A 144,179-nucleotide genomic window follows, 5' to 3' on the forward strand; every position below is an offset into this window, starting at 1 on the left:
AGCTGCTGGCCTGGACCCCGAAAAACATGCTAAGTTGGTTCCGCCATCCGTATCCGTGCCGTTATCCCTTGGGCCTTCTCGATGGTTTTTCCCGCTGATGTTGTGATTCGAATGCATGGAAAACTTTTTAGCTTTTTTTTTTTTTTTCTTTTTTCGACTTCTCGTTTTTAAGTTACACGTTTATCGAATAAACCAAATACTGGTTTCAAAATAAATCAAATTTAAATTTTATGCAATAAAAAATAAGCGTATAAAAATAACAAAATTTTTCGATTATCTACATTCCAAATTATTGTGAAAGCTATTCAAAAATCTACTATTAAAATACTAAATAAAATAACAAAACGTTTTGTTGAAACCACTCCCCGTTCTTTTTCTGCGTGTAGTATATATATACTTTAGAGTCTTATCAGAATAAACAAGATGACAAAAAAAAATAAATATGTAAAGATTGTTGTCTTAAACCAGTTGGCATCTCTGCTCGGCGTTTCTTTCACGCTCATTTTTTTATAACCATTTATGGTTCTTAAATAACCATTTTATAGGTTTTGCTTGTAAACCGTCAATTTGGTTATTGTTACATTTAAGATTTTTTCATTATTATTCTGATACGATATTTGAGCGAACTTGCAAACATTTAAATTTAACCCATTCCCTCGTAATTATCTAGTAGTGTGTAAAATAAAATGAAAACGAATCACCCCTCGGTGAACAAAAACAAACAAATACCTGCACGAAAAGTGATTGAAATCCACAAAGTTGGCAGCAGTGGCGCTAACAAGAAGGCAGTTCCGGGAAAAAATCAGGCAAGGTGGTTGGAAAAGTGCAACCGGTGGTGAAGTTGCTGAAAAACGGTAACATATTGCCGCATCATTATCGGTTTGCCACAGGTAAGCGGATACATCATCGTCGCCATCCAGAGCGCGATTTTAAAACTCCCTCGAACAGTTTTCTCCACCACAGGACCCGAAAATATTCTGTTCCGCCAACAAGAGCCAGCAACTTTGTCGCCAGCACGCGAAGCGTGAATTTCGTCCGGTCATATCACTCTCGGAACCACAGGTAAGCGGAAATTAAATTCCTGCTAAAGCAGCGCGCTTACCGAAGCCCTTACTCCGCAGATTTCGCTTGGCGGCAGAGGCAAAAAGAAAATCCGCCACCACCAAAAGCGGACACGAGGTGATCGCTGGGGAAAATTTAAACCAGCTAAAGAAAAGGGCCGTAAGAGTGAATAGACCATCATTTTTTTAAACTATTCCCGTTGCTGATCGGAACTCTTCATCCGACAGGGCCTTTTTTTTATATGCGGCTTTTGCAAACCGTTGCGAACCGATCGTCAGACGACTGGCTCGTGTATCGGCACCATTGCCGTACACTTCGCTTTCCCTCTCGGGAACAGTGGTTTATAGCAGAGCGTGGAGACGAATCCCGGGAACCACTTGCCTCGGAACTGAGTTGCCTGCTTGGCATATCGTTTGGGTTGGAAAGACCACCAATTTCTCCCCTTTTGAGCACCGAGCGGCCAGATAGCAGCTGTAGAAAGAGGAGCATCGCATAGCCAATCCTTTTTTGGGATCTGAAGCAGAACATTACCGATCTTGGGACAGCTGATGACAGAGCGGTTCGACCCTTCATCGAGAAAACACTGGGTCCACGGAACCGCTGCGAACGCGTACAGCTTGCATGTGCCTTCGAACACAGTCGAGGGTGAAGGAGTTTTTGCCAGGAACGGACGACATCTTCGGGCACCGGATCCCGAAACGAACTCGTGCGCTTGGAGGAAGCGTGAGTTTTCTTCAGCCTCAGATCGAAGCCAAGCATCATCATACATAAATCAAGTTCCCGCAAATCGGACCGGGTAATCAGACGTGACACGGAGGAGGGTCGCGTAAAGAAGAGGAAGTGGGGTGAGCTTACGGTGCGGTGCAGCTTTCTTCGAGTGACTTCGTGGTGAGGAGCCACAAATCATACGGTGCGGCACGGGTGAGGTCAACCGAAGCGTGTCGCACAAGCAGCGAAGGTCGACGAATTTGTTTTGTGCAAGGAACAACGGTGAATTGGATTAGCAAGCACACCGAGCGCGGTGTACAGTATACGACACGGGTGAGGTCAACCAAAGCGCGTCGTATCTCGCCGGAGCCAATGGCACTGGGACAGTGGGAAGCCCGCATTTCGTCGTGCAAAATCATCGAGCCTGAAGTAGCTCCGAAGAGGGCAGTGACGTCGTCAAAGATGGTGCAGAATAAACACACGTAAGTCACTAGATCATACAATTATGGGGGGACAATAAAATGGGTTTGAACCAATTTGCAACAAAACCAAAAGTTGCTCCAAATATGTTTGCTATTTTTATTTTTTTCGTTGGTGGCATCGACCACGGAGTAAGCTTCAATATTATTTTTCAACAATATTTTTAGAAAGAATTTTAACCATTTTGATAGTTCTCCAGCATTAACCACAAAATGGTTGAAAAAATTGGAATTTCTTTATCGCCATTTTGAAAATGTTTGTTTTGCAGCCCGGTGTGTTTTTCGAAATTAGGCATTATTCTGTTTTGTATTGCTAAAAGTGAAATTATAAGGCCAACATTGTCTGCTGAAGGTAAGTCTTTAATGAATAATATGCGAGATACTCGAAATTAATGCGAATTATTTGTTTCCCAATAGGATGCTCAAATTGCGGGTCCTCAGGGCCATTTTCCGTACCCTCCGGAAAGCAGAATCCGATCGAACTGTCCATGGAACACATGCCGTAGAGGAGCCGGTAGATTCTTTGCTGTTGGTAGCTCGAAATGTTTGGGCGAGGCCCTCACCGACAACAAAATCAATCTCCAAATCAACAGCAGGAGCAGCAACAGATTTCCGGAAGATACAACGGCAGCCTGCAGCTAAATCAGAAACGAAGAATGCTAGCGAGTCACAGGAATATGCGAATGAGGGGTCAATTGTTGTCACAGGACCACAGGACCAGAACGAGGTAAAAAGATCGCATCAAAGCCAGCAGGAGAAGCCCTATTCCGTGAGAATAGTAACACAGGTGACGGAGGGTTTTTGAGGAATCGATGACGAAATGACTCGAGTTGGGCAGGAAGAGGAGGAGGTGGTGCAGCTAATCATCGGAGGAATGACTATCGTGACCGGAGATGTAAGGCTTTACAAAAATGCCATTATAATTATTTTTAAACTGTGTTTTATTGTATTGTATTTTAATAATTCGATTCAATATTAAAGCATTTTTGTAAATCATGCAATAAATAAGAATATTTAATTGAAAAACTCTGATTTTTATTGAAAATTTTATGAGAAATCCTCAAGAACCTACAAAAGTAGCTCATTTGAATTTCGGTTGTAAAATAACCATTTTTCAACTTCACCTCCATGTCGAGACCGACCCATTTATTTTCCGATCCACTCGTTTCCCTCTCTTCATCTTACCCTACACTTTAAGACAGCTTCCCTTCTTTCAGGAATCAATCCTTTCGGTACGCTCAAAAGTCCGTCCTTCCTTCAAGAAACTAGTCTGTAAACTGGTCGCTTTCCTCCTTTTCGTTAATGTCTGACTTTTTCTTCTCTATTCCCCGTTAAACGATTCATAGTGTCAGTTGCAGGTTTGCTGCATGGGCTTTTTAAACATTATTGTATAAGTGCTGCCATTTTTATAGATTCATTCAAAGTATGTTTCATTTAAAATATTTACAATCCTACTATTCTGCATATTTTCAATTTGCTTTATTGTATATTTCATTTTGATTATTTCCACTCATATTACTCTCTACATACGCCTCCACCCCTATACTACTTACCAACTTATATTAAATATACATTTTCCTCTGCTAAGCATCTCAAACTATTTAATGTCTCAGACGTACCCAATGAATATATATCAAATTTGAAATTAAACTCCATGGGATTTTTAAGAAAATTTACTTCATTGAAAATTTCTTACTCCTAACTTTTTTGTACATTCATTGTTTTTCACTTTGTTTGAGCCTAACACACGCAAGCATTTTTAACAATTTGATCAGGACCAATTGAACTTTAAATAGACTTTAAAATCATTTAGGGCTGTATAATCCATAATTCTTTATTAACACAAGGTATTGTTATCATTCGTTATGGTTCAAACTGACCCATAAATTCAGCTGATCCTAATCGACCATATTGATACTCCTGTGTCTTTCCTCTTTTTTTTTTTTTGACTATATTCATTTTTCATATTTTTATCTGTGCGCTGGATACCGATATATGTACCCAAAACTTTACCTTCAAACCAACAATTTAACTCAAATTTAATTTGCAATTACTCTGCACGATAACAATTGATAAATTGAGTAATTTTAAATAACAGTGCACGATTATTTTTTTCTCTGATGACAGAGTAACGTTGTGTAACATATCTAACGCCTTTCAAAATTCGACGTCTAAACAAACGACACGGGACACATCGGGGTGGCAGAAAAAGCGTTCGTAAAATTCCAACCTTATTTTCTTTGGTTCATTGAAAAAAAAAACTCGTCAATTCTACCGGACTAGACTCCCACCACTAAGATTGTGCAGAGGACCGGCTATCCATACCTTGATGGTTTCGATAGGAGTCTTCACATCCCTGATCCTTTTATTAAACAATGGTATCATATACGGCTATTCCGGTGTTTTCAACTCGTAAGTAGAATACCCTGCATTCACGCTCCTTTTTTCGTTTTAGATCCCGTGAACTTTACTTATAAAACCCCGTCTTTCCCCCTGGGGGACATCCATCAGTTCGCTTCTGGTAATGAAAACATCACAAACCAATCGAAGACCGCTTAAGATCCCCGAGAGGCCGTTTCCGGACAAGGAACCATCGAAAAACGCCCATCTCTTCATTTCTTATATCTTCTGTTTCCAACTCCCATTTATTCCTTTAATCAGTTCGTCCTTCCCGTCTCAATTCACATCCCTTCATCTTTTCCTCCAGTTCTCTTTCCAGCCTCTCATCCTTCAACTACCAAACCTTTCTTTCACCTATGTCCTATTCACTCTTTTCATTTTGAAATACGGCTATTTTACTTCGTCTAAATACCTAGCTTCCCATTGTTGTGCTCCTTTCATTTATTTTTCCATTACTATTATCTTTTTTTTTAATACACTCTTATTACACTATTTCCTTTAATTTTCTGACTTTTGAACCTTTGTCTTCTCTTTGTCGCCTCAGCTTTCCCTCTTTTTTACAATTCTCTAATTTTCATCGTTCCATATCTCCCGTCTCAATTTACATCTTTTCTGCTTATTATCATTTTTACCTTTCTCTCTCCAGCCTCTCATCCTCCAATTGTCAAAAATTCTAATTTCACTAATTTTGTGTTCTTATGATCCTCTTTCAATTTTTTCATTTTCTCCTTTTGAAACAGGGTTCAACACGCAGGAGTGTGTCGATTGAGAAAGAGCAAATAAAACGCAGCTCTTTCGTTCTCGGTTCACGGGCACATTTGATTGCTCGAAATTCTCTCGTGAAATTTGCGACCAAAACGCAAATTGAAAATTTTTGAGCAGAGCGAATTCGCGCGCGCCTATTCGAGAGCGCGAGCGGTTCGGAAACTGCGTTTGCGTTTTTCTGCCGCGTGCGTGTAGGAACACCGAGCATCTACCGAGAGGACACGGCGGCTCACCGGACAGCGCGCGCGGCTCTCTTTAGCACACGGAGTGTTCGCCGTGTTTTCGTTATTGAGGGCCGACGGCATAATCTGTGCGAATAATTAAATCAATAGATATGGTAAAACAGATAGAAGCACGCAATAGCCTTGGGAGGAGGGTTATAATAATCAATGTTAGAAGTTTTAAAATACATACTAGTAATAGTAACTAGTACTAGTAACTATGAAAAATTTACCATGAAATAGTAAAATTTCGCGAAAAACGCCAAATAAAAGAGCTTTACACAAGGATTGTTAAAATGAATGTTAAAAATGTTTTAGCCACTAGTAATAGTTACCAGCACTAGTAACTATGAAAAATTTACCATGAAATAGTAAAATTTCGCGAAAAACGCCAAATCAAAGAGCTTTACACAAGGATTGTTAAAATGAATGTTAAAAATGTTTTAGCCACTAGTAATAGTTACCAGCACTAGTAACTATGAACAATTTACCATGAAATAGTAAAATTTCGCGAAAAATGCCAAATCAAAGAGCTTTACACAAGGATTGTTAAAATGAATGTTAAAAATATTCTAGCCACTAGTAATAGTTACCAGCACTAGTAACTATGAAAAATTTACCATGAATAGTAAAATTTCGCGAAAAACGCCAAATCAAAGAGCTTTACACAAGGATTGTTAAAATGAATGTTAAAAATATTCTAGCCACTAGTAATAGTTACCAGCACTAGTAACTATGAAAAATTTACCATGAAATAGTAAAATTTCGCGAAAAATGCCAAATCAAAGAGCTTTACACAAGGATTGTTAAAATGAATGTTAAAAATATTCTAGCCACTAGTAATAGTTACCAGCACTAGTAACTATGAACAATTTACCATGAAATAGTAAAATTTCGCGAAAAACGCCAAATGAAAGAGCTTTACACAAGGATTGTTAAAATGAATGTTAAAAATGTCTTAGCCACTAGTAATAGTTACCAGCACTAGTAACTATGAAAAATTTACCATGCAATAGTAAAATTTCGCGAAAAACGCCAAATCAAAGAGCTTTACACAAGGATTGTTAAAATGAATGTTATAAATATTCTAGCCACTAGTTACAGTTACCAGCACTAGTAACTATGAAAAATTTACCATGAAATAGTAAAATTTCGCGAAAAATGCCAAATCAAAGAGCTTTACGCGTAGAATGTTAAAATGAATGTTGGAATACCTGTGCAACTAGTTATAGTTACCAGCACTAGTAACAGTGAAAAATTTACCATGTTATAATTATTTTTCGCAAAAGAACGCTAAATCAAAGGTTCTAAAGATTGTTCAAATGAATGTCGAAATATTCTAGTGGCTAGAAAACACATACAATTATGGTCACAGAATGCACACAACACTCAACTCAGTTTACATGTTAGTGTCAACAAATTTTCAATGAAAACAGATTTTTATCAGTTCTATCCCAGCAAACATTTTTGTAGGTATATTTCTCAACAACTTTTGTTATACGTTTCATATACATTATAAAACGATCGTATAAAACTCGAAAAAACGGCATTTACCCACAAAAGTGGAGGCAATATACATACATAGTAAGAATGGAAGAGAGTACAAGTTAGTTCGCTCAGCGCATGCAAACCGTTGCCAGCGACAATATTTGCTGCTTCTGTCATTGGGCAATTCTTGTAAATACACCATCTGATTTTTATCAATCTGGTTGCACTGCTGGTCGCAGAGAGAACTTCAAAGCTGTTCTCTCACTTGTCTCACGCGGGAGAAAAAGAGGAACGAAATCGTCTTCAAAATTTGCAAACATGGCAGACTTTTTATGATATACGATTTAAACCATTTATTCCGAGTTCGAGTAACGATTTTTACGACCTTTTACTTGCGTTAGTTGGAATTACGATTCCAATAACGTTTTTAATGACTTGAGTTATCATGTTTAATGCGATTTCATGTTTGCTGGGATATATGTGTAAGCTTTTTCGTTTTTTTAGAATTCCGGGTCAAGTGTCGGATCTTCGATGATGTCATAGTTATTTTTTAATAATAGATTTTTTTCTAATATTTCCGGAGACAAGTTGACACGGAATTTGATCAATATTTTTTCGTTCTTCGCGAAATTTTACTATTTCATGGTAAATTTTTCATTGTTACTAGTGCTGGTAACTATTTCTAGTGGCTAAGACATTTTTAACATTCATTTTAACAATCCTTGTGTAAAGCTTTTTCATCTGGCATTTTTCGCGAAATTTTACTATTTCATGGTAAATTTTTCATAGTTACTAGTGCTGGTAACTATAACTAGTGGCTAGAATATTTTTAACATTCATTTTAACAATCCTTGTGTAAAGCTCTTTGATTTGGCGTTTTTCGCGAAATTTTACTATTTCATGATAAATTTTTCATAGTTACTAGTGCTGGTAACTATTACTAGTGGCTAAGACATTTTTAACATTCATTTTAACAATCCTTGTGTAAAGCTCTTTCATTTGGCGTTTTTCGCGAAATTTTACTATTGCATGGTAAATTTTTCATAGTTACTAGTGCTGGTAACTATTACTAGTGGCTAGAATATTTTTAACATTCATTTTAACAATCCTTGTGTAAAGCTCTTTGATGTGGCGTTTTTCGCGAAATTTTACTATTTCATGGTAAATTTTTCATAGTTACTAGTGCTGGTAACTATTACTAGTGGCTAAGACATTTTTAACATTCGTTTTAACAACCCTTGTGTAAAGCTCTTTGATGTGGCGTTTTTCGCGAAATTTTACTATTTCATGGTAAATTTTTCATAGTTACTAGTGCTGGTAACTATTACTAGTGGCTAGAATATTTTTAACATTCATTTTAACAATCCTTGTGTTAAGCTCTTTGATGTGGCGTTTTTCGCGAAATTTTACTATTTCATGGTAAATTTTTCATAGTTACTAGTGCTGGTAACTATTACTAGTGGCTAAGACATTTTTAACATTCGTTTTAACAACCCTTGTGTAAAGCTCTTTGATGTGGCGTTTTTCGCGAAATTTTACTATTTCATGGTAAATTTTTCATAGTTACTAGTGCTGGTAACTATTACTAGTGGCTAGAATATTTTTAACATTCATTTTAACAATCCTTGTGTTAAGCTCTTTGATGTGGCGTTTTTCGCGAAATTTTACTATTTCATGGTAAATTTTTCATAGTTACTAGTGCTGGTAACTATTACTAGTGGCTAAGACATTTTTAACATTCGTTTTAACAACCCTTGTGTAAAGCTCTTTGATGTGGCGTTTTTCGCGAAATTTTACTATTTCATGGTAAATTTTTCATAGTTACTAGTGCTGGTAACTATTACTAGTGACTAGAATATTTTTAACATTCATTTTAACAATCCTTGTGTAAAGCTCTTTCATTTGGCGTTTTTCGCGAAATTTTACTATTGCATGGTAAATTTTTCATAGTTACTAGTGCTGGTAACTGTTAATAATGGGTAACGTTAACCACCTACATCAATTCTCATAACCCTCCGCCAGATCCCATTGCGCGCCTACATATGTTTCAACTATCCTGTTGATAAAATCTTACACACAGATTTCTCAATCGGCACTGCAAACAGAAACACGAACGAAACACAAGGCCCTCACTCGAGCCCGTGCGCGCCGCCCGGTGACGAAAAGAGGGCCGCCTCGGACCATTCGGAGAGCCGCCGCGCGCTGCATTGTGGGCCGCTGCGTGCTGTTCTTTGAGCCAAAAGAGAGGCCTCACCCGCCGCTCGATTAGGACGCGCGAGAGCTAGCCGTGCCTGTTTGACTCGGCCGCTCGCGCAGATTTCGGATAGTGCATCTCGTCGACGAGAACGAGGGGAAAAGATTGGCGAGCGTGTTTTTGTTTCGAGCGAGAGCGCGTCAACGACCAGAACGCAAACGAAGAAGTGTTTTGCTCGAGAGAAATGGTTTGCGTGTGCCGCGCGCGTCTGAAAGAGTGCGTTTTGTTGAACCCTGTTTTGAAATACCGTTTTTTTGTCGTGGACCCTCTATTTATTTCTTTTTATTCCTCTCATGTTACCTTTTTTTCCATTCATTCGTTCATATGCTTGGCAAAGTTAATGAATAGTACTATTTATACTGTCTCAACATCTCATCTTATCCTCCTTTTGATACTCTCCAGCTTCATAGCAATTTTTTTTTCAATTTCTCGTCGTTCTATTTTTTTTTTCATCACATTTCTAATCCTGACTTCTCTTTTTATCATATTTTCTTCCACTTTTCTCTCCAGCTTCCCTTCTTAAAATTTTTTTATCTTTAGAAGTTCGGACTTAATTTTTTTTCTTTCGTCACCTCAGTACCCAGATTTGTTCTTTATTAGCTAAACTTTTTCTTTTCTTTTTATTTCTTCTACAACCTCTACTTTTTTTAATTTTTATTTTTTCATTATTTTGTCTTTCCAGTCTCAATCATCATCTTTTCATCTTATCTTATTTCTTCCAGTTTTCTTTCCAGCTTCTCATTTTCCAGTTACCCATTTTTCTTTCACTTATTTTTAGTTTTTATATTGACTTTTTTCTTCCCTCCCTTTTTTCTACTTTGAAATCCGGTGGTTTTTCATCGTTTCAATACCCAGATTCTTATTCTTTTGAAATTCCCATTTTTTTTTTCGTTTCAATACCCAGCTTCTTACTGTCGTGGTCTTTTTTTTGTATTCCTATCATGTTATTTTTTTCCTAAATCAATTTATTTACTCATGCACTTAGCAAACTTAACAAATAGTACCATTTTTAGTGTTTCCCTTGTTATATTATTTCTAATCTTCTATTCCTCTCGAATTCCTATCATCTTCTCTTTCACTCCTCTCTCTAACCTCTCATCCTATAACTTTTATCTTTCAATGCTCTGATTTTCAAATCATGTCATCCTACACACTAAAACGCAATTTTCCTCCTCGGGATATCGACTCTTCGAACCACAGGGAAATGGTTGAATTCATACGAAATTCGAATGAAAACCCTCCTGAATCTCGAAACGTATCATTTCTCCTGAAATCCAGAATGAAATTCTTACGAGTGCACAGATACTCGAACAATCTTCCTGTATCACGGGAGAACTTCAGCTGTCAACTGTTTTCTGCCGCGCTTTTTTTTTTGCTTATCCTTTTCATCAGCGGTGAAAGTTGAAAGCTCAACAGAAAACTTTAAGAAGAACAGTAAAACAGCTAGCCGTGAGTTGTGTTGTCTAAAAAGAGAACTTTTAAAGCCTCAGTCAATCATTTAATACAATTTTTCTCTTCCAAAGATACATTGGAGACGATAAAGTGCGGCCAGAGTAGTAGTTAAGCCGGGACAACGGAAGTTGCTGAAAGCCTCCTGGGAAGAACCGTTTGTTCCAATGGATTCACCGGCGGAGTTCGACGACAACAGGTCGAGGAATTATTTGGATTTCAGCTCTAGCACCAGGTTGCTAAAGCTGAACATTCAGAAAACCGCTAGAATCAACAACTGACTGAAAAAATAACATTCCATCGTTTTTTTGTTTCAGGAACAATCTGAATTAAACATATATAAGGACCAGCCGCAAGTTGATATTAAAAACCATCCATCTCAATAATAAATGAAGTTTTGATTTATAAAGTGTTATTTTTATGAAAACAAACCCCTAATTTTCATGTACACATCGAAAGGAAACCGTCTCGAGCGCACAGGAAAATTTCGCAAATTCCTACAAAATACAGGAGAAACCCGTTTCGAATCTACAGGTGATTTTGACAGTGGTTTTCCTGTAGTGTTTTTGTGTCCTGAGATCGTCCTGTAATTTCAGCTGTTGAAAATACAGGACGAAATCGTCCCGACCACAGGAGAAAAGATTAAGTGTGTAGTTGCCACCCTTGATGTTTATTGGCTAATCTTTTTTTTTCTCTTTCTTCTGTTCCAACCTCTCATTTTTTTTTCGTTTCGGTGTTCTAGTCTCAATTCACATTCTCTGATCTTATCAATTTTCTTCCAGTTTTCTTTCCAGCCTCTCATTTTCCAGTTACCAAATTTTTGTTTCACTTATTTTTAGTTCTCGCATTGTCCTTTTTTAAATCCCTCCCATTTTTAATTTTTAAATCCGGTTATTTTTCGTCTTTTTTTTTCACCCAGATTTTAATTCATTTGAAATCCCGTTATTTTTCGTCGTCTCAATATCCAGCTTCTTATAGTTGTGGGCGATTTTTTTTTTTACTGTTCCTATAATGTTATTTTTCTAAATCAATTTATTTGCTCATGCGCCATGCGAAGTTAATGAATAGTACTTTTTATACTGTCACAATATCTCATCTTATCCTCTTTACATTACTCTCCAGCTTCTTAGAAGCGTTTTTTTTTGTATTGTTTCAACTTCTCGTCGTTCCATCTTAGCCATCACATTTCTAATCCTCTATCCCTGACTTCTCATCTTTTCGTCTTTTCTTCCACTTTTCTCTCCAGCCTCTCATCTCACAATTTTTAACCACTCCATGTTCTGACTTACAAATCCTGGCATCTTTTCGTCATCTCAATACCCAGCTTTGATTTACATTGGCTAATGTTTCTTATCTTATTTTTTATTTCCTCTGCCTCAACCCTCTATTTATCATTACTTTTCTTTCCTCATTTCGCCTTTCCGGTCTTAATTCAAATCCTTTCGTCTTATCAATCCTCTTCCAGTCTTCCATCCAGCCTTTCTTTTTTTTTTTCTACTTTGAAATCCGGTGGTCCTTCGTCGTTCCAATACCCAGATTCTCATTCTTTTGAAACCCCTATTTTTCTTCGTTTCAATACCCAGCCTCTCACTGTCGTGGTCTTTTTTTTCTCTGTCATGTTATTTTTTCCTAAATTAATTTACCTCCTCATGCGCTTGGCAACTTAATAGATAGTACTATTTATACTGTCTCAACATCTTGCATCTTATCCTCTTTTCACTACCCTCCAGCTTCTTAGAAACGCTTTTATTTATTTTTTTTCGTACTCTTTCAATTTCTCGTCGTTTTATCTTTATCATTTCTAATCTTCTATTCCTCTTTACTTCCTATCATCTTTTCTTCCTCTTTTCTCTCCAGCCTTTCACCTTATAATTTTCATCTTTCCATGTTCTGACTTTCAAATCCTGTCATCTCTTCGTTATCTCAGTTACCACTTTCGATCTTTATTGGCTTATCCTCTTTTTTTTTTACATCCTTTTATTTCTTCTGTTCCAACCTCTCATTTTTTTTTCATCGTTTCGTCGTTCTAGTCTCAATTCACATCCTTTGATCTTATCAATTTCCTTCCACTTTGCTTTCCAGCCTCTCATTTTCAAGTTACCAAATTTTTCTTTCACTTATTTTAGTTCTCGTATTGTCCTCTTTAAATCCCTCCCATTTTTGATTTTTAAATCCGGTTATTTTTCGTCGTTTCTTCACCCAGATTCTAATTCATTTAAAATCCCGCAATTTTTCGTCGTCTCAATATCAAGCTTCTTACAGTTGTCTGTTTTTTTTAAAATTATTATTATTCCTGTCATGTTATTTTTCTAAATCAATTTGTTTTCTCATGCGCCTGGCAAAGTTAATGAATGTACTTTTTATACTGTCACATCATCTAATCTTTTTCTCTTTTCGTCACTCTCCTGTTTCTTAGAAACGTTTTTTTTTGTATTGTTTCAACTTCTCGTCGTTTTATCTTTCCCCTCCCATTTCTAATCCTCTACTCCTGACTTCTCATCTTTTCCTCACCTTTTCTCTCCAGCTCCTCATCTCATAATTTTTAATCATTCCATGTTCTGACTTACAAATCCTGGCATCTTTTCGTCATCTCAATACCCAGCTTTGATTTTTATTGCACAATGGGTTTTTTTATCTCTTAATATCTCTTCTGCTTCAACGCTTTTTTTTATTATTTGTTTCATCATCTCGTCTTTCCAGTCCCAATCTACATCCTCTCATCTTATCAATTTTCTCCCAGTTTTCCTTCCAGCCTCTCATTTTCCAGTTACCAATTTTTCTTTCACTTATTATCAGTCCTCATATTGTCTTTTTTAAACATCTCTCTTTTTAAATAAAAAAACGGTTATTTTTCGTCGTTTCAATACCCAGATTCTTATTGATGTGGTCTTTTCATTATTTATTTTTTTTATTTTTATTACCATTATTTTTTTTTTCTTTTGCAATCCATTTTTTTTTGCTTAAATTTGCAAGACCTTAACAAAGTCAATGAATTATGCTATGTATACTGTCTCAATGTATCTTCTTATTATTTTCTTTTTGTCTCAACCCTCCAGTCTCTCAACTCCCCTCTTAAGTCGTTTCAGCCTCTCATCGTTTTATTCCTCCCATCACAATTCTCATGTTCTATTCTTCCACTACTCTCTCCAGCCTCTCATCTTATTATCCTCTTTTCTTCATCTCTTTAGCTTCTTAGCTATGTTGTTTTTTTCTTTTAGGATTGTTTCAATTTCTCGTCGTATTATCTTTTCCATTACATTTCTAATCTTCTACTCTTTCACTTGTTGAAAAAAAATCACATTGTTTATTTTATCTTATAATCTTTTCTTCCATTTTTCTCTCCAGCCTCTCATTTTCTAATTGCTTATTTTTTCTTTCTCTAATTGACTGTAATTTTATTGTTATATTCTTATATGCCTTTCAAGTCATTTCTATTTCACATAGTTTCATCTTTCTGATCTCATTCCTCATTTTCTACTCTTATTATTCTCTCATCTAATCATCCTTTCATCCATTTAACTCTTCAGCCTCTCACTTTTATCTTTCCATTTTACCATTTTTGAATTCTGTCATCCGTTTGTTACTTCATCACCGAGCTCTTTATTATCGTGGCTGACTGATAATTCTCGAAACGTCCTAAAATTCATCTTTTAAGCAACTCATTGGTCTACTTACTTATGCTTCTTTTTTAAAAGCATCAATTTAACACTAAATTTAAACTGTTTTCAGCTACAAACCACCAACTCCCAGTATCAAATTAGGAACTTAGTTTGAGAATTTAGTTTTGACTCCAGAATCAGATCCCAGACACAAACAACCGACGTAGATGTCTTGATCAAATTCGGACCTCAAGCTCACATTATAGACTTGGAGCTCATCTGCCTTTCAGAATTTCGTCTCCAATTGAGCATCAAAATCGAAAACCAATATCATATAACAATCAATTTCTGGTTCAGACAGATACAAACTTCCGGTTCAAATCTTCAACTGAGACCTCTGTTATAATGATCTATGTTGTAATGCCACAACTCTGACATCAGACTCCTATCAAAGCCCTGTGCTAGACAGGTTTGCACCATGTGTAAAGCTGCACACTATCCATGTATCCAAGATTGAAAGTCTGTCATCAGGCTCACAGCCGAAGTGCTTCACACGTATGCTGCCGCTATTCGCAAGACTGTCCCATATGCATTTTCGTCATTTTTCAGTTTATCTCAAAAATTGTTCAAATATAGTTAGTTCTTCAATTTAGACTAAAAACTTTCAGAACTTTGTTCTCCACATATATGATAAAAATACCAAGTCATGTCTGTACCTCCATTTAAGGCACTGCCCCACTCGGGGGTTTGTACTTCCACTCAATATACCGCCCTGTACCAGTCTGTACTTCCCTTCACATTCGCCCCTCTCAGGGGTTTGTACTTACAATCGAGTATCGCCCCTCTTAGGGGTTTTTACCTCCATTCAAGTAGTGCCCCTCTCAAAGGTTTGAACTTTTCTTCAAGTTTTGCCCCTCTCAGGGGTTTGTACTTACAAACATGTACTGCCCCTCTCAGGGGTCTGTACCTCCATTCAAAAACTGCCCCTTTCAGGGGTTTGTACTTCTCTTCAAGTACTGCTCCTCTCAGGGGTCTGTGTCTCCATTCAAGGACTGCCCCTCTCAGGGGTTTGTATTACTCATCCAGTACTGCCCCTCTCAGGGGTGCGTACCACCATCCAAGTACTGCCCCTCTCAGGAGTCTGTACTTCCATTCAAGTACTGCCCCTCTCAGGGGCCTGTACCTACAAACAAGTACTGCCCCTCTCAGGGGTTTGTACTTTACTTCAAGTACTGCCCCTCTCAGGGGTTTGTACTTTACTTCCAGTACTGCCCCTCTCAGGGGTTTGTACTTTACTTCCAGTACTGCCCCTCTCAGGGGTTTGTACTTTACTTCAAGTACTGCCCCTCTCAGGGGTTTGTACTTTACTTCCAGTACTGCCCCTCTCAGGGGTTTGTACTTTACTTCAAGTACTGCCCCTCTCAGGGGTTTGTACTTTACTTCAAGTACTGCCCCTCTCAGGGGTTTGTACTTACAATCAAGTACTGCCCCTCTCAGGGGTCTGTACCTCCATTCAAGTACTGCCCCTCTCAGGGGTTTGTACTTCTCTTCAAGTACTGCCCCTCTCAGGGGCCTGTACCTACAAACAAGTACTGCCCCTCTCAGGGGTTTGTACTTTACTTCAAGTACTGCCCCTCTCAGGGGTTTGTATTTTACTTCCAATACTGCCCCTCTCAGGGGTTTGTACTTTACTTCAAATACTGCCCCTCTCAGGGGTTTGTACTTTACTTCAAGTACTGCCCCTCTCAGGGGTTTGTACTTTACTTCAAGTACTGCCCCTCTCAGGGGTTTGTACTTTACTTCAAGTACTGCCCCTCTCAGGGGTTTGTACTTACAATCAAGTACTGCCCCTCTCAGGGGTCTGTACCTCCATTCAAGTACTGCCCCTCTCAGGGGTTTGTACTTACAAACAAGTACCGCCCCTCTCAGGGGTCCGTATTAACATCCAAAAACTGCCCCTCTCAGGGGCCTGCACTCTACTTCAAGTATTGCCCCTCTCAGGGGCTTGTACTTACAATCAAGTACTGCCCCTCTCAGAGGTCTGTACCTCCATTCAAGTACTGCCCCTCTCAGGGGTTTGTACTTACCATCGAGTACTGGCCCTCTCAGGGGTCTGTACTGGCATTCAAAGGCATTTCCTTTTCTCATTATTCCATCCTCCTCATCTCACATCTCATCTTGCACTCTTCCTGCCTTCTCATCTCCCCTCTCCAGCCTCCCACTTTAAAATTTTTATCTTTCAATTCTCTCATTTACAAACTCCGTCTATTCGTCGTCTTATTACCCACCTTCCTTATTATCGTGGCTCAACCGTGTGTCCGTAATTCATATTTTTAGCAGCTCATCGATTTACTGAACTTTGAACAAAAACATTTTTTTTTTCCTCAATCCATCAATCCAACACTGAATTTGAACTGTTACCAGCTCCAGTCCACTCAACTTTCAGTATGAGACTTTGAATCCAGAACAAGAACCCAGCCTGGACTACAGAACTAGATCACAGACACAAGCAACCGACGTAGATATCATGTTCAGGAGTTCGTTCTTCAAACATTAATACTTTTCCAGATCCCGCTTTTTTTTTACTTCAATCCCATCACACACCACTATCTTAAAAAAAAAGTGAATTTAAAAAAAAATCACAAATGTAGGAATAAACAATCCATCACACAATCAACAAAAAAATTAACCAAGCCATCCTATGTCCACAAAAAAATCTTTACTCACCGGTTAGTCGAACCGACCGCGCCATTGTCGAGACCGACCCATTTATTTTCCGATCCACTCGTTTCCCTCTCTTCATCTTACCCTACACTTTAAGACAGCTTCCCTTCTTTCAGGAATCAATCCTTTCGGTACGCTCAAAAGTCCGTCCTTCCTTCAAGAAACTAGTCTGTAAACTGGTCGCTTTCCTCCTTTTCGTTAATGTCTGACTTTTTCTTCTCTATTCCCCGTTAAACGATTCATAGTGTCAGTTGCAGGTTTGCTGCATGGGCTTTTTAAACATTATTGTATAAGTGCTGCCATTTTTATAGATTCATTCAAAGTATGTTTCATTTAAAATATTTACAATCCTACTATTCTGCATATTTTCAATTTGCTTTATTGTATATTTCATTTTGATTATTTCCACTCATATTACTCTCTACACTCCAGAATCCCATTCGGTTGAAAAATAACCATATTCCAACTTCTCCCCTAGAAGTCATTTTATGACTTCTCACGGGGAACTCATAAAATGACATTTCCCGGGAAAAGGTCAAAAATGGTTATTTTTGAAACCTTAATGGTTTAATAATTTCTAGCGTGTTCATTCTTGATCTGATTTTGACATTATGCATGAACGATATGGGTAACGGTTCGAAATCATTCATACGATTTGAAAGGAAATCGTTCATACCATTCTATTACCTTTTCAGATACCATCAATTTTTCCCATAAACGTTCATATTTTGTTTTTATCGTTGTCGAAGTAAAGTTTAGTTGAACAGCTATGTTTCCAGAGAAAATCACTGTTTCTGAAGCCGTAGATGTGTCGTATAGACTGTTTGAGATATGATTTTTTAGTATGCGGGTTCTTTCAAGCTCATCTCTTCAGCGTTTGTAGAAAACATGTTCAGCATCACATTCAACGTAATTTTATCAAAATTGATCCACTGCTGATTTTTTTATGATTTTTTAAAGTCGAACTATACGAAAAACCGTCCACACTTACCTCGGTGTACCTTATATGAAAAAAAAAATCAGTTCGACCAGGAATCGAACTCGAGACCAATGTTTACCTCTCCGACATCTTACCAATAGGCCGAATCGTCAGATGTAAACTGGTGAAGCTGTAGCTCAATTATTCAGTTGATTTAATCGAGTGAAATTCGCTGCTAGATTCCACGGCAGAAAATGCTCATCGTGTCCCGATTAATGTTGCTTATACTGCCCCAGGAGGGGTTCTCTTTATGCCCCTACATTGACTGTTTTTCAGCTTTTGGCAAAAAAATTTAAAAAGCATTTTTAAACGTTTTTATCTACTTTCAAGTATCAGTCAGTTAGGAAAAAGTCTTTTTTAGTGTCTGAACACGAAACAATTATGATGTAAGTCACATATTATAGCTGTTTTCTATGGTTAAACAAGCGTCAAGCATCTTCCTTAAGGTGGACATTATGACCTTATCTCCCCTACATTTTGTAAGAATCTGTTGAAAAACAAGAGAATTTTATCTGAAAAAGTGTTTCACTTCATTTGACCCATGGCGATATGAATAGGTATTTACCACATACGTTATTCGAAACCTACAAACTATAATAATGAAAAAATATTTGCATTTTGAAAATAAAAATAGGCCTGTAATATAGTTAAAAAAAAATTAAATACCTATATTACATTTAGTTCCCAAGCAACCAGAATTCCCTTAAAAAGGTTCCATAGAAGCTTAATCAGCTCTCGTTTGTGTCTGAAGAGAATGCTAATCAGCCCAAAATTTAAGTTCTTAAAGCTACTTTCAAGTTCGTTTAGGTGGCTGTAGAGAACGCTATTCAGCTTCTAAGAGAATGTCAAGAAACTTCTACGCGCCGAAAAAAAAAATCCAATTGACAGATTGCTCTGACAACCACATGTCAGATTGCTAGGTTGCCGGTCTATCATAATCTATCTCATTGATTTTAATTATATTGTTTTGATTACAAAAGCTGCTTACACGCCTAGAGAATTGAACCGCTGCTCTCTAGGTTGCAATGAAACTCACCAGCCTCTCGACCAATCCAGCAATAGCTAATTGCCACTGTAATGATTAGTATTTAAACTTAATGTCATTTGAGATGATTGAGTGGGTTGGTCAATAGAAGGTACCTTATTTCGTTCAAAGGACTTTCAGTACACAATATGAATCATAACAAAAATTCGCATCATCAAAAATTTATTCGAATATCTTATTTAACATTTATAAGAAAAATTCGAAAAAATATTGAATTCCATTTGTAAATATTAGTACAGACTGGGGGAGGAAGACTGAATAAAAAAGGAAAAAAAAATTCAAACGTCAAATTTCTCTCATCAATCTACCGACCAGTGTGAAGGTTCAAAATTTTACTTTCTTATTAAGTAATTTTATATAAAACTTTTTTCATGCTGAAAAGCACTTGCTTTGCATAAAACAATGATTTAATTAGGTTTTGTTTTGCTCTGGCGAATTCCTGCATGATCAGGCGTATTATGTCGCTCAAATTTCGTCAAAGTTTTGAAGCTGCTAAATAAAAATGGCTTGATTAATGGTTGTTCTAAAAATATAGCTAAATCTAAATTTAGCACCTAAACAACTGAGTCACATGACTCACTACACGAAACTGAGCATCTGAAGTTAAAATTTGAACGATTACAAATCTTTTCAACAATTGCTGGCTTTTTGCCGAACAGTAAAAAAACGATGCAGAAAACGATGCAGCAAATTTCAGTCTTCCTCCCCCAGAGTAAAGATATAAACAAAACAAATACCATGACAAGAAATTGACAGACATTTTTGACATGTCGCTTAGAATTCCCATATAGGTTCTTTAAAACACCTTCAAGTATCTTAATGGTGCGCTTTAGAATGTTACGCGAACGTTATCGACCTTCTTGAAAAATATTTTTGACATGTCGCTTAGATTTCCCATATAGGTTCTTTAAAACACCTTCAAGTATCTTAATGGTGCGTTTTGGAATGTTACGCGAACGTTATCGACCTTCTTGAAAGAAGTTCCATTAAAAGCGCTTAGAAGTTCCGTTATCGATAGTTTAACCTTTCAAAGGGTTCCTGAAGTTCCTGAGTAACTTTTACGCGACAAGAGTCACCTGAAGTTCCCGTAATACATTTTTTCAGCCAAATGTGAACTTCGGAGTTCGGAGTTAATTAAAAACGCGACTTTTGGTTGCTTGGGTTATCATTGAAGGTTCAAAATACCCCATTTGACCCGCTCTGGTACGTGTAGTGTTAGAAATTTTTTAGATTTAATTGTGAATGCTTTGACTCAATTGAATCAAACACTTTCAAATCTCGTTTTTTTCATCTGAGGTTTTATATAGATTAAACGGTTCTTTCTTGTCCCGAATAGCCAAGACCGTGGTATTAATATAACAGAACAATGATTTTCAATTGAACAATAAACTTCATCATAATATCTAAATCTTTATCTACCACTTGATATTTTGAAATCACCGTATATTTTACGGTCACAGTAAAAACCTATTATTTTCAAAGTTGTTTCACATATTTACAGTTTTTCGTGTAAGCAAACGATTCAAAACGTTGTTGAACGATCTAGTCACGGTCGCGAGAATAGTGAAATCGGTCTAATTTGAATATATTTCTGTTTATACCGCTATTCAATCGTTTGAAAGATGTGGTCGGGCTGGCCAAGTGCCGTAAAGAATTATCTGGTCGATTACCGTAGCAATAATTATGGTAGACATGGACGCCGAGTGGTGTGTAACATTTAAGAATAAATGTGATTTTTTTTTTCAACAGACAGACTAAGAATGATGGGACGAAAACTGCAGTACTTTGTGTCCAGCACCAGGGCAATAGGAAAGCTACTGGTCATGGAAAACGAGCTTATCGTCGGAGATAGCAGTGAAAAACGAGGCGCAGAAAATGGGCTTCTGCGTTGTACGTCGAAATCGGTCAAGGGTGAGTTCCTTTTTAGACTAATTAAGCGCTTTTGTTATCCTTAATTTTGATTTCCTAGGAGCTGACATGAAAAGCAGTTCCGTGGCTCCTCTAGCTAAAGGTGAGAGCAAAGGTGTTGCGTTTAATAGAAGGTCCAGAGAAAGGCCGCCGTGAAAACGAACAAATTGACGGGATGGAGTGGAAAACGAAGCATTTTACGTTGAGGACGATCACTGGGAGATGTTCCGACTTGGGTAGTTAACCATGCAAAGAATACCAGAAACCGGTAACGTGCGGTCAACTTTATTTGTGATTGTGTCAAAGAATTGCGGAATAATAATAACGAAGAGATTGTGTTGCTACTGGAATCCTAACAAGTTTTATAAAAATACCAATGAAAGATTTAATTATATGTACGTAAGAAAATTCTGTCTCAATTTGGGATCTTATATTATAACTGTTTTCTGCGTTTTTTGAATGAATTTAGTATTTTAAAATGGATTTAAATTAAAGAAAACCATAAAATTTCACGGTTTTGAAAATAGAATAAAAGATGAAAATACGTTGTTTTTTATTGTAAATCAAAAGATGAAAATTCAATGGATAACAATGAATTGCATTGTTTTCAAGATCAAAATTGGAAGGTGTAATGACCATAAACATTATCGTATTGTGTTTCAAAATGTATGGAAAAAAGTTAATTTTTTCATTGTTAAGTTGCTTAACAACCCCCTTTTTTCATGGTTAATTTTGCCATAACCATGAATTGCACAGTCAAAAACGTTAACTTTGACAGTACATTCATCGTTTTATGTACAATGGGTTTAATGGTTTCTACTATGAAATCCATGGTAAGGTGAAAATGAAATTCATGGTTTTTTCACAATGTTTTTCTATTCGGGGTCTTATCCTCATTATTTTTGCCCTTTTTTTAAATTGTTTCCACTAGTTTTATGTTATGTTTTATTTTGTTTTAGTTTGATTTATCTCGTTTTATCATATTTTGTTTAGTTTAATCTAATTTTAACTAGTTTTTTTTTTTGTTTTTTCTTGAGGTGCTACCTTTTTTTTATATTTAATTTTGTGATGATTTATCTTGTTGTATTTTTTGTAAATCAACTCATACATTTTAATATTTTTTTGAAGTTGTCAACATTTGCATTGATTGAAATGTTTTTCAAAATAATATGTAAAACATGTTAAAAAAATGTTTCTATCCTATTTTATTCGAATATTCGGCTCACCGAATAGGCCGATTATTTATTTTTAAATTTATACAATAACGGACTTTTCTCTCTCTTTTCCTCAAAAATAAAAGTGTTAAGCTAAGAAATAAATTGTTAAAAAAAAACGAGTTTGGCTCCTTAAAGCCTTAAGGTATGAGCCGTTTCAAATAAAGGATTTACAAAAAAAAAAAACGGACTTTTCAAATTTATCAAATAATTTTGGAAAATTTATAAAATATCCAAAACTAAAATTGAAAATACTACACATCCACCAAAAATTTCTGGATCTAAGTAAACATCTTAGGTGTATCCGTGCATTTTTCACTGTTAATAAATTAATTTTTTTTAGTATCGTTATTCCAGATTTTTTTATATATCCAGGCTAGCCCGTTCATGCCTTTTAAATATTTCCGGAAAATTTTGCGGTATGAAGACAAGTATCCTTTTCAAATGAAAAAGATGTAAGATGTTAAAAGTGTTATTATTTTTTCATATGTTCAGAAATAGCTTAACTCTATATGGGGTTTAGTGGGGGGATTAGACAGGACATCAAACGATCGGAAGACTGATATACAATGGATTGTGGGTTCAAGCCAGCCGGAGTATCTCGACAAATTTAGAATAATGACTAAGTTACTTTGGAACCTTTTCAGGATTCTTCATTTGTTTCGAACAGTTGGAAGGGAGTGAGATGAGTCAAACCTGTCCCAAGCCAGTTGTAACGGACCCCTTGGTTGTGCTGCAAATATTGTTTATAAGTTAAGCTTGAACAATATTTGAATATGCGATCGAGACTTCCCATAAAGCCTTGGGTCGAAAGACTTATCAGCCACTGGTGGGTTTTCATACATACATACATACATTTATCTTGTGTTGTATTCATTATGTATTTTTTGTTAACTTGCTGTATAAGGTTTAATTAAGTTTGGTGTTTTTCAAGTTTCATCTTGTTTTTTTTTAAGTTTACCTTTTTTTGAAGCTTGTTTTGTTATTTGATTAAATTATTTATTAAAATAAATTATATACACTGCAAAAAAATCTGAATCCTTTAAAGCACTGAAATTGAAAACCCGTAATATCACATGGCATAGAACGCGATTTTTCAATGCAAATTTACAGAGTCAATAAATAATTGAACAGTTAGCAGCACTGAAGTTTGAAAGCTTCAATATTACATGACACAGAAAACGTTTTCTGAATGTAAAATTCCGCCTTTTGTGATGCTTCTTTTTATTTACATCATATGTGATGTAATTTTAAAGATTACTTTCCTACTGTTAACACTGAAATAGAAATGTATTAAAATTACATGACAAGGAGCACGATTTTGAATGTAAAATAAAAAAACGGAATCGAAAACAGCACTGAAAACGAAATTGACCTAGAAACTCAAAATACCAAGAATCCTTAACTACACGGGAATAGAAATGATATGATATAATTAGCATGTAAACCGATTTGATGATGTAAAAATCAAAGCAACATAAATAAACAAACAGAAAAATAGAAATTTTCTTTATTGAGTAGTGTAATGGAAAAAAATGGTGTTGGTTTTCATCGAAAAGTGTTGGATATTCTATCATAGTTGCTGATCCACCCGTGGTTGGTGTTAATTCATCGAGTTCATCCGTAAAATGAATGTTCATGTTATTGTTTTGGTTTTGCCTCATAAGTTTATGCTTTTTTTCAGTTTAGTGGTCGTTGCGTTTTTTGGTTGGAAAGTTTAAGCACAAGTTTTCATTCTACTGGGTTTTACAGAGCTCCTGGGGCCTTCAATCGAGCTTTCTGGCGATGGCCGCACAAGTACCAGTAGCCGCAATGGATGGAAATAATCCCGGGGTGTCTAAACTCCAGCGGATTCGATATCCCAAGTTATCAATTTTCTACCGTATCATCTGTAAAAGGAACTACAAGAACTTTTACAATCAAGAGAAAACTCGGGTAAGTAGATTAATAATTTAACAATTATTGTTTCATGTTAGTGCGCACAGAAAAAGTTTCAGTAACAATAAACGGTAATATCCACTCAAATTATAATTTTTTATTTTAGGGAGCTTAATTCGTTCTATCGAAAGCTAAGTGCAGTTGAATGCTACACACCTGGGCAGCAGCGTTCAGTGTTAAAAGTTACGTTGAACAAAAACGATGATGGGGCAGAAAACCTCCTGCCTGTTGTAAACTTTCTGGTGAGAATTTTTTTTTTTAAGATCTAGTAGAATATTTAAATTGAGGTCTACATTTGAAAGAATGAAAGTGCTTGAAATCATCTTAAAATTAAATTAATTTTTCCATGTTCATTTACAGAATTCGGCTATTCGGCGCAGGAGGAGAAAAGAATAATGTCCCGGCCTTCTTAATTCATCTGATGTGGATGTCGGCAAGGATCGCAAAACCCTTTTGGAACCCTGTGCGGCTGACCATAGGTCCGGGCCTTTAGAGACGAGTGAAAGTGCATCGAGCAATGGAAACAACGTGAAAGAAGCGAGTGCAGTTTTCGAAAATCTTCGGATAATTTTTAATAGGATAAGCGAAAATGTCTACAGTTTTAGTTGAATATTAAAGCGATGTAAACAAATTTCTTATTGAACTTATTTTTTATTAGAACAGAAAGCCCTATAAAACACAAAGTGTAAAATTACATCACATATGATGTAACCAAAAAGAAGCATAATAAACGACGGAATTTTCCATGCAAACATAAAATTACATTTTTTTTTTTTAAATTTAAGAGACATGTAATAGTCAACTCGCACTGAAAATTCCGTCATATATGATGCTTCTTTTTATTTACATCATATAAGATGTGATTTTACAGATTTTTTTCGTAGTGTGTAGATTTATCTTTCTACATATGAAAAAAATGAATAAACTTGTTTTTACTTGTTTCATTCTAGGTCGATCTTTATTGGATATATGTTATGTAGTTTTATCTTCTTTTTTTTCTTTATTGCATCTTTCTTATATTATCTTGTTTGATTTTGTTTTTTTCTTGTTCTATATTGTTGTTTATATTGATTCAATTAGTTTTGTGTTGTTTACAGTGTTTTGTTTTGTTTGAGCTGGTGTTATTATATTTGAATTTGATCTATCTTATTCTGCCTTGTATTATGTAGTTTGATCTTAGTATTATCTTGTTTTTGCTTTATATACCTGTTTGGTGTTCTCTAGTTCTCTAGATACTCTGATATTTTCTCCCTGAATTGCGGGAATCGCGCAAAAAACAGTGTAAATAATTAAAAAAAACGTGTAAAACGGCACTTCTCGCTAAAACCACTAAGTCCTACCTGAAGTTACACTGTGATGCTATATGTTTGCGTTCATTTTATCTCGCTGTTTCGCAATCGATTTTTACGAAATGTATAGTTTCAGAAACCTCAATCCATGTTTTTGTAAACTATCGCAGGGCTTATGTAATAAATTCACTAGAACCGGTATGAATTTGCCTTTCTAGTGAATATCTTGCGTTAATATACTCAAAATCCGTTGCAAAGTTAATTTTTAAGTGTTGGAAAATCTAAGAAATTGCAACACGCAGAAAAAGAAAGGGGGTTGGTTTCAACAAAACGTTTTGTTATTTTATTTTACATTTTCAATGCATATTTCTTGATAGCTTTCACTAAAAAATCGATCAGAAATAACAATAAAATATTGTAATTTTTACACACTCATTTTTTATTACTTAAAAATTAAATTTGGTTTAGTTCGAAACCAAAAATCGGTTAATTTCAATGAACGTATAGTGAGACTAAAAATGAAAAACAAAAGAAAAAAAAAGAAAAATTTTCGAGGAAATATTAAAAAAATTTCTCATTGGAACAGCGAGCAGCAGCCGCCGAAACAATTTTTTGAAACCCCTGTGACTGCCGAGCACGATTCTCATTCGTCGGTGCGGCCGGAACCCTCCGAATTTGATCCACCATGCACTCATCTAACAGGTTTGTATCATAAATTAAAGATTAAGTGAGATGCTAATTTGTTTTTAATTTTTAAGGAACAGTCGGATTAACATGCGGAGCTCCCTACCTATTACATCGGTGCATTCTAAAAGAAAGGCGGACCATTACTTTCGTCCAGCAGCTACAACATAACGTGGGTTGGCTAGCGATTAGTGAGGATAAGTTGGCCATAACGTGCCAATACTCATCCTCACAAGAAGAATTTCCAATGTAAAAAAGGCATTTTAATGCGAATAAATTAAGCATAAATAAAATTCATTGAAACCGAATCAATAAATCCGAAAATCAACAACAATTTTGCTTTCGTTTGAATTGAAAAAAAGAAATGAATTCAAATCATACAAAATAGCTAATTTTTAACCTCCTATTCTTTTTAATAATAGCCTAGAAAAATTTTGTGTGTTTTACCCAAAATTATTTTATTATTTTGACAAGTATGATGGATCATTTTGAAAAAGGGGGTATTTCGTTTTCAATCAAACGATAAGTTCAAATCAAATAGATACTTTTATTCAATGTGGCCAAAAATATATTTGTGCTTTTTCCCAACCAAAAATTTTATTATTTTCGTTCGAAATCTTATTGTTTCTAAAATAAATTTTTCTGCGTGAACATCTGAAAATTCGTCAAAAATTCTGTGTATTTCGAGAATCCAAAGATGCTAAAATGTGTCAACATTACAATCCACTTTTCAAAATTAATCTACTGTAACTAAAAGAATTTTTACTGTTCATTTATTGAAAAGAACGGTTTTACATCACTTTTTAACATTTTTTTGTAGCCATGATCTTAAATAACTTAAAAAAAATTCTTGTGCAACGTATAGCTTCTAATTTAGGCTTTCTTGGACACTAAGTGAAGTTGAGCATTTCGTAGATGATCGACAGTCATTTTTCCGAAACATGTTTGTTAAGATTTTTTTTAACAACTTTGAATAACGGAAAATTGAAGTGTTGCAGCTGAATATTGTCTGAGAAACATATTACGAGTTTTCTGAAACTATAAATGTTGTACAAATCGGTTTAGAAACAAGAGAGATATGACGATTTTAATCGAAGAGTGTCAATTTGACACTCATGGTCAGGGTTACCAACATATATTTTCAATAATCAGGGAACTGGTGAAATAAAAATCAGGCAAAATCAGGCTACATAAGTAACGGAAATTCCTTTAAAAGTGATGACCTTTTTTTTTTTTTTGGTCATCACTCTACATTTTTACTGTGTTGTGGGCCTACTTGGTTGCATAATTCTACTGCATCAAAGCCGAAAGATTCCTTTTCATTCCCTTTTTAAGATAACATAACATAACTTGACGAACATAATTTCTAAAATTCACTCGGTCCATGGCAACCGTTCTCCAATTTCTCGAACACTCCACGTTCGCCAGATCACGTTCAATAGTGTCATATTGACATTTAGGGTTAAGAGTCTTGAAGCTGACATCTCCACCGAAGAGGTCTAGCCTCGTCTAAGATTTAGGAAAATATATGTGAAAATGTTCGATGATACGTTTCATGTTTCATAATGCGCATTAGAATGCTGTCTATTTTCCACACTTTCATGGCGACGGTAAAAATATACTAGAAGGTGTTCTAGATGTTTTGCACGCCGGATTCGGATGAGAGTGTGGTATCCTGACGCACGAGGTGAACTGCCCGAGTATAAACTGATATAAAAAGCAAGCATAGTCGAGAGCAGAGCTCAGAGTAGGGAAGAATAAACCCGATGAAAATCCCGTAAAAACGGCGAATGGTCCAGATCGGGATCATCACAGAGAATAGTAAAAAATGATATTTTTAAAACATATGTCATCAACAAAAAAAGCAAAAAAAAATATTACAATTTTTCATTGAACTTTATTTACAACATTTGAGTTTTCATTTTGACCGAAAGTTTTGTAACTAGCGCTAATAATCTTATCTTAAAATACACACACTCACTCGCTTTCTGTATCCATTCTATGGTAAGGATCCATAGCTCAGTTCAAAAAGATTTTCATTAAATTTCTATAATCACAATTGAATTTCGCAACACATTCATTCGTCTGCAGTAATTCGCAATGTAGCTTAATTGCTTCCGATTATCACTGTTATTCTTTTTTTTTGTTTTATATTAAACACATTAACTCCTGCTCTATTTGTAATATGCTTATATTGAATTGATTTGTATTACACTAAAAATATCTGCTATTATTTACATGATATATACATTTACATGCGACGACGAGTACTTTAAATATTTTGATTGCTGCATCACGATTTTGAGATGGATTAGAAAAATAAATATTAATCATTAAAGCGATACTTTTCACATACGAGTTTATGGTACAGTTGGTTTTTGTTTGTAACTACATTATATTTGTTCTACTACGAGCTTATCCTATAGATACTTTCGTTTTAGGATGCTGTGAGTTGGTAATAAATATAACATCACGATTGAGTTTTTAGATGATCATTTACAATGAGTTAGTTGATCTTAGCTTTGTCATGGAATTTGTACCATTAACGATAATAGTTTAATTTTTTGAGAACATTATACGAATACGCCTCAGTAGCAGCGATCGCTTAAGACACGAAGAGAAGAAACTTGTAGATGCATTTTTCAACAATCCTTATAAAATAATAGGAATCATTGTTAAACGAGTTGATCGATGCGGTGTCACGGACACCAATCCACGCCATCGACAAATTAAAAGCTTGACAGTACTCTAACCAATAAATAACATTCTTATATTGATTCATCGTTTGAGTGTTAGTGCTAGTTTTTCTTTTGCTAATATTCTCTGGCAACTTTATATTTACTTAGACTTTTTGGTATCATGCCAAACGAAGACCATACGAGCCGATCCGAACCGCAAAAGGGAGTGTTTTTGGCTCCAGACTTTAGTACTTCCTATTGTCGCGAATATGGGCCCGCTTGCGGCGCACCTTCTTCTCGCACTTGCCCCACCAGGATGTCTTGGTGCAGACGGTTTCCGGCTTCAGGACGAAGCACTTCGACTGGACGATGTTGAAGAACAGCTTGCCGACCATGTTGGCGTCGCTCGAGTCGGCCATCTTCAGGCAGGTACGGAATCTGGAGGGGGGAAAATAGAGTTTTTGGTTAGAAAATTTGATTATTTTCTACAATATTTAATAAACAACTCATAAGAACCAAAGAACAGATGAATATTATTTTTCCTTATTGAACTAAATTTTTGATAATAATTATCAATTTAGGTAAACTGGCAACACTTCTTCGGGTATTAATGTAGAGAAATAGCGACCTGGTAATACCCTGAATAAGATGTCTTTAACAGTGAACCAGTTTTGTGTCGCGCAGGTCGTTTAGGAATTTCAAATTGCACTTTTATAGTGAAAAAGATATCCATAACATGCCAATAACACGCTCGAAATGCCGCAAACCGGGTGTCTTTTCTACTTACTTTAACTTTATTGCAGTAGCTTTCAAAATTCTTAAAATTTGGAACATGTACATTCTCAGCTCCCGAAAATAAACAATCCAAACCACTTTCCGGAGAGCAATCCATCATACAATTATGTATTCTTTTGACAAGTCATGCCCGACTGGCGATTCGAATAACACCTTGAAAGTCACACGTGTTCATCGGGGGAATAGATGATAGGACACGAGCATGGCGCCATCCTTATTAATAAAAAAAACTGATAGGTACCTGTCAAAAGGAGATAGAATGAAACAAAGATTCAAATATTATATCTCCGGAATTCTCCTCAGGAACATTGAAGTCGTTTGTTTCGACCATATCGAACAGGTACAGGCCAAAAGGTCCTGTCTTTTTTTTCTATGTAGATTCTTTATGATTCTCGAACTGTGGGCACAGCATGAGCACTTGAGAGAATCGACTTCTGAATTATTATGTACCATAAGAAGTAGGCTGCGATTGTTGTGAATGGTTTTGATTTTTTTTTTCTCAAGAAATTCCGTTTCACTAAGCTGGCTAACGAATCAGATTCAAAGAAAGAATTATAATATTGTCGGTGTAGATGAGAGCAATACAAAAATATATACACAGCAAATTTTTTTTGCTGGAAACCAGCAAAATTTTGCTGGTTTTTGTCCCGCTGACTTTCCAGCAAAATTTCCAGCAATTTAAATTGCTGGAAAAAACAGCAAACGTTAATGCTGGTTTCCAGCAATTCAAATTGCTGGAAAATCAGCAATCCAGATTGCTGGAAACCAGCTATTTCTTTCAAAACAACCGGCTGTATTTAGTATCAAATTTATATTTCACTCAAAATTAAATATTGAATACTGGCTGTGCATGTAATGAGCAATAAGAAACAATTACTTTCTTCCATTTTTCAATAATGTTTGTATTTATTTCCAAGAACTTTTTCTAAAAATTTTACAACACCGGCTCTGGAGTGGCAGCTTTGTGCCAAAGAATGCCTGAGATAAGAATTCTGATTAGTATCTTTTATGAAATATCTACCTGTCAAATAAAAACTCACCCTTGATATGATGTCTGGTTGCTAAAATATAGGGGAAAATAAAAATAATTATATTAATCTAACCAAAATTCGTTAAATAGAGTCTTACCTTACATCAGCGTACGAAAACAAACAGACTCCAGTTCGAAATTCGATTGCTGATTTTCCAGCAAACTAGATCAATTGCTGGAAAGTCCAGCAATTAGGAAACCGATTGCTGATTTTTCAGCAAAAATGACAAGAACACAACCGAATGCTGAAAAATCCAGCAATTAGAAAACCGATTGCTGGTTTCCAGCAAAAATTTAGATTGCTGAACGTTTCCAGCAATTTTTTTTGCTGGAAATCGAGGCAAAAATTTACTGTGTACACACCCAAATATATACGAGAGAGTGGGGAATCATGGGCCACTTTTTTTCGTTGTTCCATAACTTCTTTATTATAAAAGGTAAAATGAAAATAAAAAATGGTATGGTTTTCTACATTTTTAAGGTATCATAAAGTATGTTTTTAAAATTTTAAGTAAATTATTTTCTCCAAATTCCAACTGTTTTAAAAAAAGCAATATTTTTTTGATTTTGAAAAATGGTGGGGAATCGTGGGCCACCTAATCCAAATTGACCAAATAACATGCAAAGTTTATGAGTTGACTCAAAACTGTGATTTCCTAATTCATTTCTTTATTTTAAAGAAATTCCAGATGATGAAATAAAAAAGAGAGCTGTGTATGATCGCATAGATTCCAAAACCTGGCTCGCGAACGTTTTGGCAAAATTTTTATATAGGATGGACAAAATATTTTTCATAACTCTTCATTTAGCATAAGAAAACTTTACAGATAGGTAAAACGTTTTTTAAGTTCTGAAAGTGTATAGGGTAAGTGAGCCCTATTTTGGCATGGTCCTTTTCTTGGCATGCCAACATGTCTATTCATGTTTTTCAGGTCCAAATGGAGCTTGAAAAATTTTGAATATATTTTCATTGCAAAGAGAATAATTTGTTTCAAATCTGTGCATACCGAATTTTTTTATTCTTTGTACTTTAATAAAGAAGTTAATTTTTTTCGATCTGCATCCGAGGAAATTATGTTGGAAATCATCGTATGAAAATCAGATGAACTCACCTTTCTAGTGCAATTGTTAAATCCACATGCGATTTCAAACGTGGACATTCATTTGAAAAATTTACAATAAATACTCATGCTTACAGTTAAACTCGGCAAAAAATCAAAAAATACTAGAAAAACCAAAGAGTGAATATTTCTTGAGGTTTTGAATAAAAATTTAAAACTAATTTTGTTCCTTTTCTTGGCATGCAACTTCAATCGAAATACACCACCAGTGTTGGAAGCTGGAAAAAATACATGGTAATTACAGAGGTATTTTTGGGCTGATGTTTTCCCCAAAACTTCATTTCAAACTACGCATAAATGTTTTCATACTATTTGGGTTGTATGATAAGACCGTTTCTATCAACTTAAGCTTTGAAATAAGTTGGAGAACATAAGTAATTCGACTAACTAAAAGTCATATCCAAGCATTGAAAATGCAAAAATCTCTATTTGGGAACCATGAATCGAAGGTACATTGGTATGCGTGCTAACAGCATTTGCATTGCAGTTTGCCGAGCAAAAGCCACGTGGTCTCCTACAGAACACAGTGGTTTGAAATATAAAAAAAAAACTAAGTTAAATTAAGCAAATCACAAGACTTAAGATGTTTTTCTTATCCAAAAATTGTTAGATCGATGGCAATTTATGACTTTAGTATATAAAATACACAACTAATTGAGTTTTGGAATCGTTTTCTATTGCTTGGGAACCATATACTCAGAATTTATTTTTTGGATTTTTGTTCTAATTTTTTTCTTGGAAACAGAAGCTGGAAGTTCAGGAAAATACCGTTTTCTTTCCAATTATTCCTTAAAATATATGAGTCGATTTAAAAAATGTTTTAGCAAGGTTTACATTCTAACATCTATTTGGCGTGTCGAACCACTGCGCAACGCCCCGGGCATTTGAGATGGCTCTTGCCAGAAGCTCATAATCTCAGCTAACAAATTCAAAAGGGCAAAATTTTAAAATACCATTCAAGGAATTTTTCAATTTCCTACTTTATGGAGCCAAACTCCACAATATGAAGACAGTTGTTTGGTAGTGAAAATAACCCTATGTGTCGCAATCGCATTGCGGAATTTCTGGACTTCCGACTTTTTGAAATGAAAGCATATTTTGTGCTTCCCTTCCAACCAAGTTCATCAATGTTTTCCAAAGCCTTTTTGTTGTATGAGTGAAGCCCGGTGTTCCATCGTCGCATAGAACTTTACGTCCAGCTGACGTCATTCTGTCAGTGGCCTTATACTCAGAATAGCCAACGATTTTGTTAACTGTCAATTGAGCCTTGTTGGTAAAGATCTATTGCACTCTGCTGGTGGCCAAGAATCGGATCATAGAAACGGAAAACAATTGGTACGGCGGCCAAGTAATTGGAGCACCGCTGTGAGTACTTTGCATGCATTTTGCTCACATTAATGAAAGTGTCATAGAGAACACATATTTTTGTTGAACTCTAAGCAAGTTAGCAAGTAAATTCTTCAAAGGATGTTCTATGGTACACTCAACAGGAAGGTTGGAATGTCGAAAAAAAGAGTAAACCATGCCTTAGGTGCCAAGGTCGGGTACATTTACCCTAAAAACAAAAACATATAGGTGATTTAAGATGTGTGGCCCACGATTCCCCAGAAGCTATGATTTGCAAAATGGTTGCGTTTGTGTTACTTATTGATGTTTCATCAAAAATTCCTTTTCCACGTGAAAGATCATTGTCGTGATCCTTTCTAGATCTTTTCTTTTAACCACTATTTCACTCAAATATATTACGCAGCAACTACAAAACGGTCCGTTAGTGTAAAGATTAGTTAATAGACTAATCCCATCTACTTGTTTCTCTTTCTTCTTGAAATTCAATACAACCTTCTCTTTCTTTTCATACACGCTCCTTTTTCAAACTCAAAGATCCAAATATGTACCACAGACACTGAGAAAATATCAATAAAGCATTATCAAGTTATGGATATAACTGATTTATAAATTATTCCGTCTATCATCCTCTACACGTACTGTTATTCTCTACAATCATGACAAAACTAAGATCATAAACGTATGAAAATATTTTTGTTATGCACTTTAGGTTCCCCATCGATGAAATTAGCGGGTGTTTTTTAATTATGTAAGTAATTTTTTCTAACTTTTTTTTAGCATGAGAGCACCTGCAACGGTTCAGGCGTAAATATTGGTTTTAAGTATACCAGTTTTAGCAAAATTTGAAATTTTAGAATCGGCTAAAACACCCACTCCCCACCGGTGTAGGAGCAAATTTAAAACGGAATCACTTTCATCGCAGACACTCAATAATTGAGAAGAAAAAACCCATTTTATTAGAAAAATTGCATAAGTTATGAGTTTCACGGTTAATTGTCTTAAAATTAATTCTACGAATATTCTTTTTGACAGAACAATGATTTCAACTATTCTACCAGGATTTCATTAATTTAAAAGCAAAAATGACTACACAACGAGGAAAAAAGGTCAATTGAAACAATTCTTCAATTAATTCAATCAAATTGCTTTGAATCAATGGAATAAAGTTTTGTTAAAATGAATTTTTTTTTTTCAAGTTATTGCTGACATTAAAAAGGAAACGAGAAATGTTTATCCCAAAGTCAAAGGAAATTTTCCCTTGATTTGTCGACATTTGTGTTTGACAAAAACTTGTTTCACTATTTGCAAATTTATGTATGGATACAGAAAAATATGCTGATATTGACGAAAACTCCGAGTAATCCACACGAAACTAAAAATCTCTCAATATTAACAATAGCAATAAACATTTATTTTACCTCATCGAAAAAGTATTAAAATTATCTTTTCGTTTATTTTTTTTCAAATTTTAGAACGCTGACTGGATTAACTAATTCGTCGAGCCCTAATGAAAAGCTTCTTATTTATATATAAAATCGAGAATAATGTGACATCTATTAATTATACTTGATATGGTTTTTATTAACATCTATTCTCAATTTATGTTACGTATAGGGTGGTTGAAGCGAAAAAAAATATTCAAATAATATCTAGAAAAGAAATTATTATCACACCCAATGTTACCCAAACATGTGTGAAAGAAATCATTGTTGGCTAAAATTTTCTCACCGTGAACTAAATCGGTCTGTCGTATATTTTGAAATCCTGTTCCAAATTTGCATGAATTTGGAACAAAGGCGTATAACTGTTGGGAATTTTGAAATCGAAAACTGTGCTAAAACAGCAATTTACGCCACCGGTGCCAGCCGAAATGTTTTAGCGTGGTCGAAAACCGTGTTATGCATCTACCGTTGGGACAGCCCTGATAAATAAAAGAAGCATATGATGCGTATTTCAGTCAACAACATATAGGAATATATGCTCACGCAAAGCGACGCCGATGACAGTTGGTTTGGGATTTTTATCTCAACACACATCTGAGATATTAAAAGTGGTCCACCTTTCCCCATGGCCCACGATACCCCACTCTCCCCTACAGAAATAAAATCATAAAACAATATTCTTTATTCGGTAAAGTGTCACAAATGTAAAAAAAAACTATATCAATTGCATACTTCAAGGCAAAGTTACAGTTTTAAGTATTGATTTTGAGAAATTCCCTTCCAAACATTCCATATTGGGCGCAATCAGTAACACTTTCCGAAAGCCAAAACATCAAAGGAAAGAAATGCTCTTCAAAAGGATCACCATTTGACGCATTCGCCAGGCATCATTTGGACTGACCCTCCCAGATTATACGTAAGAAGTGTGAGGTGATAATTTACGCTATTATATTTACACGTTCTTTTTTTACCCTTCGACCATGTGTCGGATGGATATCGGCCTATATCAAAGCGCAAAAGGCGAGGCGGATTAGTTACGCTCTACTCTCGAGAACGCCTCTCGAGATTGTTTATCGAGATCCTGCCCAAGACGCCCGCCGCCACACAAACATTAAAATAAAACGCAGCGTCCTTTTTCGCCTGTTCTATTATTTCCAACTACCTAAGCTGACTTGAAGGAGTGAACCAGATTCGGCTTGACTGCTGCCCTGAAGCCTGGCGTCGTTTTGGGAGGCTTGTCGCTTTCTGTGACCGTTCAGTCCGGTTGAGATCCTTGAGTGATGCTCATTAATTGGCGCCCACTGCGAAGGACGTGTGTGAACGATTTGTGCCTACCAACATAACCTGTAACTAATTGACCACAATCCGACGTTGATTGGTTTGCGGTGCAACTCGGAAGTGGGATGGGTTGGAAATACATAAAAGCCTCCATTTTCACGCAATTTGACCCACTGAAAAACTTCCTTGGTGTTCCACTGCAGCCTTTCAGGGGCCAAAGCCAAACGTCAAAAAAGCCTTAATTAATTACAACCGATTCGTATTGTTTCTCATCTTCCCCGATAGCAATAATAAGATAAGCAATTAATGAAATCTTAACAAGGCAAAACGTGTCGTTCATATTCCCAGCGCATATCCGAACGGATAGCCACGTTCCAATAGCCACGAGGAAAAAGAAAGACATTTACGACTCACGCACAAAAAAACACATGGCAGGAAAAATCTTGAGTTTTTTTTTTCGTCTGATTACCGGTCATAAATTATCGGTAAAAGAGCATACAGCGCCGGCGACCGGAGTCGTAAAATTGTTACATACTGCGAGCGTGACATACCTCCATCTCGCTTGGTCGTCGTCGTTGGACATCTCCAGTTCTAGGCTGGATCTATGTATTTTATGCTAAGCATTCGAACTGAGTAAAGCATGTCAATCCGTTTGGGAAATAAATCTGAAATTTCGATTGATTTTCTATTTTTCAAATTCTGAATGTTTATTACCGTTAGTCGATGGAAAAATTGAAAACTTTAATACATTTTCTTAGTTATCTTTTTTTTCTGTGCGTCCCTACTTCAACTTGATTTTATTCAGTTCCATAGTAAATTATTTGAAGGTGAAATATAGGTAAAGGTAAAAGGTAAAGGTAAAATTACATGTCGGATCAAATGAGTTTAAACCATTTTCCGGTAGCAACTAAGAAACGACGAACTATAGGAAAGAGCTACAGCCCTTTTCAACAAATATTAAATTGATAAAAATAATTGGATTAGTTTTTTTTATATGTTTAACAAAATGGTAAGTGAAACGTTGTTCCCGTTTCTTTACCCATCATCAGAAGCAAAAATAAAGTTAAGCAGCTCAATTTTTCAGCAACTGATTAAAATGAATTTACGGCTGAAGATGGGTGAAACACGCAAGCAGATACGAAACGCACATGTGATCATCCCGTCAATGCGTCTTGTTAAGTTCATAATAAATATTATTAAATTAAAAAGAATTTAAAAAAAATAAAAAAGTACTTAGCTTTTGATAAAACACACTTTCCGTAAATTCTTAGTCATCTTTGAATAACAAAGCTAACGTCGCATGGAAGTTGGGATGGCGGAACCTCTTTATCTTCTTCCAGAGATTTGTACAAATCCGGAATGTTGCAAGAATGATCAGAACTGATCATTAGCAGGTTGATGCACATTGAATTCTACACAATCTTTCATTTTTTCACAATTGACCACAATTCATTAAATAAATTTTTAGAATTTTGGCAGGAGAAAAAAATATTCGCTGTTTATTGCGCCAAGGCCTACTTCACGACTCTTTAAGAAAAAGTGACCAAAATGCCTTATAAAACCCTTTGGATAGAATACGTCTCTGGCAATGGAAAATTAAACATAATCAAAACTTATTGGAGACAAGTGGCTCTCATGAGAATCCATTGGCTTCAAAAAGTGGATTTGAATATGAGTTTATAGAATTTAAGTATTCTGAAATATTTTTTAGCAAAATATAATGCAGTGCAAAGTCGGGTAAGATGGACACAGCGGGTAAAACGGAAACTTTCAGTAATTCGGAAATTACAATGTTTGGAAAAAAAAATCTAATGAAGGAAATATGTTTTCCTAGGTGTATTAACACTTTCGAGACCCTTTGTTGATTTACAGCAAGCAAGGTCTCATAATAGTAAACAAAAAAAAAAAAAAACCAACAACTTTCAGGCTGCACCATTTGATGTAATTTTTTCTACTCATAAAATAGTCCATAGGACGCATTTAACAAAATAATGCATTATAGGGTTTTTATTGTTTGTTTAGAGAGACTTCAACTTTATACACCCAAAATTCAGCCTCTGTGCCAATGGCGTGTAGTCAATTACATAGCATCATTGGTACAAGAAGATAACGCGATCGGTGCTGATTCGATTTGCTCCCACCGGCATTAATCTCCCAAGTTAACCGAATTGCGTATGTCTGAAAGAAACAAAACAAAAACGATTTCACGTCCCTCCCTATCGCATCACAAGACGAAGAAGGATGGAAATAAATACCGGCCAACACCAGGCAGCCAGCGAACCGAGCACTGTGCGTGTGAATGTAGCAAAAGCAACAACAAAAACATCCTTCTAATTCAATCCCTTCAATCCACCAGCAAACAACCACGGCCGAGCTGTGCGTGTGTATGCAGTAAAAGCAACAACAAAAAAAAACATTCCTTCAATTCTATTCGCCGGCAAACAACCACGGCTAAGCTGTGCGTGTGTATGTAGCAAAAGCAACAAGAATATATTCCTTCAATTCACCGGCAAACAAGCACCGGCCAAGCTGCCCGGCTTTAGCAGCTGTGTATATGTAGCGTGTGTATGTAATAGCAGGCAGTAAGCGAAGCACAGTTCTCATTCAATGGGTTTCCCGTTCCTTCACTCCCGTTCCCTTTCCCGTTTCCATCACAAGACAAATGAATACCTTGAAAGGCGGCCAAACGCCGGGAAGCCACTGTCGTGCGTTTCTTTTGTGATTGATCTGTGGCAGAATGCCTATGACAAATATCCCTCTTCCTGCATGAAGCCCAAATAGTACACTGGTTAAGATGTCGGTCTGGCAAGACCAATTAGTTAGTGATTTGAGTTCGATTCTCCCTACGGGCGCTGTGGTTATATTTTTATTTTCTTGTTTCTGGGATGAATTATCCAATAGGAACGAAATCCCATAAAATGTTTTTCTTGTTTGGCTTGAATGTAGTGGTAATGCAGCATTTTAGTTGGGAGCCAAGTCCTTATGCCAGTTACGGTTTTTCAAACATATCATCTTCGGCACAGTGCACATTTCAGCGCATTATCGGCACAGAGATGGGCTAAATAGGCATTGGATTTTTGCAACCTCTTCTATGGGTGTAGGAAGAAATCCCATTAAAAATTTGCATTTTAATCTAAACATGGCTAAAATAGGAGTATTTTAACCAACCTTGTGTTTATTCGCAAATTTGGACATCTTCTGAGTGCGGACATGCTCCGGGACGCTGAACTTATCCTTGGCCGCACCCATAGAAGAGGTTGCAAAAATCCAATGCCTTTTTAGCACATCTCTGTGCCGATAATGCGCTGAAATGTGCACTGTGCCGAAGATGATATCTAGCGTAACATTTCAAAAGGGCGAAACTGCCAAATGTAAACAAATCAAGTTAACGGTCATTCCGGATGCACGCGGTTGCACTTTACCTATCAAACGCGGTTTCATCTTAAAATTACTTAAAACTTTCAAAAAATTGATAAAATTCAATTGGGCGAAACTTCCTGTTGATGCATTTTCGTTGGAACGTGAAGTTACGCCTATTCAAAATGGAGTGAATTTTTCTATTCGTGTAGATCCAAAAGGCGTAACTGAGTTGACCGTGTGTGACAAAACGGCCTAATTAGTTTTTGCGTGTAGGATGAATGGGCGTAACTTCAAAACCAAAACAAAAACGGCCGATCAATTGGGCGAAACTTGCAGGCGTAACTGAAATCGAAAACAATAATAGGGCGAAACTCGAAAATCTCTGAAATTTCGCGAAAAAGGTAAAAGTTCTTGATAACCATCGAACAATAAGTGAATGTAATGCACATTTTTTGATTTTGTTGAACAAAAAGTGGTCGATTTTATAAATAGGATTTGAATAGGTGTTCCGAATTTTCAAACGTGTTTTTCTCGTTTCGAGCTAACTGCTAGTTTCGCCCTTTTTAAATGTTACGCTAGATATGTTTGAAAAACCGTAACTGGCATAAGGACTCGGCTCCCAACTAAAATGATGCATGCCCACTACATTCAAGCAAAACAAGAAAAACATTTTATGGGATTTCGTTCCTATTGGATAATTCATCCCAGAAACAAGAAAATTAAAATATATACCACAGTGCCCGTAGGGAGAAACGAACTCAAATCACTAACCAAATGGTCTTGCCAGACCGACACCTTAACCAGTGTACTATTTGAGCTTCATGCAGGAAGAGGGATATTTGTCATAGGCATTCTGCTACCGATCAATCACAAAAGAAACGCACGACAGTGGCTTCCCGGCGTTTGGCTTCCTTTCAAGGTATTCATTTGTCTTGCGATGGAAACGGGAAAGGGAACGGGAGTGGAGGAAACGGGAAACCCATTGAATGAGATCTGTGCTTTGCTTACTGCCTGCTATTACATACACACGCTACATATACACAGCTGCTAAAGCCGGGCAGCTTGGCCGGTGCTTGTTTGCCGGTGAATTGAAGGAATATATTCTTGTTGATTTTGCTACATACACACGCACAGCTTAGCCGTGGTTGTTTGCCGGCGAATTGAATTGAAGGAATGTTTTTTTTGTTGTTGCTTTTACTGCATACACACGCACAGCTCGGCCGTGGTTGGTTGGTTGAAGGGATTGAATCAGAAGGATGTTTTTGTTGTTGCTTTTGCTACATTCACACGCACAGTGCTCGGTTCGCTGGCTGCCTGGTGTTGGCCGGTATTTATTTCTATCCTTCTTCGTCTTGTGATGCGATAGGGAGGGACGTGAAAGCGTTTTTATTTTGTTTCTTTTAGACATACGCAATTCGGTTAACTTGGGAGATTAATGCCGGTGAGAGCAAATCGAATCAGCACCGATCGCGTTATCTTCTTGTACCAATGATGCTATGTAATTGACTACACGCCATTGGCACAGAGGCTGAATTTTGGGTGCGGTGAAAAACAGGTTGCCGGGGATCTGTTAGAAGTCGGCCTTCAGGTTTCGTCGTCCATGATGCAGCATTCAACTTTCGTCAGCATGTTGAGGTACAACTGCCTAGCACGGGTTTTGGTGGACTTGTTCTGCTTCTCGTCGCGATTAGGGGCCTTTTAAACCTCGAACGTTCGAAGCCCAGCCTTAGTTTTGGCCTTCTGGACAGAACTTCGGCTTAGGTGCAGCTTCTTGGCCACATCCCGGCGTTCGGGTTTCGGTTGAAGGCCCCAACTACACGGTTGTGATTTTTGGTGGTCACTCGTGACACTGTGGAATTCGCGATTTTCAACGTTTTAGTGATGGAACGATGCGAGAGATCCTTGTTCTCGTGAAGAATGCGCTAGATTTTATCACACACAAGCTGTTCTTTCGACTCCATTTCCGCGAGTTTTGATCACAGGATTTAAACAATTGCAGGATGTAAACAATGCACTATGAACAAATTCCACCCAAATTTTCATTGAATTCGATCCAACGGTTAAAAAGTTAGTAGAGTTGAAATTAGTGTGGTAATTTCATCGTGGACACCCTTTAGTGATCAACAATTGGGAAATATTGCATAGTTCAATCAATCGCACATGGAGGCTGACTCATCTTAAGATATTGATGCTGATGGCAAATCAAAAATATGTGAGTGCCTAGCGAAGAACCAACTATGTAAATTACCAAGTATGGAACAATTCCATTTGTAACATTTTTCTGGTATCACTACTTGTGCTTGAATAAGTTCAATGTAAAGAAATGTGTACCATTTTTACATTCCGATTCGTTCATTTCGCTTTCAATTGTAACTATGCTAGTAACAAATGTTACCCAGCATCAGCCATCATCTTGACCCAAATGATGAACCCGAAAACAAACGAACAAGTGTCGAATACCGCAAAAGATTGTCACCAGTTTTTCCACTGCGAAAAGAAAGAAAATATATGTACTTGCTATAGAAGTCTAGATGTCTAGAGAGTGAAAAAATCGGAAAAAATAAGCGTCTCAAGAAAAATTGGCGCCGCACACGTCATCATCTGCACCTCTCGGTGTGGCGTTGTCATAAAACTGCCATCCACAATCACTTTTGACCGTGGCCGGTGGAAGAATGATGGCGCAAAGTTTGCGCCATGTCCGGATATTGGCGCGGCCCAGAATCCACCACCCCCAATCTCTACTTCCATAAGAGGATCCGTACGGCAGACACTTGATACCGTTTGTGATAGTGAGGATGAATGGGGAGATTTTGGAAATCGAACAGAAGACGACGTTCATCGTCAATGGGAAAAATGAGCAGATGATTCTCGGTAAGTTCGGTGAAACATCAAATGCATTATACGCCTTTCGTAGCGTAATCGCATTGCGGTTGAAGGAGTTTTAATTGAAATATCATCAGATTGGGATTTCGTTGTTTTAAATTGTTTTAAAAATCGATTTGTCAGATGGAACGCATTAAATAGGATAACCATTTCTCATTTTCGTATTTAGGGCAATATCCTTTGAGAAACATTGCCTTAAAAAAAAATAACACAATCTTCAACGTAGAAGTTTACAGATGGAAGTTTTTTTTCCTTTTTTTTGCGCGAATAATTCTTCTCCCTAGCTCGAGCCGGGACGAAAAATGTGGGTGTTGCTGCTGCTGACATTTTTATTGTACAATTTACTCATTGTCTCACTTGTACCTTTGATTTACCTTTCTGTGCACAGATTCTCCCTTCAGTCAGTCATGACAGACAGCGTTTTGCTGCAATTGCTCGATATAAAAGAACAACGCCGGCATGATGTTCTTTCTCGTAACTACCTTCCTATTTGAAATGGGGGTACATTCAAACAGTTATTATGCGAATGCTACCCTGCTTTCAACATTAGAAGGGATTAGGTGGGTTTTTTTAAGAACCTAAAAAGAATTTTTCATTACGATTGATGAATTTCAAAGCTACTGCACTTCAATTTAAAAAAAAATATTCACAGCTGTATTTTGAAAGTAACATTCAATTAAAAAGATTAGATCCTTTTTATCTATCAACAAATTAATGAACGTGTTCTAAAACCCATCGTTTTCTCACAAAGATCATCTAGCGCTAAAGCTTTTGTGGATTTGGCATCTTTTTATAAAACAATCCAGCCATGGACTGATACGTTGTGAACAACGTCCAGATGGGGATCAAGAACATAAATTTTATTTCCCATGTTACTTAAACTTTGCAGACAAGATTCAAAAGTTTAGAATGGAAAGTTTAGTCAATTTTCACGGTTATCATCTCAAATGTCGACTATTTTTCCAAAAATGAAACAGACAAAAAGTCCATCGATGATGAACCATGACAATATCTGGCAAATCAATCTCATTACCAAAAGGGAACACTCGGCTAAAACTGTGCCAAATCGTTTGAATTGGCGATACCGAGGAGAACTTTATTCGTAAACCTCCGGCAGATGGTTCGAATTTCTACCGATTCATCGGAATCCATACATTCTATCTCCTACTTATGTTGTGTCTAGAGAGCATGGCAACAGACAACCTAAACAAAAACCAACAGCAGAGAAAAAAAATCTGAATCCCTTCCCACAATTGCCTGCTTTCACTCGATCAAAACATGGCTCATATTTAACGGCCCTCAAACGCAGAAGCACCGTGGCAAATTGAGACATGCCGCTGCTGCTGCTGAGGCGACGCTTTGCGAATCGAATGTTTAGTGGTCACAAGGGGCAGAGAATGATAAAATCAGCTGGTTAATGCCATTTATTTCAATAAGGCAAACGGCCAAGAAGATTGCATATCCGATTTCATAAAAGAATTTGTTAACAAAATTTAAACCAGAGGTCCAGCAACTGTCACCCGGTGTGGTCTTCTGGTTCTGGATGAAACCGTTGGACGATTATGTTAAGGAATCGCAGACGAGTTTTTGAATATCTTTCTCCGGTTTGACAGATGACCTTTCTGTGTGTCAATTAATTTAACATTTCTTAGTTTTTTTTTCTTCTGGCCTAAAACAGGCGAGAAACCTCCAATGTAAACATCCATTCTTGGGCAGATCACAGACCGAGTGATGGCATTCCTAATAATTATTCAATCATTTGATATCTTACTCGTGGTTTGCTCGACCAAGAACATCGAAAAGTTACTACTACAACCACTCAAATGGTACCCATTGATAGAGTCTATTGCATAACGTTGGAATTCGGTTCTTATCTTTTAGAGGTTGTCTATGAAGAAAACACGAGGATGAATTGAAAATTTTAAAAAATTTCTCCGTTCGTATGTAACTTTCAAACTAATAAAACCCAAAAGAGTATATATCAATAAAAATCAAGAAAAAAAAATGAAAAAAAATTTTTGTGTCAAAATTTATCAACAGATTTTAAATCATATTTTAGACTTCAAATTAACAAACCGAAACGAATCAAATGCAAACCCTTTTAAAAGGAATAAAAGGATTTTATTGTACGATATTCAAAAAGGAAAATCAACGAAAATGTTTTTAACTACAGTAATGTTTGTCTTATCAAAATAAACCAATAAATTTGTTTGTTTGTTTTCAAAAATTAAAAATCGGTCTTGTAATATTCCTTCATAACAACACTTATTTACAACTTTGCTTGTCATGATGATATTCATTAGTTTTTAAGTTCATCAATAATTTTAAAAATTTTCAGCATTCAATGAAATTTTTCAAAATAATAATTTTACCGAGGAATTTTGGAAGTATTAAAAGAAAAAAAAGAGTAGATAAATTTGCTTTGCATCTCGACAATTTAAAACTCAGACCTCCTTGGAGTCCTATTTCCAGTACCTCCTGCCGGACGACCAGCAGCTGTTCTTCCAGATAGCTTCATCATCATCCCGATTGCCGTCCTCGAAAAAATCAAGACTTTCCGTTCCTCCGGAACCTTGAATCCTAGACAAAACTGCTTATCGAGGAAACTTCCATTGCGGATCCATTTCTTGGTAAACTGTTTTCCGATAATAACAATTTGTAACACCTGATAATACTTGATTTGAGGCAATTGAAAACGATTTTCCGGTAAATAATTGAATGTTTGACTAAAATTTCAATTTTTTGCAAGTTTGAATTTGGCAGATGGAAAAAACACGGTCTTTCTCGGCACACGCCTACTTCACTTCTCCAAAAGGGAAAATATTGTCATTTTAGCGAATTTTAAGGCAAAGAGAATCCAACATAGATTCAAGCTGAATTTTTTTCTGAAGTTAATAAATTCTAATCCTCACTTATTTTCGTGTTGAACTTTTCAACCGTTTATAAAAATAAATCATAATTTTTTGAAATGGTGAAAATGATCGAAAATACCTAACTATTTTTGTTATTTTAGTTACGTATTTTGATTCAGTTCAAAAAGATTTTTCTATGAGGTTATGATTTATAAGTTCAATGAAAATTGTAATTTCATTGAAGATCTTCCTTTAAACAGAAAATAAGGTTATTAATTTTGAGTGGGGGTATCATAAGAGCAATTTTTTTGTACCTACTAAATATTCCAAAAATATAAAATGAACAAGTTTTCTTCATATGAACTGTAAAATGCTGCACAGTGCAAGTAACGGAATTTGGAAAGCAAAACATTCGAAATTGTTTTCCCTAACTGTGATAGGTGTGAAGATTTGATGGCCCACCAACGATAGAAATGATCCAAAATACATTATTCCCAGCTTCGATTTGTGCTATAATATCTGTACTAACAATGGATAAAACTGATATATCGGCAGCTACCGAATAGCCGATAGCGGTTGATTGATCGATTCGTTCGATCGTTAATCGTGGGATAAAATCCACTCTCTATCCCTCGAAACGGTAGCCCTTGATCCGTTTTTCTTTCGTTTGTTTGATTGATGGTGTGTTAAAACGGCCTAAAACCGAAAGTGATCGGCAACTTAATCCCTTTTAACAGCAACATACCGCATTATTGTTGGCGTAACCGCAATCGAAACTACCATGTAAATCAATCAAAACGCCCCGAAATTGATTCTCCACCAATCTACAAACCCAACCACCAGGTCGGATGTTCTCGTCGATCGTTGATCATCTTGATGCCGTTTTTTTTTCTTCGTCTCCCCTCTCTGTCTCTCTCGCTTAAAGCCTTCAAACAATCTTCCATATCATTTACCTCTCATCGCAACTGCAGTGCATCAGCGTGTTGACGCGCCAGTTGAACACGCCGTACTTGGTCTCGAAGCCCAGGATCCAAAACGGGCAGGACAGATCATGCTGGCGGCAGCACCGATCCGCCTTGGACAGGCCGCCCATTTCGACGTAGTTGCGCGCGCTCCAGCCCTTACCGCACCACTTAGTGCCCGGCACCCGGAGCATGCTGGACAGATCCCGACGTTGTCTGCTTGATTTTGTGTTTTTGAAGAGTGTGAGTATTTTTTTTCAAAAGGCAGGGAAGGCAACAATTTAAAGGGTCGATAACAAACGATCATCGGGGGAAGGTGGTGTGAAGTGGTTCGAATCTTTTGTTTTAATTCCGCCTTCGGGTTTTGGGAAGGGAGGTCTGTTTGAAGAAGCAGGATGGATTTAAGGATTTACAACAGACTACCGGGAAGGACAAACAAAATATGTTAAGGGGACTGTGTTGATGTCGACAGGTAGGTATTGATAGGTTGATAAATTGTGTTTTAACGAAAAGGAACACATAAAACATTGATCAAATGATTTCCGTCCGTCGTCCGTTGGTTCCCGGTCGATGCAGGTCTTTGCTGCATAAACACACATAAATCACATCGGAACACCTGATCCCACTCGAATGCGTGCTTCGCACCTTTCGTTTTTTAGGGTCACACTTGTTGCTCATCATTTGACTTTTTTCTATAGCGATTGACTCTTTCACTCTCTTTCGATTGATTAATATATCTTAATTTTATCTTATAACTAGAAATTATTACAACTATTCAGTCAACTGATCTTTGGTTCTTACGTTTCCCAAATGTGAACGAGTTTGCTTGAAATTTGTTGTTTCGATTCTTATCGTCATTTTAGCTGTGAGTTGTAAAATGAAAATTTTTTATTCGGAAGCTTTTAAACTAAAACTTAAATATCTAAAAACATCAAAATGCACACCGTAAAATTTGAAAGGATAATTTTTGATAAATTCTTTTGTTCTTGATGTGTCAAATTGGTTTTTCAACTTGATGTTGTAAAGTCTTATATCAGAAATGTTAAGCGCTCTGAAATTTAATCTTTTTGTCAAATTTAACCCACGGCTAGAAGTTATAACAAATTTTGCCGTTCCTACGGCACAAAAAAAACTAATTTGGCTTTTTATCACTCCACCACAGTTTTTGCTGAATGACACGATTTCAGATCCAGCCGAAACAGAGTATAAACTTTGTGAGACTCATTTAAATGCTATGAAGGAAAACCGTTCGTATTTGAAGGTTGTCTTCGTTAAATATTTAGAAATTTATTGTGTCAATTGTTGTGAAGCACCGCTTGAATTGCAGTTTCAACAAACCATCAGCCTCTTCAAGTACAAGACATCATTTTTTTTCAATTTTTCCACTTGTTTATCTACGAAACATCCAGGCTAGACTTATCAAAGAAATTTCTTGGCTGGCAACCTGCAAAGTGTCCACTAAAGAGTTTGTTTCGCTGTCCATTAGGAAATTGTTGAATTTTTTTCGTTCATCCATATTTTGCGCACAATTTGACCACCGTATTTTGTTTATTTTACCTGTGGGCAGCTTTTTTACCTTGTAGAAGTTAAGTCAGGCCTGTTGATTAGTCAGCTAGACAAATCAGTCAGAAAAATTGATCTTTTTTTCAATTCCCCTGCTGAAACTTTCGAATAGCGCTTGAAAAAATCTCTTACATTCCTTAAATTCATTAAATCAATCATCTTCACTTTTATCCAAAATTTTGTGAAAAAAGGGGTGAAATTTACTAAGTAAATGTGAATAATAATGCTTCTAGGCATTATTTGAATAGATAACTGCATTTTAAGGAGATTTCCAGAATTCCAAAGGTTTTAAAAGGGGGTTTTAAAAGATGTTCCTCTAGCGTCAAGGAATTTGATATTTGAGCTATAATACTTTATCAAACTGCTCGACTTCTTCATTAACATTCATAAGTATGATGCAAAATGATGAAACACAGATTTGAGGCTGAATTTGAATCCAAAACACAGGTTGAAATTCAAAAATACTAATGTTTTCTAATAGTCAAACACTATTTCTCTAGTTTTAAGTCATAGATGGCAGAACTATCTTGCAATTTAACCAAATTTATGCCCATTTTCGAACATCCGGGATTAATTAAGGTGTGCTGGATGATTTTGGTCAAGAAGTAAGTTCATGGTACCGTATGAACGCCTTGAAAATTCTAAGATCACTAAATCAAAAAATAATTAGAATTGCATGAAGGTCACTAAAAGTGATTTTTTGAACCGATAATCAGAATAAAGTTGTACTTTTCGATGGAACTTGATGGATCAGACAGCTAGTAGTGTCATTGGTATGATTTGCCATTGAATCGGAAGGTGAGATGAGCAGGAATATTGACGGTTGTACATTCTTGTGCTGGCGATTCTTTTGCAAATCCGGAAAAGCTTTCTGCAGCGTGAACTTCCACAAAACTGTGATGGAAAATCACCTCAAAGTGATGAATATGGGCCTGAATAAACCTGTAAAATCAATATTGAGACTTAATTTGGTATTCATTGCAAGATAGTGCTGCCATCTATGACTTGAAACTGAAATAAGTGTGGTTTACTGAAAAAAATCTACGTTTATGTATTCCAACCTGTTTTTATCTGATTCAATATAAATCTCGAATGATTGTTTTGTCATTTTACGTAATTTTAATGAAGAAAGTAAGTGGTTTGGTAAAGAATTACAGCTCAAATATCAAATTCCTTAACGCTAGAGGAGCATCTCTTAAACCCCTTCTTTTAAAACCTTTGCAATTCTAGAAAACTCCTTAAAATGCAATTATCTATTCAAATAATTCGTAGAAGCATTATTATTCACTTTTACACAGTGAATTTTTAAAAATAATCTTGTTTTTGTTGAAAAACTCAAGTGGTACTATTCTTATTTCGCACCCCTTTTTCACATTTTTGGTCCTCAACGCCAATTGCTACGTCCAAAAAAAGTAAACTTATGTTCGATTCATCCGTTAAACAATTCAGGACACACTGTAGAAGAAAACTTTCGTGATTTTCAATCATCCATATTTTGACAAGCAAAACACATAGTGGTACTATTCTTATGTCGCTCACTGTATCTATAAATATTTATACCGCGAGCGGTAAAATCACGGTAACTTTTCGACTGTAAATCTCTTGTTTCTCAACCGATTTGTACAAAATTTATAATTTTGAAAAGCTTGTAACGTGACTCAAATATGATTCTCAGAAAAAAAAATGAGCTACAACTATTCATATCAATGTTATTCAAAGTCGAAGAAAAAAAATTGAAAAAATATGCTTCAGAAAAAAAGGTTGTAGATCAGTTATTAAGTAATCGATAAAAAAATTTATTTAATGCTTAAGAAAGCTGAAATTAAAAGCTACATGTTGCACTTATAGAAATAAAAAAAAAATTAAGATCAGTAACTGTCTGCAAACTGCAACGTTTGTAAAGATTGTTTTCATAAAGATGGTAAAACGACTTTAATTGAAACAAAATAATGAAATTATTGCAAACAACAAAATATTGACTAAATTGGTTTAATATTGGTGAAAGATCTTTAAGCTATCTGGATTACTTATGTATTCATGTTGCAGAAAAAAAGGTTGTTTGTTTCAACAGTGAGTCAACAAGTCAACACTCATCTCTGATTTCTTGTAATTTTTCAAATACGTTTTTCAAGAGTAAATCACAATTGTATGATTTGTATGGAAAAGTTGGAAACTCTATTCTGAAAACGAAATTCATTTTCATCTTTTTTCTAGAGCTCAAATATTTTACTTTTTCAGTTTAAATTTAGCATTTCTTAGAGGACACTTATCAATGAGATATTGTTTCCATTCATTGACTGAGTAAAGATTTGCAACGTGAAAAAGTAGAATCATGCTTGCGGATGAAATCCTGGAAATGAAAGATAAAAACAATTATGATTTCATTTTCGTGAAGATAGGAATTTGGCTAAAAAAATCTAACTACCGTAAGGAAGTATTCTCATCAATCCTTCATCGCATTGATAAATTATTGTAGTGAATCGAGTGAAATGAATCTTATGAATCTATCTTACAATGGATTACGAAGAATCCATTGTAATGGGAGCTGCTGGATTCGTTTAAAGGGGAAATTTCTTCTAAAAAGACTAGTGACTCCACACAAGAGTTAGGTATAAATTTTGTATCCGGATATCCCACAAAAGAAAGATCTCACTCAGAATAAGGGCACTAAAAACCTGAGGATACAGTAGTAAATATTCATTATAATTTCAAATAAACGACATACTAACAATTTGAATGATTTTTCAATTTTATTCTCATTTGATATCCTGATCATTGTATCGAAACAAATCCATATTTTAATCAGGGTCTAGAATTTGACACTCAAATACAAAAATAAACAGAACCAAATAATCAAGTCTGTGAGAAAGTTAAGCGAATTTCGAAACATCCAACCACATTGAAATGGCAACATTATCTTCGAGCTCGAATTTGTCTACTCGATACATGCATATAATGTATTTTTTAACATCGTTTTTTTTACATCAAGGGAGTGTAATATTAGATACCTTTTGCAACTCAAGTTATGTGCACGTTTTTGATGTAATATCGCAACACTTTTTTTGTTTTGTATATAAAATAGAATTTCCAAATCAGAACGCGATTTTTGAGATGGTTGAGCTTTCTATGCTTCGGATGCTCAGAGCAAGATTATGAGTTTTAATTAAAAATTGATTCTTGATAAATTTATTCCTAGGTATTCATGCGGATCAGCTTTTATTTGGCTATAGCAATTTGATGCTTGAATTTAATTTCAAAATCAGTAGTTTCGATTTTTTTTTATAACAAAACAAAAATCAGGCATGAATTTTGTACTCAAACGATTGTTTCCTCGATTCGGACTATTGCGGGCTATTTTTTTAAAATCACTATAAATGTTCCGGGGATAAAATTAATATTTGTAGCAGTAATAAGTTAGGTACAATGGTATACTTAGGCATTGAATTTTTTGCCAAAAGATTATGTTTCTTTTATCCGAATTTGAACAAAGCAAATCATCATAATCACAAGTTGTGGAAGCTCAAATCTGAAATCCAAGGCCGCCAATTCATATTCCAAATTATTTAGCATTGAGAATTGAAAGTTCTGAATTGAGGATTCTGAATTGAAAATCATAACTTGAGAATTCAATTTCAGAGCAAGATTCAGATTGCAGATTCTAAATTAAGTACAGAATTCATATTTTACCGCCTCCCGATTCAAATTTGTTCAAAATCAGAGCAGTTTGAGAATTGAGATTCAGATTCAAAATTTATATTTAGAATTCAGATTTAGATTTCAGACTCAGATTTAAGAATGGAATTGCAGATTTAAAACTAAGATTCAGAATATAAATTAAGGAATCACATTCCAAATTCCAGCATTAAGAATTCAAAATTCAGATTTAAAACTCGGTTTCAGAATCCAAATTCAGAATCCAAATTCAGGATCCAAATTCAGAATTCAGATTCAGAATCCAAATGCAGCATTCTGATTAAGAATTCTGATTTCAGATTCAGATGAGAAGCAATTTCTGATCAATTCATTTAAAAGGGTGTTTTTTTCATGACAATAGTTTCAAGGGGACTTTTCCAGATCTGCATCAAACAAATTTCAAGCAAACGTCACATTTCACTTAACACTAGATCAACCCGAAACCAATTCGGGGTTCTCCCTTTTTCCGCAAATCAAAAACTAACCTTTGATCACAGCTACAGTGGCTGATCGTGTACGGCCTGTAATTGAACAGATCCCACTTGGTGGCCATGCCGGGAATGTTCAGTTTACAGTAGTCGTGCTGCCGGCAGCACATGTCCGCCCTCGAAGCGCCTCCTAGCTGGTGGTACCGTTCGGCGGAGTGTCCCCGGCCGCACCATTTGGTATTCGGTGAGAGGAACCAATCGGCAATCGCACGCTTATGCCTAGATACACGGGGCGTTGGGTCAACGTTGACGGATGACGACGAGTTAGGGTCGAGGCGTGACGGACACGCGTTAGCAATAATAACACGGAAGTGAAGAAACATAAATCCACGAATGGGATCGAAAAGATAAAGAAAAGCAAATTGAAAACGATAAGTAAACGATGAAACCAATTGAAAAAAGAACAGAGAAAAATCAAACCAAAAACAAAACAAAAAGAAATAATAAATGAAAGGAAATTGGAGGTGCAAAATGAACTAGTAAAGTTGAAAGAAAAATGTGCTGAAAACAATAATCTGACTATTTCTAAACTATAACAAAATATATAACTGAAGGGATTCCGAAACAACAATTTTATGCCAAACCGAAATTTATAACTCCTTTCAAAATGTTTTACCTCACTTTAGCATACAATAATTATCTATATAATTTTTTTTAAAATCCTGATTCTAACTAATTTTATTTTTGTTTTCTTTGGTTATAATACCTAAATCATATGGAAATCTTCTGTTCAACTGCTTTAACCCCGTGTAAGTGAGCACCCTGGCGCGCAACACCATTGTGTCGCGCAACGAAAACGACTGTAGCAAAATTGTTGCACCGCCCCACGTCTGCGCACAGACGGGGAAGAAAAAAACCAACGTTATACATATATGGAGCCACCCAACCTGGCAAAAAGCAACAAAATATCGCTTCGCCGCTTTGCTGTCCACTTCCAGTGCTATGCGAGGTCCGACGAATGCAATCCATCGACCAAGGCTAGGAAGGTCGAGTTCGTTTTGTTTCGCTCCCCACCAGCAGCTATGAACGCAGTGAATTCAGCGAAACGTCAAGCGACGAAACTGAAAAGCCTAACCTCTTAACAACTATTCCTCAAATGTACAATTCCAGTTCTAGCTAAAGACCTACAATCTTTGATCCGGGCTCGTGCAGGTGAAAATGGGTTTCGTTCTCTTTGGAGGTGTTGTACGTGCATTGGAGATGTACCAGGGTGCAATTGTGAAATGTGCGTTATGAGCAGTTTTTTTCAAATTCCAAAACCGGGAACCATTCGCGGTGGGGGGATGTTAGTTTTTGCCAAAAGATTCGAACAGGTTATGATGGGTGTTAGTTTCAGATTCAGGGGTTTATGTATACAGTGAAAGGGGCTAAGGATGGGAACAAGTTTCATAAAATCAAGAAATGAATAATACCTTTGCAGGGTTTGGTCGGCCTCCTGTCGCTGCTCGGCGTCTTCACTTTGCAGTCCGTGGGCGATATCACGCATTTTTTCGTGCCTCTCATCGCACTGGGCCTTCAGTCTTCGGAAATTTAGCATCTTTAGAATGTCCTTTGGTATGTCTGCTTCATCCCGCAGCGGGATATAGGTCAAATTCCTTAGACCAAAAGCATCGCTCTCCAGCGCAGCTTTCGATCCATCGGCAAATTCTTGCACGCTGTACTGCAGATCTTCCATCTCCGAAGTCATGATACCGTTGTCCAAAAACTCCCGGAAGTCATGGTCGGAAACGAGCGAATGGCGCACTGGCAGCGGCGAGGAGAAGTTGCGGGACCGAGCCTGTTCGATTTCGCCGTAGAATCGCTGCCGGAAGGTGCTGATAGTGTGCTTCTGTCGCAGGAACTCACAATCCATCAGCTGCCCGTCGCTAGTGAAGATCATCTGGATGAATTTTGTGGCGTCCGAAAGCTGCCACAGGCTGAGAGATTTGCTGCAATGATAGAAAACAAAGGAGATTATAGTAGATTTTTTACAAAGCTAGCAATAGGAAAAAATGTGACTAATGTTTGTTTTGATTTCGAATTAACGGATTAAGTAACAAAAAGTTAATAAAATATATGTACCTACGCAGAAAACATATATCTAGATATTGAAATTTCACTTAATTTAATTGATCATTCCAAAAATATTTTAAAAATGGATTATAAAATTTCAAAAAACTCGCCTCGTATGGGTTAATAAAGCGTTATTTTTCTAAAGGGTGGTCTATTTACTTTCCACTAAGTTTGACCCAAAAGCAATCGGAAATGAACAAATTAAAAAAAAGACGAAATTGCACAAATGACAAAAAAAAAAGACCAAAAATTAAAAAAAGAATAAAATAATTACAAAAACAACAACATATACAAATGAAAAATATAAAAATTGCCAAACAAAAACTAGAAAATATTAAAAAAAAAACAACCTAATTAACAAAAAAAAGGGAAATGTGTTTGACAAAAAAAAACACAAAATAGCAAAAAAAAAAGGGAAAAAAGAAACTAGGTCGAATGAAATTTTGTAAATTTTTTGTCTGTGTTTCATCTTCATTTTTTGTTGCAATTTTATTAGTATCAATTTTCACATATCTACAGAAGAAGTTGGCCATGAACTTTAGACATCTGACGTAATTTTTTCGTGTTCCGTGAAAATTTGTCATAATAGTACTGTAAATAGCCAAAAAATCATGAAATTATGCATAAAGATTAGGAAGGATAACGTTGATGTTAAGTGTAATGATGGGTAAAGTTTGGAAAGCAGCTTCCCGGGATATATTAATTGCGATTCAAAAAATAGTGCTTAATGGAAAAGAAAAATGGCTATCGGTGTGATCTGATTTGCGCCGTTGCAGTACCAAATTTATCGATTAATTTTCAAGCATACTTTTCGATATAAAAATGTGCTCAGTGGTCGACTGCTGGAGAAGTCAGGAAAAATTGTTTTAAAAGACATCTGAAGAATTTGGAATTCCCGAACAAAAAGTCTCAAAATCCCATACAAACTTCAGGCTCGTTGAGCGACCCCTTCCCGTGATCCGATCTGGCCCAAATTTGCCATGAGATCTTGCACTAAGCCTAGGATTAATTCTAGCATGCAGCACTAGACTGAGTCGATTTGGGATCATTTTTGAATTTCTCAAACCCTGGGGTCCTAAAAGCTTCGTTTTGGTCCAAAACTCGTCCATGATTTTTTGCAGAATTTTTAAGTAACGTTTACATGAGTAAATTTGAACTTTTAGGTTTGTATGGGAAAATTTAATATTTTGTACTGAAAAATCACCTGTTAAAAAGCTAATAACTTTTTTGTCTAAAAAGATACGAAGTTATGATATTCAACAAAGTTGTTCAGCGGAAAATTTCCAGTAAGAAATTTATAAATTGGCACAAAAACTATTAGCAGGCTCGGTTCCACAGAAGAAACAAAAATGATGTTGATTTTTCAGTACAAAATATTCAATTATCCAATACAAACCTAAAAGTTCAAATTTACTCATGTAAACGTTACTTAAAAATTCTGCAAAAATCATGGATGATTTTTGGACCAAAACGAAGCTTTTAAGACCCCAGGGTTTGAGAAATTCAAAAATGACCCCAAATCGACTCAGTCTACTGCAGCACATCACTTTTTCAAAAGTTGGGTCATTTGAGGCACTCTAATACACACGCACAGCTCATCTTGGGTGGTGGTTTGTTGCCGTCTGTTTTTTTTTTCTAAAGCGGGCCACAGACTATACAAATAGCGTGTGCAAATTCGATGATTCCACGACGATTGTTTGATCTATGCTCGCCCACACGCGAACACAAACGATGGCTGGCGAAAACAGCAGCAGCAAGAACAAAAAACCACCTTCACCCCAGCTGGGGCTGAGTAAATGGCCTGAATTTTGTACAAACAGCACCATACACCATGCCGTATAGGGTGGTTTGTACAAAATATTTTGATCCGGACCGATTTTACTCAAACCGTTTGGGCGCTCATTCAAGCAGTGCCATACACGATGCAAATCATGTTCACAGCGACAGGATGTCATCGAATTTCATCGCATTTGTACAAATGTGGTGTAGTCTATGGCCCGCTTAATGTCGGTTTACATACACACACAGCACTCGGTACATCATTCGACAATATCCTTGTTGGCTGATTGTTTCCATTCTGCTTTGTCTGGTGATAGGATATAGTAAGCTTGCCATATTATCGGTTTTATCCGGGTTTGCCCGGATATTTGATGCAAAATTTCGAGAAAGTCCGGTCCGGCCCGGTTGCCCGGATATCGTGAAAAAGTCCGGATGTTGCCCGGATTTTTTCACAATTTTCACAAAGAAACCAAAAAAAATCAAAGTTTTTAAGAAAGTTTCAGCAAAATCGATTAACGGTATGGAAATTTTCAACGGTTGTTTCAAATAATTTCGCTGATTTGCTTATTAAATATTAAAGTGTTCCAAAAAGTTTTTGGAAGTCTTACATTAATAAAATATAAATTTCATTTTTTTGCATTTTTTCTTTGCTTTTATATATAATAACACCTAAATTTTGACCGGTTTTTGCCCGGTTTTTGGATTTGAAAAATTGAAATCCATGCCCGGATTTTGCCAGGTTTTTTTGAAAAAAATGCCCGGAATTGCTAGGCCCGGATGGGAGTGGAAAAAATTCTGGCAACCTTAGGATATAGGATATGTTTTATTTGGTTTCTTTCAGACATATGCATCGCGGTTGCACTGGGAGGACAATGTCAGTTATTAGAAAGCTTTATAATGCCGATCCGGCATAGAGTCTTATACGATAATTCCACTTCCAAGGAAGTTCATTATTGGAGTAGAGTCTGATTTGTGGGTGTATAGCTGTTAGAGATTTCAACATTATTCTAATAAGTATATTGAAAAAAATGTCTGCTCCTATGTTTATTTTCTATTCGATTAAGTCCATAAAGAAACCAAGTCAAAGTATCCGAAAAATTTCGGATAGGTGTAATATCCTAAACCTTGAACGAAATCTTTCAGCTTTAATTAGAGGGATGACTAGTACCCTAAATGAAGTGCATGTAAAGAACAACTGCTTGAAATAGGATCACTCGACTCCGGCAAGAAATCAATCAACAATCCGAAACAACTACGCGGGAAGTATACTTGCCTACAACTAACAAGCAAAAAATTCAAGGTTATACTCCGGTACAACTTTGGCTTGCGGTCGGACAACATTTCAATCGAAAATTTGCGAATGGTTTCGTTGTTTTTTTTCCAGTTACTCGTTGGTCCAACTTCCAAAACAAAACTTACAAAGTGGATCCACAAAACCGCGTCAATGCAAATTATAACCCGATGCGATGTGTTGTTCAAAGTGGATTTATAAGAATAGGTGTGTGCGTCTATCAAATAAGGAAAACATTCGAATTTGGAAACGGTGCAAAGAAAAGGCATCATAGTTTTACAACACTAGCTAGGTAGCTGGCTACTCTCTAGGAATAGCGAAATTTAAAATGTAAAAAGGGACAACCTAATCGGATTTCGTTCCCTAAGATGGTTTTGGTTTTTCGGCACTCCTGGCTGGCTCGAATGCAGGGCGCTGTTGTTGTTATTGCTTTTTGGAAAGGGAGGGGTACACTTCCACGGGGCAACTAAGCGGTTTCCTTCCTCGTCGTTGCAGTCCTTTGTGGGGGCTCGAATCACACCAACTAGCTGTAGAATCGGTATTCAGCATACGTCCTTGATTGTAGCAGCAGTCAATCGGCAATTCCGGGGAAACGTTCCGAGGGGATTTTAAGCATGCCAATATTGCAAATGCTTTTATTTTTTGCAGCCGTCCTCCTTTTAGGGAAACGATTGAGTTGCTTTTAAAGGAACAATCAAAATCGACACCCCTGACCTTCCCGGGAGTCTCTTTCATCCAGAAGGTAAGGAATCCGCAAAGGCGATTTTGAACTTTCACCAACCTCCGGCAGTGAACCGCATACAACCAACAAGTGGATGAGTACCCATTCGGCGACATCAGAACTCAGTAGTGGTTCGTACTGTTTACACATGTGAAGAGTCAGCAAAATCACGCGGTCGGGTCCTCTTTCAAGTTGTCGCACATCGTTCTCCTTACGGGCCGAGGCGAGCGTTCAATTTAAGACGATTGATTTTCAGTGACCCTTTCCGGTACCATCAGCCGACCGGGGACCAATCGAAACGACTTACGTCGGCAAAACTGGTCCGAGTCGTTTGTTATACTTTCATCTTGTTGCTGCTTTGGCGGTTGTCGAAACGGCGAATTTTTTTTTATTTCCTTGGCACGTAGCTCGAGTGAACAGATTTACGAACACTTCGGCTACAAATTTGTACAACCATAAGGTTAGGGAAAAAGCTAGATCAATCAGCTCCTACGACGACTCGTTGGAAATCGATGTTCACAACCGGAGAAGATGTGCTGGACCCAAAGGATCCATAAATATGTCGAACGCGGAATTGCACTGACAGCCGACCCAAAACATCGCCAGTGTTAGATATTTAAATATTCCAAAGTTTGGTCATGTTGCGACTTTTGTGAGGCCATAAATTACCCCTTTTGATGGTAGGACCCATAGCGAGTCTTCTATTCGGTCGGTGGTGCACATGTCTGTCAATTGAAATGATGCAATCTGAGTGTCCCAACCAAAAACAACGACCAGTTCCTCCAGATTTATTAGCTGAGGAATCTCTTTAGAGTCAACTTTGTTCCAGTGCCGCTGCTGCTGCATCCCTTCAAAGTGGGTCAACAATCGACGATCGATTTATCATACTCTCGGCGATCGTATTTTCCCAAAAAAAAAATCTCGAAACACTCGACCTTATCTTGTCTCGCTTATTTATTTAATCGCTACCCAAGTGAATCAGCCTATCGTAGCTTCTTCCGGCCGCCTGGTTGGTAAGATAAAAACAAAACTAACAAAGATCAAATCGCTGCAGTTAAGATAACTGCATTTCGATCTTCTGTCTGCCCGCGCTGATCGAAATTCCTATCGATCCGCTTTGCTTTTGATTGTTTGGCGGTTTTGGAGTGAGTGGGTGCGATCAAAGTTGCTCAATATAGAACTGGATTATTATCAAGGCTTCCAAACTATAGGTAGGTATAACAAACGACCCAACATAATGGTGAAGTGTCGCAACAACGACTATAATTTGCTATGGGAGCGCTTAGGCCTATTCAGTTTCCATGCGACCAATCACTTCGAGATAACGGCCATCATGGGATTGAACAAATTTTATTAATTTTCCTCGGTTTCTTCACAAATGAACCGGCTAGAGTCTATAAATTTTCTGATCGATGGCCAGTGAAAGATCGTTAAACCCATTCACCAGATTGTTAGCATCGGAATGGGGCATCATTTCTGGGATAACGACTTTGAACCGGGAAGAATTATAATGACCTAATTTACTCTTGATGAAGCCTGAAGCCTAAAGCAGAGTTCTTGGGATGGGTTGTTGATAGTTTCTTCTGAAGAAAGCAGCGTAATTCTGGTTCATATGAAATCCTGTTGTGCGCGTTGCTTTTTTTACTTGGCTTCAAATCAACCCTGATTACAATTTGTTGCTTCAAAGATACTTAGCTATTAGGAATAGTTAATCTCTGTTTAGTCACATATGAAGAGTTTAACGTTTGGCAGAAGCATGGTTAACAATACTCCTCAGATCGGTTTGTCCAGTGAAAAAAGTGCAATTTTTTCGTCCGCTCCCACCAAGCTATGCGGGGAGAAAGAAACGCACTGTTTACAAGAAAAGACCTGATTTTCGAGAGGCCGTCCTAATTTTTCAAAGTCTTTCGAATTGTTCTGATTTTTGAAAATTGATCTTTAGAATGTCCTGAATTATCCTGATAAAAAAAAATCGATTTTATAATTAAATATACAGTTAAATGATAAGAACATTAAACGAATCTGTAGTAAAACAGTTTGACCCCTTAAACCGAGGATAATCTTCGGTTCAAATGATTGTTAAACGGTGTTTTTCGATATAAACTGCAACTGTAATCTAGAAGCATGAGAGCTGCATTTTATTTCCACCAATCCTGAACAATCCGGATCCTGAATCCTTCGCGGTGTCCTGATTTTTTGACGTAAACACCTTTAATTTAAAAAAAAAATCAGATTTCTTCACTTTTTTTCAGTGCAGATTCTGTCTGCACAGAAGACAAATTTTAAAGATTTGGTTAAGATAAGAAAAGATTTCACCATTTGATAAAATAGAATAGGAAATAGAAACCATATCGATTAAACATTTTATTAGAAAAAGACAGAATTCAGATGCATGTAAAAGTCGTCAATTATTAGAAATAACAACACAGTTGAAAGTAGCTTCTGGATTTTAAAACACCTTTTTAGATAATTAATTAGATTTGATAATTGAAAAATAAGAGAACAGAAAAGGTATCTACTCAAACCAACCAAAGTTTAATAAAAAAAAACTATTTTTCTAATATTTTCCACTGATGATCTTTTTTATTGTTGGTGCACATTTCGGTGCAAATTTCTTGTCAGTGAAAATTATGTTTTCCAATAAGAGTAAAGATTTGAATGTGGCCATACTGACAGCGGGGAAGGGATTGTTGTTTTTTGCCGTTGTGTGGTGGGAGTCTAAATAAAATTTTCCTCCACTCACACTGAGGTGTATGACTGAAGCACTAGGGCGCTCTTGGCTAGATTTTTTTTCTCCCACTCAGATGCGAGAGCTCTCACACTCGCCGTCCAAGTCGCTTATAGCTAATGTAAACTCGGAGAACTAGTGGAGCACGATCAGCAAAAGAGAATTACACTCGGAAGCAGGGTTGTCAACATTTTTTTTTTACTAAAATTCAGGGAAACTCAGGAAAAATCAGGCTTGAACAAAAAAAAAACCGAACTGCTGACTTTTTATTGTCTTTCTTAAAAAAAAAGTTGTTGATATAATAAATTATTGGTGAAATTATATATTATGGGTTTTATACCACTTTATATAGGTATCTATCGATTCAGCTCGATGATTAACTAAACTCTAAGTTCATTTTCCAAACAATTTCCAATATTAAAAAAATATTCAATTAAAATATAAAAATAAAATTTACTATATCTTGTAAATAACGTTTTCATCACGACTCCAAAACAGGTGATAAAAAAGTTTGAAATAAGTTATACCAATTCTTAAACGATAAAATCTGTTATCACAAAAGGCTTGATGAACCTGAACCTGAAAAAAGGTTCATATAAAAAACGGTATCTATCAATCAAATTTAAAAAAAAAATAGAACTGAAAAGAACGGAAAGTCACTCTTCGAGCCCACAAGCCCTAAGAACTTATCCACAGACTATGAATGCCCATGAAAAATGTTTGCTCATACTCAAACAGGTTGAAATTTCGTTAATTTCAGATTGTTCAAATTATTATTGTTTTGTTTCTTCTGAGATATAATAAGTTAACAACAGACATAAGATGAAATTTAACAGTTATTTTTCCGTTTGATGGTGAAAATTCTTATCAAATTTAAAGCTTTATAGGCGGTTAGATTGGAAACGAAATAGGATGAGTATTGTTGTTATAAAGTATTGGGAAATGAACAACATTATTTGTGCTTAAATATCTCATTTGCTACGAACCATTTGTAGGGAAAAGGGGTTAGAAATCCAAATTTTGTAATCCAGATTTTCCAAAACAATCAGATTTCCGAACCGGAACTCATTTTTAAAAGCTCGATCAGATTAGAAATTCGCATTTTAAAATTCACACAAATAAAATTAAAAGTCTCACATAGAGTAATGCATAGGCAACTGGTAGATTCGTTGAATACAGTTAAGTCCGCCTATCAGATTTTTGTGAAATATCCCAGCGCAAATATAATTACTTCACTAGAATTGGTATGAAATAACCTTTCTTGTGAATATACATAATTATATAGCAAAAGTACTGCGTTTGCTTTTGTATATGAGCAAAGCAAATTGAGACGTAAGAATAATAAGAGAAAATGCAGATTGACAGAAAGTAAAGAAAAAAAACAAGTTATCTTTGCAGGTAAAATCAGGCTCATTTCCAAAAATCAGGAAAAAACGGAGGTTTATCAGGTTATCAGAATGTGCCTCAAAAAATTAGGCAAATCCTGAAAAATCAGGCACATTGGCAACCCTGCTCGGAAGCTGAAACGACAATAGTGTAATTTTCTCCCTGATCATTGTTGTTTGGGAGAAGAAGACCAACCATGGGTAGAAGTAGTATATGATCTACTGAGATAGACGTGTTTTTCTTAGCAGAAAATTTCATAAATTCCGGAGTGCATAGAGTGGGAAATCAATTTTATTGAGAGACTTTTGAAGAATCTTTTCAGCATTCAAAAAGCCATAGTAAAGTGAAAAGCACTTTTAAAAAAATCGTGGATAAAGAACGAACACAAGAAAGTAATTGCAAAAGGATGCCTGATTTAGCTGCATCAGTGTTTTCCGTCAAATAAGACTTCAGATGGAGTCGTCTAAGGCTGAAGCAGAACATTTGGTAAGATCAGTCTGAATTACAAATGTACTTCTTTCCGTTTTTTTCTATAGGAAAGCTAGCTTATCACGGGATTAAAAGTAGTCAGGAGTATTTTATTGTTTTTCATGGACCAAATGAATGAATGAAAAACCATTTAAAAAAATAAGATCCATTCTCATTCAGCATTTTTCTAATCACTTCAAGTGATCTTGAAAGCAGCCTAACGTAAATCAGGTCTATGAACTCTGTAAAGAAAACACAATGTAGTTAAAAATTTAAAAACTATAATCTAAAACGTGCCAAAACCGCATCCCTAGTTTCGAATCACCTATTAGGGAACCAGTTTTGAATATCAAATTAAAAATTACCTTTTCAGACTTGTTCTCTCGTATCTCTAGGCTGTTTTTTTTTTGCTATGTGTCGCGAATCGTCCGTTCGTAGATTGCCAATTTTCGGCAGTTTTTTTATTCGTCTTCTGTTGTTGCTCTAAAGAAACCTCGAGATCGCCCAAAAGAATGTGAGACTGACTATCTGGCTGGTGATGGTATAAATATAGCAAAACAAGAAGCGAAAACTCATAAAAAAGCATTCCAACATCGTACGATTCGTCCGGCTGACTACCCGTTCGGTTGGTCAGTTACTTTTTTTCTGTTGTTTCGAGTATTTCACCACGAAAGATAGGGGTCCTGCAGTGGGGTAAGTGGGGTAGGAAACTGGCGGACGTCCGTGACGTCACCGAAATATCGTACGATTCGTTTTAAGTATATAAAGGTTAAAGAAGAAATCGAATTAAAGCGTTGGTTGACCGATCGCGCGATCACTGTTTTGGGCGTTAAGAGAATGTGAATGCTGTTTCTTGATAAAATGAACTTTCACAATGTACCTGATTCTTGATCTAAATATAGAAAAGAAGAAAATGGCTTCTAAACGCTTTTGGAGGGTTTTTAATTTTCAATGAATTTTAAATTGGCCGTTAGTGTCCAGTTTTTACTGGCACGATTTAACGGTTTGCATCCGTTGGAAATAAAATCGCCACTTGTTGCATTTACAGCCTTTTAATTGGCCGGTTTTAGTTCTGTCGGCTCACTCACGCAGTTCACGGGTAATCATAAATCACGTGTAATTTGTCGCGCGTTGAGCCGTAAAGGCGCTGCATTTCGCTTGGTTTCGTGACACGCATCGACACACTAAATAGAATCAAAGCTGGGCGATCATCTGGTTTGGCTAAGCAGCCGGATCAGCTGTAGTCACGTGCTTAGACACATGGTGGGTGACGTTTGCGGCCAATCCAGCGGCAGCCAACGATGATCACCATTAAAGTGGCATTTATACCGGATTATAATCTTGCTCGTGTGGATTCGCGTTTTCTCCTTTCGGCTCTGTCATGTGCCAAGTATTGGATAATTTAGTATCCCATACAATTTTATCAACCTAATTTATGACAGCTCGTCAACACGGATTCCCCTAATTTAAGACGCCGCGCGAATTCAACACGAGCGCGTTAAAGAAACAAGTGGGTGACACCCTTTGCTCTAATTTACCGTGCACAAATTCCAAATGTCTTGGCCGCGGAATTATCACGTCCAAACCTTTGGCTTTCAAAAGCATAGGTAGTAAAAGTTTTTGTTGGGTGATCTTGGTTTTTATTGAAGGCGCATGCAATGCTACCACACATTGCATACTGCTGCGGTTGTAAACTGGCGATGACGTATTCGTAAACACGTACTGTCTACCGATGAAGCCAAACAAAATGAAACTACTAGCTTTTAATTTGCAAATTTATGACAAGGCGGTTCAGGTTGGTTTCGCCGAAACCTGCACGGAACAGCGCGGCGTGCGGTTTAAAAACTGGGGTTTCGAAATTTGAAACCATTAGGAACTAAAAGTTGCTGACTAGCGATGCGTCAGAAATAACTCAATCGTACCTCTTCAGTATCACTTTTTTTTGTTCCTAACGAGTTGCTCAATTCTTTCCGAATGATACTGGAGAACTTGAGGTAATTTTTAGAACTTCTATTCTATATTCTAAGATTCTATTATTCATTAATGTTTGGACCTCCCGTCGTATGCTTATCGTCAACATTCTAGATTTCCGCTTTAAACTTCGCCTCAAGCCGTTTATTCCTTTGTTAAAACTTGACATAAAGAATCTGCACAAAGAGTTCAAAGCATCGTATTTTTTTGTTTCGATAGCATTTGCAATATCAGTCAAAATTCAAGCATTCATCATTTCATATTCCCAAAAAAAAAAAAAATGAGCCATGAATTCTTTCCGTTTCGCGCATCACTTTCTGTCTGGTTTGACCGTATTTATTGCTGATTGGATGTGCATTTTAACTGATAGTGTAATATACTTTATTTAGAGTTTTTGTGAGTAGGATTTCCTTTCCGCTTCATAATCGAAATGTGGTAAATGACGAATAAAGGAGCTAAATTGTTAAACAAGACTCGGAAGCATATTTCCAAGCTACCAATTTTCGATTTTTTTTTAATTTGTAGTTTGATTTCCAAGAATTGATTAAGGTTATGAAATCCCCTCAGGATTCCATAAGAAAGACCTTTGATCAGTCATTTTGATTGTTCATGACCTGGTGTTAGTGGCAAACTACAAAATTCTAGAGAATCCTTAATTTTATTTCGAAATTCTGAAATAAAAAACTTCAACGAGATGAACTCATTTCCTTACATTTCGGTATTTTTTATATCCTCGTTATAATCCAATTCAATATCGTAACAATTTTCGGGTTTGTCAATAAACAACACCTCACAAAAAAGTCGATGAATGTCTCCCATTAATTGGGAATGTAACAAATTCCTTCGCCCAGTACAAAACTATCGATAACTGCACCTCAGGGATAAGGAAGCATCTCAAATGTTCAACGACAAGCTTGTAAGGTATTTCAAAAACAACACCCTCGAAAAAGAAAGCAGATTTCGAACCACTACCGAACGGCAGCATCATTTACATAATGATCTCCAATTGCCTCGTGGAAAAGTGAAGAGATCTCTGATATAGTCCACCGGTTGATGAAAAAGGGTTCATCGTAGTGGAGAAAAGGAAAAAGTGAAACAGAACTCACGTATTCTCGATTCATCAATTCAACGTTTGATCTTCTTCGCTGCCCGTTTCTTGTGCGTTTTCCCACCAGACTCATTCGGATTTGAATGGCCTAAATTTATTGAGCTGCCGGTTGGCGTTGAAAAACAGCTTAATTTTCGTTGGAAAAGTTCTAGTCTGTCTTGGCCAGTGATTCTGTTCACTGGATCCCATGCTCGATCGATGATTTAATTAATTAACACTGGGGCCCCTCTATGGTTTTCGAGAGGCGACTTAAGTCGAGAGGCAAGGTGCATCGCTGCAGGCAAACGAGAGGGACATCATCAACAACCGCGGCATATTTCTACAGAATGTTCCGATTTAGCTTGACGAAACAATAAACATCGAAGCTGGGGTTGAGGGTTTCTCAGGCGTTGTGCGCGGCTCACCTCGGCGGGAAGTCACTCGCGTATGCCCACGCACATGTTTATTTCAAGAGTACGCCCCAACGCACCGGGTAAAAGTGAAGATTATTTGTTCCGCAGTTGCAGACAAATATCTTCATGGGTGTACGATCACTTGTTTTTCATTCAAGCACGCCATTAAGCACATCGATGGCACACTCGTCTACACTACAAATAAGCACCCGATCAAGTGGCCAATCAAAAGAACGCACCGATCAATCACTTCAAAAGCTATTTTTACAGATGTTTCCTTGCGGAATGAGCGCGCGGAGGAGGAACAACTAGACTAAGGAGCGATTGCAACAGTTGTGCTAGGTTAGGGATTCCCACACAACATTCCCAGTCCATCTGGCTCTCCCATGGGATGATGCGTTTCACTCATGATGAAAGTGAATCCTCAAACAACTTAATTCCCCGACATTTCGGCTTGTAATTGTTTCCCCTTCGCCGGAGTTAGCAAACCAAAAATTTACTGCATGTCAGTTTAATTATTGCAAATTAAATTAAGTGTAAATCTATCTGATCCCATTCTTCGCGATAGCAGAACAGAAAATATGTAGCACTTACCGATGTTGGGTGCAATTTCCGACCCATATCATCCGTCGCATATCAAATGACAAACAAAAGATTTCCCCCTCGATGGATGGGCAGGATTTGTATGAGAAAATGCTCTTTTTTCTAGCACCCTCGCCTGCGAGATGAAAATTGCCATCATTTCCATCCATTAGAAGAAGAGCTCAAAAGGGCGATGAAAGATGCACGTAGGTACTGGACTGGTGCATGGCGTTGAAAGCAAGTGAGATGATGCGAAATGTTTGCTTATTGTCGGCATACCGAGAGTATTTCGGTTTGAAGTTATGAAATCTCGAACGTTTGTTTTATATCCCGGCAGCTACTGGGAGTTTCAGTTCGTTTCATTTCAGAGCAATAAAAGATGCGTTGCAGGTCGCTTAGGGTAAAACAATGTTTCTTTGAATGTTTGACTGGTGTGAGGATAGGACTTCAAAAACAAATTACTAGTGAAGGAAATTCAGTCTAAGGAAAACTGTATCACTGGTCCAAACAGCCAGTTTCCACTTGAATTCCGACCAAAGCATCCACAGTGATCACTTTTATACTAGTTTCTTCTTCTTCTTCTTTCTTTTGATGACTGTTTTCCTCAGTCAGCGGGGTATATACACTGAACCCCGAAAATACCCAAACTTGAGAACTTTCCCCGCCAACCCGAATGAAACTCCCTCCCTACAGGTTTGGCTATTGGAGGCATAGCTCAAAGTTAAGCTCTTAATAGAGAACTCATCCCCCAAAATCTGATACCGCAATAAAATGGAAATTAAAATAAAAAAAAAATTACTGCAGGTACGGGAATCACACCCATACCTGCAATGGTTCTGTGATTACCATCTCAGGATGCTAACCGCTCGACCACCGGAGAGTTGTTGAGAGAGGCAGCTACATCATCGTATCTGCGAGACTTTCTGCGAATGAAGTGGGAATAAAAGTTATCTCCCAAAAAAAAAACAGTTCTTCGCTTTGAACTTACCCCCCAAACCTAAATCTGCCACGATGGAGGTAACAGAATCAGATGCGCTCACAACAAAACCCCCCCAAAAAAACAGTTCTCCGCTTGAAGGACAAGTTTGGCGTATTGGCAAGCTGTGATTTTTTCACAAACTTAAGTTGTCAATCTTGAACTTAGGTTTGGCGGGTGGCAGTTCTCAAATTTGGGTGTTTTCGATTTTCAGTGTACTAGTTTCAAAACTAATGATACTTTGATTCAATTTGACGCAGTTCTGATCCGTTTGACAGTTGATGGAACTCGCGTGGGGTTGCCAGTTTTTTCACTGGTTGGATAAAATTTAAAACAAAGAATAGACCAGGGATAAGATGCCCTAAATCGCATCACATTTGAGAAAAAGTTGATTTAGAACTTGTATAAAACCAAGTTGAGAACACTGATGCATTGTAATTGGTCTGAATGAGGGTCTATAGTTTAGACTCTAAACTCCACATTAGGGTACAATCGAATTCCTGCCCGCATAAATCAGCATTATACAATAACGATTTCGATTATCTTTTTCCTAAGACACACGAAAGATTAGCTTTATAGTTTTGGATTATTAATCAACGATTAAGGTAGTCTTTTTTCCATGAAATGGAATAGTTTGGACGCACTTTACGATACAGCGAACGGGTCGTTAAGTAGAGTAACCATTCATTTTTTTTGCTTTTTTCTTTATTCAAATTGTAGCTAAACGATAGATTTTATCGTTATTTAATCTTTAATTTCACGTTTTACTGACGCTACAGCTGATCTTCTAATGATCTTTTTACAATTAAAATTAATAAAAGGTACCCTTTCTTCCGTTATTCATATTACGACCAAAATAAAAACAAGGAATTTTTTGCAACTGTTTATTAGACATTTTTCGGTAAGTGGAGCTGATCACTACCATTTAGCAATAAACATACATGCGAGCCCGGCCATCGGAGTAGTTGCAGTTGGCCGCTTCGATTGGTCCCCCCGGACATCTCACGCCATTCCTCGATTTCACCATCGGAGCATCAAAGGGGACGCTCGGATTACGGCAGCGAATCTGGTAGCGGTGCCACTTACATTGTTTCCATTGAAAAGATAGTTGATGGGAAATTTTAACTTTCCCTTTCTTGACGACGAGCTGCCGCTGCTGTCGTTGTTCTCGACCAAGACACCGCTCAGGAGCAGGGGAGGTGGGCCCAGCTCGGTCAACTGGTAGCCGCTGGCTGTAAAGATTCCAAATATCATGAGTTACAAATGTGGAGTTGATTACTTAAAGCTTTATCACTATTACCACTGCTGGAATCAAGGATCTTTGTGACGTCCGTTGTTATATTGGACTCTATACGGCGGTATTTTTCACGGAAGAATGTTCTAATTTTGTTTTGGAATCGATTTCGTAATCGGGCATCCCTTTGTTCAATAGAGCCAAATGCATGCAATGCTCATACTGGACGGTCCATCCAGCGACGTCAAAAGATATCCTATAAAAACACAAAAATTAACGCAAAATAACATAAAAAAAAACTTACAAATTTTTTTTCAAGTACCTACTGTTGAGATTGTTTCGCGTCGGGAAATTCTCGTCAAAGCAGAACGCAATTCGGTTTCTGTGATCCTGCGGAGATCCGGACCATCCGTAGATGAAATGATTAGTTCTGCAATTAATTTGTTTTGATCCAAACGTTGCTCGTTGGTCTTCCGGACAGCCGGTAGTGATGCAAGGGAACGCTTCCGGTGGAAGTCTGATTTGGAGCTGTCGACCGGCGAATTCTCCTGTAAAAAAACATTTGAAACAATTTAAAAACAGTTTATGGAAAAGAAAATTACTACAAACTTACATTTTAGCTGATGAAAAAAACGAGACTCCACCGTTTTGGCTGCCGCTGCTGTCGTTGTTCTCTACCAGGACACCGCTAGGGAGCAGGGGAGGTGGGCCCAGCTCGGTCAACTGGTAGCCGCGGGCTGTAAAGATTCCAAATATCATGAGTTACAAATGTAGAGTTGATTACTTAAAGCACTGACCACTAAAGCTTTATCACTATTTTCACTGCTGGAATCAAGGATCTTTGTGACGTCCGTTGTTATATTGGACCGTATACGGCGGTATTTTTTACGGAAGAATGGAATAGTTCGAATTTTGTTTTGGAATCGATTTCGTAATCGGATGAAATGGGCATCTCTTTGCATATTCAATAGAGCCAAATGCATGCAATGCTCATACTGGACGGTCCATCCAGCGATGTCAGAAGATATCCTAAAAAACACAAAAATTAACGCAAAATAACATAAAAAAAACTTACAAATTTGTTTTTCAAGACCCTACTGTTGAGATTGTCGCGTCGGGAAATTCTCGTCGAAGCAGAACGCAATTCGGTTTCTGTGATCCTGCGGAGATCCGGATCATCCTTAGATGAAATGATTAGTTCTGCAATTAATTTGTTTTGATGCAAACGTTGCTCGTTGGTCTTCCGGACAGCCGGTAGTGATGCAAGGGAACGCTTCCGGTGGAAGTCTGATTTGGAGCTGTCGACCGGCGAATTCCGCTGGAAAAAAACATTTGAAACAATTTAAAAACAGTTTATGGAAAAGAAAATTGCTGCAAACTTACATTTTAGCTGATGAAAAAAACGAGACTCCACCGTTTTGGCTAGCAAAATAAAATCATGCGCCATTTTTTATTTGCATTGTTGATAGTGAAGACACACGACACACTCAGATGCATCATGCATCCTGAATTTTGTTTTAAGGATTATTACTGGTATCTTTCAACAATATTTTTTTATCATTTTAAGCGAAGGCACATGAAAAGTGGAAAATTTAGTCAAAATTAAGATGATTTTAGGACGATTACTCGAATAATCACTATTCATGCAATCAGCAAGGAATAATATCAATGATTAGGTGTATGATATTTGATTATGCGGGTGGTCTATTCTTGAGTCTAATTTATACGAGAATTGAACCACCGAAATTGTACTGGATCAACTTTTAGGCCACTTGTTAAGGTGGTGTATTCTTCGCTGAATCCCGAAACCGAAGTTTACCAGACATCCATCAAACATCTTCCAAGTGTCGAAACCAAACAAAAGAAAGGGTTGCCAATTGCCGTGGTGTTTGATAAATTTTTCATGGTCGCTGGTTGGCAAGGTTGCAAATCACCAGCGCGAAAACTTTGGATTTCAACCAAGGGATTGATATCAAGAGAGAATTCTTTGTATTTGGAGTGGTAATGATCAAAATTCCACAACTGCTTCACAAATTGCAAGAATTTGCAATAATTAGCACATTTTCACTCTCTCTGAGCACTGGTTTCTCTCATTTTAACTGAAACCGTCTAATTTTCTCTAACAAATTGCCACAAATTACCACAAATTCAATCATTGGTAGCACAATTTGTGTGATCATTGACGTATTTTCTCCCTTCATTTCAGTTCCCTTCACTTCAAGAATTGGATCAACAAAATTAGATCCATCCCCGTGAAAAACTGGCAACACCACTCTTGTTTTAACTGTTAACTGTCAATCTGTTTAGAACTAAGTCAAATTGGGTCCAAACCTCATCATCCTTATATCGGTTCTTAAGAAAGTTGAGTTGATACTGGTATGATGGACCGCGAATGCACAATTTACCTAAACAAATGGCACTCGTATAAGGGATAATTCTCCCGTGTGATAACTTTCAAACGGTTTAGAATCAGGTGCCGTTGGGTACGAATCGCACCTGATAGCATACCATAGCATAGCATAGCATGGGTGACTAAACACATCTTGCATTGACTAATACACAAAATACACCTTAATCATCAAAACAAACAAAAAATGCCAAAAAGAGTATCTGGATGAATAGGAATATTCGTTTCAAGTGTTGGTTTTAAAAATAAGTGTAATACAATAATGCACACTGCAACAAGTCAATGTGGTGATGATCTGATATAGAAAAATAGACTTTTAAGGTGCATAGAACTCATACGACCCAGTGTACTGTATTCAGATAGCAAGGGGAAGTGATATTTATAAGGAAGTTCTACTTGGAAAATAGGACTGATAAAATAAGTAAAAGCATTAAATTTTCAAAAAAAAAAACGATCTCACCAAAGTCCATAAAAAGGTATAGAAGAGTTAGGCCGGTGCTGTCTCCCAATTCATTCTGATTGGAGTCAACTTAAACTGGTTGCAACCAAATATTTTTGAAAATATCTATTGCCTACGCATCGCAGCAATCAGATAAAAGAACCGTATTTTCCGCACATCGCGTACTTTTCCCTCTTTTTCTTGCTATGGCTGCCCCACTGCTTTGCTGTTTTTTCCAAATTCTTCAGATCACAATGTCTTTAAAAAAATTCCTAACTTCACCAGCAATCCGCACATGCACTGCGTAAGTGAAAATCAGATTACACCGACAGCCATTTTTCAATCCTTTCCTTTCAAAAACAATTTTTTAAATCACAATTAATATATCCCAGGAGGCTGCTTTCCAAACTTCAAATATCATTACACTTTACATCATCGTTATCCTATTCAATGTAAAGAAATTTGAAGTACCTACCTAAATAACAACAATCCATAATTAAATATTTGAATACGAAATGAAATACAATCGTACTCGTCCAAGGCCAACTGCGAATCCTTCCGTTGGTTGCGAATATGAGGCCAGTTCTAAAAAAATGAATCCATAAGAGCACCTGTATCCGTGGTCCAAACAGCCGGTTTAGACCCAAATTCCGACCCGAGCAACCGCATTGGTGATCCATTATACCAGTTTCAACTCATCTTTTTTTAGAGCTGGTATAAGGATTGATCCAAACCTGATGAGATTTGGATCCAATTTGACGCAGTTCTAAACTGTTTGACAGTTAATGGAACACGAGTGCAGTTGCCAGTTTTTTCATTGGATCGGTTCTAATTTCTTTGGTTCAATTATTGTATAAACTGGACCCAAGAATAGACCACGAATACAGATGCCCTAAGAGCATCTGTATTCGTGGTCTATTCTTGGGTCTAATTTATACAAGAATTGAACCAAAGAAATTAGATCCGATCCAATGAAAAAACTGGCAACTGCACTCGTGTTTCATTAACTGTCAAACGGTTTAGAACTGCGTCAAATTGGATCCAAATCTCATCAGTTTTGGATCAATCCTTATACCAGCTCTAAAAAAAGTTGAGTTAGAACTGGTATAATGGATCACCAGTGCGGTTGCTCGGGTCGGAATTTGGGTCTAAACCGGCTGTTTGGACCACGGGTACAGGTGCTCTAACTGGTATAAAACAAAAGTAAGAGCACCGTTACTCAAAGTTGGGTCTAAGTTAAGGTCTAATCCAACGATTTGGGCCACGAATACAGTTGGTCTTGAAGCGGTTTCAACGGGCGATTTCTTAAATATGTTAGCTACGTTACCAATTTAATCAGCGACGATAACATATCAGTGGGCGATTCCTAATGTTACCAACTGATATTTTAGTAATAGCTAATCTCAATCAAAATAAGGAGCTTAAAATCGTACGCGCTATTTTCAACATTATTGGTTCCATTCACAAGAATCCACTCATTCCCTAGCGTTTGCTTATCGCATTTGAGGTACTTTGTGACGAATCAAACAAAATTTCCATCGAATCACCTCCCCAGGTAAATCACGCGACGGTCGTACGATACGCTTGGAATGACTGCTGTTTATTTCCATTCACGGTGTCGTTTGATAAAAAAATGTAGATATAAAAAAGGAAAAACGGAAGTTTCTCACTTAACAAGTATACTTGAATTATGAACTTAGTGACTAACAGAAACAGTTAAAAGTGTTCAACTGTTTTTTTTTTTCTCATTTTGGGAAGTAGCTTTGCTATAAAAACGGAATATTTGAAGATGTGTCAGTTCCTCCCACCGGACGAAAAGTAAACAATCATCAGGCCACATTCGAAAGCACCAGCAGTCAGCTTATTTATTCCTAGTTCAATAAACAGCGTAGTATGGAATCCACCCCCATGAATCAACCTATATTTCACTGCGGAATGGATGGCGTGATGCTCGTTATCTTATGTCATACTCGCTCAATCTCACGCGGTTCTCCCATTCAGAAAATTCCCGCGCATAGCTAGATAGGTACCTGTCATCGAGTCGTGACAATCGCGTCCAAAATAAAAACAGACAAGTCGACTCGGTAAATACTGCACCACAACTCGTCTTGGCTTGTAGCACAATCAATAGGTGCAGTAACACTTGCTAGCTAACTAACTTACTGACTAAATGCTAAACCGTATACAGCGTATTTTTAGCACCGTCGTAAGTCTCGCGATCAGGTTCCTATTTTAGTACCCAAGTTTACTTGCATGTATGTACCTACGGCGTGACGGCCTGTCGTAATTTCCCACACTTTGCGTTTGCCCGATCGGTGAAACCCCGAAGCGCCATCGGGATATAAATATAATATTTGCCATTTCGAAATTGGCAGGGAGTCCCACAGGGATTCGTTCTGGACGGAATCTGACCTTCCCAGAAAACATCACCATTAAACACGATCAGCATGGTCCAACATACATAATTGGGTAACGGAGCTTGTCAGGTCGGAAAGAAAATTGGGTGCCAAAATTGCCACCGCATTGATTGCATCCGGTAGCAGGTCATTGATTCCACCCCCAATTAAATTGCTAGACAGCTATCATTTGCCGCGATCGTTTCCCAATGCTTTCGATCAATTTTCGGAATGAGCTCTTCGCTCGCAAAACCCAACGAATCTGATGTATTGGACTCTCAATTGCCAGAATCAAACGCCTTCAGACATTTTTCAAGGACCTATCGGCGTTTTCTATTTTTCAAACTGTTGAGTTTTGATTATTCTTTAGTCATAAAAGTCCAAAACAGATTATTCAATAGCTTAAGAAGAATTTGAAAGCAATCAATACGATAAGGAAATCAAGATTGATTAAAATTCTTAAGCTTAACTTTTCGCAACAACGATATAACTACGATCAATTAAGAACTAACGCTGCAATCGGTCTACAAACTCCATGAATGCGCCTCGAGACAACAATTCTTGAAAACATTCTCGCGTAGGTTTCAATTGATAAGTGATGTTTACAAATCGCATCGCCTTATGATCGTAACATGAGCGACGCTCATACAGTTGTGGCATCAATTGGTGCCAATCAATTCAATCGACTAATTTAATTCCAAGGCTTATCTGAAAGTCTTGCCGTAGTAAACAAGAAAAAAAAATTAAACTTAAAATTTCAATAACAATTTTACTAAGTATTAGAGCAAGTTTTTTCTTCGTGTTGGAAAAAAATGGTAAAAATTATGGCACTTGTAGCGTTTTGAAAAATTTACAAAGCGAAAAGTTGTGCAGAATCTGGAACCGTTCACATGGTAAAATTTTTAACATGGTCTACAAGTGTCAAAATTTCAACCCCTTTTTTCCAACACGAGTGAACTTGCACTTGAAAATGAATTTGTTTTAGTGGGTTGAAATAAAAATAAAAATAAATATAACGATCTAAGCAACCTTTGAAATTGATGATCAGTTTTGAAAAATTGTTGATGTTAACGAGTTGTTTGTTTTTAATTTTTTCAATTATTATTTAATTTTATTGAAAAGAAAAGCGTCGATGTGGTCTAACGGAAAATCCTGGCGCGAGTCTGGTTTTGGTATGCCAGGCGTACTGGGTTCGATTCCCGGTATCGGCAAGAAAACTTTTCGGTTCGAATCCCATAAGTGGTAAGACGTGTTTTCTCTTATAACTGACTGTTTAATAAGAATGTTCAATCAGCTGTCAGGTGAGACACACGGATGCCGGAAGGTCGTGTAAGTAAACTAGCCCACCTCGTTAATAAACCTACATTTAAAATTTTTAATCTGAATCTAAATCTGAGGATAAATCAGATATTTGAGTCGGATAAATTTGACATCTGAAAATAATTCTATATCTATTAACTGACTTTGAATCTCAAGTCTGAATCTAATAGGTAGTAAAATCGGAATATGACAATATATATAGTATAATATTCATACGCCAGGTTGGTCTCCTGTAGTAGAATGTTAATACATGGGCCCCGGAGAGGCGCAAGATGTGGGTTCAAGTCTCACCGGGAGACAAGGCGAATTTTTTTTCGCATGATTTTCAACATCAATTTTCCCTTATCTAGTCCCTGAAATTTCATCTAAGTTGGATTCATTTCTCTACAAAAAAAGTTTCGCTGACTGAATGTTTGAGTCAAGACCCATCTTTGGGTCACAGTTTAAAAATAGAAAATAAGGCGGTGCCAAACACCGAATTTGGTTGGATATCCAAATACGGCAAACGCATCATTTCTCATCATAACTGACAACCCGTGCAGTATATGAGAAGGCAATGCAAATCTTGCCGTGCCTAAAATATCCAAATTTGAGTCCAACTACCGTAAGATGAAAAGATGGGAATAGAAATAGACCAGGAAAAATGATTATGATCACATGGGCGAACTATTCCCTTCATTCCGATAGACATCGACACTCAACCAGTATAATATTCATACGCCAGGTTGGTCTCCTGTAGTAGAATGTTAATACATGGGCCCCGGAGAGGCGCAAGATGTGGGTTCAAGTCTCACCGGGAGACAAGGCGAATTTTTTTTCGCATGATTTTCAACATCAATTTTCCCTTATCTAGTCCCTGAAATTTCATCTAAGTTGGATTCATTTCTCTACAAAAAAAAATATGACAACTGAAATTTGAATTTGCCATCTGAAGTCTAAGTCTGGAATCAGAATTTTGAATCTCAAACCTGCATTTGGATTTTGATTCTGGTACTGAATATGTACTCTGCAAGTTTACTCCAAATCCAAGAAATGTAGACGTGAGAAACACTCGACACATCGTTATCTCCCATGGCTTTTCAGCCATTTAAGCAGCAGCAAGGTAAGGAAATTTCTAGACCACAACAATTAGCAAACAGTTGATAAGTTGTGCTTTCCGTTTCGTTTTTTTTTTCGCACCAAAACTTCAGCTCAACTACTCAAATGGAAACCAGCACCATTGGCTGTGTCGGACCTATGTAGATGGTCACATGAATTTTCCTACGCCTCTCTTAAATTTTCTTTTCGACTAAACGTTCCCATCCCCCATTTTCAACCTACCGGAACAGAGACATTAGCTGTGCCTGCCCTGTGCAACTCGGAAAGGTGACGATGGGAGAGTGTTTGTTCGGACATCAACTCGTTATTAAAGTGGGTTATCCCCTGCCCTTGGATCCCTTTTCGAATATAATTCGAAGCCATTGTGTCAACCTTTTAAGGTCTATGGGTACATTTGAATTTGATTTTTTAAAGTACATATATCAACGTGTTTCGAATCCTAATCAATACACAATCAAAACATAAGCAATGAATTATTTGGATAGATTAACTTTGAGACATTCTTTAAAGAGATAACGAGATGGAGGACATCACTTAAGTCTCTAACTGACCTGGCTGCAATTACGGTTCAAGAAAATTGTTCTTATGCTGAACTTCCGTTTTCTAATTGCCGAACGTACGTCCAAATGTTGGAACCACCCGAAAATTTTTAACGTCCTCTCAAACGCCCCACTTCCAATGGCATAGTAGGTCTAGTTATACGTAATCGATATAGGAGTGTGCAATAATATCGGACTCACCTAACATCCCCGACGCTCGTTTCTTTGCCGGCAATGCCGTTCCAGCTTATGCGTCGTTCCCGTTCACCATCGCTCAAGTAGTCAATCAGGATGAAATTATCTCTGGGATGCTGCTGGTGTTGATGCTCCTGAAGCTGCTGCTGGGACGCCGGATGATGTCGATGGTTGTGACGTGTTGGAGAACTGTTGAACTCGTCCAGTGACAGAAAACTATCGCCGGATGCAGCCAAAGCTGGGGCGGCCAAATTTAGCAAGGCCGTAACCATCGTCAACAGGAAAAGATTTCTGATTTCGATCTTCATGGTGAGCATATTCTTGACTTTCACTTTCAGAACAAACATTTGGCTTAGGGTGCTTGTTTGGTATGTATTGTTGGCGTATCCCTGATTTAACACTGGCTTGTCACGCTTGAATGATCTAAAACACGATAGATAGAGAAAAACTTCAATTACTTCAAACAATCAAAAAGCGGCACACAAATAATTTCAAATCTATGTAAAACCCGTAATCCCAACCTTTAATCGGCTTAAAACTGTCGCTAAAATTTCACACTTCCGCTGGTGATAAAAAAAAACACTCAAAACAGTCCAATTTTAACGACGGTTTTTTTTCTCTCTCTGAACAGCGCGAACAATCCACGATAAACTTGATCGGTGTACGGCAAAAATACGTGTAACTCTCGCGCAGCCGAAACGCAACGGTTTTATATGAACTTTCAAGCTAGCGCGACCACACGGCACGACGGACGACGGTAGTCCCTCAGAGACAACAGCGCTGAACTCGACTCTTGCTTAGCTAAAAGGAAATTCGCAAACGTCTGGGAACGCCGCAACTGACTCAATTTCGAAGCCAATCGAACGACGAGCCTTCGTCCGGTGCGGTCCGGTAGCGCAAAAGTTGCTCTCACTCAAGTATTTAAACCGTGTCTCGCCATTCTCAGGCCGCCAAATTGATGACGTGATCACTCTCGCCACTGATCTGATACGATACCAGTCAGAGAAACACACCTGAGGAGAACCTAGTTGAGCAATCGCCGCTCTCTCTCACCTACCCGTTAATGATGATAAGAGTAGGTACTTACGGCAGACAGGCGTGCGGGTAGAAATATCGTACGATTCCGAGTCATTATCATATCTGCTTGGTATGAGGTAATTACACGCCTCACCTGAGCCATATCGAATACAGTTCACCCGAGAGCGGAAGAGCAGAACGCGCGCGGACTGACAATCGAAAGATCCGGACAAGCCCCGGAGGAGGTTGACCAGACGAGGCGCAGGGGTTGAGTCGCGGCAGCAATGGTCAAATAGTAGGTAATTACGTGGCGTTTTTTCGCAAGAACTTGATATCCCCTTATCTACGGAATAGGTAGCAGCACTCGCCCCACAAGCTTGACGCGCACACGATCGATTTCCCATCTAGCTTGGCGCTAGTAGGTATCTATCTAAACATTCACGTGTTTGTTTACCTAGAGCAAGGTCTGCATGGTGGTGGCGCTAGCTATTCGTTGCAATCACACAGATTTTGACGACAGGCCTAGTTGGCTTTAGACGCGATTTTGTTAACGGCTGCGAGGGAGTTTGCTTGGTCATTAATTTTCTACTTAGCACCTTGAGTTTGGTCATTCCTAGCTATCTGTCTATAGTAAGGCAGGCGGTCAACAATGGTTGGTAGGCAAGAAGGTGCTTATCAACAGATAGAGTCTGGACTGGACTTTTCAATTAGAAATGGTGTTCTAACACTCAATTATCACCTTTCCCTCTAGCTAGTGAGGAAGCTACTTCGTCGTGGTAGGTTATTATTTGACGGCTCGGGATATATTTTTGTTTATTTTGATAATTATAAAGCTACCTCCTGATCAAACATTTGGAGCAGGAAACAAATTGTTTGGGGTTCGTGATATTCGGAGCAGAAACAACGCATCAAAACTTGATAGATATGTTTTGGGATCATTAGCTCAAATCAGTTGGTACAGTTTTACGATACATTCGATTAGTTTTCCCATAAAAGCTTTTGAGATTATTGACGGCGCGTTCGTAAATTGATTTTTTTGGGTGATGCATCAGTCGATTGATTTGTTTGGTAGATGTCAAATCACTTTCCATATGCTTTTGCATACGTTTGTTTGGAATTTACGAACGCCAGCATCGATAAAAAAAATCACTTCGATAGAAAAAATCAATTTACGAACACGCCGTGAATAGCGTTAAAATAAGAAATAGCCAAAGAAAAACTTAAACTCAAAAACAGACGATAAATGCCAGATATTTCATTTAACTCCATCCGGTAAGTTTTGCGCAATCTCTTTGGTCACTTTCTTTGCCACAAAATACCAATTTTCCATGAACTTCTTATGTATATCCAACCTATAACTCGTGTTTTTTGTGTTTCGTGTGAAGATACGGCTTAGTCTCTTCATGTTCACGAAAAGCAACGTCCGTGAGCATCACTTGCATGTTATCCGTGGCGTACCTCTCCATCAATTTTATCGTGAGGGCAAAATTCCAAATTCAATTGGCGATTTCGAAGCTAATTTTTGACAGATCGTTTGCGTCCAAGAAAATGTAAACAAACGGGTGGAAATACTAGCTTGTAATAAACCATTATTTTCTTCAATTTGGTAAGGATTTTCAAAAAATGATAGATACCAATTTAAAAAAGAAGGATCAGGGATTATTGTGAGCTACAGGAAAAAATATGTATGTGCCGTGAAGCATCGTAAATCGGCGACCGAAAAAGGTCATTTTTTACTATTCCAAAAACTCTTTGAGTATTTCACATATTTTTGAATGAAAACTCAAGAAAAATGCTCATTTTCAATTGCAAGTTGTTAAAAGAGAAGTCAATCGACATTTGTTTAAAATTTGGAAAAGCAATAACAATGATAAGCTAGAAACAGGGCCGTAGGAAGAACCGACTCAGGGGGGGGTTTGGTGACTAGTTTTTACCTATGATTTTTTGTACACTAATGCACGTATACAAAAAATATTTTGGTAACTTTATGGTTATTCATTTTTAAGTACTATTACGTTAAAAGTTTTCATACTAAATCGTTACTTTAGAAAATTGGTCTGAAACCCAAAAGGTGAGCTTAATTCGCTTTCATAGATGGTTAAACCACAGGTTAAACTCTTTGAATTTGTTTAAGATTCTGGTAGATGAAACTTAGTTTATTTGAGCACAAAAAAAAATTTTAGGAGAGTTTTCCATTTCTAAAAAAAACCTTTTACTCGATTAAACAAGCCTAATCTTACAAACTCTTTGGCAAATTCATAGATTTTAACTTTTAATGAAAATAAATCAAATTTTCAAAAAAAAAAAAAGAGTAACAGTTAAAAATTCATCAAATTAGCTTGATGCAAACTTGAACCAAATTAATGATTATAAAAAGTTTGAAATTTGGCTTTGAAAAACTCTAATATTGATACATTTCGGACCAAATACAATATATATCGTTTTTTTTTCGCTTGCAACTAGTATCAAAATGTTATGAATCTAATAATGAAACCTCATTCTACAAAATATAACAAAACACTTCCCATAACTCAAATATATTAAGTTAATAAGCAGGATTTTTGTCTATTGGTTTGAAATATGGTGGTGAAATATAAAATGTCGAATTTTTGTGTCTGATGGCTAAGATTTTCTCGCGGTCTTTAATGTGTTAATAATGTTAAACAGTACACAGACAGAATATAGAATTTTGTGCAGATTTTTAAAGGTGAAGATCAGGTACATGTTTCTTTAACAGCAAATATTTTTCATAAAGAATCAATTCCATAATGATAATCCTGTGTACAAACTTATTTTGATAAAAAATTTGAAATCTGGAAATGGAATTGACCAGCAATCTTGAGTTCATGATCTCTCGAATTCCTCAACAATTTATGTTGATTGTTAAATTTATTTACAGGAAATTTTTTTTCTGAATTTTGAATTTGCATTCTGAATATCAGTTCTGAACCTGAATTCAAAAATTGAGCTTTGAACCTGTATTAAAATTTCTAAACGATTTCTGAAATGTACAAAAAATACGATTCCCCAATCTTGATTCAAGATCAGATCAGATTTTATGAGCCAACTTGGCTGCCCTCTTCCATGAACCTGTTATTTAAACTCTGTAGTTCAGGTTTTATCAAAATTCACTATTTAAATTATTTATTTTTAATCTGTATTGTGAATCTGAATTCAAATATGAAATTCATATGATGAATCTGAATCTTAATTTTCAATCATGGATTGCCATTTCGAAGCTATAAATGTTTGAACTTCGTGCAAAAATTAAGCTTAGGAACTTCAAATTTGTCTGTTAAACAATTTTTTTTCTTTTTTTCATATTCGGAAAACTATTATCGAAATATTGGAAATGCATATGATCTCGAAACCTTATACAAATTTGATATGAAATGCAAAATTGATTTTGAATTAGGATTTCAAAGAAGCTTTTTATTTTTAATTTCTTATGATTATTCGAACTGAAAATCAAGAATCCTGAACAGGATACAGGATCCGAATAACGAAAATAGGAATAAAATTTTGGTTATGAGAATTATAGAATCAGAACCACCGAAATGGGTTAATTTAATTTGATATTTAATATTCAGATCTGAATTTTAATGAAGAAATGAGAAAATTTTGAAAAAGTGTAGCAGAATTTTGAACATGAGATGATTTTTTAAGATTTTGGCATTAGTTTTTAGTGTAGATTGTTACTTTTGTTTAACCTTACTCTATTTTCATAATTGATTCTGAATTTAAAATTTTGAGTGTGAAGTAGAACATCTTTTCTGCTTTTTTGGATCCTAATGGGGGGGGGGGGGGTTAACCCTACGGCCATGGCTAGAAATATCTATTCAAAAATACATAAATTTTTGCTTGTTTCTACCAGGTTTTCTTTAGAAGTTGCAATCAGGCGTAATTATTTTATACCTGGAAGGCGGATTTGGATATTTGATGGGGGTTGAAATGAACAAAAAATACTTCTATAACTACACAATTTAAGTTTCCGTTGATGCTATTCGATTAACATTGTTCAGTGGTTATATCATGTTTTGTACTTATATGGTCTGAAATAAAAATTTATACAACCTTTAGCCGTACAGAATGTTCAAATATTATTTAACATTTTGTACTGTCTTAAGCTGAAACTTTTTAAAATTCTATCTATCATATTTATTGAATGTAACAACTAAACACAATCCAATAATTAATTTAAAGTAACAACGAAAAAAATCGTTCATATATACATACACTAGCAAAAAGCGCATAACGTTCAATAGAGATTTATCACATTAAAATAAAGATGGAAAATTGGAAAAATGAAAAGGTTTTGAAAATGGGCGAAGAGAACTGATTCAGAGACATTTTCTCTCACGTTGGATTTTTTACCGACCAACTGTTTTAAAATGGAACAAAGAAGGTTTTTTTCATTATTACATTATGAATTATGAATTATGAATACTTTACTCAGTGAAATGTAAAGTTTTCTATAATTTATCTTTCGCCTGGAATGTTGCTCACGCAACATCGTACTACTCCAGATGGCAGCAGTGCGGCTTCGAAACAGCGGATTAAAACAAACTAAAAAAATGAGTTGTATTGCTTTTCTGGTTGGTAGAGGCGCTCCAAATGAAATTATCGCGTAGAAAGCTACAAGAAAAGGTGCTTTTGCGAACTTGACCAATGCTTGAAAATATCTGCTAATTTTCCGCATTTTCCTGTCTAGCAATCTGCAGTCGGAGTTTGCGATCATACTGTGATCGACTTGCTTTTATTCAAGGATTCAAGTCACATTCTCATAAGTAGGCAGATTGATTAGCATTTTAGCTCGATATTCTGTTGTAATCGACATTACTTTCAACCTAAACGGTTGTATGGGATTGAAGATTAGGATAGATTTGGCTAAAGAAAAAAGATTAAATTAGGAAGGGATACTTTTAAATTTCTACTGACGGTTGTTTCCGGCTTCAAAGATAACGTCCTATACTCTCCTCCCAAGACCTCATACTGATGACAAGATTGAGTTGATTTGTCAACTAACATAAAACTCGACCTCTTCCCCTCACCGGTTGCCCGAATTTCGTTGAAAAAAGTCCTAATTCTATCTATTTTGCGTGAAAAACGAAATTTTAACAATGTTTTACGTGTTTTCCAGGGTTTCGCCAGGTTTAAAGATAAAACCCGGTCCGGATGCCTAGATGTGGAAAAAAATCTTAGTTCCTTTTCAATACAATTTATTTATGACTTACAGTGTAAGCTGTAAGAAACAATAGCTCAATGATTTGGGTAAAAAATACAATTGTAAACTATCATCATTTTTTTTCAACAAATGTAAAGAATCTCGACTCAATGCAGGGAAAAAAATATATTGAATAAGCTCACCTAATCATCTCATCTCGACATTTTATTACTACAGTGTTTTACTAGATGTCTGACGTAACTGGCATTTCAGATAATCGAATGGAAAATTATATAAGCAACACACGTAGATAAATTAACATCAATAGTAAATCAATTTAATTTATAATAAACAGCTTCTAGAAGATGATTTGCAATTTGCTCTCGAATAGTTCAGGCCCAAGAGTAAAACATCGAACAGAGTTGTACCGGATAAGTTTGTCAATAAAATAACTGTCTGTCAACTGCAGTCGCTAATGCCATAAAGATGTTAAAACGACTATAATCGAAACAATAAAATGGTCTCGAATAGTTTGGTATAAGATATTTGTTATGTAATTTAACTTTTATGATAGCTTCAAAATCTGTTTTTACAACACAATATGTACGTACGTACATACATTGTAAAAGGTTTAGGATTTCCTAAATTCCAAATGAGTATTACGCACTCTCTTTTCGACAGTTTCTAATATACATATACAGCATTGGACAATTGGACACTTTTCAAAATATCGATTATCACAAAGCAAGGGTAGGTTAATTTCTATGTGATTTACCTATAGGAGTTAGTTCGGGTTCGGATGACAAGTTTTATACAAATCCCATAAAAAACGTAGATGATTTGATCCAACATGTCGTTTATATCTTCAGAATTACATTTAGAAGTCATTTCTCTCCTGGATAAAACAACTCCAATTATTAGTATCTATTACTTAAACAATTCATGATGAAACTTAGTTTTTCAAAGTGAATGTCTTGTTTTTGATTGAAATCTCGCATTTGTAAGATTTAAACAATAACGATCATTCAAGTTTTTTTGGGAAGGTTTAGGAAATTTTGTCGATCTGGTTTTTTCAAAAGGTCTAGTGTAGGTTCTATTTCATGCACCTGTAAACTGTTTTCTAGAAGTTTTTCAAACTAAGAAGAGTTATTCAAACGTTTTTATCTGTCAATAATCTCTTCTTCAGGGTATTTTCAGTAATTTCCAACTACCAAAAGTTGACTTTAGAATGTCGATTTATCCAAAAAAATAAGTATCTAAAGGAAACAAGTTTCTGTTACATTCTTATGCACTCGTGCTGCACCAAAAACCGTCCTCAGATTTTCGTTTTCTTTTTACATTCAACTTACTCGGGGAACAGCTACTATAAGGCCACCCAAACATCTCTCACCTCAATTAATTTTCGCTCTCGCAAGGTTTAGATAAAACGAAAAGTCGAATGAAAAAAAACACGACTCCGCTCACCGGTTTATTCGATCGTACGATGAATGATGTAAAAAACCAAAACGATGACGTCGCAATGGCCGCGTTGCGGTGCTGATCATCGTCGTGATCGACGTCGTCACGACTTTACGACGTTTCAGTAGCCACCTCGTGGTCACAGCTGTTTACAATTTTCATTCATATCTGACTGCTGTATGGATACCTGTACAGGTGTAAGTAGGTAGTTAGAAGATGTTGAGTAGATTGGCGTTAGAAGTATTGCGAATATTGCAATGGGTACTTTCTGTGGTACAGGGCTTCTTCATGTGTACATAATGAAAGAACCCGTTCCGGATTCCGACCAGAAGGATCATGATGAGCAAGTCTTATGAGGTGGGTAGATAGGTCGAGTCACGCGGTAGAGATGACGCTAGCAAATTGCGTGGTGTAATATCGCCTGGCAAACCAATATGACTCAAGCAGAATACCTAAATCTTCTAAGAATTTGAATCACTTCCAAGGAATCCGAATTCCAGTTGAGGGAGAATCTCACCATAAACCATAAATAATTAATCTCTTTCCAAAACCTTGCTGAGGTGTATGGTGTATGAAGTGGAATTGATCTATCTTGAAATAAGCAATTTGTACACTTGACGCATTTTCCAGCAGTCATGGAGTGGTGACTGGTGTATGAAAAATGCCAAGATAAATGAACTGTTTTTCAATATTTCTAACGATTTTGGCACAACCTCATGATTAGTTCTTCAATTTTACTTATGTTTAATTTGTTCAATTAACATCAATATTTAAGTTGAATCTGTCAGCATGTGAGTCTTAGTTGTTGATTGTTAAAATAGACAGATGCAGGTGAAATATTAATATGGAACTTAACTAACATAAATACTAAGCAAATTTGTTCCCTAATAAAATAAATATCTTGCAAAAGGATAGCTAACGTTATTGTGAGTCAGGGAAAAATCGGATGTTTAGAACAAGTTTACTCGTGTTGGGAAAAAAGCACAAAATGAAGAAAAAGAAGAAATTTTGACACTTGACAAAACACATTTTGAAAATTTTACTATGCAAAAATGTTTTCAAGATCTTTGGGCGTTGTAATTTTTTACGAGGCTGGGTCGTACGGCCGAAAGTCATGAGGCTGAAAGCCATTCGGCCGATGGACGTTAGGCCGAATGGGTTATCTGGCCGAATAGGCCACTAGGCCGAATGGGTTATTCGGGAGACGGTGATCCAGCCGAAGGCTGTTAGGCCGAAAGGACGCAAGGCCGAAAGGATGTTCGGCCGAATGGTCACTAGGCCGAATGGTCATTAGGCCGAAAGGTCATAAGGCCGAATGGTTATTAGGCCGAATGGTTATTAGGCCGAATGGTTATCAGGCCGAATGGTCGTTAGGCCGAATGGTCATAAGGTCGAATCGTCGTAAGGCCGAATCGTCGTAAGGCCTTATGGTCGAATCCGGCCTTGCATCCATTCGGCCTGATGAATATTCGGCCCAATGACCATTCGGCCTTACGAACATTCGGCCTATCGTCCATTCAGCCTAACTACCATTCGCCCCAAAATGCAAACAAGCGTTAATATGTCTTATCGGACTGGCTTTCATTCGGCCCAGTGGGCATTCGGCTTTACGACCATTCGGCCTTACAACCATTCGGCCTCACGACCATTCGGCCTTATGACCATTCGGCCTTACGACCATTCGGCCTAATGACCATTCGGCCTAATGACATTTCGGCCTAATGACCATTCGGCCAAATGACCATTCGGCCTAATGACCATTCGTCCAAATGACCATTCGGCCTGATGGCTATTCGGCCTTACGACCATTCGGCCTATCGTCTATTCGGCCTTTTAACCCATTCGGCCTAGCGACCTGCGGCCTAATATCTTTCGGCTTATTAGCCTTCGGCCTAATCACCGGGTCCCTTTTTTACAGCACTGTTCCTATTTCAGCCATATGTGATGGAAATATTGCTATTTTTGCATCACAGCATGCAAAACTACAACACATGTTGTAAAAAAAATTTGAAAGTCACAGATCTTGAAAATGTTTTTGCATGGCAAAATATTTTCAAAATTTGCTGAAAGTATCAAAATTTCTACCACTTTTCCCAACACCAGTGAACTTGCTCTTAGAGCACCTGTATCCGTGTTCCAAACAGCCGGTTTAGACCCAAATTCTGACCCAAGCAACCGCACTGGTGATCCATTATACCAGTTTCAACTCAACTTTTTTTAGAGCTGGTATAAGGATTGATCCAAAACCGATGAGATTTGTATCCAAATTGACTCAGTTCTAAACCGTTTGACAGTTAATGGAACACGAGTGCAGTTGCCAGTTTTTTCATTGGATCGGATCTAATTTCTTTGGTTCAATTCTTGTATAAATTAGACCCAAGAATAGACCACGAATACAGATGCTCTTAGTAACAAATATTAAATCAAACCATTTGTCCTGGGGAAGGAGGCGATGGTTTGTTGGTATCGCACGTAATTTTTTTTCGATCCGGTCGCTGTGACATTAAAATTGTTGAGATTTAAGAAGTTTATTATTGCAAAGTTGAGATTTTTTCTTGGATTAGTAGATAAATCATATAGTGATGAATAATTGCATGATTGATTGTTTGTGTTGGACCCAATTCTCCGTTGATTTCATTCACTTCCAACAGTTGACATCGTTGAATGATACAACCTCCTACTTCAACAATCGGTGAGTTCGTTCCATCATCCATCTTATTCATTTATTCTGAACTGATGTTGTGAACCGGGAGTTTCTACCTGGGAATCCTGAATACTGGGAAATTATGAAATACCGTTAATTGATTTACAATAAAAAAACGTGAGGTTATTCTCCGCATTTTGCGGAAGGCGTACTGGTTTTTTTTTCTATTGAAACCTACTTTTTCATTTAAAAATGTACAATGTGGGAAACATTTTCTGGTTTATTTTATAAAGTTGTGTTGAGATTACTTTTTGGTTTTTGAAACAAGTGGCTGCAAGGGAAGTAAAATGCACATAAGAATAATAACGTCTAAAATCGTCGAACAAATCAGTGGATTCTTTGAATTATGTTGCGCCTTGGAACCCGATAGTTTTTTCATGTGCTCGTGATATAAATTATGATCCAGGTATAAAATTTGCGATATTTACCAAAGTTTTCTTTGCTATAGTTAAATCGGCGGTAAGTTTTTGAATAACAGTCACAAACTGTTAATAGATTTAATTATATCTTTGTTGAAAACTTTCACTATTATTCCGGAAAATCTTTCGGAAGAGTTTATTTCAACAGATATTGTGGTGGTACTATTTTTTTCTGTTCTTTCAATATTTATTTTCAAGAGCGAGTATAGGCGCTATATCCAAGGTTGAGATGACATGTAGTTCAATAAGAAATTTAATACAGATATGATACAATCTCAAGTTAACAATTGATTCCATTTATACCACAATGTTTTTGATCTCAGTGCAGAAAACCCTCATTTCCATCCACAGAAGAATGAACTAACGAGGGCCACCATCAAGGAGCATAGTAAATTTGATTAAATGTGCTTCAATTGTGAATATTCTAAACATTTTATAATCATGGAAACGTATAATACTGTTGTCCGCGTTTCTTCCTCTCTTAGTTCCAGTTGTCTCTGTGTCCAATACTGTACTGTGGATCCGGCCAAGTTAAGATGAGTGGTTAATATGTAAATGTACTTTTACTTCTAACCGGAATGCTGACAAGAACTGGCTGTGTATGTATCATAAGCATAAGCAAATATTATACCAGACCATTTATTCGTTTTCATAAACTGAGTTAATCATGTTTTACGTGCAGAAAATAAATTATGTTTGAATCAGTCTTGTGTCACTGTTGAAATGGTAGAAACTAAACTTTATTATTCCACTTTGAATTTAAAGTCGGTTTGTGGGAACCGCAAATATCATAACAAACATTTTAAAAACTTTCTAAAGAAGTTTCAATTGTTCAATCAAAATAAGCTTAATTTGGATTTACATGATCTTATCCTGCTAATTGTTCTTTTTTTTTGCTGGGTGACTCTGGTAACCCTATTCAAAAATCTAAAAATGAGAAATTGTAGAGCTCCTCATTATAGGAAAAGTAAAAAAATTTCAGGTGTCTAGCTTTAACCGTTCCTGAGATATCGATTCGAGAAAGTACAGTTCGGGTCAAAAATACCCCATACCAAACGAAAGGTTAAAGATCATTCCAGGAAAAACTTGTTTGCTACCGATAGTGATTTGGATCTCACAAACAACAACTCTCACTAATTTAGTTGTTGTGTTTTCGTCATCACGGATGTTATTGATGCAAGATCGAAAATAATTATCCCGCATCTGTAGGTCAGGCGGCAATTAACGACCTGATCCAGTGCAAAACAGTACTTAAGTAGAGGTGTGTCTCGTTTGGCAAGCCTCCAAGCTAAACTGCGCTGATTGGCGGTTGATTGAAGCCTGACAGCCAAACAATATAAGTAATAGATAAAGTGAGCGATTCTCAATCTAGAGTGATTCGAGCTAGAGGAATTCAAGGCTGTTGTAAATGAACAATCAAGTTCATTCGTATTTAGGTTCAGAATATGTACAGTGAGCGAAATAAGAATAGCACCACTATGTGTTTTGCTTGTTAAAATATGAATGATGGAAAATTTCGAAAATTTTCTTACACAGTTTGTTCTGAATTTCTTAACGGATGAATCAAGCATAAGTTTACTTTTTTTGGATGTAGCAATTGGCGTTGAGGATCAAAAATGTGAAAAAAGGGTGCGAAATAAGAATAGCACCACTTGAGTTTTTCAACAAAAACAAGAGAATTTTTAAAAATTTACTGTGTGAAAGTGAAAAATAATGCTTCTACGAGTTATTTGAACAGATAACTGCATTTTATAATCTTTTTTGATTGATATTTTTCGGTGAGCGCAAGACGAAATAAAAATGCTGTTTTTTAACGTTTTCGGCCTACTTAACTTTCGGCCATCCTCAGAAAAACTGTATTTATTAAGTAAAATTAAAAGATGAAATTAATTACAAATTATACTTTTGAATTTGTCAATGCACTGTGCACTCGGAAATTGAAACTCACAAACTTTTTTGCCGCGTGTTTCCTCAACGGCCGTCTCACGATTTTTAAAATCGACGTCAGCTAATTGCTCCTGGTCAGCCGTCGTCCAGTGATGATGTCATCGAGTGCGTTCCTGATTGGTTCGTCGTCGGTTGCGTTTTGGGTTTGTTCGCTCTTTTAAATTGTGGTGTCTCTCTCAGCTTCTTGATTAGCGCGTTGTATATCGAGGAAATTTCTATTGCGTCTCTCTGTATGTTGACTGCCTTCTCTCCTCTCAATTTTATATGCAGAGTTTCCGCAGTTTTCCTCTTGTTGTCATCGCTCATTTTTTCCAGAATCCTGACATCGTTGTAGTTGAACGTGTGATGGTTTTCCACCGCATGTTGTGTTAGGCCGGTTGTGGAGGCATTCGGTTTAAAACTATATTTGTGGTTTTTGATGCGTTTTTCAATAGTTTGGGAGGTTTGTCCACAATATACACGGCCGCATTCGCACGGGATTTCGTAAACCACTTGTGTTTGCTTCATTTTTGGGATTTCATCTTTTAGCTTGGAGAAGATGCAATTTTTGATCTTGTTCACGGGTTTTGATGAAGCAATGATGTCGTGTTTTCGTAGTATTTTGCTCACTTTTTCACTCAAATGGGGGATGTATGTTAAGGAAGCATATCTACCCATTTGAGTGTCTCGGTTTTCGTATTGTAGCGAGTTATAAATTGCATCTGTTCTTGTTTTAAAAATGTGGTTTATAAAACTGTCTGGATAGTTATTGGAAAGAAGGATTCCTTTGACATTCTGGATGCTTTTTACCCTTTCTTCTACGTCAGTCAGTTTTAGTGCGCGATCAATTAAAGCAATCGCTGTGTTCATTTTGTGCGCATGGGGACTGGCGGATGAGAAATCTAGGTATCGTCCGTTCGTTTGTTTTGTGAACCAATGCTTGTTTATTTTGTTGTTTTTTCTGGTGAGAGTCATGTCTAAGAAGCGAATAGAACAGTTTGTTTCTTTTTCCACTGTGAATTTTATGCTCTCGAAGGGTTTGTTAAATTCGTTTTGGATTTCATCAATTCTATTTTCTTCGGCAATGAGAAGGCAGTCATCAACGTAGCGTTTATAGATGATAAGATTGATTCCTTTGGTTTTCAGTTCAGTGATGACTACCTCCTCAAGGTGTTCTAATAGAATATTCGCCACAGCTCCGCTCAGTGGTGAGCCCATCCCAACCCCAAATATTTGCTTGTACATCTTTCCATTGTACTGGAAAAAAGATGCGTCCAGCACGATTTGGAGTGCGCGCAAGAAGTCGAGCCACGGGATGTTTGTGTGGCGACTTATTTCTCCCCACACTGAGCCAGATTGGATTGAAAATACGACGAACGTAGAGATTCCGGATTATCTTCAACGAACTCTACTACTCGGTCCCAACTACAACATCCAACCGAAGAGCAACATCCCATACGTTGCTTTTATCGCTGACGTAGAAAAAGCGATCCAAAATGAACCAGAGGCAGACAACATCAGATCAGAAATATCTGCAATGATAACGAACTTCATAAGTTATCAGGCCCAGCCACACACCAGCGAAACGGAATGGATCAACAAAGACATCGCCCGTAGCAGAGCCTTCCTGAAAGAGCACGCCGAACTCATCATCACCCGAGCGGATAAAGGCGCGAAAACAGTGATAATGCACGCCAACGAATATCGCGCCAAAATGTCAGCAATGGTAAGTGACACTACAACCTACGTACCACTAACCGAAAACCCAACTGACAAAACATTATCACGAATTAACGGCATGGTCAAGGAATGGTACACAAACAAACACATAGACAAAAGAACACGGGATAAAATTCTGCTGTTCAATTGTCCCCCACCACGCATATACGGGCTCCCGAAAACACACAAAGGAAACCGACCACTTCGCCCAGTGGTCTCAACCGTAGGCTCTGCTCCATACCGCTTGGCCCAATTCCTCGCCAACATCCTCCAAAAGGTGGTAGGGAAAACCGAATACCATGTTCGTAGCAGCTTCGACTTTGCAGAAGAGATCAGCAAAATTCAGATCCCGGAGGGTTGCGTCTTATTTTCTCTCGACGTCGTGTCGCTCTACACGAACATCCCAGTACAAGACACATACGAACTAATCAAACGAAAATGGGGAGAAATAAGTCGCCACACAAACATCCCGTGGCTCGACTTCTTGCGCGCACTCCAAATCGTGCTGGACGCATCTTTTTTCCAGTACAATGGAAAGATGTACAAGCAAATATTTGGGGTTGGGATGGGCTCACCACTGAGCGGAGCTGTGGCGAATATTCTATTAGAACACCTTGAGGAGGTAGTCATCACTGAACTGAAAACCAAAGGAATCAATCTTATCATCTATAAACGCTACGTTGATGACTGCCTTCTCATTGCCGAAGAAAATAGAATTGATGAAATCCAAAACGAATTTAACAAACCCTTCGAGAGCATAAAATTCACAGTGGAAAAAGAAACAAACTGTTCTATTCGCTTCTTAGACATGACTCTCACCAGAAAAAACAACAAAATAAACAAGCATTGGTTCACAAAACAAACGAACGGACGATACCTAGATTTCTCATCCGCCAGTCCCCATGCGCACAAAATGAACACAGCGATTGCTTTAATTGATCGCGCACTAAAACTGACTGACGTAGAAGAAAGGGTAAAAAGCATCCAGAATGTCAAAGGAATCCTTCTTTCCAATAACTATCCAGACAATTTTATAAACCACATTTTAAAAACAAGAACAGATGCAATTTATAACTCGCTACAATACGAAAACCGAGACACTCAAATGGGTAGATATGCTTCCTTAACATACATCCCCCATTTGAGTGAAAAAGTGAGCAAAATACTACGAAAACACGACATCATTGCTTCATCAAAACCCGTGAACAAGATCAAAAATTGCATCTTCTCCAAGCTAAAAGATGAAATCCCAAAAATGAAGCAAACACAAGTGGTTTACGAAATCCCGTGCGAATGCGGCCGTGTATATTGTGGACAAACCTCCCAAACTATTGAAAAACGCATCAAAAACCACAAATATAGTTTTAAACCGAATGCCTCCACAACCGGCCTAACACAACATGCGGTGGAAAACCATCACACGTTCAACTACAACGATGTCAGGATTCTGGAAAAAATGAGCGATGACAACAAGAGGAAAACTGCGGAAACTCTGCATATAAAATTGAGAGGAGAGAAGGCAGTCAACATACAGAGAGACGCAATAGAAATTTCCTCGATATACAACGCGCTAATCAAGAAGCTGAGAGAGACACCACAATTTAAAAGAGCGAACAAACCCAAAACGCAACCGACGACGAACCAATCAGGAACGCACTCGATGACATCATCACTGGACGACGGCTGACCAGGAGCAATTAGCTGACGTCGATTTTAAAAATCGTGAGACGGCCGTTGAGGAAACACGCGGCAAAAAAGTTTGTGAGTTTCAATTTCCGAGTGCACAGTGCATTGACAAATTCAAAAGTATAATTTGTAATTAATTTCATCTTTTAATTTTACTTAATAAATACAGTTTTTCTGAGGATGGCCGAAAGTTAAGTAGGCCGAAAACGTTAAAAAACAGCATTTTTATTTCGTCTTGCGCTCACCGAAAAATATCAATCAAAAAAGATTATAAGTACGTGCGGTGATTAAAACTAAACAACGAAAAACTGCATTTTAAGGAGTTTTCCAGAATTCCAAAGGTTTTCAAAGGTATTAAAAGGGGGTTTTAAGAGATGCTCCTCTAGCGTTAAGAAATTTGATATTTGAGCTAAAATTTTTTATCAAACTGCTTGATTTCTTCATTAACATTCATAATTATGATGCAAAATGATGAAACATAGATTTGAAGCTGAGTTTGAATCCAAAAAGCAGTTTGGAATTGAAATATACTAATGTTTTTTAATAGTCAAACACTATTTCTCTAGTTTTAAGTCATAGATGGCAGCACTAACTTGCCATTTAACCAAATTCATGCCCATTTTCGAATATCCGGGATTAATTAGGGAGTGCTGGATGATTTTGATCAAGAAATAAATACATGTACCGTGTGAACGCTTCGGAAATTCTAAGATCACTAAATCCAAAAAAAATTAGAATTGTATCAAGGTCACTAAAAGTGAATTTTTTAGACCGATTATTAGAATAAAGTTATATTTTGCGGTGGAGCTTGATGGACCAGACGGCTAGCAGTATTATTGGTATGATTTGCAATTGAATCGGAAGTTGAGATGAGCAGGAATTTTGGCGTTTGTACATTTTTCTGCTGATGATGCTTTTGCAAATCCGGAAAAGCTTTCTGCAGCGTGAACTTCCACAAAACTGTGATGGGAAAATACCTAAAAATGATGAATATGGGCCTAAATAAACCTGAAAAATAAATATTGAGACTAAATTTGGTTTTAACTGCAAGATAGTGCTGCCATCTAAGACTTGAAACTGGAAAAAGTGTGGTTTACTGAACAAAATCAAAGTTCCAACCAATTTTTTTTCTGATTCAAAATTAATCCCGAGTGTTTGTTTTATCATTTCACGTCATTTTAATGAAGAAAGTAAGTAGTTTGGTAAAGAATTATAACTCAAATATCAAGTTCCTTAAAGCTAGAGGAGCATCTCTTGAAACCCTCTTTTAATACCTTTGAAAACCTTTGGAATTCTGGAAAACTCCTTAAAATGCAGTTATCTATTCAAATAACTCGTAGAAGCATTATTTTTCACTTTCACACAGTAAATTTTTAAAAATTATCTTGTTTTTGTTGAAAAACTCAAGTGGTGCTATTCTTATTTCGCACCCTTTTTTCACATTTTTGGTCCTCAACGCCAATTGCTACGTCCAAAAAAAGTAAACTTATGCTTGATTCATCCGTTAAGAAATTCAGAACAAACTGTGGAAGAAAATTTTCGAAATTTTCCATCATTCATATTTTAACAAGCAAAACACATCGTGGTGCTATTATTATTTCGCTCACTGTATTACATTTATGATTGATACTATCAGTAAGACGAATGCGAAGGGATAGCTATTTCCACGTACGTTCGATTTAACGTTAATTCATAGCACTGATTAGGTCTCCGAAAAAGGCTTGCAACATCTCCGTTAAACTTTCTCAAATGTATATACATTAAACCTTAAAGAATGGAAATAATTCATACTTATGCATTTTTATCTTCCTTTGAACCACCCTTCTTCCTACACATGGCGAGAAAAATGATCATCAGAACTATACTCGTGCTAAGTCCATTTAATTGTACTAATTGCTTCATTAATTGTGTTGTAAAACACATCGACGGCTAATTGCGACCAATTTGTCAAATCAACGGTATTCGTAGGTGTACCAAGTGTTAAATAGTGAACGTTTTACCCAGAACTATTGCGCGGTACATTTGAAAGAGAAGGAGAATATTAGCTACAATCCTGATTATAAATAATATAATATTATCAATTTTGAAGCATGATAGGAAATTAGTCTTTACTGCTTATTTCCGTTTTTTTTTCTCGTCATTCTGGCATAGTTTATTTATTGGCATAATTTATTTATTTATTGTTCACGCGATACGCCAGTCAGGGGACGTATCTTCCACCCGCGATCCGTTGGTCGTCGACGGAAATTTCACCTACTACGGTACACCAAATTTGCTTGTACTCACTATTTTGATATGTTGTGAACTACTGGTTCTGCAGATACAGCTCAAACTCCCGAAATACAGTACAAAAGGTTCGTTGCAACACGTCTAATCTAGACCTATGGAATCATGATTGGGTTAACTCTCCTGCTCTGTTTCCTAAATATTGTTCAATCAATGATCCTTACCGAATCGGCTATAATACTAATTGCACCTCTAATCCAACTTTTCTGCAACGTCTTCACTAGTGCTTGAAATGATTTAACTGGGGAAATCAACTAACTACTTCTATCAAAAGTTCAACTCAATTCTTGCAAGTCATACCATCATGCGGAAAGCGACCAATGTTTGTAAATATATGCTTGGATGTCATTTCAGGGAGCTACTGGGACTCACACCACTCACGTCGTCTAACCCAGGGGTATTTCCATCATTCCCCCACCCGTGTAGTTCCGGAGGATCCTGCTTACATCCTGGCACCCTGATCGGAGGTGCTGCTACGTCCAGTAGGGCTAAATTTGTTACGGATTTGGTACTCTCTCCGCTAGCTGAACGAACCACAGCTCGACGTACTTGACCATCTGGAGTCGTGATAACACTAACCACGCGTGCTCGGACCCAACCATTCCTTTTCCGCTCATCGACTATTATTACCAAATCACCTGCTTTCAAAGGTTTGGTTGGTGAAAACCACTTTGTTCGCCTGGTCAACATTGGCAGGTACTCTTTAACCCACCTTATCCAAAATTTGTTCACTAGAGTTTGTGTTAGGTTCCAGCTGTCTCGCAAAACCCTATCTGCAACCATCAATGGTTTTTGAGGTTGGTTTATGCCGATATTGCCATACAGCAAGAAGTGGTTTGGAGTCAGGGCTTCCGATTCAGCCGCATCTAGAGGTACATAGGTCAGAGGCCTGGAGTTCACGATTGATTCTGCTTCTAGTACCACTGTTTCAAAAACTTCGTCGCTAGGATGTTGTGGATGATCGGCTATAGCATCCATGGCTGTCTTCACTGACCTTACCAGTCGTTCCCACGGTCCTCCCATGTGAGGGGTGGCAGGAGGGTTGAAGTACCATCGTGTTTGTGCATTAGTAAATACGCTGGCACAACCTTCGTGCGCATTTCTTATCTGATCTTTTAGAAGATTATTTGCTCCCAGAAAGTTAGTACCATTATCAGTGTAAATGGTAGTTGGAGCGCCCCTCCGAGCGATGAATCTGCGGATTGCCATTACGCATGATTGGGTGGAAAGGCCGGTCACAGTTTCCAGATGCACTGCTCTGATTGTAAGGCACGTGAAAAGTGCCACCCAACGCTTGACTAAACTACGTCCTTGTTTAACCATCTGCGGACCGAAATAATCTATGCCAGTATGCGTAAAGGGTTTAATGAATGGCGTGAGGCGAACTGCTGGCAAGGGTGCCATAATTGGAGGTTTAGGGACAGCTTTTTTTATTCTACACATCTGACATTCTTTACCGACGCGTCTAACCAATGCTCGCAAATGAGGGATCTGGAACCGTTGTCGTAACTCATTTACAACCGTTTCATTATTCCCATGTAAAAAACGACGATGGTAGGAATGCACTAGGAGATAAGTTACACGATGTTCTTTAGGTAAAAACACTGGATATTTGGTTTCGTAGGCTGTTGACGGAGCTGCTACAATCCGACTGTTCATGCGCATTACACGGTTTTCGTCCATAAATGGTGTCATCTGGTATAACGAACTTCTTTTATTTATAGTTACCTTTTCTTCTACGGAATCTTCCGATTGTTGTAGTAAAATTTCAAATTCTTCGGGATAAGCTTCCATTTGGACTTGTCGCCATAGGAAGTTTTCAGCACCTTCGATTTCTTCGGCTTCGATGGCTCTTGCTTCAAGAGCCTTAGCGTTTCCTTTGAACCAGGAAACCAATCTGAGAAAATAGGCGACAGCTCTCAACAATCGGTTAAACTGTGAATACCGAGAATAATCAATCGGTGGTTGAAAAACGTGAATATGGTGAACAAATATCGTTCGCATTTCCTCTGCAGGGCTGCTCGTTGGTTGAAATTTTGTAGGCCATTCGTTTTCAGGGTTTCTTAAAAAGTCGGGCCCAGTGAACCATCGACTTTGAGGATCGAAACTAGGTTCCGTTTTCCATTTGGTGGCTTCATCTGCAACATTCAATTTCGTCGGCACATATCTCCATTCATTGATTGAAGTTGTACGAAGAATCTCTCCCACTCTACACGACACAAACTGGTGGTATCGCCGACTGTCCGATCGTAGCCATGACAACACTGTAGTCGAATCAGACCAAATATATCTTCGGGTTACTGGAAGTGTGAGAGCGTTCGTAATCCTTTGAATAAGACGACTACCTTCTACGGCCGCCTGTAGCTCGAGACGTGGTATAGAAAGTGGTTTCAATGGAGCCACTTTTGTTTTCGCTGCTATGATTGCGCATTTCGGAACTCCTTCATCAATTATACGCGCATACACAACGCCGGAATACGCTGCTTCACTCGCATCTACAAAGGTGTGGAGTTGTAAGGTATTTAAGGATGCTGGATTCGAATATTTGAAAAGACATCGAGGAACATTCACTTGATTCAGTTGCTTCAACTTTTCACTCCATTGGAGCCAGGTTTCCTGTAGCTCTGCTGGTATGCATTCATCCCAATCGCAGCCGTATTTCCAGATCTCTTGCATCAGGATTTTGCCGTGGATAACGAAATGGGCGATTAAACCCAATGGATCAAACACTGACATGATGATTTTCAACACTTGCCGTTTAGTTGGAGGTTCCGTGATGTCCATTTGTCGTAGTGCTTCTATTTGTAAAGCATCAAAGGTGAACACATCCTCCTGGGGATTCCATATCATACCTAACACTCGTTCGGGTTTTTCTACAGTGTTCAGTCCTGTTTCGAGATAGAGCGCTTTCCGTTGCATGTCTCTGACCTCGCCCAATTGGTCAAGAACCTCGTTTGAATTTGAAGCGAAGTTTCGAATTTCGAATCCTCCTTTTGAATGGACTAGTCTCACTTGGTTGACTAATTCCACAGCTTCATCAGCGGTATCCACGCTTTTTAGGTAGTCATCCATGTAGTGGTCTTTTATTATATCTTCCGCGGCAAGAGGAAACTCACTAGCGTATTCCATAGCATTCCGGTTCTTCACATATTGAGCTATGCATGGAGAGCATGTTGCCCCAAACGTGGCAACGTCCATTACGTAGACTTGTGGTGGTTGTTGCTGGTCTTCACGAAATAGGAAACGTTGATATTGTTTATCGGAATCGCGTATCCTGATTTGGTGAAACATCTCCTTGATGTCACCTGTGATGGCGATACTTCTCTGTCTAAATCTGGTAAGAACATCCGGTAGAGAGGTTAAGAGGTCAGGACCTGTGAGCAAAGCATCATTGAAAGACACGCCCTGAACTCGCGCTGCAGCATCCCATATTAAACGAACTTTCTGGGGTTTTTTCGGGTTCTGGACTACCCCTAGTGGAAGGTACCAGGTTTTTTCAGGATCTGCTCCCTGCAGTTCTTCTACCGAGGCTCGATGAGCGTAACCTTTCTCTAGATATTGGTTTATCTGCTCTCGTACTTTAAGATCTAGAAAGGGATCTCTAGCTAAACGACGTTCTAGTGCCTGCATTCTACGTTCGGCCATAGGGAAGCTGTTTGGAAAACGCGGTTCTGAGTTTTTGAATAACAGACCCGTTTCAAACCTTCCGTTGACACGTCGAGTGGTTTTTTCTAAAATGGACAAAGCTTTTTTGTCACTCTCCGATATTAAAGCTTCCGCTTTAGGCTCCTCTAATTTGAGCAATTGTTTGATCAACTGGTGCAGCTCATGATTACATTTCTCCGGATGACAGTGCACGTTGAGGGTTTCTACCGATTGAACACCGTTCATTTGTCTACCGAAAACACACCAACCTAGACGGGTCTTGACTGCGATGGGGTCATTGGAACAGCCTTCTCGGGTTTTAAGTGATGTTAACAGTGTGGCATGCTCTATACCTATAATCATACTTGGTGTAACGTCTGAATAACTATGAATGGGCCTCTTAAATGCGGATACGTCTTTTTCATAAATTCATAGTCGAGAGTCTGCGAAGGGAGCATAAGATTCGCTACTGTGCGGACATTGTTTAATTTGAATTTGTTCTTCTTTCCCAGACCGGATGCTGTCACTGAAATTCTTTGTGAACTTTTTTCCTCTCGCGATACATTACTCGTCCAACTCAACCATAGTGATTCACGTTCTCCTTTAACTCCGAGCTCGGTTGCCACGCTTGTTTCAAGTAACGTAGAAGATGAACCGTCATCCAGGAAGGCAATTATCTCAACTGACTTGCCATTCGCTTGTAATACGATGGGAAGATAGCGATAAAGTGAATATGATTTCCTCGAATGGTGATGGGCAACGTTGACATGTGGAGAAAAATTAGGGCTAGTGGATGTTGATGAGTGTAGTAAGGCATGATGACGAATTCGACAACCGTCAATGCCACATTCATTCGTAGATCGACACGGCCATTTTCTATGGGGAACAAGACACGTGCGGCATAGGTTTTTCTCCTTAACTGCCTTCAACCTTGCATCTGTATCCAACCTTTGGAAAGCTTCACAAGTCGCAATAACGTGATTTGGATAGCCGCAGAACACACAATACTTCTTTGGAGTTTCCGATGATGTATCCCGAGCATTCATCCCATCTTCGGTGAGTGTATGTGTATACAATGTTTGTCTATCTTTTCCCACTTTCTTAGCACTTTCGTGTTTAGGTACTAAACGTGGCATAATCACGTCAGTCGCTGTGTCTGCCAATTCGTTCGTGAAAATGGAGAAAACTTCCAGGTTGACGGTAGTGTACTGGCGCTTAAATCGAGACCAATCCATTTGCATTTTTATCGGCAGTTTTGCAATAAGTTCCTGCAGTAAAGTGGGATTGCTAAGATGATCCAATAGATTAGCTGTGATCATATGATCAACACTATTTCGAACAGCTAGGCCAAAATTTATTATGGATTGCAGGTTATCCTCTTTAGGTGGAGCAATCCTTCGGAGATCGTTTAAAAGTGCGTGAATAAGAATGTCTGGTCTTCCAAATTGTCGTTTCAAAATATCTATCACAAGAGGTACGGACTCTGGAATCATGAGTCTACTTCTAACAGCTTCAAAGGCTGGTCCTCGCAAGCATCGCTGTAATCTCGACAAATTCTCCTCATCTGAAAACCCGCAGCTTTTAGTACTATTTTGGAAGGTTCCATAGAAAAGTGGCCAGTCTTGAGGATCACCGTCGAAGTGGGGAAGCTCACGTGATATAACCTGCCGTGCTGCTAGTTGAGCAGCGGATGGCATTTTATATTGGTTTAGATCATCTCTCAAGTCCTTTCTCGCAATTGGAGAAGAAATCTGCTGTGCTAATGGCTGGTGAACGTTATTCTTAGAAGGATCACCCAATCTAGCAGAAATATTACCGACATGATTAATGGCTAATGGTTCTTGATTTCTCTGAACAGTCGTCAGTTTACCCAAAGAAACTACCACGGGAGAAATGTCCTGATTCAGATCAGACCTGTGCAGTGGCTGCGAAGTAGGGTTGGTACAAAAACCGTAAGTAGAGTTCGCCTGAATACCAGCGGCAAACGGTACGGCGTAATCAATGGTTGAATTATTTCGAGAACTATAGATCGGTACACAGTTCGATGACGAAACGGCAAGTGGTTCAATGTTACCACTGTTTAAAGTGGGTTCGACTCCGGTCGACACATAGGGTCCAGCTGTAGTCGCGGACGGAATGGATCCCCTACAGACGGCCGTCATAATATTTGCTTCAGCTCTTATTGCAGCCAAACGCGGTGGTAGAGGTCTTGGTGTACTCCTAATAATTGTCTTGACAGCCAAATCGTTCCGAAATTGATTTTCTCGCTCGTTGTTGATCATTTGGAGCACCGTAGTAGGTGAAATTTCCGTCGACGACCAACGGATCGCGGGTGGAAGATACGTCCCCTGACTGACAATCGGATAATTTTCTGTGGGTCTATGGTTGCTGGTCGTACGAGCAAGGACTTGGCCGTAATTAAGATGTGGATGTACATTCTCGACAGGCTGGTGGAACGAAGCTTGAATGCTATTTGGAATCATCGATGGAATTGTGAAGCTGCCATGAGGGGTGGACGAAGAGGTGGGTATGGTTACATTGTGCGAGTTACTTTCGGCTGATGAATGGGCTGGCACATTTGGGGCTTCGTTGTACAGAGCGGATGTCACTATGGCCGGGGCATTGCTATTGGGAAGCTGCGGTGGTAACTCCCACACGGCTGGCGCATTTTGCCTGACATTTCCGGTGGTTCCACTTGCTAGCCATCCCGAGACTTTCTCCCTACTACAGCTGCTGACACTGCTACCTGCTTCACTTGCTTCCTTTAATGCCTCATACTTTTTTCGAATGTATTCCTCTTCAATATCATATCGCTTTCTCCGCAACTCTTTTTCTTCTTCCGCCTTTTTCTTTCTTGCTGCTTCATCTTCTTCCGCCTTTTTCTTTCTTGCTGCTTCATCTTCTTCCGCCTTTTTCTTCTTTGCAGCTTCCTCTTCAGCTAGCGCACGCATTTTTAAATCGTGCTGCTCTTTCAGCATCATTATCTCATGTTCAGCACGCGATCTACGCGAAGCATTTGATCGACGACTTCCCGATGTTCGTGAGCGTGCTCTTTCGAGTGCCGGTGTTGGTTTGCATACCGGACATTTCCAAGTGCGGTCTGGATTAGCTATGGAATCGGATACACCTGCACATTCGTAGTGCGCCCAGTTCGCACACAAATCGCATCCGACCATGCGATCTGTGTCAGGTTGATCACAAAAGACGCAATTGGATTCCGTGTTATTCGCCGGCGCTGCAGATGCCATTATCAAAATCTTTGAAGATTGTTGTGGTTCGGAATGAAAAAACTATCTCGACAGCAGTACTGTTTGCACGCTTCAAAGCTATAAATACAGGATTTTATTAGTGACTGATGTGAGGTTTTTGATAGACATATTTCAACCTACATTTTGGTTTTTCCTATCGTTCTTTGAACCAATCCTATACAAGGCCGTTAGCACAAGCTATGATTACCTCTGTTGAGTAGGTTTGCATTAATATCTATGTTACACCAAATTTGCTTGTACTCACTATTTTGATATGTTGTGAACTACTGGTTCTGCAGATACAGCTCAAACTCCCGAAATACAGTACAAAAGGTTCGTTGCAACACGTCTAATCTAGACCTACACACTAAGATTGCATTTATTCCCCTCGGGATAATGACTTCTCGAATCACAGGGAAATTGCTCACTTCATACGAAATTCGAACGAAATCTCACCCGAATCTCATGACACTCCATTCCTTCTGAAATCAAGGGTGACATTTCTACGAGTGTACAGGAACTCGAACTAACCCCGTGAATTCAGGACAGGTGTTCTCCTGAATCACGGTAGACGCGGTAGAAACATTCTTTGTCAAATTTTCTTTCTCTTTCTATCCTGTAAAAAAAGCAACAAGATATTTTTTTCTCTTTTCCAGCTTTTTCGCGCTTTTTTCATTATCTGTAATTATTTCGGTTACTGTTTGTTGTTGATATTTTTTCTTCGGTGATCGTGCAGAATCGTGTCGTCACAAAAGCTCCAAAATTTAAATTGGCCGGAAAGAACAACGCGAGCATTTCCGGGCACAAAAAACAACCAGAGGAGGGATCGGAAGCGGTAATTCAAGCAGCGAGGTGACTAATATTTTCATCGGTATCGTAATGTGTCGATGAAATCAATTTTCTTTTTCTTTTTCCCGACAGCATAATCGAAACAAAATCTTGACCCTGCAGATCGGATTCACCCACCTTGCCGACTTGCTTCGTTGAAGAGATTATTCCCGCCAATTAAGCCGATGAAATTGCCGATCGGAAGCATCTCGTAAGTATTTAGTGAAATATGGACAAATTTTGTTTTTAATTTTTATTTTTTATTTAGGCTAAATTTCCGGCGTTCGTCAGCGATTTCGACTAGGCTAAATTTCCGGCGTTCGTCAGCGATTTCGACTGCGAGGCGTTGCAAAGGGGTGATTTTTTCTGACATGGAAACAGAAAGAACGGAAAAACGCAACAGTATGCAAGGAAGCTTCAACAACTCCCGGCTAAACAGCAGGAACAAATATGCCAGCCCAGATATTCACCAATTAAGGAGGCTGCTACCATCAAACAAATGGCTCCACTAAAATTCAAGTGATTTCAAGTGATATGTGTGTTCTGTATGAAATGACAACAAATATTTTAAAATAAATAACTCATGTTTGGAAACGATATCTTTTTCTCCAAAACAGAACAACGATGAACTTTTTTTGAATAATTAAAAAGGGGATACTGCTAAACGATTTCGGAACTTCCTACAATTCTCGGGAAGAATCCGTCTCGACAACTCGGAAGTTTTTCATAACAAACCTGTACATCACAGGAGAAACCCGTTTGGAACCTACAGGTGAATTTGACAGTTGTTTTCCTGAGCTGTTTTTCTGTCCTGAAATCGTCCTGTAATTTCAGCTGTTGAAAATACAGGACTAAATCGTCCCGACCACAGGAGAAAAGATTAAGTGTGTATGGAATCATGATTGGGTTAACTCTCCTGCTCTGTTTCCTAAATATTGTTCAATCAATGATCCTTACCGAATCGGCTATAATACTAATTGCACCTCTAATCCAACTTTTCTGCAACGTCTTCACTAGTGCTTGAAATGATTTAACTGGGGAAATCAACTAACTACTTCTATCAAAAGTTCAACTCAATTCTTGCAAGTCATACCATCATGCGGAAAGCGACCAATGTTTGTAAATATATGCTTGGATGTCATTTCAGGGAGCTACTGGGACTCACACCACTCACGTCGTCTAACCCAGGGGTATTTCCATCAGTCTTCGATAACTCAATATCATACAGACTGGTTACTTAAACTACGCTTAAAACTATCCTTACTTATATTAAAATCAAAATACACATACACTTGGTTGAACAGTCTACAAGAGATGTCAAATGGGTTATAAAATTCATTCCTTCCATAATTGTTTAATCTTAACGGTTCGCAATTTCTTAGGGGACGAGATGGGACATGATACGGTATCATTTCGATGAGACTGGCACTGTCTATATTCCCGGATATGACGTCGAATATAAACAAACGACGAAGCAGCACAGCACGTGAGCCAATTGGTTCGATATTCAAGATTCCACATCGGTCACATCGACCATTATATCACAAAACGAATAGTGGGGGAGGCATCATTGAAAGATACATTAGACCAAATCCAGCGTTGTGTCACGTAATTTTGAAAAACTGTTTCAATGATTTTTATGATAACTTTTAGGTGTTGAAATTTTACCAGACAAATTTTATATCACCGTGCTTTGCTCGAGTTAATCTTTAATTTAAACCCCTTTTCTCACGATCTAAAAATCTAAAATTGTTCAAAATAGATTTTGTTGAGAATAATCCGTGTAGTTAAAAAAATTGTAAGCCTCCATTTAAAAGTACATTTTTGTTATTAAGAATGAACATATTGAATTATATGCAGGTATTCTATACTTAAGTTCAATTTGATTTTTAAAAATATAAAACAAAGCTGAAATTTCACTTTCAGAATGATGTAAGATGAATTTTAACGTATATGAAAAATAAAAAAAAAACGACTTTATGTTGGACAGGCGCGTGGAATGGGTCATTAGAATAGAAGAGAGGAGGGCTATATGCGCATATTAAGGAAAGCACTCATTTTCTCCCATATTCCAATAGATAGGAGTCTAAAAACTATATAAGGTACACCGGGGTAAGTGTGGACGCGGGGTAAGTGTGGACGATGGCTATAAAAACAATACTGTGCACTATTTTTTCAAACTTTTGATGCAGAATGTTCAATTTACTTATAATCTATCCAATAACTGTGAAAAAGATACGATTCAGACAATAACGGATGTTTACAGCGACTTTTTCGGAATTTTCTATTTTCAACTACGATGTCGAGTTGATGTGCATCTTTTTCAATTGCAAATTTCTCCTAAACTAGCTGGCTCTCGATGAAAAACTCTACATTGAAACAATCCTTACATTCCAAAAAACCAGTTAGGAAAAAAAACGGCGGTTAAAAATTAAGAAAAAAGAGTTTATTTACAAAAAACTAAAATTTTGTCTCCAACCCCTACCTGGGGTAAGTGTGGACGGCTTTAAAAAGACTTGATGTTTACACATTTTTTAAATTTTCTGTCCTTCATCCTTTATGAGTTGTATTATTTAGCTATATTTAGCATTCGGATCATGAAAATTTGAGTAAAGTACTCATTCGTTCTGTGTTTTTGATAAAATCGGATCTCGTGTGTTGTAACATAAATTACACACTATAATTATAGTATCATGAACTTTTTTCAAAATTTTGGACGGTTCGAGCAATAAAGTAACGTATTCAACCGACAAAACACAATTTTTATGAAAATTTCCTGAGAAATCAAAGGGAAAATCTACCGTCCACACTTACCCCATAAAGCGGGGTAAGTGAAGACACCAGCCGTCCATAACGATTTACGTGATAACTTTTTTCGCTTTGCTTCTATCGAGCTCATCTCTTCAGCTTTTGTAAACAACATGTTCTGCATCACATTGAACGTCAATTTATCAAAATTGCTTCACTGCTGATTTTTTAATGATTTTTTAAAGTTGAACTATACGAAAACCCGTCCACACTTACCCCGGTGTACCTTACACATGAGCGGACAACTGTTTTATATACGTTAGAGCAATTTTTCTGTTAAAATCTCTATACTTGATACTAAATTTTATACTAAAAGAAGTCAAAATAGTCGATTTCCGAAACTGGCGGGCTAAATGCGCATATTTATGTTTTGAGCTATATTTCATTAACACTTGCAATATTTAGATATTATTTAATTGAAAATGGTAGAAACGGATGTTAAGCATACGTCAAGGCAGAAATTTTGGTGAAATTTTTTACATCACTAGTTCTTTTGCATGAAACATTGTTAGGTATGTCATTTGGCCATATTTCATGGTAATATTTTGTTCATATCGTATTTTTATCGGATCAGTATGAAGTTCTTCTTTTTTCGCTGTAAGATCGTGATTTGAGCGTAGATTTTATGTTTAGATGATAAAAAAGTAAAAAAATTATAAGACTAATCTATTTTTCTTGATATAGGCATTTAACCTGCCTTGATATGGGCATTCAGAACCTGTCTTCAATTCCAATATCTTATCTTTTACAACTTTGCCAAAAACTTAAGTTTGTTGAATTTCCGATTTCCAGATGAATAAGAAAGAAAAACCATTAAAATTTTTGTTCACATAATCTGTACGAACGATAATTAAAGTTCAATATATTAAAACAAAACTGACAAAAATCTTGTTTTATTTTTTAAATATTTTCGACTTTATATATCAATCTACTTTTTTCATGCCATGTGTTAAAAGCGTATTACCCTCAAACTGCACTGATTAGATATGATGAATCTCCAGCCATATCGTCAATCGGCTGTATACGCATATTACCCAATATGCGCATTTAGGAAAACTTCCCCCTATAAGTTATTAAAATATGATATTTTGTTTCTCTGCTAAAACAAATGGTACCAAATTTAAAAAAAATTGGATCTCCTTTGAATGGCGTCCGAGTTTTGACCAAATTGGCAGCTTGGTTTTTGTTAGACCAAGGAACAAATTAAGCTTCCAAGCTTTCGGTTTCAAAATACATAGATTTGTTTTATGGACCACCCTAGCTCCACCCTAAGGTTCATGATCGCCACACGAAATGTACTTCTCTACACAAAAATCCAAAACTCTTAACTTTAAATCGAATTTCACAGATTATATATAAGTTGACATTTTTAATTTTGAACTTAGATATTTAAAAAGCTTTAAAATCTAATCTGAGGTTCAAAATTCCAGAATAGCTGGATGATAATTTAAATGATTACAATTCAATTAGATTTATAATTTTTTGCTTCTGATTTCAGATTGAATTTTAAGACTTTGAATTTACGTTAAGTATGCAAATTTCGGATTCTTCATTCAGAATTTAATTCAAAATTTCCATTGAGTTTAGAATAAGGTTGCCAGATTTCCCGGTTTTATCCGGGTTTGCCCGGATATTTCATACAAAATTTTGGAACAGCCGGCCCGGCCCGGTTGCCCGGATTTCATTGGAAAATGTCCGGATGTTGCCCGGATTTATTCACTTTATTTGACAAATAAAACAAAAAAAAAACAAATTGTGTTTCAAAAATTGATAATTTATGCCTCCAAAACGGATTGTTTTGAGCAAGTTACATAAAAAAATAATCATGAAAGGTTTTTTGGAAACCTCTAATACGATTTAAAATCTGTCGATGTACTTTGATGAAAACCTTTTTTTACAATATTTTTTTTTCTTGATATTTGTTTAAAAAAATTTGGGTTTTGACAAAATTTGCCCGGATATTGCCCGGATTTCGGTCGTCAATTTTGAAATCTAATGCCTGGATTTTGCCAGGTGTTTATAAAAAATTGCCCGGATTTGTCCGGCCCGGATAGGTACTGAAAAAATTCTGGCAACCTTAGTATAGAAATTGAAGGTTTGACATTGATGGTTTCATAAATAAGTTTTTTTTATTATTTTGTTATAAAAGTTAAAAAATTATGTAAATTTCAGTCATACATTCAGATTTAAGATGCAAATTTAAATACAAATTTTAAGATTTAATCCATTGAAATAATGAATCCTTATTCAGAATTCAATGTGATAATTAACGATTTGTATGCAATCTGTAATAAGATTCAGACTGTTTTGACGGAAAAATCAAAATTAAGACTTGAATTTTGGATGGTCTTAGTTCTAAGATAACACATAGTTTATTTCTTAGACTTTGAATAGTTGCCGCTGAATATTGTTTGAGAAACATATTTGAGCTACATTACGAGTTCTCTAAAACTTGTGGAGTGTCAAATTGACACTCAAGATCTCTCTTAAGAGAAAGCGTTTTTTTCTGGGCTTTCAGAGAGTGTGCATAAAAAAGTAATTATGCAAAATTAAAGAAATTAAACTTGCTAACCCTTTTTGAAAGCTTCAATATTCTTCCAACTACCGTTCATTAGTTTATTAGAGCAAGTTTAATCGTGTTGTAAAAAAGTGGTAGAAATTTTGACACTTGTAGAACATTATGAAAATATTACCATGCAGAAATGTTTTCAAGATCTTTGGGCGTTGAATTTTTTACAACACTGTTTCTATTTCAGCCGTATGTGATACAAATCGAGCTAGTTTTGCATCACAGCATGCGAAAATAGAACACGTGTTGTAAAAAAACTTGAAGGCCTCAGATCTTGGAAATGTGTTTACATGGTAAAGTTTTCAAAATGTGCTACAAGTGTCAAAGTTTCTACTACTTTTTCCCAACACGAGTGAAGTTGCTCTTATAAGAACATGAATGTCAAAAAATAGCTCGGTAGGCTGTGCCTGTAAGTGAAAGACGTGTTTTAAAGATGAAAATTTATAAGAACTTTATAATGAAAAAAAAGTTTGTCTAAAGTGTTTGAAACTTAACTTAATCGATTTCCGGGAGTAAGGATGCTTCCTTTTAGCTGCGATTTGCACAAAAACGTGAAATTTGGAAGCTATAAGAGAAAAAATGCTGATGAATAAGGACGAAACTCTGTTATAAGATGGATAATTGCAAGATAAAGATAAAGATGGTCAGCACCTAGGTCAGGCAAATAGAAATTTTGCTGCAGCATTTTTACAGCATTTTTTACTTTTCGACAGAAAAATGAGCACTTTTTTAAAAGATTTGTAATCGTTTATGATAAACATTCGTGCCAGAACCAAACAAAATCAACAAAGCTGTTGTTTTATAGATGATGTGTTTGTTTGGTTTTGGTGAAACTTGTAAATTTATTCAATGGAAAACTCTCTCAACTACTTAAAAAAAAGTTTTAAGAATGGCCATTATAATGAAACAAAATTTGATGCCTGCCCACTGGTTGGTGATTTAATCAGATCAATTTGACATTTGAGCGCTTTTTTTTTGTCTTTCTCTTCTGTTTTTCACCCCTGGGTCACCACAAAGTTCTAAGAATACCGAACAAAAACGGACACCTATGTAAGTTTTTTTTTGTTTGTTTGTTTTTTTTTTTTTTTAAATTATGCACAATTATTTTTAAGGTTTTGAATAATCCGAAAAGTTCCTTCGTCAACATGTTGATCAGATTTTATTTGAGATATTTGGAAAAACTCTACTTCAAAGATATTTCTTAGAAAAAAAATATCAAATTCAAAATAACAAATTCCTTCAGAATTATGTCAATGATTTTCAATAATGAAAAATGATTCCTTTATTTTGTTGATTAATTTGATGAACGGCAATTTAAAATTTGTTTTTAATCAGAAAAAAATAATAACGACAGTTATTTTGTCAAACAGTTCTATTCAGTTAACGACTAGGTAGAAAATTAGTCGAAAAATGATTTTAAATATGCATTAAATACGATCATTTTAACTGCGACCTAATAACATTCACTTTAAATTTTATTACAAGGCAGTTCCATCAAACAATGTTAAAAAAATGACAAGTTTTTCCCATGTAAGCAGAATTTTGTATTTTAATGTAAATTCTAATGAAAAATGTAAATTTGTCTCCGTGCAATCTCGATATCAAACTGAGGTAAAGAGTTAAATTGCACTGATGAGTTTTCAAAAACGATCTTATTCAGTTATCACCACCTACAGAACAAATTAAATATTAAAAGGAAAAAAATGGAGAATCACTTCATCCATTAACAAAACTATAATAATTTTTACATATTCTTTTGATTATCTTCGAAGATTGATAGAAGTATCTTAAATCAAAGGGATCGTTTGTGAAAACACATAAGTGTATCAAGAACAAGATTTGAGAAAACAAGTTAGGCTGGAACAAATAACAATTTCTTCTTTTGTCACCAGCCCCCCCCTTCCCCCCCTCCCCTTAGAAATTTAAAAAAAAAACCCGAAGGGGGGAATAAATAAAGTTTCAAGTATTTTATGTAAATATCGAAAAAAAAATTCAAATATCCGAAAGATTACAAGACCAAAAAACACATCTTGAAAGATGGGAGTTATTTCACCTTTTATAATTTTGATTTTATTGATATTTTCGATAAAAAATTACTTGATTTATAGGTTTTGTGCAATTAATTAGCATGCAATTTTGTTGCATAAAAGCTTTAGTGCAATTTATTCCAATTTATTTGTTTTTCGCATTATTTTTTTTACCCCCACTCGCGATGTTCTAACTCCGAGTGAAAAAATAAGGATTTGAAATTTGTTCCGGCCTTAGTTAAACACATTTTTTTCTTTACTCTTAAACTTTTTATCACTGTCTCAAAGATAAAAATATAAGTTTTTCTTCAGGAAAATCTAGGAGCATAGGAGGTGTAGGAAAACTAGATGGTTTCTACAGTTGGTGATATTAACTTACCTTTGTTTCAAAATTAATCTTCGGAATCCAAAAGGGACAGAAGGTTGTTAATTGTTCCTGTGAAGTATCCTACCAATAATCCCTCCTTCATTCCTCATCATGGGTGGCAAAACTCCTCAGATCGGCTTGTCCAGTGAAAGAGAGTGCAATTTTTTTCGTCTGCTCCCCCAATCGGTGCGGGGAGAGATAAATCGCACTGAAATGAAGAGTGAGATTGTCAACTTATAAGAGTGAGCGAGAGTATTCATATCCGCTGATGAAGAGAATTCCCTTCTCCGGAAAAATCTGTTGCGCAATGTGCTGAGGAGAATTCGAGAGCTAACTCAGTTTATTCTTGGTACGTTCACGAGAAAAGATGCTACTTTCCTAATCAAAGCTCCCAGCGGTGTCCTGATTTTCTAGAGGCCGTCCTGATTTTAATTGCAATTGATTTTGCAATAAAAACAGTTTAACCTCTTAAACCAATGGTAATCCTCGGTTCTGATGATATTTGAAGGGTGTTTTTCGGTATAAACTAAAAGCCACCTAACTTCATATCTCTTCTGCTGCATAAATTCAGGCATATACTGCACCGCTATTTCGCCTTAATTTATGCAATCTAAGAAGAGCTGCATTTCATTTCCACCAATCTTCTGGGGTCCTGAAAAATCCTGTTTTTTGTTCTTCGCGGTGTCCTAATTTTTTGATGACACCTGTCACCTCTTCTTCGAACGCTACCTTTTGCAAAAAAAAAAAATTCAAAACAGCTAACAGCAGTAGGCATGGTAGCGGAGTAGAAATTGTTTATATTTTTTCTACGTTGTGTGGTGGGAGTCTAAATATTTTTTTTCCTTCTTTACTCTGAGGTGTATGACTGAAACACAGGGCGCTCTTTGTTTAGAATTCTCTCTCTCCCACTCGGATGCAAATGCTCTCACACTTGCCGTCCGAGTCACTTACAGCTCGTGTAAACTCGGGTAACGAGTGGAGCACGATCAGCGAAAGAGGATAACACTCGGAAGCCGAACTGAAAGCAGTGTTGGTTACTCCCGGCTCTTTGTTGTTTGAGAAGAGCCGACCAACCCTGTTCCTCATTGACTACTAGGACGTGACCGGCGCCGTTATTAATCATTTTCAAAGGAAGAGCATGTGTTTTGTGCATTGTAAATTAAAACTGATGGCCTCGATCAATCACGGAGTATAGCAACCATTGGTGAGGTAGAACTTGTTCTGCTTAGCCACGCTAGCGATCATGGAATTTGAAGTGCGTAAGTTTAACAAAGTCTAATCAAATATGTTATCTGAAGTTTTAAATGAAAGATCATATCTAAGCACTTCAAGTTCAATGATTTAAGGTGGATTTGAGTAGTCAACTAAGCTAAGCTATACTAAGAACATTAATGCCAAAACCAATCTCGCCTGCTCTTGAATTGAACCATAAAATTGAATCACCAAATATTTGCATACAAACTAGGCTTTATTGTGTTTATAATGTGATGAACGAACTTTCTTTGAGAACCCGTAAAATTGTGTAGCATTCTGATTCCTATTTTCAATAAATATGAAATTCTTATTTCACAAGCTTGGCTATAAATTAGCTTGGGTGCGACGCATTATCACGCGACATTTTAAGGCGTCACGTGACAAAATGATCGTGCTACACTACACCTCACAGAACATAGGTATTTGCTTGCTAGCATCAGATAAATTCTAACAGAAAAAATGAAGAGAATATATCAGAGAATCACGAGAAATCAATTTTATACAAGTTTTTCAAGCAACTGGGTATTCAGGATTACGTTATCACTGTTCAAATGTTAACAAAAAAAACTGGAACTAAAACTGATATCATTTTTATCATTGTTCTTTGTTTTGAAGAAATTATAAAGAATCCTTGCTGACCCGGCAAACATTGTGGAGCCTTTGAATTTTTACAAAAATAACGATAATGTAAGAAGAGGGTACCTAAATGATTATTTATTTTTATGAAATTGGATTCATATCGCAAAATGGGGTGATTCGGGACAGGTTTCGGATTATTTCCATAGAATTTCTGTCAAATTTTATTATGTGGACCTTAAAACTGCCGTGATGTACCGAAGTGTACGTACATATATGCCATTTTTAGTTTTCGCCAATTAGAGTGTTTTTCTCTTTTTCCTCATTTTCTACTTCTCCGGGACTTTCCATGAACTGTGATACTGTATACAGATCATATTTTTTAAAAAGTCCCGGAGAAGTTGAGAGTGGGGAAAAAGAAAAAAACGCTCTTTTTGGCGAAAACTAAAAATGAAATATACGCTACTTCGGCATATCATGACTACGAATAAAAACTATAAATTAGTTATCAAATTTCAAAAAAAAATCGGAATAATTTATTCTTTGTGGTTTTCTTCGCGCAAAGACGAACATAAGAAAAAAAAATTCCATGTAAATCGGATGAACCCTGCAAGAGTTATTCGTGTTCACACATATTTATGCCTCAATTTGTCTATATGTAAAAGATTAAAACCAACAGAGAATTATTTCTAATCACATCAGTAAGTTATTTAGCTTTTTTTTAGCTTTATTTGTTTGTCAGTTGTCAAATCTCGAATTTACCCAAAACCGACCAATTTTAACATTTCCACACGCCATATCACCACAACTAGACAAAACCTTATGAATATTTTGAATTCAGGACGCAAAAATCTTCAAAAACCAGTTGTTGAAACATTTTCACCAAAAATGCTGTTTCCCTGAGTTATCAATATTTAAACAAAAAAAAAATCAGAAATCCTCGTCTAGAGTTATAAAATTTCCTAAACATTTATCTCTTTTTTTCAAATATTTTTGTAATTTTAAATGATGTTGTTAAAACAGGTTTTTGATTTTCGTCAACTTAGTAGTTTAAAACCTATTATAAATTTTTTGTAGTTCTGTAATTTTCGAACCTTTCTAACTTACTCAAATATTTCGTAATATGTATTTCTTTACTAATTGAATTCCGTTAAAAAGTAAGGTATACTGAAAAAGACAAAATCACATTTAATAAAATCTTTGTAAAACTTAAGTAGCATTATTTTAGATTTGAAAACAATTCAGAAAATAAGAAATAGGTAATTTCAAATAAACTTAAAATAAAACGATTTGATTGAAAGCTAGTTCATAAAAACGACATTAATTAATTATTTAGAAAATCGATCATAAAAAGTTGTTTTGAATTGGTTGTAAGGTCTGCAGTAAATTATTAAAAAAATATATAATTTTCAAACAAGGCAAGTATCCGTCGGTAAAAAGTTAATTCGCTGCGCGCATTCGAAGAGAAAAAAAACCCAAAAAATCCACAAAGTGAAAAACCTAACGATATGACATGATGAAAATCTCAACGAAATTTCTGAATATGAAAATTTAGAGTATTTAAATGATTGTTAAAGTTCTGACTTCATCAGATTAACAGGAACAGGAACATGTTATAGAGGTGTGCATATCGATTAACGAAATGAATTACATAAACGCATTACACATTGTAAAAGGCGATTTTACAAACAATAACTCTTTCTTTTTTTCATAAAGTGCACAACATTTAAAAAAATTACCATAAATTTTATATTTTATGATTTAAGTGTTGTCTTCGTTAATAGAATTATACATTGATTTTAATATAATGTGTATGACTCATGGGGAATAGAAAATTCATTTACAAATAACGAGTTTTTTCACAAAAAATCAAAAAATTACCACACCTTACCGTTAGTTTGTTATCCTTTTTGTCAATAGTTAACACAATAAATCACATTCCACACGTAATCCTAACGTTTATCCTGTTTTGACACTAGTTTTCCTTCAATTATCCGCCTCTGCGGTACAAATTCAATTACAACAATTTTTATTTTTCAAAAGCACAGTTCCACTTAGTAACGATTGATCATTTAGGTTTTAACTCTTTGTACCATTTTTTATCTCCCTCAAACACCAAACACTTTCCATTTAATATTTTCACAGTTAAAATTTATGAGATGAATCCCAAAATTTCCGTTAAACATATTCCTACGAGATAACCATCCGAACGTCAAGGATAAACCCAACGATATTCTTAAGTGCCACTTGTCCCTCCAGAATCAGTTTACTAAAAAATCTGCAACATCGAAAATATTCAAACCGACTCGACTCAACAGATCAACCGCTCGCGTATCCGTTCGTCCGTTTCGTAGCGCATTCGAAACCCGAATAAGAAGCACATCTCGGATGATTCGGCGCTGGAGTCCCTCTGTCCGAGCTCGATTGGAAAGCTCGAAAAACCCGGTGTGGAAACGAAATAATGAGCGAAATGGACGAAAGATTGGGCCCTGATGCTGGCTGGCTCGCTGGCAAACGTACCTTGCCGAATGCAATTTCTGACTATATGACTCCGATGACCGAAAAAAGCGGACGGACGGTTATCCGAAATGTGTCTTCATTGCCATGCGTAGGTACTACATTTCTTCGTCTGGAATAAATTTTTCGGTCCCAGTATCGGTCACTCAGGAAAGGACCGCAAGGCGCGCAATAAAACGGCGGAAAAGATCCTTTCGGGAGATCATCATCATCATTGTCAAGGGACTCGAGTAATGTCTCGAGGCATGCCACACTGCTGGATGCTGCGCCTTCGAAATTACTTATGTCTCGCAGCAGGAGCATGCTTGCAGATAAGCGCGCATGGGTGTCACTGTAATTAATTTAAAATTTGAATTTGGAAATAAATTGCTGATTACAAGCGTTCCGCGATTCGTACGCTTTGAGGTCAACCGTAGGTAGAAGAAGACAGACTTTTAGAAGAGATAGCATTTTTCGATTGAAACGAATAAATCACATGCAAAAGATTCGAAGGAAAAAAAAGAGAGAAATTTTAACCTTAAACCGAGTAATGCTAAAGAATGCAAAACTCATGTTCAATTACTTCGAACGAAAAATTTAATTCACTTCATTCTTCACATTTTCTCTAGTTCTCTAGTCGCACTTGTCAATATTCACTTTTCACTTCTCACGTCTCACTTCTCATATTTAACGTCTCAGCTTCATGAAACGTCTCAAGTCCCGTATTCCATGTCTTATTTAGGTCTTATGTCTCACTTATTACTTCTCAGGTCTCATGTCCCAGGTCTCATATTTCAGGTCTCATGTCTCAAGTCTTATGGTTATTTATGTCTCAGGTTTCAGGTCTAAGATCTTACGTTTGAGTTCTCATGTCTAAGAACTCAGGCCTCAGGTGTAATATCTCACGTCACACGTTTCATGTCCCATGTCTCATGAAAAACTAGATGACCTTCGTTTGCTAACTGACTCAGTTGGTACACTGGTTAAGTTATCGGTCTGGCAAGTCAATATAAGAATTGTTACATCGGGTTAGATTCTTACTTCATTTTTAATTAATTTTGGGATAAATTATGCAATAGGATGAAAATTCCATAAAATTTTTAATGAATCAAATCAACAACTTTTCGAAAAATGTAACAAAAATGTCTCATGCAGACAAATTTAATGCGCGTTTTTCGGAAAAGCTGTTCCGCATTTGTACCTTTCTAATTTCACTGAAACGTCAAAACACAGATGACGTCTGTGGTCAAAACTTAAAACCGATTTTCTTCAACATGGACTAACAGTTTGTGTGATTTGATCTACAAATTCGATTCAAGACTTTTGCATACCTACAGGAACAATCCACAAACATTTGCCTTAGTTTATGAATCCCGACAATTTTAACGCAGTGAATAAAAATATTTGAAACACCTACGCAGAAAACAAAAGTATTCAACACATATGGCCGGAGCCTAGCTTTGATTCCTAAATGCTTGTGCGGTTGGCATATTTGTGGACCGCGCGAAGTTGTGTACAAACAAGACAGCTAACACCAGAAGTCCTCAAGTGAAGTATGTCGAAAACGTCACGCAAGGTGAAATACAAGAAGTTATTTATGCAAATGCACCCATCGGACAATTTATTTTTCCATGAAGACTTCATTAGCGTATAGGCTGAACTAATGTGACGCTCGCGTATATGCTCCAGAAGCCGCCAATGAATTACAAGCGAGAGGTTGTTCGTTCCACCGTTTAGTATATTCATTAACTCATTGGCCGAATCGTTCGCCCGAGAGCAACAGAAGCAAAAGTGTCAATCAATCATAACTGAACGATTAACACGAGCTGCCTATTTATCGTCGTTTTACTTTGCATAATAGTTAAAAATGCGCCGCGCGGGAAGGGCTGATGCACCAACTAACACGGCGATCTTGAGCGAATTGGAAGACTTTTGCATTTACCTTATCGTTTGACATCTACATGGAATGCAATGTAGGTTCTCAGCTAAAGGTGTGAATCTGCAAATTGAAAATATCTCATCTCTGTAACAGCTACGATTTATTATCACGGACATCAGACATAACACTTTTGATAGGGAAGAATGCCTTCTGAGTAGTTAACATTTCTTACAAAACTATGAATAATATAACAATTTTAACAAACGAAAGTCAGTTTAAAAATTTTCAAAGCCTTTCGAATGGTGTTTAAGGACACTTCAGGATGCTAGATCATGTGGATTTTTATGTGACTGTCTAGTGCATAGGTCGGCAACCTGCGGCTCGCGAGCCGCATGCGGCTCTTTGAATGTATAACTGCGGCTCTTTAGCTCAATGTGTGAAAATTTTGAAAATCCTCGAAATTTTCTAGAGTAAACGGACGCAAGTTCCTTCAGTTCAGATAATATTTCCCAGGATTCAAAAAGAACTAATAGGGTAAGTGAGCCTTGATTTTGCATGCTCCTTATCTTGGCATGCCAAAATGCATCTTAGTGATAATAGAACAAATTAACAGCATCTTGTCAGATTGCAACCCAGTTGAAATTTAGAAATCTGTGAACGTTCTTCATAAAAATCTGATATAGAAATTGGAAGTTATCCGTTTAATTTGCTTTGCCACCGTTCTGATCAAATATGAACATCAGATGATGCTTTAAATAATGCTTTGAATACTGATAATAATTGTTTTGTGCATTAAAATTTCTTTCTTAAAACATTTTGTTTTTAAATTTTTCACATATTGAATTCCATCTCTCAATGTTCCTTTTCAAATCCATGAAAAAAAATCAAGTTGTTCGTTCTAATTTTGAACATAAGTTCAAGTGAACAAAATTTTCAAGTTTGTTAAAAAATATTTTTGTAAACCGGGAGCAGAGTGCTGGTCTAATTTTAGAATTTCATGTATAATATGAATATTTTAAAGAATTTATTCGAAGGAGAAATTTTATTTGGTAAAGAAGAATTTTCTTCCATAAACTTAAATATATGTTCTTACAACTTTTACATCTTTTTTTTTTTAATTCTAATCCTAATTCCTAATTCTGCAATTATTTTTAAAACGTCATGGCTGTTCGAAAAGTTGATTTGATTTCTAGGTCTTTATCAGAATTTTGGTTTGGGTTTGTTCTATGAAGTGATGATCAAAATAAGGTCAAAGTGTGGCTAGTGAAGTAGACAATGTGCAACTCGAGACCCCATACACCCAACCTTCGGGTAGTGGTCATATCACCTCTTGTCTGCAACTCCGATTCTCTACCTCCCCGTGGTACTAGCTGGGGTGCGAGCAACCTTAGCGGAGATCGGGTACCCAACCCCGGTGGATGCTTTGGTCGCATGCAGAATGAGTTAGGGGGCTTCGTACGCGTCTGTTCTCCATGTTAGGGGCGGCGTGCGGAGTGCAACAACGTCCTGGTGGTGTTCGGGACCCAAAACAGCAACATCACGACGGTCCTCCTGCGAGATAGTGGGGTTAGCTGCGGGCCTTGCGAGCCTGTGACTACTAAAAAACATAAGCAACGAATAACGAACAACAAATTTCGGATGGAAATCGGCAAAGACCCACGCGACGAAAAGGGACTAGCGATTGGAAACTTGGAACATGGAACTGCCGATCTCTAAATTTTGTGGGCAGTACCCACGTGCTCTCCAACGAATTGAAGAGCCGCAAATTCGACATCGTAGCGCTGCAGGAGGTATGCTGGAAGGGCTCCACGGTACGAACGTATCCAGATGGTCGTGCCATCTACCAGAGCTGCGGCAACACACACGAGCTTGGAACAGCTTTTATAGTGATGGGAAAGATGCAAAAGCGCGTGATCGGGTGGTGGCCGATCAACTCACGAATGTGCCGGTTGAGAATCAAGGGCCGGTTCTTCAACATCAGCATCATCAACGTGCACAGCCCTCACCTCGGAAGTACCGGTGACGACAAAGACGAATTCTACGCGCAGCTGGAGCGTGAATACGACCGTTGCCCAAAACATGATATCAAGATCGTCATCGGGGATTTCAATGCTCAGGTCGGCCAGGAGGAGGAATTTAAACCGACAATTGGAAGGTTCAGCGCGCACCAGCTGACCAACGAAAACGGCCTCAGACTCATTGATTTCGCCGCCTCCAAACGAATGGCCGTACGTAGTACCTTTTTTCAGCACCGCCTCCCACACAAGTACACCTGGAGATCACCGTACCAAACTCAATCACAGATCGACCACGTTTTGATAGACAGCCGGCACTTCTCAGACATCATCGACGTCAGATCCTGTCGGGGCGCCAACATCGAGTCGGACCATTATCTGGTGATGGTGAAGATGCGCCCAAAACTCTCCGTAGTGAACAACACGCGAAACCGGCGCCCGCCTCGGTTAAATATCGCGCGACTGAAGCAACCTGAGGTCGCGGCAGACTACGCGCAATCGGTCGAAGCAGCGCTGCCGGCAGAGGGCGAGCTTGACGAAGCCCCTCTCGAGGACTGTTGGGATACCATCAAAACAGCCATCAACAGTGCTGCGGAGAACGTCATCGGTTATGTGGAGCGATCTCAACGGAACGACTGGTTCGACGAGGAGTGTAGGAGGGTGATGGACGAAGAGAATGCCGCGCGGGCGGCAGTAGTGCAAAGAGGCACCCGTCGAAATGTGGAAAATCACCGACAGCGGAAGAGGCAGCGAGTCCGACTTTTCCAGGAGAAAAAGCGCCGCCTGGAGGAGGAGGAGCTCGAGGAGCTGGAGCAGCTGCATCGTTCCCAAGAAACACGAAAGTTCTATCAGAAACTCAACGCATCCCGCAAAGGCTTCGTGCCGCAAGCCGAAATGTGCCGGGATAAGGACGGGGGTATCCTGACGGACAATCGTGAGGTGATCAAAAGGTGGAAGCAGCACTTCGATGAACACCTGAACGGCGCACATGCAGGAGATCAAGACGGTGGGGGAAGGTACATCGCCGGCGTAGCCAACGACGAAGAGGAGCCACTCCCAACGATGAGTGAAGTTAAGGAAGCCATTCGCCAGCTGAATAGAAACAAGTCGGCTGGGAAGGATGGCATCGCAGCTGAACTCATCAAAATGGGCCCGGACAGGTTGGCCGATTGCCTACACCGGTTGATAGTCCGGATCTGGGACATAGAACAGCTACCGGAGGAGTGGAAGGAGGGGGTAATATGCCCCATCTACAAGAAGGGCGACAAATTGGACTGTGAGAACTACCGAGCGATCACTGTCCTCAATGCCGCCTACAAAGTGTTGTCCCGAATCCTACTCCGCCGCCTCACGCCACAAGCAAACAGATTCGTGGGAAGTCATCAGGCCGGCTTCATGGAGGGACGGTCTACGACGGACCAGATATTCACATTACGGCAAATCCTCCAAAAATGCCGTGAACACCAAGTCCCTACGCATCATCTATTCATCGACTTCAAAGCCGCATACGACACGATCGACCGTAACGAGCTATGGAAAATCATGGACGAGAACGGCTTTTCCGGGAAGCTAATCAGACTGATCAAGGCGACGATGGATGGAACGCAGTGCTGTGTGCGGATTTCGGGTGAATTGTCGAGTTCATTCGAATCGCGCAGGGGGCTTCGACAAGGTGATGGTCTATCCTGCATGATGTTCAACGTGGCGCTAGAAGGTGTTATTCGACGAGCGGTGGGCGAAATGCGGGGCACGATTTTCAACAGATCCAGTCAACTTATCTGCTTTGCCGATGACATTGATATAGTCGGCAGATCATCTGCGGCGGTGGAGGAGATCTACCGCAAACTGAAACGCGAAGCAGGAAGGATTGGGTTGATGATTAATACGTCCAAGACGAAGTACATGCTGGCCTGCGGATCCGAGACCGACCGAACCCGCTTGTCCAGTAATAACAAGGTCATGATCGACGGCGACGAGCTGGAGATAGTCGAAGACTTTGTCTATCTCGGCTCACTGGTGACCGCAGACAATGACACCAGCCGTGAGATCCGGAGGCGAATTATCAGCGGAAATCGTGCCTACTATGGACTCCACAAGCAACTGCGGTCGAGAAGACTTTGCCCTCGTACGAAGTGTAACCTGTATATGACGCTTATTAGACCGGTTGTTCTCTACGGGCACGAGACATGGATATTGCTCGAGGAGGACCTGCGTACACTCGGAGTATTCGAGCGACGAATGTTAAGAACCATCTTTGGCGGCGTACAGGAGAACGGAGTGTGGAGGCGAAGGATGAACCACGAGCTCGCGCGACTCTACGGCGAACCCAGTATCCAGAAGGTGGTGAAAGCTGGCCGGATACGCTGGGCAGGACATGTTGCGAGAATGCCGGACGACTGTCCTGCAAAACAGGTGTTCGCTACGAATCCGGTAGGAACAAGACGAGCGGGGGCGCAACGAGCGAGGTGGTTAGACCAAGTGGAGCGTGATCTGGCGAACGTGGGGTGCCCGAGAAATTGGAGAACGGTTGCTATGAACCGAGTGAATTTTAGGAATTATGTTCGTCAAGTTATGTCGTGAGACGGAATACTATGTAAATAAATAAGGTCAAAAAACTTAAATTTGAGTTTAAAAAATCGGTTCGTTGAAAAATGGAATACAGCGAAGCAAAGCCAAAGTTCTATGTCTATTATTATGTAAGATTTATTATTGTTATGGGAGATCCGAGAAAGCTATTAACACTTGCATCGGACTCCAGCATATTTCTGCATCATCGGTTGAATCTATTCTTGAGGATTCCAAAAATCCAAGATACACTGAAATACAGTAAATCTGTCAAGAATTAAAAGTATTTTTAAAATATTTTAAAAAAATATTTTTTTTTGAAATATTTGAAATTGTTTTGTTTTGAAATATTGAAAAATTAGAATAAATTATTCACACAACGAATCTTATATCATTAAAATTGGTTAACATTTTCGGCCAGGGAACCGCCAACAAACTACTATATTGTTTAACATTACAAATTCGCAAGTGAAAACTGAGAATTCATTCAACAAACTTAAATATCTGTTTGAAAAAATCAAATAGATTAAATACCAAATCACTAATTGTATAAAAATTTTAACTATGAATTTGTGATTAGAATTCATAGAAACTTTGACAGAAGGATCAATTTGAATAAATGATTTGTTTGAAACTCAGAGGTTTAGGCATTATTTTTAAGATTTCATTAGTATGGAGAAGAAACAACTTGGAAGGGTTACGATTTTAAACAGAATTAAGAATTTAAACTCAAATTTTCGTTATCGAATAATATAATTATTGAAACCATTTTTTTTATTTTATCAGAAATCAAAATGAGAACTAGAGAGCTGAATCGGAATGCTTGTAATGAAAAAAATTTGAAAGAAATTTTATAATCACATTTTATAGACCACATCTCACGACCGATTGTTAAATTTTGTCAAATTTTGACTAATTTTTTTTTTCAATCCGCAAAATGAGCATTTATGAATTAAAATTTGTTGGATTATTTATTCTGAGGCCAGAAAAATATTTATCTATTTGAAATGATAGTTTTATGCGCATAACGCATGCTTATTTGTAGAATTTGAAGAAAAAATAATAGAGACAAACCCTCGTATAGTTTTTTTTTTTATATTAATTTACATCTTGTAGTATGCATTTTTAAGATATAAAATTTTCAATGCTTCTTTTTAATATTTCAACAAAACACATCGAAAGTCTATTTTTTTTATCTGGGAATAGGTGTGAGGAAAGAATTGCACCAAAGTTTCAAATGACAATTTTATCAGGTCACAATGGTAAATCGCCAAATTTCAACGTTACTGAGCTGTAGTACAGTTATGAAAATGTATTGATTCAGAAGAATGATAATCGCTTCCGTTTGCCAATAAACAACGAAAATCTGTGGCGTTGTGGAAAATGGTACTTAAACTGAGTTAACATCAGGATGCAATGTATCTTAGCGATCACCATTTTTTGTAGTAAGGATAAAATGAGTTGCGGCTCTTTGAAACTTGGACATTTCCTTAATTTGCAATTTTTGGCTCTTCTGTCTCAAAAGGTTGCCGACCGCTGGTCTAGTGCAATCCAGGATCAATTTTATTTTTTTGTTTTTATAAACCACATCTCACCAGATCAAAATCCAAATACCAAAATCTTTATTGTAAATAATGCGCTTGATCTTGGTTCCAGATGACAAGGTCTTGAAGTTTTGACCTTTCTTTTTTCTTTTTTTTTGTGGCGTTTAAATAGCTCGGGGAGCTGACGCTGGAAATGAAAATTAGAGAGAGTTTGGAGAAGGAAATTTTAAAGTTTAGAGTAGGCAGCGTAGAATAGAAAGCGATCATGAGACGTTGGTTAGACCATCATGCACTTCATATCCATTCCGGCTGGATATGGACAGAATGCAGTTCAAGATAAGAAACCAACCCCTCCTGATACCAGTTGAAGGAAGGACAAGGGTGGGTTCGAGACTGGCCTCTACTTACTACTCCCCAAGCATCTCACTTGTCGGCAACTTATTTATGGGATTTGAACCCAAAAGTTTTTCTTGCCGATACCGGGAATCGAACCCAGTACGCCTGGGTTACAGACTCGCGCCAGCCTATCCACTAGACCATATCAGCGCTAAGGTCTTGAAGTTATGACCTTTCATACGAATAAGGCTTGAAGTAGAGTTGTGAGGCTTGCTTAAACTTTTTTTTTTTTTTTTGTTTCGATTATAGTCGTTTTACCATCTTTATGGCATTCGCGACTTTATCCACGTTGCAGTTGGCGGATCGTTATTGAAAAACTTATCCGGTACAACTGTGTTCGATATTTACTCTTGGGCTCGAACTCGCGGACATCGGCTCAGGAGACAACAGACTTGCCAACTGAGCTATATCACAAGCCCAGGCTTGCTTAAACGGTAAGATAGGTTCCTTTCAGAGTGATGCAACGTTTAGCAAATGGGTGTTTTTAACTCAAATTGAGCAAAAGTCACGACAATATGGGAAAGTGGGGAAAGTGCTAACTCAGGAGTTAAAAAAAATTGCTAACAAAAAGTAATGGCATATTTTTGCTAAGTTGAGGCCGAGAAATTTTGTGTGCGGTGTTTTTTTCTTGACGTGACTTGGCAGCAACAGCGAAGACACACTACATTCATATGCACGGAACCAGCCTGTAAATAATGCTCTCACTTAAGAATAATGCTTCGACCTGTAAAACTACAGTACATGTCCTGCTCCTTTTTGTTACAGGACATTTGCTGTAATATCAAATGATTTAACATTTACTTTTCAACCAATCAATTGAAAATTACGTGATTCCTGAATTACAGGTTGAATTATTTTAAAGGTAACAATTTTCAATGACACGTAATAGTCCATATTTTTTTCTGTGTACGATTACTCTATGAAACGTGTGATCAACTACTTTTTGATAAGTGTTAGTGAACCTCGATTTTAGGCTTTTTTATCCGATTTAAGCTCTTTTTTTGCCTTGATAGCATTGCAGATGAAAACTTAAACTGTTCTACAAAGCTCAAATCTGATAGATGTTCTCCACACGGCGTGTGTAAGGTTGAATCCCTCTGATTCCTTTATACATAATCGGTAAGATTGCATGCATGCATGTGATACTATGATAGGTATCGGACTAGGTGGGGTAATTATGAACAAAATTACCTAGTTTTTTATGCTATCAGCTCAAAAAAGTAGCTCTTTAATGTTAAAATTCTAGTAAAAAGTAACCAAAAATGAATGACTGGTTGACTCCTACATTCTAGGATTTTTTTTTTCATATTTTCAAGTTGGAGCTTGTGGGCGTAAAACGTTTGTTCATAATTACCCCGTTTGTTCATAATTACCCTCTTGTCTATAGGGTTAGTATGAACACTTTAACGGTTCTTGTTACGTGATGACTTTTGATATTGGCTACTGCCCCTACTCGCATAACAGTCCCATATGAATTTTCGTCATTTTTCATCTAACCTGACAGTTCATCGTTTTGAACATAGTGTTTCAATGAAAAACAATAAAAAATGAGATTTTGTTCTAGAAATTTTGAAAAAAAATATCAACTTTTGGCTGTCCTACATGAAATATACCCGCATAACAGTCCTTTATGATAAATACCACGGATATAGTTACTTTTCAAGGTTTTTTTATCGGTAAAATAGTTTTGATTTATTGCTTTGAATCATATAAAAAAGATTAACTCACTTGATGTCGAATTATGCACACTTGTTATCGAAGGCAGGTCAGTAAGAAGGAAGGAATGTCTTCCTGAGCGAAAAATTATCAGATGCAATCAAAAATCGTAAATGGTTCAACTTACAATGTGGAATTCACGATATTTTTCCAAAAGTATGTATTTTTTCTGATAACTGCATTTAGAAGTTCAAAAATGATCAAATTTAAGTCTTAAAAAGCAGCTTGGTTAGCAAAACATATTCTGTATGGGACTGTTATGCGAGTAGATTTGAAAAAGGTTTCAAATATGCTCGCATAACAGTCCCATAACGAATAAAAATTGTTCTCCCGACCTTACCAATGGCCTAATTTCGAAAATTTCAGGTCATACGATTTATTATGACAACCTAGAACACATTCCATCAAACGATTTTCGTTTAAACTGAAAGCTTTGGCCACAATTTAAAAATATATTCCAAAAAAGAAAAAGCTGATTGTCTCGCTTGCCTGTTTTTGCATATGGGACTTTTATGAAAGTAGGGGCAGTATATTCCTAGATTGAAACTACCTCTAAACAGTGCTCTGTAGTGATATTTGTTGATTTTTAAAATTTGCTGTTAAAAAGTTATGGGCTTTTTTTCAATTCTACATAGGTGGGAGGCATCTTTTCATATTATCACAGACCCATAATTCTAAAAAACTTATAAATTAATATGTTGGGCTTATTTCCAAAATTAGAATGGTTATCATGATTTTGATGGAAAAAAGTTAATTTTAATCATCAACCTATGCTCAGAAAAAATGTGTTCATAATTACCCCATATCTTGAAAAATATGGGGTAAATATAAACAGTTCTTTGTGCGTGGGTGGAATTTTGTTTCAACAGAAAATCTTATCACACCACATCAAGAATCAATAACTAAACTTAAAACTTTTAAAAATAACATTTTACCTCCATTCACATTGACGAGGGAATGAATTGATAAGACACGTCCCAAAACGATTTTCGTTTCTCAGAGGCATGAATTTTGTTAATAACTGTAACTACAAAATTTTAATAGTTAGGTTTGCAAGTTATTACCGTAACTTATCAATAGAATGACAGGCTATCACATTTGATCAGTTTTGAGACCCTACTATGACCCTAAGGGGGCATCCATAAATTACGTAACGCTCCTAGGGGGGGGAGGGGGTTAGCTCGAACGTTACGAACTGTGACATAGGGGAGGGGGGGAGGTATGCTCATCGTTACGTAACGATTTTTTTCTTAAAAATTTCAGTTTAATTGCAGCTATTTTGATGTCATGCAATTTTTGCAGAATGAAAAGCAAACCAAAATCAATTTAAAATTTGTAAGCTTCAACATGATTGAAACTGGTTTATAATCTTTCCTCTTTAAAGATTCTGAAATAGAATTCTTGAAAGGTGTATTAAATACCCGTGAAATAACCGTTGAAAAAATAACCTCTACATTTAGGTCCAATTACCCCCTAGAACTCAATTTTACCTTAAGACGTAAATTTTACTATTTTTTCTCAATTTATACAAAAATTGCAATTTTGATTCTTTCGACGAATACTACTTAGTGGAATATATTTCGCATAATAAGTTAGGCTCCTTGAACAAATTAAAGTAAACAAGGTAGATCATCAGTTTACAAGCAAAGAGCAACTCATAACAAGACAATCAATTTATTTTATGAGAGAGTTATTAACAATGAGTACTAAGAAGCGATTTGGATAGATCGATATTAATTCCGTTTTGAAGAACGTTAAAAAAATTATGTTGAGATATTTTTTTTTCCTTCGAAAATAAGTATTCAAAACCATGAAAAGACGAGGGGGGGGGGGGTAATTTTCAGCGTTACGTAATTTTCATAGGGGGGTACGCCGAAGCGTTACAATTTGTGACAAACGGGGGGGAGGGGGTAAAAAAAGTGCAATTTTTGCGTTACGTAATTTATGGATGCCGCCTAATGGCGCTTACGGCGTTTGTTCGGAATTACCCCTTGTTCATAATTACCCCACTTAGCCCTAAGTGATCAGTCTGATCAGCTTCCCGGAAAAGCCGTTCTCGTCCATGATTTTCCATAAGGCCGATGACATAGTGAATACGATGCGATGCGATGCGGTGAATGCGATTCAATGCGGTGAACCACATTTGATGAAAATGTATGTGAATCGCTTAAACCTGACATACTCAACGCGGTGAAGGAGATGTCAATTTGTTCCGCCGCTCGAGTTCGCAAAGGCTGCGTCCGTAAATTTTCCGCCAGTTCGCATCGCATCGCACTCACTATGTCATCGGCCTAACTCGTCACGGTCGCTCGTGTCGTTTGCGGCTTTGAAGCCGATAAATGGATGGTGCGTAAGGACTTGGTGTTCACGGCATTTTTGGAGGATTTGCCGTAATGTGAAGATCGGATCCGTCGTAGACCGTCCATTAAGCTGGCCTGATGACTTCCAACGAATATGTTTGCTTATGGCGTTGGCGGCGGAGTAGGATAGGGGAGAGCTCTTTGTAGGCGGCATTTAGGACAGTGATCTCTCGGTAGTTCTCACAGTCAAGGATGGAAAAATTCGTTCACCAGCATGAACGCTAATGATTCTCAATCACCGCTCCGTTTACGATGGTAGCATCGGCGATGCGAGCGTGAACAGACGATCGCTGATTGGTCGGATTGGCAATCCGAATGAATGAACTTTTAATACGTTCGGGTGAACGAACCGATGGCCGAAATATTCGCCGCAGTTAACTGGATCGTTTTTTATTTTCACCACGACGTTCGTTGGATGAATTGATTCGCAAGTGATTGTCGAAACACAATCGCCAAACGATTGCACGATTGCATTCGCGAATGTTTCTGTAACCGGTAAAGGATTGCGCCATCAGGTGCTTGTTTTACGGCTAATTTTGCGGGTGTTATAGCCCCCGCGCTCGTTACGGTTTGTTTTCTCATAATGTTGTTTTAATTTATGATCGAATAAGAACATTCAGCATATAGTTAGTAAAAACTCTGGGGTAAAAAAGTGGACTTTTGCACATTGCGGGAATAACCAAACGGACTAAGGGGAGGTTTGAAAATGTCCACTCTTGTTCACGAAGCGTAGGGATTTTTTTTTACCAATATTGCCAAATAATCATTTAATTATGTTGAGATTGCAAGAATACAAAATACAAAATTATTACTTTTGTATGCTTCACATACAAGTTAAATAAAATCCTACACATAAATGTTGTAAGCCGACATAGCACTCATACATCTGCCTACATCTAGGCGTTTACGGGCTTGCCTACTCGAAGGCGTTTTATTTTGTTCGAATTGGTTTTCGGTGGGAAATAAAAAATTGTGGTGTATTAGCTCGAAACATTTTTGTAATTTTTATTGTTAACTAGCTGATTTACCCGGCCTTGCTCGGGTTTGCACAAAATATATATCAAAATGAGTCGTTTGACTTTACGAAATTTTGGTAGCTTTGTATTCAATATGTTTAATATATTTATTTTGAGAAAATTTTACCCATGTTGTTCTATATGCCATGTATGTAAGCTTTGAAAGTTTTGTTAGTGTTTTTCAAGTTTTGAATGAGAATATTTAATGTGTTTCCCTTTTTCATATTTTTGAAACACTTATAGGTAGTTATGAGGTTCGTATTCATAGACATTAAAAATAATTTCCCATGAATGCTTTTTTATTTCATCACGAATATATACCCACACTTTCTTAAAGGAAGCTTGAATAGCTTTGGCTTTCTATTTTTTATCTTCAAATGATTAAACTATATTTTTATCTTTCCAACCCTCCATCTAATGAAGTCTCTTCTAGAGATGATCTCATCGGACGCTATATGCCAAATGCTCCCTCGTATGCTATATTTAAGTTTTATTTGCGCAGAAGGCTTCCGAAACTTGCGGCAGCTCGTGGCCTTCAAGACTTCCAAGCAACGGCCATGAGTTCGAATCCCAGTCACGGCATACACAGTAAACTTTTGTGGTTTAGTGGTTTAACCATTTGTGAGATGCTAGCCATCATATTCTCGAAAGATGTACGCTTAGAATTAAGTAAAAGGAAACTCTTCGAGGAAACATTAAGTTTCATTGAGATTCTGTATGTGTGTGTATTTGGTTTTTTAAACTTGTTGAAGACTCATTTTCCATGTTTTCAAATGTTTGTGTACATTTCGTTGTTTTTTTCCACACAGTTTTATGATTAGTTTTTTTTTAATGTTCCAAGTTCCACTTACAGTTTTTTGAAGTGATCTAAAAGAAATTTTCTCGGAATCCAAATCGCCCATTTTATGATGTTATAACAAAAGATTTTTTTTGTCCAATTTTTCCATTCTTGGAAAAACAAATCTCAATAATTATTGTGAAGAGTGATAAAGTTAAAATTCTTGGAAATAATTTTATTGAATTCGTAGAACTTAACGGTTTAAGTTTTCGCATAATTGGATGGTAAAATTGAACACATTAATGATCAACATTTATACAAAAGTCATAGATTGATCGATAAAATTGAATTGTATAAAACTCCAAACCTCACACTTAAATTCAAATAAAGTTTCTTGCGTTGGATTTGTTTTTTTTTTTCAGATAATGCACGTTAAATTTTTGAGTCCTCCATTTAGATTTCTCGACGGCTTTCAAAGCATTGAAATCACAGCTCTCAACTCATAACTCTGAATTTAATTATTTTATGAGGAATTCTAAAAATAAATACGAAAATGGTTGGTTCTATAAAGCTTGATTTTAAGAAAATAGCTTAATATGTTTTCAGCACTCCATCCAAATTCATAATGAAGATAAATTATTGCATCCATACTTCACACACTGTATATTCTTATAGACTTCAATGCCCTGCAGCAGTGGTAGGGAGTACTTTAAAAACCACTACAATTCAAGTCAATACATACTTTACAGGTTAGTTGTATTTTTCAATCCGAAATGTTAGCTCATTATTGCATCCAAAAATCTCGTAACTACCGGTACCATGTGCTTTCAGCAGTAGAAGGTACAAAAAACACCCGCCAAAATTTCCCCTTTCAAATCTTTAACGCTCAGCAAGCATTGATTTGCTTTCCAGTACACGTGAACTCCTGGACGGTCGTTTCTAAGGCCCGGCCCATGGTGATGGTGAAAATAACCCCGCCAAAGGAAAAAAATCAGTTGCCAAAATGGGTGCCATGACTTTAGGTTCGTGTGAATAAAACCGAAAGTTGTATGGGAGGGTCCCTTTTCTTAGGTGGGCGGGGCTCATAACTATTACTAAAACCTTACCATGGTTCAACTACATCTCTGTACCAAATTTCAGGCTGATCGGTTCAGCGGTGTGGATTTGTATAAGGTGCATACAAACAAACAAACATATATAGTCCAACTCATCTTTATATATTAGAAGATAGAAATAACTTTAAAAATGCTAAGTCTAATACGTTCGTTTCGCGTTCGTATTCCATTGGGACAGAAAAGCGAATTCCGCACCGGAAAATCAGCAGCTAAGACGATGTTTATTCGAGTGAAACAATATCGACGGCTTTGATCGACACCAGGCCGACGTCCTTGCCTCCTATTTTCAAACCCCCTTTTGTCCGTTTTGTTATCTACGCAATGTGTAAAAGTTCACTTTTTTAGTAACTATATGCTGAATGTTCTTTTTCGAACATAAATTAAAATAACATCATGAGAAAACAAACCGTCAGCGAGCGCGGGGGCTATAATCCGCAGAAAATTAGCCGAAAAACAAGCACCTGGTGGCGCAATCCTTTACCAGTTACAAACACATTCGCGAATGCAATCGTGCAATCGTTTGGCGATTGTGTTTCGACAATCACTTGCGAATCAATTCATCCAACGAACGTCGTGGTGAATATAAAAAACGAACCAGTTAACTGCGGTGAATGTTTCGGCCATCGGTTCGTTCACCCGAAGCTTCTAATAGTTTATTCATTCGGCATTGAAATCGTTAGTGTTCATTCTGGTGTGTGAATTTTTTCCTTTCCCGGTTGCTTTGATTGGCAATTTGAACCGAACGAGTTCACCACGGATTGCAAATTGAATGTACTTCGATGCGATTTTTTCCATGCTTGCTCACGGTCCAATTTGTCACCCTTCTTGTAGATGAGACATATTTCACCCTCTTCCCACTCCTCCGGTAGCTGTTCTGTGTCCCAGATCCGGACCATCAATTGATGTAAGGAATCGGCTAACTTGTCCGGGCCTATTTCGATGAGTTCAGCTGCGTGTGCCATCCGACCGAACTTCACTCATCGTTGGGAGTGGCTTTACCTCATCATTGGCTACGCCGGCGATGTATCTTTCTCCACCGTCTTGATCTCCTGCATGTGCGCCGTTCAGGTGTTCATCGAAGTGCGGCTTCCCCGTTTTGATCACCGCACAATTGTCCGTCAGGATGCTCCGCCCTTATCCCGGCACATTTCGCCTTGCGGCACGAAGCCTTTGCGGGATGCGTTGAGTTGCTGATAGAACTTTCGTGTTTCTTGGGAACTATGTAGCTGCTTGATATCCTCGAGCTCCTCCTCCTGAAAATTTCTCTCGCTGCCTCTTCCGCTGTCGGTGAGTTTCTACGTTTCGACGAGTGCTTTTTTTGCACTACTGCCGCCTGCGTGGCGTTCTATTCGTCCATCACCCTCCTATACTCCTCGTCGAACAAATCGTTCCGTCGAGTACGTTCCAAGAGACCGATGACGTTCTCCGCAACGCTGTAGATGGCTGTCTTGATGCGCTGTTTCGAGCAATTGCGCGTATTCTGCTGCCGGTTGCTTTAGTCGTACGATATTTAACCAAAGCGGCCATCGGTCTCGTATGTTGTTCACTATGCAGTGTTTTGGGCGCATTTTCAGGCGCCTCGACAGGATCTGGCGTCGATGATGTCCGAGAAGTGCCGGCTGTCTATCAAAACGTGGTCTATCTGTGATTACGTTCGGTACAGTGATCTCCAGATGTACTTGTGTGGGAGGCCGTGCTGGAAAAAGGTACTTCGAATGGCCATTCGTTTGGAGGCAGCGAAATCTATTACCCTGAGGCCGTTTTCGTTGGACAGCTGGTGCACACTGATCCAATTGTCGTTTTGAATTTCTCCACCTGGCCGACCTGAGTGTTGAAATCCCCGATGACGATCTTGATTGTTTTGGGCAGCGGTCGTATTCACGTTCCAGTTGCGCGTAGAATTCGTTTTTGTCGTCACCGGTACTTCCGAGGTGAGGACTGTGCACGTTGATGACGCTGGTGTTGAAAAATCCACCATTGATTCTCAAGCGGCACTTTCGTGGGTCGGTCGGCAACCAAGGACTAAAAAAATCGTATTCAAATCGGAGCAGCCAAGAAACAAAACCGCGCGTAGTTCACAAAAGTTCTGACCACAGTAGGTTCGCGACTCAGCAAACACGTGATTGTAGGGGATTTTTTTCAAGAGGAATCCGATCGCCAGAAAATCGTGAGCGAGCCGTGGCAGAAAACCTCGCGAACCTCGCGATTCTGGTTCGTGAACCAAATTGGAAAACGCATTGCACACTTGATGGTCGTGTTTTCCGTTTCGTTATTTTGTCTCCACATGGTTGTTGATTGCGCCAAATGCAACGTGTGGACAGATGAAATAAATCGAATTTTCAAAGTTTTCATAACAATTACTTTAAAATAATTTACAATGTTGTAAATTTAAACGATGTATATAATTTGTGAATTGAAGTTTGTCCTTTCTGATGTTAAACAACGTCAAATTTGGCAAATTTGTATATAGAGTTTCGAAAGGATGCAATCTGGCCCAGTAACAGATAGAAAAAATATTGATTTAATTATCCGAAGGATAAAAAGTTCCTCCGCATCCTAAAAAGATGTATGGGGTGGGGGAAGGATAAAAAAAATACAAGTCCAATCTAGAAATGTGCTACTTTGGCATCTTAATCGATCCCCTTTGTTATTTTCAAGTTTCTTCCGAAGTTCAAATTGAGGAAGTTATATAGGTTTGGAATTTCAAATTTCATGTCATGGCCGAAAAAAGGAGGCATTAACCGTGCGATGAAGTTTTGAAAGCGAGGGAAAACCATTAAGATAATTAAGAATTTCAATGTTAACTCATTGCGGACCAAAAACAAGATATCTAGTTTTTTCGCTTGACGCGTTTCCGAACCGGACAAACCGGGCAATTTTAAATAAAAACCTAGAAAAATCCGGCCAAATAATTTTAAAAATGTCCATAAATCCGAGCCAAAAAACTTTTTTGTTCATCAGAACTTATCGGCAGGTTTTGAATCGTACTTTAAGATCCAAAACACCTTTCATGATTATTTTTTCTCAAAAAATTCCGTTCTGGAGAAGCTTGTTATTTTGATTTTACAAATGAAGTGAATATAACCGGGCAAAATCCGGGCATTTTTCAATGAAATCCAGGCAACCGGGCCGTCTCGGACTGTTCAAAAATTTGTATTGAATGTCCAAGCAAACCCGAATAAAACCGGGAAATCGGACAACATTAGATATTGCCGTTTCTCGCATAACGATCCCATTTTTATTTCCGTATTTTTCATATAATTTTTCACATAAAACTTTAATATGAAACAATACAAAAATAGTAGGTAAGTAGGATGGTTTGTACTGATACAAAAGAATATTTTGATGTGATTCATAGCTTAGTCATTGTCTTCAACATTTTTGCTGTTATTCAGTTTTTCAAAGTTACAGAGCCATACCTAGTTCAGAAATATTTCAAAATATTTTTCAGAGCTTTCTCATTTTGCAAAATATTTTCAATGGCATCTTATTTGATTTTCATTACTACTTAAATTTGACATACTTACTACCTTTGGACTAGTGTGAACATATTCGATTTTTATTTTCAAAATATTTCAAATATGTACGATTTGCGATTGATATTTCAAATTCCTAATTTCAGCTGAAAATCCGAATGATGAACAAAATTTGAAAACAAATAATTCAATGTTCACGATTCAAAATTTATTTTTTAAAATTCCTTTCCTGGATTCAAAATTATACAATTGATTTAAAAAATTAGGATTGAAAATTCTTTCTCATAAATTCTTAATTTCATATTCGTGATACTTTGAAACTGTACAATTTAAATTCGAATTTGAGTTTTGAAATAAGTTCTACGAATATTTCAATCTAATTTGCGGATTAAGAATTCCCAATTCAAATAGTAAAGTGTGACTTTTTCATTCAGAGTTGAGTCATCAGAAGATCACAATGCCAAAATCAGGATTCCCTATTCCAAAATGAATTTCAACTGAATATTTTTGAATTTGGAATAAGCAATTTTCAATCATTAATTTGTCCATTCCAAACTCTATGCAAAGAGTGAGAAAATATAAATTTTAATAGCAAAATTCGTATAAGCGGATTCAGAAATGTTAAAATAAAATCTGAAAAACAAACTTCGTACTTACTAACAGTTCGAAACATAGAGTGATGAACCCATAAAAAGAATTTTGATAGTTTTGAATCATAAATAATGAATAATTAATTTTGAGTTATTCATTTTAAAGTTGCGTTGTGAATTTTGATGATCGAAAAATAATCTTCAGATTATGAGTAGATAAAAATGACGAAAAAATGGTAGATAAAAAAATTGCAGAAATCAATTCAAGAAGCTCAATCGAAGGAAATTCAGACAATAATCGGTGATTTCAAATCCAGTAGTAAGATCAAGATCGGATTCAGAGTTAGTTTTAGAGATTATTATAATTTAAAAATAACAATACAAATTTGTAATTTTCCGACGTATCATTAATTCTATCGGGTTTATCATTGATTGAGTATCATACTCATTTTTTTTATTTAAAAGATTTGAATTGAGAATAACATGAATTTATTGTAATATTTAAAAACTACCGTCCCGTTATTGTGGTCAAAGTCCGTTTTCGCTTTGACAAAATAAAGTACGCACTCTTATAATTCAGGTTTTTTCTCTTTTTTGGAAAATTGTTTCGTCTTCTTATAAGTTAAAAAGAATTCAATTCTTTGCAAAAGCCGTTGGAACTAAGGGTTTCATTATTTCTTCATCCTTTTAGGGGCATGTGAATAAGGTGGTGAAAAAGCAAGTTTCCGTAGATATTTGTATCCCTCAAGCCAAAACCCCTCAAGAAAGTTTTTTTTAAAGAAAAATTACTTGAAAACTCTTCTTTATTATTATAATTATTATTGAATTAATTTATCAATTTTTTATGATATTCACTTTAATCCAAAATAATCATTGATACGTTTGCATGTGTTTTCTTATTGAAACTTTATATATGGAATCGTGATTGTCTTTTCCAAATTTAAAAACAGTTATGGAATTTTACACTCAACCTCTACTACAGAAATGTAGTGATTTAGATGAAATTGTAAGGCTCTAAGATTTGATTTGATTATTTATTCCTTAAACGGTTGTTAAAGATCATTATTAGGGCCTTCTTGTGTCCATTCTAATCCATAATTTTGTCAAAAAGCTTTGTTTAATTCAATTGACTACCCAGGAGTTGACATGGCAGAATGAATTTGATTTAATATTTAGAGTTTCGTTAATCTTAAAACGCTGTAAGTTATCAAAAAAAAATTTTTTTTTTCAATAAACTTAAAACTAAAACAGAAATATTCCATACAATAATTGAAAGAACAGTGGAAAATTAAGAACTTCCTGCTGCTGCTTGAAGCACAATTTATTACCCGTACGCGTACCTAAAGAGACGCACAGCCTGCCTACGGAAGAAAATCGAATAACCACGCGTTCCCTTCCAACAAAAAGTTCATGAACCTTTTCGCTAAATGGTTCGTGAGCCAAAATCCCGGGGAAAAATTTTCATGTATGTTACGATTTTCACGAGCGAGACAGGATTCAAAATCCAAAAGAATCGTCTGTTGGTTGGACTGCCTCGCTCGTGTTTCCTATGGTTCGCGAACCTAAGGGATTTTTTTTCACAGCCTGCTCGCGCTTTGGCGAACCTTTACGGGTAAAAATCGTAGACGAGCGGGAATCGCCACTCGTGTACACGATTTTATTAGTCCTTGTCGGCAACCAGCCGATCACGCGCTTCGTCATCTTCCTCCTGTGTGTCGCCGCATGACCATCTTGGTACGTTCGTACCGTGAAGTCCTTACAGCGTACCCTCGGAACGGATGCACAAATAAGTTGTCGTGGAACTTTTAAGGATAAATTCCCACTGATGGTTGAAAAATCTATGCTTATATGACAAGAAATTGTTATCCAAGACCACAAATTCGAACAGTTTGGCTATTGCTGAGATTCCACGATAGTTATACCTATACCCCTTTCTATGAACCGGAAACATGGCAACTTTTTTTCCTCAGTGAGGAGAAGCAAACCATGTCCGTCGAAGTTTGGAAAATAAACTCGGTAAGAGTCACCAAAAAAGGCATGATATGTTTCAGGAGAGTAGCTGGTATCCTGTGTAACTTTTTGAGCTTAGTTGCTGCTCTAGAGATGATCGCTTTTTTGACTATTAAATGAAAAATACCAGCGGTGAAATATTACTGAAAGTACACTATCCAAATGTTCTGTAGTTATGGAAGTTTTGGTAAAGATGTTCGAGAATTCTAGGTTACAGATTTCGAGTTTTTCGTCTAAAGGGTTTTGTTAAAATCCTCGATTCTACTTCACAGGATTTATAATACTTTCAAAATCTGTTGATAAGCAGATACCAGAAATGATACCATTTTATGTTTTTTGTTGTCCTATTCTAATCCACTCTACTATCGCACACAAGAATAAATTTAAATGAAATTCAATATAAGATAATAAATTTACCCTTTTTGATAGCAGTTAGAGGTTAAACATTGATGGATCAGTAAGGTTGCTGAGATACTCCCAATGCGTTCAACTATACATTCGCATTGTGTATTGGTAAATATAAAACAGAACATATCCAGACAAGGTATTGCTGATAACTATATCATGACCACACATGAGGTATCATTTCCAAGCAATCTGAGATGTAAACAGCGATGGCAGAGAAGCTGGAATACCGGGTCGAAGGGTCGCTTCTGCCACAGTATCATCGGAAATGTTTCATTACAGCCATGGTTTAGCCAGTGCGATTATAGCAGAAGGCAGGTTGTAATACTATCCAAGCTTATAAGTAATCATTCACGTTTACCAGCACATTTGTATCGAAATCGAATAATCCCGAATAACAGTTGTGAATGCGGCTCGGCGAATGCTGATCCAGATCATTTTATTTTTACCTGTACGAATTATGGAGAAAGGAGATGGACGATATGGAAAATCCTGATGGAGAAAGGTGTTGCACCGGATGTACAAACAATGCTAAAGACACTCAACGTCGACATTCTCAAGGCAGTGGCAAATTTTTTTATAGATTCTAGAATAGATTTATAATATTATATAATTTTATTTTTCATCTTATCACTTGGCCCGCTATGTGAAATAAGTTAAGCCAAAATATTAATAAAAAAAAAAAAAAAAAAAAAAAAAAACAGAACATATCTCACCTGGTTTTAAGATTCCGCCTCCAATTGTTTATCCTTCTGACGTTTTCTTTTTCACAACCTTTATCTGGTAACCTCGTCGCATGATAGCCTGTATAGGCTTATCTCTGTGATGTTCTGTATGGTCATCAAAATACCTCAGGTTGAATTGTAGGATTTGATGTTCATGCATAAATAGATGCGGATAGAAAGAAAAAGAATTCATTTGAATATTAATTCCTGTCATTCATAGATCTTGAAACTTTCAAAATATGTTAGTAAAATCAAGCAAAAAGAGTGTAGTGTAATCTAACTAGAAGTATATTGATAAATTCAAATTAATTTTTTCTTCTTTTATCCATTTAATAGCAAAAAAAATAATTAAAAAACCATCATATTTTAGGCTGCCACTGTTATCTTTATTTTGATTATAATATTCAATAGGTCGATTTGCGATCAACAATTTAAATAAAAATGAGAAGGACATCACAGGCGTCAAATAGTTTTTTCAGCTTTTCTTATACATTCTATAACAATTATTGTTTTTTTTTATTACAATCAAGTGTTAAAAAAAAGCAAGCCGCCAGACGCTAAAACTATATTTCTTATCGCTATTCTCGAGTAAAAGGAATATCTTTCATAACGATCGATTCCTTTATTGGATCGGGATCATTCCCCAAGCAGTACGTTACGATACAGGTTAAATCCACAGGCTTACCTTCGGGATTGGCTAGCAACAGCACCTGAGTAATCCCGTCGGCCGGGGGGCGGAACGGTTTCGTCCCGGGAAGACTAGTCCCGGATGCAGGCAACAAACGTAACTTGCAAGGTTTCTTGACGCTAGCATCAAAGTAGAAGCTCGGTATCGATTCTCGCCCTTGATTAATGGTGGATATGACAATAACTGTCACATCCTCTCTAGGATGATCACTCGAAAAGTTGAGAGTGATTTGAAGTCCTTCTTTATCGTCCCAGACGGTTCGTGCGGGTTCCTTGCTGGGTTGAATGCTATCAAGGTCCACTACTATCTCTGCTAGTGATTTGAAACTAGACTTCTCCGGTTCGGTCCTAATGAACACTGGCTCGATTGAGCTAGACATAGATGCCGACAGATCGCGGGACTCAATGATTGGGGTTACCGGAACTAGAAGATTATCATCGTCATCACTATGCTGCGATTCGACAGATTGGTTCTTGGTTTCATTTACTGTACTTCCAACCATGCTGGCCCTCGATAGAAGAGACGATTTGATATCACTAACAATGAAATCTAGATCTCCTAGCGGCTTTCCACAGCTGCCAGTAGATTCAAAATCAGTAGATCTGGTCACATTGGTAGGTTCATCTTTTTTCGGAGTGTAGTTTCTGAAAGAATAATGGTTTGATATTTTTGTTTCATGAATATTTTGAACCGGTCTTCTGGATATTTCTTACCTAAGTTCTTCTAAAAGCAGCAAATTGTCTTTTATTTTAGTTCCATTTTCAATTCCGTTAAGTAGTACGCTAGTTTTGATTTGAGGCTTATGCGAATTCCCATTGCTTACGACCAGCGGAGTGAGCATGGTGTTAGTATTGACAGCCAACGACGAAGATGAGGTAGAGCTTACAAACGGCTTCACCGCATGATTATCAGTACTGACTGTCGATGAGAATATTTCACTCAGATCATCGAGCACATTCTGGCCGACCACTTCACTTCCCGAGGGAATGTTGGAAACATCGAACAGCGTATCCAAAGGATCTGATCCGGTGATATTCATCGATCCTGTCGACGGATGAGATACCGCTGATGTCAATGATGCCAAATCTGGATGCTCGCTAGGGGCCAATGCGTGTTTGGGAATTATTTCACGGTATCTATCCAACGCCTGGGTTAGGTCATCGTTAACTTGTAAAATTCTCTCTGTAAAACGATGTCAATGATATTTTTGATTTCAAATGGTGGATGAAACAATGTTCATGAAAAAAAACATTCACTCGAAAAACATTCATCTCGGAAAAGTTATATTCGATGACTTTCCACAATCATACACTGATATATTTTTGTTTTCAAAGGACGAACATTGATAATCGAAACAACTTCCGCTAATATCAACTACCACTCACATCAATATAAACGTGTTTGTGTCGAAGGTCATCGAACTGTAAGTTTATCAATAATATGACTACATACAACTGGTCGCAGAAATGTTGTAAAGCAAAAGATAGAAGACAAAGTTGGGAAAACTCTACTAACCAAATTCGTTAGCTAAATTCCAGAATTTTGTAAGATTTTTCATCCCATTAGCTTGGGATAGGTCTGTTCGGCCGTTTGATTGATAAAGAGGAAGAATCAGTGATAGTAGTAGAATCGTGAAAAATGTTAGGCTAACTGATAAATGATTAAATCTGGTGCAACATACATGGGTTACCGAAATTCAATACAATAATTATTTTATGATCCTTAAAAGCTAGATCGAAATGAAAATTAACTTACCCAAAAGACCTTCACTTTGTTGAGTTTCTTCTGCCAAACGAAGGATGGTAGGATGCATAGATTGACATGAGTCATATATCTGCCGTACGACAGTCAACTCGTCCTCAGAGGCAACATTCGGCTGGAACTGGCTTAGCGTATCACTCAAAAGCTTAGTGTTGTCGGCCACTTTGTTAAGTTCGTCGATGCGCCGGTTCTTTATCTGGATACGCCGTTCTTCATCCCGAATGCGATTCTGTATCAGTAGGTTTGCCTTCTCTCGATCCTCTGGTTTGTTGCTCGCTATAAGTTTCTTTAGCGTTGCCGATTCCCGATCATCAAGCACATCTCGAGTTGGGTTAGCCTTGGGCGCACTCTTTAAGACCACATTCTGCTGAGGATGGTGTTCGATGCCCTGCGATTTAAGCATGTTATACGCCTCTTGTATTTTCGAATAGCTATCGTATTTGTTTGTCCACGTTAGTAATATGTTCAAGATCTGAAAAAAATAAAACAACTTATTGTTAAAAAACAGGTTCTTTTTTCATAGGATTCGGCTTTGTTTAACGACCGACGTTTCTTATTCTAATTCAGAATAAACATTCAATGATACATGATACGTGTGAAATACAAATTTTAAAGTTGTTTTGATAGCTTTAGCAGCAGTTTTCTGTTAATTCTTAAGATATTTCATACGAAGTAATGAAAGCTCACGCAAGTATTGAAAACAACAGGCTATTGCAGATTGAATATAAGGAATATCAAAGATTGATTAGGTATCCTTAACATACCCGGTCAGAAACTTCCTCAGGAGTTTTGTGCCCCTCATATTTTTTAGATACCAATTTTATCAGTTGGTTCAGGAAACGAAATTTATTGATAACCGACCGAAAATCGGGCCCACACGTTTCCATACATTCCTCGAGTGCCTTGAATGATAAAAATCAAATGTTGGAATGATGATTCAAAAAAGTTCAATATCGTTAATATCATACCTCCAAAGCCAGCAAAGCTTCTCGCACATTGGATGACTGAATATGGTTTACCAGCAGCTGGGAGGCGTAGCCCACAAGTTTTGGGTTCTTTTTCAGCGTCCAGCAAAAGTGGTCAATGGCTGAAATGTCCAGCTCGGAATTGCTAGGATTCACAGCATTAGCTAAACAATGTTGCAAAAGAAAATAGAAGATGTTCAAATGTTGTTTAAAATTTGGGCGATTCAAGCGAAATTCACACCTAAATAAGTCTCCAACGTAGCCAAGACATCCATTTTGCTGCACTAACTGGAAAAATCGTTAAATTTACAGGGGAAAATACTGAGGAAATCGGAAATTATCGGCAATCTGTATCTTTTCACTACCATATCAAATTTTCGCGATTCGATTTTTATCGGAGCAGCTTGTCAAAAACTGCAATTTGGCTACACACTTAAACGTTTAAGACCATTCTAGTCTGCCGTTGAGCTGATTTGTACTCAATTTTGAGTTATTATTACAAACAAAGTCACGGAGGGAATTTCGTTGTTTAAAAAGAAAAAAAATAAAACAAATTTAATTTATTTGCTTATTTAAGATTATGTGAACCAATGTTTGTGTTTGTGGGGATGACTACCACGACATTGATCATGTTCTGTGGACCTGCGAACGGGTGGCTTGGCTACTGGATACCCTTAGGGCCCGATGTAAATTACTTTTGGTGTTCCAAATCGAAACATCTTGGCAAATGTGGGCAAACTTCGATCTTGAATATTTGTACCCTATCTTTTTTTGCCTTGCTTATATCTCCTTTCAATGCTCGCTTCGTCTTCTATAATAATGTAACCTCAAACCGACGGTTTCGACAAACTCCACCAGAAGGCCGGCCAGCAAGACGAGAACCTGGAGTGGCTCCAAAACCACAGCTACAGAAAGCCGCCACCAAACCCAGATGGAGAATCGTTTTCGATAGTGAAACCTAAACGTTCCTCTTCCTTATCACAAATTAGAATAAAAGCTATTGAGTCGCCGCGACTATAACGTCTTCCCCTTCTACTAACATAGATTAATAAAGTGATAAACTCGGCAAAACTAAATGTTATATGCCTTAATAAACAGGCCTTTGTTTAAAAAAATGAGATTATGTGGAGGAGGATCATTTCAAAAAGTATACAAACTTAGGTTGTTTTTAGATAAAAAAAAAAACGTTATGACTGGAAAGTAAGGCAATAAAAGGCCGGCAGTCAGGCCGTAGATGGTGAGGCGGTATCACTGATCATACTGACATGACACTTAGAACAAAATTCCTTTCAAGTTTGGTTAGAAGCCTCCTACCGTCGTCATTGTGCGGCAGCAATTCCAGCATGAAAATTTGATCTAAAAGCATGATCTCCAATCTGTTCAGTCCGTCCGAGTAGTCTGAACTGATCAGTATTTACCAAATGATTGATTTTATTTTCTAGCCGGGCTACAACATCGATCGGAGCGCCTCTGGTGTGGCTATTTCTCGTTAATTTTCGAGCAGCCATAAATCCAAATCGAATCTCCAGTCAGTGTGATCAGGGGCTGTAGGTCGTCAGGTCGAAGATAGTCAGGTCGAAGATCGCTAGACCGTAGATCGTCAGGCAGTAGATGGTCAGGCCGTAGGTCGTCAGGCTGTAGGTCGTCAGGCCGTAGGTCGTCAGGCTGTAGGTCGTCAGGCCGTAGGTCGTCAGGCTGTAGGTCGTCAGGCTGTAGGTCGTCAGGCTGTAGGTCGTCAGGCCGTAGGTCGTCAGGCCGTAGGTCGTCAGGCCGTAGGTCGTCAGGCCGTAGGTCGTCAGGCCGTAGGTCGTCAGGCCGTAGGTCGTCAGGCCGTAGGTCGTCAGGCCGTAGGTCGTCAGGCCGTAGGTCGTCAGGCCGTAGGTCGTCAAACCGTAGGTCGTCAGGCCGTAGATCGACAGGCCGTAGATGGTCAGGCTGTAGATCATGACGCCATGGGTTTAAAGACCACAGGTAGATCGGAAGACTATAGATAGTAAGGCCGTAGATCATCAGGCAGTAGATGGTCAGGCCGTAGGTCGTCAAGCGGTAGGTTGTCAGACCGTAGGTCATCAAGCCGTAGGTCATCAGCCCGTAGGTCGTCAGGCCGTAGGTCATCAAGCCGTAGGTCATCAGCCCGTAGGTCGTCAGGCCGTAGATCATGACGCCATGGGTCGCTAGGCCGTAGGTCGCTAGACCGTAGATCGTCAGGCAGTAGATGGTCAGGCCGTAGGTCGTCAAGCTGTAGGTCGTCAGGCTGTAGGTCGTCAGGCTATAGGTCGTCAGGCCGTAGGTCGTCAGGCCGTAGGTCGTCAGGCCGCAGGTCGTCAGGCCGTAGGTCGTCAGGCCGTAGGTCGTCAGGCCGTAGGTCGTCAGGCCGTAGGTCGTCAGGCCGTAGGTCGTCAGGCCGTAGGTCGTCAGGCCGTAGGTCGTGAAGCGGTAGGTCGTCAGGCCGTAGGTCGTCAGGCTGTAGGTCGTCAGACCGTAGGTCGCTAGACCGTAGATCGTCAGGCAGTAGATGGTCAGGCCGTAGGTCGTCAAGCGGTAGGTTGTCAGACCGTAGGTCATCAAGCCGTAGGTCATCAGCCCGTAGGTCGTCAGGCCGTAGGTCGTCAGGCCGAGATCGTCAGGCCGTAGGTCGTCAGGCCGTAGGTCGTCAAGCGGTAGGTCGTCAGACCGTAGGTCGCTAGGCCGTAGGTCGCTAGGCCGTAGGTCGCTAGGTCGTAGGTCGTCAGGCTATAGGTCGTCAGGCCGTAGGTCGTCAGGCCGTAGGTCGTCAGGCCGTAGGTCGTCAGGCCGTAGGTCGTCAGGCCGTAGGTCGTCAAGCCGTAGGTCGTCAGGCCGTAGGTCGTCAAGCCGTAGGTCGTCAAGCCGTAGGTCGTCAGGCCGTAGGTCATCTGGCCGTAGGTCGTCAGGCCGTAGGTCACCAGGCCATAGGTCACCAGGCCATAGGTCACCAGGCCGTAGGTCGTCAGTCCGTAGGTCGTCAAGCGGTAGGTCGCTAGGCCGTAGGTCGCTAGGCCGTAGGTCGCTAGGCCGTAGGTCGCTAGGCCGTAGGTCGCTAGGCCGTAGGTGGCTAGGCCGTAGGTCGCTAGGCCGTAGGTCGCTAGGCCGTAGGTCGCTAGGCCGTAGGTCGCTAGGCCGTAGGTCGCTAGACCGTAGATCATCAGGCAGTAGATGGTCAGGCCGTAGGTCGTCAAG

General features: G+C 37.6%; 6 protein-coding genes and 4 long non-coding RNA genes across 17 annotated transcripts in view; 5 read left to right on the forward strand and 5 right to left on the reverse strand.

The window, feature by feature from the left end:
• The first annotated feature begins 769 nt into the window (after positions 1-769).
• LOC129747509 (uncharacterized) lies at positions 770-21,588 on the forward strand. 2 transcript variants are annotated; one of them, XR_008737516.1, is made up of 5 exons: positions 770-890; positions 949-1,062; positions 1,122-2,252; positions 20,923-21,084; positions 21,143-21,588. XR_008737516.1 is itself a non-coding variant. In XM_055741766.1 (3 exons), exons 1-3 carry the CDS (start codon positions 20,796-20,798, stop codon positions 21,235-21,237), a joined length of 321 nt encoding a protein of 106 aa, XP_055597741.1. In that variant the 5' UTR covers positions 20,356-20,795; the 3' UTR covers positions 21,238-21,588. The 2 variants fall into 2 exon arrangements, 1 of the variants encoding a protein (XP_055597741.1); XM_055741766.1 differs by lacking the exons at positions 770-890; positions 949-1,062; positions 1,122-2,252 and adding an exon at positions 20,356-20,859.
• Positions 21,589-24,014: 2,426 nt separating this feature from the next.
• LOC129748795 (uncharacterized) lies at positions 24,015-24,980 on the forward strand. The gene is made up of 3 exons (XR_008737823.1): positions 24,015-24,230; positions 24,340-24,475; positions 24,594-24,980. It is a non-coding gene; the product is annotated as an uncharacterized LOC129748795 (long non-coding RNA).
• Positions 24,981-26,058: 1,078 nt separating this feature from the next.
• Positions 26,059-26,501, forward strand: LOC129742813 (uncharacterized). Its single transcript, XR_008736561.1, has 2 exons — positions 26,059-26,224; positions 26,281-26,501. It is a non-coding gene; the product is annotated as an uncharacterized LOC129742813 (long non-coding RNA).
• Positions 26,502-28,083: 1,582 nt separating this feature from the next.
• On the reverse strand, positions 28,084-114,861 carry LOC129746034 (uncharacterized). Of its 7 annotated transcripts, XM_055739458.1 has the most exons (6): positions 77,302-77,760; positions 76,787-77,203; positions 53,111-53,626; positions 51,696-51,917; positions 45,946-46,170; positions 28,084-29,322 (listed from the first exon to the last, which is right to left on the reverse strand). In XM_055739458.1, exons 2-6 carry the CDS (start codon positions 77,125-77,127, stop codon positions 29,130-29,132), a joined length of 1,497 nt encoding a protein of 498 aa, XP_055595433.1. In that variant the 5' UTR covers positions 77,128-77,203; positions 77,302-77,760; the 3' UTR covers positions 28,084-29,129. The 7 variants fall into 7 exon arrangements, with proteins under 7 accessions (XP_055595433.1, XP_055595428.1, XP_055595429.1 ...); XM_055739453.1 differs by lacking the exons at positions 51,696-51,917; positions 77,302-77,760 and adding an exon at positions 114,373-114,861 and having other exon boundaries at positions 45,946-46,173; XM_055739454.1 differs by lacking the exons at positions 51,696-51,917; positions 77,302-77,760 and adding an exon at positions 114,368-114,861 and having other exon boundaries at positions 45,946-46,173.
• On the reverse strand, positions 68,107-70,320 carry LOC129746036 (uncharacterized). The gene is made up of 4 exons (XR_008737224.1): positions 69,000-70,320; positions 68,709-68,934; positions 68,453-68,642; positions 68,107-68,384 (listed from the first exon to the last, which is right to left on the reverse strand). It is a non-coding gene; the product is annotated as an uncharacterized LOC129746036 (long non-coding RNA).
• LOC129742721 (uncharacterized) lies at positions 90,622-92,874 on the forward strand. Its single transcript, XM_055734665.1, has one exon. The coding sequence runs from the start codon at positions 90,622-90,624 to the stop codon at positions 92,872-92,874; it is 2,253 nt and encodes a 750-aa protein (XP_055590640.1).
• On the reverse strand, positions 95,505-99,050 carry LOC129742723 (uncharacterized). The gene is made up of 2 exons (XM_055734666.1): positions 98,863-99,050; positions 95,505-98,811 (listed from the first exon to the last, which is right to left on the reverse strand). Exons 1-2 carry the CDS (start codon positions 99,048-99,050, stop codon positions 95,505-95,507), a joined length of 3,495 nt encoding a protein of 1,164 aa, XP_055590641.1.
• LOC129746037 (uncharacterized) lies at positions 102,724-103,402 on the forward strand. Its single transcript, XR_008737225.1, has 3 exons — positions 102,724-102,904; positions 102,974-103,091; positions 103,149-103,402. It is a non-coding gene; the product is annotated as an uncharacterized LOC129746037 (long non-coding RNA).
• A 23,078-nt stretch (positions 114,862-137,939) lies between the features above and the next one.
• LOC129745428 (ADP-ribosylation factor-binding protein GGA2) lies at positions 137,940-141,393 on the reverse strand. Its single transcript, XM_055738501.1, has 6 exons — positions 141,223-141,393; positions 140,985-141,145; positions 140,781-140,918; positions 140,011-140,488; positions 138,969-139,437; positions 137,940-138,899 (listed from the first exon to the last, which is right to left on the reverse strand). Exons 1-6 carry the CDS (start codon positions 141,254-141,256, stop codon positions 138,146-138,148), a joined length of 2,034 nt encoding a protein of 677 aa, XP_055594476.1. The 5' UTR covers positions 141,257-141,393; the 3' UTR covers positions 137,940-138,145.
• A 1,126-nt stretch (positions 141,394-142,519) lies between these two features.
• Positions 142,520-144,179, reverse strand: part of LOC129742724 (uncharacterized) — a 1,686-nt gene continuing 26 nt past the window's right edge. Inside the window, exons 1-3 of the mRNA XM_055734667.1 lie at positions 143,881-144,179; positions 142,873-143,170; positions 142,520-142,616 (exon numbers count right to left, since the gene is read on the reverse strand). The exon at positions 143,881-144,179 is cut by the window's right edge and continues 26 nt beyond it. Coding sequence (XP_055590642.1) covers positions 142,520-142,616; positions 142,873-143,170; positions 143,881-144,179 — 694 coding nt within the window. The remainder of the gene's footprint in view (positions 142,617-142,872; positions 143,171-143,880) is intronic.

Source organism: Uranotaenia lowii, chromosome 2 (assembly GCF_029784155.1).
Source record: "Uranotaenia lowii strain MFRU-FL chromosome 2, ASM2978415v1, whole genome shotgun sequence".
Lineage (NCBI taxonomy): Eukaryota > Metazoa > Arthropoda > Insecta > Diptera > Culicidae > Uranotaenia > Uranotaenia lowii.

Bases quoted from the DNA above. Each gene is read 5' to 3' on its own strand.
- LOC129747509 (XM_055741766.1), top strand. From the start codon at position 20,796: ATGTGGTCGGGCTGGCCAAGTGCCGTAAAGAATTATCTGGTCGATTAC. The intron at 20,860-20,922 runs GTAGACATGGAC...TTTTTTCAACAG, and splicing joins TTACCGTAGCAATAATTATG to ACAGACTAAGAATGATGGGA. The intron at 21,085-21,142 runs GTGAGTTCCTTT...TTGATTTCCTAG, and splicing joins TACGTCGAAATCGGTCAAGG to GAGCTGACATGAAAAGCAGT.
- LOC129746034 (XM_055739458.1), bottom strand. From the start codon at position 77,127: ATGTTTGTTCTGAAAGTGAAAGTCAAGAATATGCTCACCATGAAGATC. The intron at 53,627-76,786 runs GTGAGTCCGATA...CTATCATTGCAG, and splicing joins ACGAGCGTCGGGGATGTTAG to CAAATCTCTCAGCCTGTGGC. The intron at 46,171-51,695 runs GTTAGTTTTTGA...AAAATCAAGCAG, and splicing joins CACTGTAGCTGTGATCAAAG to ACAACGTCGGGATCTGTCCA.
- LOC129742721 (XM_055734665.1), top strand. From the start codon at position 90,622: ATGACTACCTCCTCAAGGTGTTCTAATAGAATATTCGCCACAGCTCCG.
- LOC129742723 (XM_055734666.1), bottom strand. From the start codon at position 99,050: ATGAACGGTGTTCAATCGGTAGAAACCCTCAACGTGCACTGTCATCCG. The intron at 98,812-98,862 runs GTTTGAAACGGG...TTTTCCAAACAG, and splicing joins ACTCGACGTGTCAACGGAAG to CTTCCCTATGGCCGAACGTA.
- LOC129745428 (XM_055738501.1), bottom strand. From the start codon at position 141,256: ATGGATGTCTTGGCTACGTTGGAGACTTATTTAG. The intron at 139,438-140,010 runs GTAAGTTAATTT...ATCGTTTTACAG, and splicing joins ACAAAGTGAAGGTCTTTTGG to AGAGAATTTTACAAGTTAAC. The intron at 138,900-138,968 runs GTAAGAAATATC...TTATTCTTTCAG, and splicing joins CTGCTTTTAGAAGAACTTAG to AAACTACACTCCGAAAAAAG.